Source organism: Diospyros lotus, chromosome 12, assembly GCF_014633365.1.
Source record: "Diospyros lotus cultivar Yz01 chromosome 12, ASM1463336v1, whole genome shotgun sequence".
In the NCBI taxonomy this organism is placed as follows: domain Eukaryota; kingdom Viridiplantae; phylum Streptophyta; class Magnoliopsida; order Ericales; family Ebenaceae; genus Diospyros; species Diospyros lotus.
The window spans coordinates 31,500,900-31,645,078 of record NC_068349.1 but is presented as its reverse complement, the minus strand read 5'-3'; the positions used below and the strand labels follow the sequence as shown (position 1 = coordinate 31,645,078).

The 144,179-nt window shown below is 36.0% G+C and overlaps 5 protein-coding genes across 7 annotated transcripts in view; all 5 read left to right on the top strand.

Moving 5' to 3' along the window:
• Positions 1-23,623: 23,623 nt before the first annotated feature.
• LOC127814101 (uncharacterized) lies at positions 23,624-26,537 on the top strand. Its single transcript, XM_052355363.1, is given in 7 exon segments — positions 23,624-23,910; positions 23,995-24,050; positions 24,425-24,483; positions 24,571-24,652; positions 24,655-25,073; positions 25,626-25,803; positions 26,027-26,537. Coding segments are annotated over 7 exon segments (1,110 nt in total). The 5' UTR covers positions 23,624-23,765; the 3' UTR covers positions 26,198-26,537.
• A 13,708-nt stretch (positions 26,538-40,245) lies between these two features.
• Positions 40,246-123,407, top strand: LOC127786888 (telomerase reverse transcriptase). Its single transcript, XM_052314603.1, has 12 exons — positions 40,246-40,593; positions 76,378-76,449; positions 88,984-89,049; positions 89,145-89,307; positions 92,160-92,584; positions 97,333-97,459; positions 98,218-98,362; positions 101,017-101,152; positions 106,047-107,330; positions 120,436-120,983; positions 122,071-122,343; positions 122,564-123,407. The coding sequence occupies exons 1-12, from the start codon at positions 40,300-40,302 to the stop codon at positions 122,835-122,837; spliced, it is 3,807 nt and encodes a 1,268-aa protein (XP_052170563.1). The 5' UTR covers positions 40,246-40,299; the 3' UTR covers positions 122,838-123,407.
• Positions 61,913-65,206, top strand: LOC127786889 (uncharacterized). Of its 3 annotated transcripts, none has more exons than XM_052314604.1 (3): positions 61,913-64,469; positions 64,549-64,667; positions 64,764-65,206. In XM_052314604.1, exons 1-3 carry the CDS (start codon positions 63,896-63,898, stop codon positions 65,157-65,159), a joined length of 1,089 nt encoding a protein of 362 aa, XP_052170564.1. In that variant the 5' UTR covers positions 61,913-63,895; the 3' UTR covers positions 65,160-65,206. The 3 variants fall into 2 exon arrangements, 1 of the variants encoding a protein (XP_052170564.1); XR_008020068.1 differs by having other exon boundaries at positions 61,913-64,667.
• A 5,631-nt stretch (positions 123,408-129,038) lies between the features above and the next one.
• On the top strand, positions 129,039-141,583 carry LOC127787609 (ATP synthase subunit O, mitochondrial-like). Its single transcript, XM_052315672.1, has 6 exons — positions 129,039-129,233; positions 136,778-136,965; positions 137,078-137,149; positions 138,094-138,206; positions 140,593-140,679; positions 140,787-141,583. Exons 1-6 carry the CDS (start codon positions 129,112-129,114, stop codon positions 140,913-140,915), a joined length of 711 nt encoding a protein of 236 aa, XP_052171632.1. The 5' UTR covers positions 129,039-129,111; the 3' UTR covers positions 140,916-141,583.
• Positions 141,584-143,197: 1,614 nt separating this feature from the next.
• LOC127787012 (transcription factor MYB83-like) overlaps positions 143,198-144,179 on the top strand; it is a 2,255-nt gene continuing 1,273 nt past the window's right edge. Inside the window, exon 1 of the mRNA XM_052314838.1 lies at positions 143,198-143,506. Coding sequence (XP_052170798.1) covers positions 143,211-143,506 — 296 coding nt within the window. The 5' untranslated portion in view covers positions 143,198-143,210. The remainder of the gene's footprint in view (positions 143,507-144,179) is intronic.

The following is a 144,179-nucleotide window of genomic DNA, read 5'->3' as shown; positions in this document are numbered from 1 at the left end:
CTAATGAGGATATAAGAAATAAGACTTTTGATAGATTGTCAAGGTGGAAGGTAATTTCATCAAAGTACAATATCCTATCACAGATTGCTTGAGATGCTCTTGCCATCCAAATGTTAATGGTAGCTTCTAAGTCAGCTTTTAGCATTGGAGGTAGGGTGTTTGATTACTTTCAGAGTTCATTAAGTCCATCTATGATAGAAATGTTGATTTGTTACCAAAATTGGTTGAGAGTCACATCTTTACCAGTGGATATGGCTTAAATATTAGAAGAGCGTGCTATTTATGAATCAAACATGTTTATTATTTTATTTGTATTAACTCTAACATTTTAATTTTCTAACTTTATTATTCCCCTTAATATTGCAGATAAATCCACTATGATAACAGAAATTGTAAACTTTGATTAGTGATGAAGTTAAAGTTGGAGCATGCTTGCTTGATCATGAAATATGTTGGGGACTTTTGTGTTATTTTTATGTTATGGACATATGGTTGTGTTGTAAACTTTGAACTTTTAAGTTTTTATTTTTGATTGGATTGTAACTTATTTTACTTTGAACTCCATGACTTTAAATAATTAGTTATGATTATTGATTGGTGTTTAATAGTTGATATGCTCCAACAAGATACCATAAGAATCTGAAAATTGTGATTTTGTGCATTGGCTTTATTGTTTTATTGTGATAGTTAATAGTTAATTGGTGTTTGGATAGTTAATATCATTGATTTTATGTGTTGATTTTTTCTTGCTCATAATTGCCTTCTGCTAATTGCGTTACTGAATTGGAGTAGAGGTATTGACATCTTAGGAATTTTAACTTGTCTTGTTGATCAATTACTGAATTTGACTTTAACGTCTTATGTTTTTTATTTCAATAAGAGCAAGGATTTTTTATTGTTTGATAAACTTGACATTTCGAGTGTTTGAGTGGGCAAAGTCAGTCCGTGGACGTTACGAGGGTTTTGTTTATTTGATGATCCGATCATCACTTCTTTGATCCAATTCAGGGTGTTTTCATATTTGAGGCCAATTTTTAGAGGCCGATACTACACTTAATTTTGATGAGTGTTGATTATTGTTTGATGTTTTTAGATTTTGTCTCATGCATGTTTTGGACAAACTGCGATTTCTGCGGACCAAACCAAACAGCTCGGTTTGGAATAACAAAAAATTGCATATACAATTTAGCGTATTGAAAATGCATTAAATCGTCTAAACTGCACCATGAACATCCCTAGTCTTCTTGGCTCAAAGCAATAGTAGAAAGTATTAGAACAACGGCCTTGATCTTGATCTTCATCTCCTTTTATACTTGTTGTCATAAGAATGAAATCTACAATGATAACCTTCTTTTTCCATAAAATAATCATTAGAATAATCAAATATCAAGATATTTGATTGGGATCAAATTTAGAGCCTTTTTGAAGCCTTAACGATCAAAACTATGCATTAAAAACACTTGCAACGACTAGTTCAACAGCTAGTTTAATGGCTATAAAAAACAGCTTCAGCACACATTTACTTGAGTAATTTTAGTCTTTACTCAACTAACTTTGGTCTTTACTCGAGTAAGCATTTTCTCCACTCGAGTAAGCTTTGACAGCACTCGAGTAGACTCCATAGATATTCGATTATGTTCAGCAATACTCGATTATACAAGGACATGCATAAGATACTCGATTGCTCACCAAAAATACTTGATTAAAAAAGAATAAAACCTTATGATTATTGTTCAAACACAACTACTAGACTATAGAGATGACATACTCGACTAATACAAGATTTTAATCAATTTTTCTTATCACTTAGTCGACTAATGAATTATATCACTCGACTATAATTTTGATCACTCTATTGCTTTTGAAATAGTTGAAACTTGCAATAAACACTCGATTTCTAAGAGCATTCACTCTAGTGATATTTAAGCATACTCGATATATCCTATGATATACTCGACTATCATTCAAACAACACATATTGTTTTGAATATCATCAAAACAATTTATTCACTAACAACAACATCTAAACATTGAGCTTATATATAAAACTCAATTTTCTCTTCAACATCTAAATAAACCTTAAGCTCAAACAAACACAAGTGATGTTTGTGAAAATTGGTTAAAAACTAACTTTCCAAATACATTCACTTAGTTACATATAAAAGCTTAAAAGATAAATGAGATATTCTTGAGACATATAGTTTTGATAACAAGTTGAGAACAATATGTGTTATTACTCAACTAAAAATATTTCCTTCTTGATCAAAGAAAGATTATTCTATTAAGCACTCAATATAACATACTCCATAGAAATACAGTTTGCTCAAATATCTATTCATTCATACTAAATACTTTACACACATATGAAACATTCATAAGTTAAATAAATTACTTACTAGTTGACTAAAAATAAAACACATAAAGCCTTGCAAATATGTTGAATACAAAATATGTTACTCAACAACAAATAACATCACTTAACACAAAGATACTCTAACTTGAGCGTCATGATAACTTCTTTATCAACATTGGAACATATATATGATGAACACATCATATCTATGATATATATATATATGTATTCTATAAGCTAAGCATCATACATAATTTCTACTAATGCATACTTTGAGCAATTCTTGAAAGATAAAAATTTTAGAGTTTTATTACTCAAATGCATTGAACCTAAACATGAGCAACACTAGGAAGTATTGTTTTAAAACATACAACATTTAAATTCTTTCAAGAACTATTATGACTATATCTAAACACTTTAAAATAACACCACTTAATTGCATCTACATTTTTACTCGAGTGACTAACCATCACTAGAATATTAGCCTGAGAAGATGGATTTTCAGCAACTTAACCAAATGCTGCTTGAAATCAACAATCCTATATTCAACTAATAAAATCTCAAATGTTCTTCCATAAAAATTTCAGAACATTGAGAGGCTTAAGAAAAAGATAACTTAGGCTTTATGATTTAGGACTTAGAATCACTTGCCTAAGCGCACACGCGTACACACACACATATATATATACATTTACTTAAGAACAAAGATAATAGATACTTAACACACATTGCTCCTAGATTTAAGAGATGCTTTCACATATTTGAGTACTTAAGATATTCCCCAACCTTAAGCTTACTCTAAGTGTTATTAGGATATATGACATTTATCCATAACACTAATGCATTATGATACTCAAGATATCCCTTGAGATCCTAGAACAACTAATCAATATATCAAGCATATAAGCAAGAGCAATATTAACCACAAACAAAACATAGTCAAGTTATTAGGATAACCTTATCATGAGAGATAAAACAACTAAATTACTACAAATCAACAAGTCAAGTACCATCACTCGAGTATATGATCATTTACTCAAGTATCTTGATTTCTAACACTTAACATCATATATGATATATATAATACATTACTCTGAAACTTTGAGTAATGATGTTACGTTTATCACTTAGCATATCATGAGCTTCCACAAATACTCATACATTATCTTTAGGATGACCCTAAAGAGAGGCATATTAAAAAAAATATCAATAAAGCATATGGCTAAACAAGTTTAACACATATGAGAACATTAATAGATAAATTATACTAATCAATAAACTTATCAAGGTTCCTTGACCTTATATATTCTTCAAGGCAACCTTAACATATATTCTATCCATATAGGCTTAACATATTCTTAACCAATATACTAATGCAAAACATATTAATAAGCTTATGAGAACATAACATAAGAAGACATTAAAGTTTTGGCATAAAGCAATCATCATCAAAACATTTAAAACATAAAACTCAACAATTGCTACTCATGATAAAAGCCCTTATGAACAGACAATTCTGATCTATGTTGATGAATATGCTCGTTTGATCAAATACCAAGCCTCCAAATCATTTATCAATGCCCCGACAACCATTAGTGACAGCTTAGGTAATCCTATTACATGTCTTATGTCATCCTCTACCAAATGGGTCATTGATTTTGGTGCTATATATCATATGACCGAAAACCCAAGTATTCTAATCCTTTTATTCCCAAACTTTTTCCCAAATATGACATTAGCTGGTGGGTCCATTACATCTGTGGTAGGTTTTAGGCTTGCCCATCCTACTCCATCTCTTCCATTGTCCTATGTTTTATGCCTACCTAATTTCTCTTTTAATTTAGTCACTGTTAGTAAACTTACTCATGTCCTCAACTTTTGTGTCTCATTTTTTCCCACCCATTGTATCTTTTAGGATCTTATGACAAAGAAAATTATTGGTAGAGTGTCCGATGGCCTGTATTTTCTTGACATTACTTCTACACCATTAGTTCCATAACTAGCCGCTTGCTCTGGTGTCTTCTCTTCTTTTGATCTCTACTATCGTCTGGGACATTTCTCTTTATCAACTTTAAAGAAGTTGTCTCCTCAGTTTTTTTTTTCTCTTTATCTCATTTAGAATGTGAGTCATGACAATTTGTTAAACATCAATGCGTGTCTTATTTTGCTCACATTAATAAACACACTTTATGTTAATCCATTCTAATGTTCCAAGTCCATGTCTAGTACCTTCTAAATCCGGATATTGCTATTTTGTAACCTTTGTTGATGATTATTCTCGTGTTATGTAGATTTATTTAATGAAATCTCTCACTTTGAATTATTCTCTATATTTCATTCCTTCATAGCTAAGATTCAAATGCAGTTTCATACTAACATGTGTGTTTTATATAGCAATAATGTCACTGAATATTTTTCTACCACATTTACCTTTTCTCTATCACAACATGGCATTCTTCACAACTTGCCTTGTGTTAATACCCCATCCCCAAATGGTGCTGCTAAAAGAAAAAATCGACACCTCTTGGAAACTACCTAGGCTCTTATTTTCCATATGAAAGTTCCTAAATCTTTTTGGGTCGATGTCGTCTCTACTACCTACTTCTTGATTAATTGCATGTTTTTATCTGTCCTTGGGGGGGATATTCCCTACTTTATCTTATTTCCTTCTTAATCTCTCATCCTTGTTATACCTCATATCTTTGGTTGCACTTGTTTTGTCCGTGATGTCTGTCCTCACTTGTCTAAGTTGGATCCAAAATCTCTTAAGTGTTTTTTTTCTTTGATACTCTTGTACTCAGAAAGAGTATCACTATTTTTCTCCTACTCTTAACTGGTACTTAATTTTTTCTAATATTACCTTCTTTGAGACCACATCATTATTTCCTATCTCTACTGGACATGAGTGTGCTCATGAGGATGATGACATTTTGATCTACATTGTGACCACTCGTGTTACTCCACCCATGTCTATTAACCCACATATTCTTCAAGTGTATTCTCGTACGTAGGGCTTCGGCTTCACATCTTCCACCAGCTTCTTCGTCTTCTACGAATCCTCTACTACCACAACTACCTCATTTCTTCCATCTCCTAATTTGAGCCTTGACCTTCCCATCATTCTTTGCAGAGATAAACGTTAATGAACTCATTCTATATCTTCTTTAGTTTATTACACACATTTGTCTCCCTTCCTTTAGTGCTTTATTTCGTCTTTAGATTCAATCTCGGTTCCTAAATGTTTATATGAAGCTCTTTCACACCCTGGTTGGCCTGAGGCTATGGTTGATGAGATGCGAGCCTTGAATGAGAATGGTACTTGGGGTCTTGTTCCTTTACCTTTAAAGAAGATGGTTATTGGATGCAAGTGGATCTTTTTTTGTCAAGGTTAATCTTGATGGTTCTTTGGCTAGGTGTAAAGCCTATTTGGTTGCAAAAAGATATGCTCAGACCTATGGAGTTGATTATTCTAATACATTTTCTCTAGTGGTTAACTTTGATTTTGATCACTTGTTTATCTCTCTGATTGCTACTAATGATTGGTCACTCTATCAATTCAATGTCAAGAATGTTTTTCTTCGTGGTAACCTATAGGAGGAAGTCTATATGGAGCAACCAAGGTTTGTTACTCAGGGGGAGTCAGGTAAGGTCTGTAAATTTCAAAAATTTCTATAAGGTCTAGAACAGAGTCTTTGTACTTGGTTTTGACGATTTGGTAAGGTTGTTCAAAAGTTTGGACTTAAAAAAAGTTATTGTGATCATTCTATGTCTTATCAACAATCAAATGATGGTATAATATTGTTAGTCGTATACGTTGATGATATCGTTATCAAAGGGAATGACAATGCAGCATTATAGCTCTTAAGTCCTTCATGATCTAGTTGAGATTTCAGATCAAGGACTAGGAAAAGTTGAAATATTTCTTGGGAGTTGAAGTAATAAGATCCAAAAAAAGATATCTTTCTTTCTCAACATAAATATGTTCTTGATCTTTTGATTGAAACAGGGAAGTTAGGGGTTAAACCATGTAGTGCGCCAACATATAAATATGTTCTCAAGGCGTGCCACAATGCTGGGGCTCAACATATAAATACAAGTTCTCTTTACAAATTACATTTCTTAAACCTCAAATATTGTATTATAGAGAAAAAAAACCCAACATATTATTTACAAATGTGGAAGCAAAAATCAAAACTTGATATAGTACGTAACATAAATCACTTTATTCATAACATAGGAAAATCGTACCAAAGTATAACAAAATATATGGAGACTCATTCCTCAGAGACAACAACGAATTACCTCAACATAATTAAATGATACCTCAATGGAACATAAGTTTCTCAACATGACTGAAAATACCTATCCAAATCTTCGTTAAGAAGTAATATACCAGAACAACCTGTCAAACTCATCAAACACGTCATCACGTGCCGTCACATCTCAACCACTTCCTTGCCTTAGCTGCAAGTCCCAACTGGAACGCTTGAATATTCTAAAGACACAATCCAATTAGAAGATGAACCTTCTAGTGAGTGGTATAAAAGCAATTTTCATGAAATACATGAGTAGTCATGTGCATGTCATAAATCAGACTCAACATGTCAACCTTGGGACATCACCTTGGCATACTTAGTCCTTGGAAAGTAATTTGGCCACCACCTGTGGGAACCACCATTCCCAAGCTTTCCGTAGGAACGAACATCGCCTCGTCCACAAAGAAACCCCAAATCCCGACCCACCGGTCATAATAATGACATGATTCGAATATGACAATAACATATATATCATGTGCCATGCATATAAAAATATCATGTCTAGTTAATGCATCACATAATGATCAATATGCATAAAATAATATGAATTTGGAAACAATTAAGCCCCTGACAAGCTAAAGCATTTGAAATGGAATACCATGAATATAAGCAGGTCAATCACTAGACAGGATAGTATCACTCACATGCAACAAAATCAATTTTCTTGGGATAGAACCACTCATCTTTTGCACATAATTCAAAGCACCTCAAAAAACATGCACGGCCTCGATTTGCGTACAAATCCTCGATTCTTATGCCCAGCCTCAAATAACTGCACTTATACCCAACCTTGAGCCTCAATGATCCCTTGACTTAGGCTCTCAGGCTTTCTTGGTATGTGTGCCCTAACTTCTGTAATACCCTGGAATGTTGTGAATAATAAGCGAAATTTTTGGTATGTGAGCCATAGAAAAATTATTAAGATTTTTAGTGTCTATCACTGGATTTAATAGAGTTAGAATGTGTATAACTAGTATAGTATGTATAAATTATAAATACGTATATGTCTAAGGTATAAAATCGTATTTGTATCATATAAAATATATAGTAAATGATAAGTTTAAGCATGGTTATAAAATACCAGAAAATATATGTAAAAATTGTGAATTCTTACAATATTATTTTAAAGTGCTATAAATTCGTATATATATATATATATGTATATTATAAAAAAAATCAAATCAATCAGATCTAGAGGCCATGCTCTGGCCGCCGTCTGAAGCAAGAAATCAGAGGGAGAAGGGCGGGTCAAGGCCGTAATGGCCTTCAGCATGGTGTTTAGGGCGCGGGGGTGTCCTTGATGGGACAAGGCACGTCGGTTTTGGGCTATAATGACCTTCTCATCCAAATTTTTACTTCGAGAATCAGGTGTTAAGGCAGTGTTTTGAGAGTGTTGTGAGAGAGCTTTTGATCCTTGAGTCATGGGCAAGATTTCTGGAGAATTTGGTGGCCAACGGAGCAAAGGAAAGTGAGGAATCGAAGCTCGCCGAAAAATCGCACCTTCTTCCGAGCCGAGACTTTAAACGCCAATTTGAGGTATGTTTTGATATTTTTTTCAAAATTCTAAGGCCGTAATCGATGTCGGGAGGTCAGTTTTGGGGGAGTAGGGGGTCATTTCGAAGCTTGGGGGCTCGGGAGGATCATCTACGGCGAAGGGGCCACCGGGGAAGATGACCCAAAGGGTCGGGCACGTGGCGAGCACGCGCCAGGGCGTGGGTGGGCAGAGCGTGGGCTGCACGAGCGCGCTAGGTAGAAAAGAAAAGAAAAATAAAATAAAATAGGAAGAATTTTTCAAAAGACTAAAAAAAAAATTCAAAAAATCTAGAATTTAATTTATGCCTTATTTTGGGAAAAATTACTGGAAAATGCTAAATTAATTATTGATTTTATGATTTTGTTATTAGGGAAAATAGAGAAAAAATAGGAATTAAATTCGAAAAATTGTAAGAAAATTTCAAAAGTCTAGAAATGTTATTTGGAGAATATTAGTGAAGAAAAATTGGGTTAAATGAGAGTTTAGATATTTATTATGAATTTTTGAGGAAATAAGGCTTAGAAAATAAAGAGAAATTATGAAAATTATAAAAAACTTATGACGAGGTTAGGAAACTAATAATTTGAAATAAATTTGATGCTTATGGACCCTTGAGGCCAATGATTGAGAAATAACACGTCTGGCATGTCTCTCGAGGTCAACACGCTTATCGAGGTAGCTTGATTTGTGAAAGGTAAGTGTACTTCTATAAGCTTTGTATAATTATAAGTGATATACCCGTAGGTAGGTACTTGGTACTATGTAAGTAGTTTATGTATCAAACCTCGATCTTCGAGAATATTATTATCATATTGACATGCTCTGATATGTATCCATCGCATAGACTGCATACATGACATGACTATGAAATGCATAAGTATACATTGATATCATTGATCACGCGCATGTTGTCCATTGGGAGTACGAACTAGCACCGCTATTTTACCAAGGGTGCCTCCATACACCCCGACTTCGAAAGATTTGGCCATAAAAATTGTGAGTAGCATGAAAGGTGCAGTTGACCCTTACGATGAAGTAAGACATTACATACATGCACGATAAAACATTTTGTGCCCGTACTTAGATAGTTCATCATTTAATTCGAGTTATGCCCCTGGAACATTCAACGTTCTAGTTGGGACTTGCAGTGAAGGTACGAAAATCGAAGATGTGTAACGACTCAAGTTGTCGAGAACTGAGCAAGTTGTATCATGTTTTGTTGCAGTATAAATATTTCAAGTATTATGTAATATGTCATGACAAGAATGTATGTTTTAAGTCATATTTGGAAAGCTTATGTATTGTACCGAGTTTTGAAGAATTTTATATTATGAACCATGTTCGATTATCAATGTATGAGATGCTATGATCAGGTTCGATTTTAGCTTCCGCTTTATAAGATTCTATTTAAACCTAGTGTATGAATTGTTTGGTTTGGCACTAGATAGGTTTAAGGGAATTTCGGGAATAATTTAATTTAGCACGTGAAAGGATAAAAAAAAAAATAAGTCCCAAATTTTGTAAGTTATAAAACGCCATGGGTAAGTAGGGTGGTACAACTTCGAAACACATGCCCAAATAATTTCTTGCCAAAATTTCTGAAACATAATTTCCTATTTTTCCATAATTTTTTTAGAATTTTTTCACATTTCTCCCAATTTTTCCATTTCTTTTTCTTTCTTTTTCTTTTTCCCTTTTTTTCTTTTTCTTTTTTTTCTTTTCTTTCTTCTCCTTCTTCTTTCTTCTCCTCCTCCTTCTCTGTTTCTTCTTCCTCCACCCGACCTACGTGCATGGCCATGCCGCCGCCGCCACCGCTTAGCCCTCCACCGGCCGCCACGGCCTCGCCGGACCACCGCCGCCCTACTAAGCCGACGCCACAACTGCTGCCAGCCACCCCTGCCTGCTCGCTGCTCGCTGGAAGCTTGGGATCATGGTTGTCGCAAGCTATTGCGGCCTGCTACGACTACTTCCAGCCACCCTCACGATTGCCTCCAGCCACCAGCTTCAATTCTTAACTTTCTCTCGATCTCCTCAAGCTCTCGGCCACTTTTCCTCGTTGCAACTCTCGGCCATTTGCTTACTCTTTTTCAACTTCCATTTCCGCCATTGCCATCCACCGGCCGCTGCTTGCTTCCTCTCTTTCTCTTTCCATTCTCCTCCCAATTGCTCCCCTATTTATAGCCGATGCACCGACTCTTGTAGCCTTGGCCATCACGCACTTGAATTTCTAGGAAACTTCCTATGGCTTGCTCACCACTCCATTCACGCACACACACACATATATATATTTATATATTTATATATATTATATACGCTACACCAATATATATGAAAAATTACACATTTGAACCCCATATTTTCTCTCTATTTCGCTTGGACAATTCTCTAATTGTAATTATACCCTCAAATATCAAATTAATTTACATTGCAATACTAAAAACATAAAATTAATAATTTCAAGATTACTCGATAATGACAATTTCGTCCTGAGGCCCTCACAGGATCTTTGTTTCATCCTGAAAATATCTCAGGGTTGATCCTTAGATAAAATCGGAGCCCCATCAGGGTTCTGTTGACTTCCCGCAAGTCTCCTACGACAATTCGATTTTTCAACCTAAATCATAGCTGTATTTTAGTTGTACCGAAAACTGTCTCGGTTTCGATTTCTTTTAATACCATAAATCATATCTCGTGATGCTCATCAATACTGTATTTATTTCCTCGGACATCTCGACTTCAGGGCACTCCCTGCAGTCAATTCGGTCACTTTTTTAAGGCTATTTAGATACCAATCTTTTCCAAATTTTTATTTTTCTAATAAAATACTTATTCTCAAATAAACCAAATTTCTTGAGTATTACAATCATGGTTTATGTGATAGAGTTTGTATTGGAGGGGGTGCATTTATAAAAAAGTTCAATTATAAGAATTTCAAAGGTTGTTTATAAACTACTTAAGATTTTTGTAAAAGTGACCTAAACTACAAGGATTTAGGTGTCATCTTTTCGCAAAGCATCTTGAGGAATTCTCATGCAAAATATACGGAAAAAAATAAAAGTTGTATATATTGTTGTTATACTAACTTAATATTTATAAGATTGAAAAAATGGAGTCACATATATATGTAGAGTTATATAAGTATTTCTCTTTGTTTTTTTGCTTTTGTTTTTGTATTTGCCCTTGTAATCTTTGGTGTTGTTATAATTTCCATAGTAAATCGTATCCAACCCTAACAAATTAAATTGGTAAATATGCTTATAATTTTTTTATGCAAAAAATTATTCTTGTGTTATATGATAAAAATATTAAGAGGACTTTTATGTTACATCCACTCTTTATAAACACACGGACTCCGCTACAGGTACATTTCAGGCTATAGATGGAGCTGTAGAAAAATGACAAATGACGAAAATATCTATCACTTTATACCTTTCCCTTTCTTCTATATCCCCTCACCTAGCGACCCCCATGGTCGTCTCCTCTCTCCCCCCCTTCCCATGACTGCCTCCAACAACCACCTATCGTCGCCTTGTTGTCTCGCTTCTCATGCGTCAACTGCTACTACATTCTTCGTAGAGAATAAGGATATAGCAATGGTCATGGAAAAGGGAGAGAGAAGGTGGCTAAGGAGAGGAATAAATTTGCAATTGGATAAAGATTATTTTGGTCATTTGCGCTTGTATCTCTAGCGATCTCTGTAAATCTCTCTATACAAGTAGCAAAATCCTATAACCCACTTATGTCCTTTGTCCAAATTTTTTTTTTTTTTTTTTTTTTTTTTTGTTCTCATGCATATATAGGAGTTTTTTGTATTTCTAAATGCATAATAAAAGTAAAAATTAGTGTATATATATTCGATTGATGATGGTCGAATAAATCAACAACCTATTACAAAGACCAATATATACATATATATGCCCTGAAAAGACCATTGCACCATTGATTTCTCTCAGGCCAATGAATTAGCTATTAGAGTGAGAAACAAGTAATAACAACTAATACTAGCAATTAATTGGCATACGTTATATATATGACATATGTTTGACTACTCTTATTAAATTATTTTTTATTCATGCAATGACATATGTTTGACTACTTGCAAAGTAAATGTGTTGGAAACTTTGTTTTCTTTTTGCTAGAAATTATATATATAGCGTTGCAATACCCTAAACCCATAGAAAGGGATCGAGGTTGCGTAGGGAACAAGCCATTACAATGCTTAACAAACATATACACATGGCTAAACAAACTACTAATAAGGTAAATGGACTTGCTACCAATGACCAGACAATTATACCAAGTCCAAAAACAATATATATCATTAAGGCCTTACCCCAAACAACCCGTAACAAAACCCTAGGAAATTGAAAACAATCACCATCAGGCAAGCCTCCCACTCACAGCAATGTTGCCGTCATCCACTGGTTGTCAACCACACCCTAGTAGGTTGATAGGAACGTATTAAGAATATTTGTGATTCTAGATAAAAGTTTATTTAGTAACTCTTTAATAATATTAAAAATTATTTAATATTTGCTTTGTTTTCTTTTTGAGATGTAAAATCACTAATTAAATATTTGTATTCAAATCTAAAAAATAAATCTTTTTTAATTGACAATATAAACAAGGAAAAAAGATTTGAAAACGTAAAATTGAATGAGCAAAAAGTGTAAAGAGTTTAGAGACAAGTCCTGCAAATTAAAATTTTACTTATTTACTTTTATTTTTTTAATGCTCAAATCAATACAAATTCCTCAAACAAAATTTTCGTTATCCAAAGAATTATTTTATCAAATTGTTCTTCTAAAATAATACCACTTCTTATCTTTTTTTTTTTTCCCGTTGCGTTACTAGTTTTGACACCCCATTATTCACTGCCTAACACTAAAAAATAATCTGTAAACTTAAGAAGTTAGGGGTCTCCTCATCTAAATGGCATCTGACTATACATTACTTAATATTAAAAAATAATTCATGGATTTGGAGAGTTAGTGGCCTTTTTATTTAAATAAAATAATAAAATAAACAGAATATAAATTTTAAAATATATATATCATAAAATAGAATTAATAATTTTATATTTCAAAACATAAAAAAAATAATAATTAATTATTAATGCTTGGCCCTTGGGGGACCCTAGGCCTTTGCCTTGAGGCAGGCCTCATTGATGAGAAGGAGCCATCCCAAGACCCGTTCACTAGCTTATTGTTTGATGAGTACCATTCTACTACACAAGACACCCAGGCATTTGTTGGACCAACCACCACAGTACTAGCGATATATATGAGATCTCTCATAACGCTAGACCAGTAGTATGTTAGGTTGGCACCTCGAACAACCACCTGAGGTTCATTGGAGACAATAATGGTGAGAGGAGAACGACAGGGCCAGGGTACCAAAAGTCTAAACAGTGGTGGAAAGTGACTAGAAAGAGACATCCAGATGTAAATATTGGTCCCATTGGAGGCTAATATCCAACTCCGCGACGGATCTAGAAATTTATATAAGAAGAGGTTAAAAAAGATTGAGATATAAAATAACACATCACATATTCTGGGATAAATTGTAATTTTTTTTTATTGAGTTATTATTAAAAAATAATTTTAATAGCATGTTAATATAGACCATCAATAATGGTAAAATTCATCAAGGACCGAAGATCGATCAAAACCCAACGATAGCTCGCCCCTAATTGCACTAGAAATCCTAACCATTAAGAGGGGTGGGAGGAGTCTTGTGTATCTTATGTGTCTTAAACATGAATTTGGTGGGTTATTTGCATCCAAAAAATCATGAGTGAATCAATTGTAATCAATATTGTTACTTGATAGAGAGAAAAAAAAATAGGTTGATAAAATAAAATGCTCCTTATCCTAAATCCTCAATGAACACAAATGATAGAAAAATATTATATAAGGATGATGCTACAATAATTCAATGTGTTCTAAATAATAATTGCTGACGTGTTGCATTGTAACTAATTTAAATATAAATTTAATTTAAAATAATAAAAATTACTAAACTCTAAATAAATTTAAAAACTCAATAAGTTCAGAACAATTTCTCATTATATAAATGATATATATACATGTATAAAAAGCTAATAATCGATCCATTTAAGGAGAGTTTGGTATAGAAGAAGTTTTTAGATTTTTGAGAATGTTAAATTGAGAATTTACATTCTCATGTTTGATACAATTTTTTTTAAAAAAAAATCCTAAAAATATAGCATTCACAAGATTTATTTTTAATCAATTTTTTCACAAAAAGATTTTCACGAGAGTTGAGAATTTTGAATTCTCATGGATTAAAGAAAATTTTTAACAAATAAAAATATTAAAACACTCTTTATTCTCTTATAATTCCATGACCCTTTCACGATTATCTTCGCCATAACTTTTTTCTGGCCATGCTTCTCATACGCCGTAACCCTCACAACTTCCTTTATATACCAAAAGAAATTTATCATTTTAAATAAAAATTCAAATAAGGGTAATTTTAAAAAAAATAAAATAGATTCTCATTGCATTTAAATTAAACATAAAAATGTAAGATTACTAAAAAAGAATACCTAACATTTCTAAGAATGTTTAAACCTAATCAAATATAGAATTATATAAATTTTAAAAATCAAAAATTTTCAAAAACATTATCAAGAATCATGGCTTCCAGAAAAATCTAAAAACTTTTTCTATACCAAATCCCTCTTAAAATTTAAAGTTTATGATGAATGAGTGTAAGAATAAAAGAGCCGTTATACTAACAAGAAGTACTTAAGAGTCTATTTTATTTTCTTAGTTACTCAAAATTTTCATTTCAATTTATCTAAAAAAATCACACAAAAATATAATTAAACATCCAATCACCCTCTGCTGCCTCAAATAGCAATAATTAACATACACCTTTTGAAAAATTAAGCTTAATTTTAATTTTTAGCCGTTATATTGTAAATTAGAAAATATTGCGTTTTATGTCTTCTAATTTTTTTTAAAATAAATAAATGATTTTGAAGGCATTTTTAATTATAAAATTAGAGTAGAAAATTAAAAAAAATATTTTTTGAAATTAATTTTAATTTAAAATGGTATTATCAAAATAATATGTTGATAACAATGAAGCAGTCTTTTCTATTCTTGTCTTTGTCCCAAAAGGTGAATCGCTCACCCTAGGCGTCCTCACACCCGGCCCGACAGAATGTGAGGGGGTTAATTATGGTGACTCAGCCGAGCACAGTAGCTAGACCAGTACTCACTGTGCACAAAGAGTCCCCTCATTTTGAGAGATTGCTCTCACACTGTCGCTGGCGAAATTCGATCATTGGTCCTTGTCCCAAACTTCACTTTGAAGGCAATTTGTACCCCTAGCTGTGACCAGCTGAGCTACCCATGCGGGCAGTCTTTTCTATTCTTGAGATGACTTTATCTTGTGAGATCCCAATGCTCAGTTCTTAATTTTATTAGATGAGATAAATTATAAAATATGCATCGAGAGATCAAAATTCAAACTCATCAAGTATAAAGATGAGAGGCAGCATTTTATTCTATTCTATGGAATGGGTTTTAGTAAGTGGATGTTAAAAGTTCACCCTTCAAAAAGTGTGGAAGATGGTGACAGACAGGTTAGAGACTTTGTGGATGGGGGAATCAGTGGCTCACAGAAGAAGCCAAATTTGCAACTTCAATCATTGAATCTCACTGTTTCTTACACCTACAAAAATTATGTAATTTGCACTGTGTTTCTGTTTTTTACCATTAAATTTTCTTTCATTTAACGGGTACGGATAAGGGTACGGGTACGGGTACGGGTACGGGTACAAGCATAGAACCGATTTTAAAAAAATATTATAAATGATCATTTTACACCGTCGGTCAGTCTTCTTGTTTGACCTTAGTCTTTGGTTTAGGTTTAATATTCAGGGTGTCTTTAACAATATTTGTGACCTTAAAATAGAGTTATTTTAGTAATTTTTTAATAGTATAAATAAATATTAAAAATTATTTAAAATTAATTAGAAAACACTAATTAAATTTTTATATTCAAATTTAAAAAATAAATCTTTTTAATTGACAATATAGATTAGAAAAATATTTAAAAATATAAGAATTGAATAAGTAAAAAATATGAAAAATCTACACTCAGTTCTTATAAATTAAAAAGTCATCGATTTATTTTTATTTTCTTTTTAACACCTAGATCAATCTAAATTCTCTAGATGAAATTTATGCCGGCCAAATAATCTTTTTATCAAATTATCCTCTTAAAATAATGTTATTCTTACATTTTTTCTGTTACATTAGTGATTAATTTACATCTCATTATTCATTACCTAATATCAGAAAATGATCGTGCAATAAGGGAGTTGAGGGATTTTCTCATCTAACTGACACATCATTATTTATTGCCTAATATCAAAAAATGATCTATGTTTGGAGAATTTTTTCGTCTAAATTATACCTCATTATTTATTGTCTAATATTAAAGAATAATTTGTGAACTTGGGGAGTCGTGGGGGTCTTTCCGTCCAAGTAGAACAACAAAATAAATAGACCATTAATTCAAACAAAAAATTATTGTGAAATAGAATTAGTGATTTTATATTTTAAAAATAAAAAAAATTAATTAGTGATTTTGGGACTTTTGGGGCCCTGAGCAGGCCTGTGCCTTCCGCCACATTGTTAATATTCTTTATTATTTTACCTTTTGACTTGTGTTTTATCGCATGTAAGACATTATTGAATTTGTAATAAAAAATAATCATGATTTGTTAGGCGTGAACTAAGCCTTTTAAATAAATATTTTAAACCAAAAATAGAAAAAAAAATTTATACCAAAATTTAAAAAATTTATGTACCCACTAAACGTTTGGAATCTTATATTTACTAAAGTATTTGTATATTGTTCTTACATTATAGTAAATAAAAATTATTACCAAAAATAATCCAACACTACATAATGGAATTTAGGGTTGCAATCGAATTAAGTTGAATTAAGCTTTGCTAATTTAGGCTTAGCTTGATAAGCCAATTTCTAAGTTCAAGCTTAGATCATCAAAAGATTGATGAGCCGCACTTAGGCTCAACCTCCAGCGTTTGTTGGCAAGCACCATCAGCAATGAGAGGTGATGAGCCATGGCGAGCTACAATAGAAGCGAGCTACGACAAAAGATTTGTGGCAGCAAAAGGCAACAACAATGGGAGGTAACAATAGGCAACGACAGCGCAAGCAAAAATAGCATAGAGCAAGTGATAATAGAGCAGCCAAAGACAACATGCAATGGCAATGGAAGGTGACAATTGGTGGTGGTTCAACCTCAAATGGAGACTTGTGGTAGTGTTTGGGACAAGAGTTAGTTGGCAGAGAAGAAAGAAATGACTACTACACGAGAGGAAAAGACGGCAAGCCAACGAATGATAGTTATTAGCGAGAGAAGAAGAAGAGATGCAGATCGTAAAAGAAAAGAAGATGAAAATACATGGGAGTGGAGAGAAAGAAATAGGCAAAGTCGTCTGTTAGGGTTTTTTAATTAATTTTTCCTATTTTTGTCTTCTTTTCTAAGTGCAACTAAACTTATTTTGTAATATTTAATATTGACTTTTGAATTTTTTTAATGTAAATAATTTATTAGTAGTATTTATAATTATTATTAATTTTATTTATTTTTTATTTTTTTATTATTTAACTTAGACAATTAAACATGAGACATTAACTCAATGAATTTTTGTCAAATCAAGCATCGATCTGCTTGCAAACGGCTCAACCCATTTGAGAAGTGTAATATATATATTATATATAGCATTTCATATATTTGTCATATCTAAGTTAAAAATATGACAATGTCATGTTACTTTAGCATTTTAAAAACGCTTAGGCTTTTTCACTTTTAAATTTTAAATTTATTTTTAAATTTTTATTTTGATAATTTGTTCTTAAAAAATAAAAAACATATTCTGTTTATTATTCTGAAAAATTATTTCTTAAAACAAAAAATAGAAAATATGTTATGTTTGGAATTTTAAAAATATTTTTTAATGACAATTTATTTAATAAATTAGAATTATCTAATACTAATATATTATTAAGAAATATAAACATTTAAAGTCAACTTTTTTTTCAATTAAGAATAAAATATAAATAAATAAATAAATTATCTCATTTTTTTCGTGTTTTGGTTGTTTTAGCTGAAAACAGTCAAAATAATTTTTTATTATTTTAAATTTTCTTTATAATTTTTTTTCTTATTTTTAAAAATAATAAAATAAACTTATTTTTATTATTTTAAAAAATTAAAAACTTAAAATAGGTTTAAAATAATAAAAAGAACAGACCCTTAATGTTCACTATAAAATTTTATCAATGACAAATCATATTATAAGATCAGAGGTGTGACTCGTGCTTTACACATCTAAATGAACAAAATCTAACTAACAATTAATATTTAGTTTGATATTTTTTAAATAAAATTTAAATTAATCTTTATATATATAAAAGTAAAATAGTCTTGAAAAAATAAATTTCCCCCAAAACTTGTATTAATGATTTGCAATTAATACTTATTGCATTAATAATTTATATTTTATAATTTACATTAATAATTTAAATATTTAAATTGCTTTAAACTAATAAGTAGTAATAAAATTTATTTTCAAAACTTGCATTAATAATTTACATTTAGTACTTATTGCATTAATAATTTACATTTTGTAATTTGCATTAATAATTTAAATCTTTCAATTGTTTTGAAATAATATATACTAATTATTGTAAAATTAATAATGGATTTTAAATACACAAGTTTTTCAATACTAATCATGGATTTTTCAATACATTATTATGTGAATATTAAATATTTAATTAATTCATCAATCAATCAAAAATAAATACTATTTATGAGGAATATGAATAGACACTTAAACTATTAATTAAGTTACAGAAAATTGTTCATTTATATAAAATTCTATCTTTATGTAATATAATTTAAATACTATATATTATATGTCAAACTATTTTTTACATCTAAAATTTGTATTAAACTTGCATGAACTTTTCAATGCTATTAATTAATCAAAAATAAATATTTTAATTAGATTTTCTCATCAATTAATTCGTCAATCAATCAAAAATAAATACTATTTATGAGAAATATGAATAGACACTTAAATTATTAACTAAATTATGAAAAATTATCCATTAAATAAAATCTTATTTTTGTATAATATAATAATATATAATATATTATATTAAAGTATAATAGTTTATAAATTTTTGTTACCTCCAAAAATTTGTCAAGTTGTTTTTTGCCTCTAAAATTTATATTAAATTTTCATGAATTTTATGAGAAATATTAATAAACAACTTAAACTATTAATTAAGTCATAGAAAATTGTCCATTTATTTAAATATTATCTTTATTCTATATATATTTATATAATATTAAAATATGATAGTCAAACAAAGTATTTTGCCAATTGTCAATCAATGGTGAATTTTTTCTCTAAAAAACTTGCATTAAATCAAATGTAGTGATTAATTAATTATTAATTTTTTTAATAATTATATTATAGTCTTAAAAATGTGATATCTTAACAAATTCATAAAAAATTATTTAAGGTTGTCAAATGCTAGGGTTTTTCAATGCTAATTAATATTTAAGATATCACATTTTTAAGACTATGGAAGAAATCAAAATTTATATTTTTAAAATTTTATTATTATTAAAAAAACTTATTCTTACTCATATTTAAGAGTTTTAATTTATAATATAATAAATAAAAAATAACGAACGTCTTTAAATGGATATATTATAGATTTTATAATATTTATTAATAAATAAATATAATATAATTAATAGTAAATTTTATAAGTATTTTGTCAAATAACTTACTTAATATGTTAATTATTCTTTAATACATTAAATTAAAAATGTTCTCTATTAACATATTGAATAGCGAATAATTAATTAAATTTAAATTTTAATAAATAATTAAAGATTAAAAAAAATTATAATTATTAATTTTATTAAAATTATTTAAAATAACAATTTTATTTTTTTATTTTTAAATTGAACTCTTCCGTGTGGGGTCATCACCAGTAATTATAAAATTGAACATGCTAATGCGAGGAGAGAGGGAGAGAGGGGGGGATAACGGGAATGCAGTGATTGAACGTTATGCCCGCCCTTATAGAATTATTACTCTCAAGATAATATTAATATGCAAGGCAAAAAGATAATTCACGAACCGGCCCAAAGCCCAGCCCAACTCCAAGCCCAAACTAAACTAAAAATCAATAATAAATGACCAATCTCGATCTCCAGGGGTCGAGAAAATTATTACTAGCAAACCCCTCTCAGCTCAAATGTCTCTTGTTCAGAAGACTTTGCTTTAAACGTTTTGGGAACTTTTAGGTTTTAGATTTAAATTTTATTTTGCAAACAAAAAAAAAAATCCACCTTGTTTGTAAGTTTATTTGCTTTGTATCTGTTATACTATTTATATTTTAATATTTAATAATTTATACTTTAATGCTTCAATTGATTGTACTTATAGTTCTTCTTTGTAACTTCTCTCGCTCTCTAGACGACATACCAAAATTGACTCGAAAGCTATAATTTCGGTGTTTTGAGGTAATAAACTAACAAATGGGTTATGTTCAATCATTTGCTTGAAAATTTAATGTGCTTTAAAAAAAATATAGTTTTAGTGAGTTTTTGTGGTTTAAATTTTTTATTGAGGCACTCCTTTTTGTAATGATCTTACTTAATTCCTAATTAAATCAAATTAAGTTAATTAAAAGATAATTAAGTAAATTTACAACTCATTTAACCAAACAAAATTAGAAAAACAAAAAATTAGCAAAAAGATAACATCAAAAAACAAATTCCATTTTTCAACCAAAACAACTACTAGCCCTTTCCTTCATTGGTGTCATAAGTCGTTTTTGGTTAATGTTGTAGGTTGTTTGGCCACGACCACTTACTAGATATGGGAAATGGGCGGGCCGGCCCGTATCTTGTTTGGCCCACCCATTTGGTGGGCCAGACCGAATTTGGCCCACGAATGAGACCGGTCGAGTCGGGCCGGGCCAAGGAAATGGAAACTTGGGCCCGACACGACCCTGTGGCCCTTAATAAATGGGCCAAAGTGGGTCGGGCCAGGCCATGGGCTAAGGGGCCGTGCTGAGCAGGGCCGGCCCGTGACACATTTATTTTTAATTTTTTTATATATAATTTTTTAAATATATTTTTTTATTTTTTCCCAAATATAACTAATATTTTTTAAAATATGTTTATTAATGTTTACTTATAATTTTGATGTTTGTAAAATTATGATGTTTATAGTAAACATTATGTTTACAAAAATTACACTAAAATTATATTTACAAACATAATAAACATTATGTTTACAAACATAATTATATTTACAAACATTACAATAAAATTATGTTTACAAGAAATATAATTTTTAATTATTATGTTTATAATTATTAAATACAAACATAATTTTTTAAATATTTTTTTATTTTTTGGTGGGCCGGGCCAGGCCGCGGGCCACATATCGCTGGCCCGACATGGCCCTCATTTTGCTAGGTGGGCCGGCCCGACCCGTTTGCTACAATAACAGGCTGGGCTGGCCCATGGCCGCCCAGCCTATTTCCCATCTCTCATTTTCTCTCTCTATCTTTTTTACACCCACCACCATCACAAAGCACCATCAAGAGTCACTTTTACCACCTCACATCACAGACATCTTTTTCAATCAACCACTACCTATTGCCTCTGTAATTTCTGATGTCCTCGTGTTCTCTTTTTCATTATTTCTCTATTTATCTATGTTCCTCCATTTATTTCTCCCTTTACGAAACTAACCATTATTACCATGTTCCCTCTGTACCACATTTGTCAATCGTCTTCATCTCTCTTTATTGTTTTTCTTGATCTTTAATCCCCTTCCTTTTGATCATCATTGTCACCTCTCTTCATTGACAAAACCCTATCGATATTACCTCTCCTACTTATTGCCATGGCCGATAATGGTATGTTACCACAATTAGTAACTCTCACCCGATATCTCTCTTTATAAATTCATCATCTCCCTATAACCAATGATTGATAGGTTAATGCAATGGAATCCATCCTTGATTTTGGCAATAGGTTGCAAGAATCTAGAACTAATTGAAATGGATGAAGATGTCTTGTGACTACTAAAGCTCACGACCGTTGCCTAGATCTACTCCTCTAAATCATCTCCACTGCTACAACAAAAACCAATCTCTCTTTTTTTGTAAGCACCAGTGGTTCATTGATGATTGGAATCATCATCAATGGGTTTCTTTAACTTTTTTTATCATTTTTCTTTTTAATTTTGTTCTTGTTAAATTTGGGTTAATTTAATATAATTGCATCTTAGCTAAAGTTGTTATTGATAGAATAGTCTACGAGCAGTAAAAAAGAGCAAAAATTTGATTTACCCGAACTAACCGATCGAACTTGTCAATTTGGTTCAATTTTTCTTTTCTTTTTTTGTGCATCGGTTCGATTCAGTTAATTTTCTCAAATGTACAATTTTTTATTTTTGGGTTGATTTTTTGGTTGGAATGAATAACCGAATCGACCGAATTTTAAAATGATGTTGTTTTGATATTTATAAAACAACGTTATTTTCTTCGATTTTGTATGTTTTTCTATCAATTACTTCTATTTTCTTCGATTTTTTTGTGTTTGTTCAGTTTAATCGATTCGATTCGGTTTATATAGTTTGAGTTTGATTTTTTCAGTTATCGACTAGTTTAATCTTTCAAGTTAATTTGATTTTGCTCCCCGATTCACTTTAATCAATTAGTGAATTTCGATCAATTTATTAATCAAATTGACTATTTACACGCCTCTGACGAGCAGAAAATGCAAGCCATAGGAATTACCAAATCATTTCTAAAGCATAAGGGGGGTCTTTATGCAAATAGAACAAAGCATAAGGAATTTGGGGGCAATTTACTCTTAATAAATCTACACCCAAATTGTTTATTATATCTAAATGGAATTGTTTATTAATTCAAAATTGAACCAAATTTCGCAGGCTGAATGTGTGTGTGAATAAAAGGGTCGAATGAGAATTTCACCTTATTCAACCATATTTTTGGATCCAATTTCAAACCAAAAATCATTATCCATATTTAATCCCAAATCCTAAATAAATATATCAAAATCTGATCGGCTGGCAATTAGCCCGGTGCATTCGCGGGCCTACATTGAAGGGTAGGGCATTCCACATGGAATGATTACCCGCAAGATGTGCAGCTATATAAAAGATTCTCCTACCTACCGGCCCAAATCCAAAGCCCAAACCCAAGCCCAAGCCAAACTAAAATCAATAAATAAATGACGAATCTCTAACGGTCAAAAATCAGTAAACCCCCAACGTCTCTCTCTCTCTCTCTCTCTCTGGATCATAAATCTTTCGTTACCTCCCTCCCTCCCTCTCTCTCTCTCTCTCTCCTGTGTTTGTCAAGGGTCTTCTTGCAGCTGCATTCTCTCTCTCTCTCTCTCTCTCTTTCTCTCCACTGCTGAATGGAGCCAGCCAAGATCGACTGGAAAGCCATAGATTCAGTGTTTGAGGTAGACGATTTGTACGAACACATCAACGCTCCCACATGGGTCGATTTCTCAGCTCCCGATCAGCCTCTTGATGACGAGTCTTGGTTCTGCAAACCCGGTAACTATATATATACATATATATAGTGAATTGAGCTGAGAATTATGGTGTCTAATCTCTTGCTTTTGCTATTTCTGAATGCAGATTGCAATCATCCAAAAACGGTTGATGATTTCCTCAAAGGGTCACCTCCTTCCAAGGTTCCCACTCTTGAATTTCTTGATTTCTATTCGCGTTTCTTCTGTTTGATTTCCGTGAAAATCTGCCGAAAAGAAAGAAAGAAAGAAAGTTCCCTCAGCCGAGTCAAGTCTTTTTGTCTTCCAACGGCGCCTGGCGGAATCAGAACAGTGGGCTTCAAATTTAACTTTCTTTTCTTTTCCAGCACTTCTCCGGCTGCCAAACAGAGGGCCATTGCCTTTACTGAATTTCTTAATCTCTATAAAATTTTCTTCTGTTTGGCTTCCAGGAAAAATGTGGGGAAAAGAAAAGACGAGAAACTTTTCTTTCCCAGCATTTTAACAGCTACCAACCAAACAAAGGACTAACATTTCTTTTTTGCTTTTCTTCCCTTAAGCTTCAGAGATTAGCGGCTACCGTATCAGAGATCCTACCAAGCGGTAATCGAAACAGAAGGTACTAATAATTCTCCAGCTCTTGACCTTTTATTTTCAATTCCGTTTTTGCCGTTTGATGCTGAAAGATCTTTAATTTCTGATTCAGGGATGGTAATTTGAAGAGAAGAGGGCTTGTTCAACCTTCACTTCATCAAACAAAGACTCAAAATGCGACAGATTTGTCGAAGACAGTGAGAACCAGAATCCCAACTTCTCCTCGACTCCAACTCACCAATACACCAACGCCATGAAGGCCGCAATGAAATCAAGCACAGAAAAGAAGCCAATCGATGATTCCTCGCAAAGGGAACCGAGGCCGCAGCTTAAGAGCACCCTTTCTGCGCGAAATCTGTTTGCCGGGCGGGATATAGTGAATCAGATCACAGAGTTCTGCAATGAGTTGAAGAGATTGGCAACAAGGGGTAAAGAGAGGGAAAATGTGGAGAGACCAAATGAGGAGAAAAGTTCGATGGCTGCAAAGAAACGGGAGGATAACTTGCCGGGGTCAGATGAGAGGAAGAAAGAGAGGAAGCCATTGCTTGAGGTGAGTAAAGAGAAATGTGAGTCCATTGAGAAGGACTGTGTCAAAGAGAAGCAGAGGAGGAAGAAGTAAGTCTCCCACTCTCCCTCACTTAACGCTTAAAACACTATAGACAACATAAATCTGTTTGATTATGTTCGAGATAATGAGCAAATCAGATTAGATTAGTTTGAGTTTTAGATTAGATTTATCCCGCTCTAGATTTATATTTGGATTTCAACTCTTGATTGAGTTGGTTTATGTTTTACCTTTATGGTCAGTATGTTAAACTTAGATAATACATTGAATTCAACAGTCTTTTATTGTTTTAGATCCCGTGTCTCTTCTAACAGACTGTATTACCTATATATTACATTTCATGGACAGGATCATTGGGTTGACAACTTGAGATAACAAGGCACAGGCATGATGTGCTGTAGTTTAACCAAAATTGATAGAATGGAATGGACAAGTAGAAACTTTGAAACTAACCCCAATTACTTGGAAGAACTTTTTGAAGTGGATGATTCTTAGTTGTCCTAATGACAGACTATGAAACATTAGTAGAAGGTAGTGATGAATGAATTGTTTATAACCGAAGAAAGGTTGTATCATCAATTGGATTTGATTGATGTGTACAGGTGGGCTGAAGACGCAGAAAACATCCCAATAATATCGGTGGATCTGAAGAATGTAAAGCACAAAGAAGGTGATAGTTTGCTGCAAATTAGGACTTGTCCTCCCTCCCCTCAAGGCTTCTCGGCTGATCGTGGCCCCACCAAAGCCATTCCTCTCAAAGCATCGCGGTGCAAGCCTCTGGTATGCAATTTAACTAGCCCGCCCCCCCCTTTTCTCATGTCACTCTGAGTTGCTTGTTTGGATCAAATTCATACTGATTTGCTATAATCATACTTGAAGAAACAATTATAATATGGTTACTAACGATTATAATTAGCACAAGAGGAGCCGGTTCTTTAGAGAACAGTTGGCCATTTACCGGTTGATTTCAGTTAATGGAGTTGTTAATGATTGATTGATTCAGGAGAGGAGGGGAATTCTTGAGGAGCTGAAGCAGAGCAATGCAGAGCTGAAGAAGGAGGAAGCTGTGGAGAGGAGCAACCAGGCGAAAATGGCTTCTGTGGTTGCTGAAAGAGGAGAAGCAAGAAGCTTGGATGTTTTCTGGTTTTTAAAGCCTTGCACACTTTCTAGCTAAGATCAATATTAATTCCATAACAAGCTTGAATCAATCTCAAAGTGTCCCATTCTTTCATTCTTTTCGTATACATTTTTTTCTCCTCATTGGATTTGGTGTTTAGAATTTAGGGTTTAGGGGTCTGTCTCCATTTGTTTATACTTATTTTTGTTGTTGAATCCGAATCCCTTGTTATTAACCTATATTTCTTTCTAGATTCATTCTGTCTCGATGAGAGACAAACTGTAATAAGGAATTCGAGTTTAGAATTTGTAGTCAAAACATCTGACAATAAGCTTGACATGTTTCTTTTTAGCTTGTGTGTTGGTTTGTTTGAAGGATGGATACCCCTTCCAAGAGCAATTCTTGGCTTCTCTGTCATAGGCCATCATGGCATGGCATGGAATGGAATGAATCTTCAAAATGGAACTACTACTGGAAAAATGGAAGCTTCTTCTCTTTTTCCACTTATATCGTGTTTTTCACTCATAAATTAGAAAATCAAAGCAAGCAAAAAGTTTAATAAAAGCCCATAATGGAAGAGTCATATTATTAGAGTATTATAAATATTTGTGTAAATCTCTCTTTGTGCTTCCCTTATGTTGCTTACGTCAAGTAACATAACGTTTTCTTGACGTGGACAAACTTAGAGAGGGTATGAGTCCCCCCAGCATGCCCTCATCGAACAACATAAACGCAAGCAACAAATCACCTCTTTGTGTCTCTATAGCGTCATGTTATTGTGCCTTTAACTCAATCACATGCTAACAAATGTACCCTTATCACAAACACATGGTAGCATGTGAATGGGTAGGCCACAATCATATATGGTGCTTTAGAGATACAAAATACTTTTTTTCTCGTTTTATTCATGTTAAAATATAATTGGCTCTTAATTTGACTTTTGATGTCATATATCGTGTGAGAAAAAAAAAAAGCCACAAAAATTATTTAGTTGTAGAAAACATGCCTTGTTTTAAAAAAAAAAATTCAAACAGAAAATAAAAAATAAAAATAAAATATGTCCAATTTAGTTCTGTCTTTTAGATCTTTAAATTTATATTATTTTTTAAAAAATATCTTTAAATTTTTTTCACTATTTTCTTCACAAAATAAGAAGTGTTTTCCAAGTAGAAAACATGAGTTTCTAGCTCAATCAAAATTAATAGAAAATTGGACTAATAACAAATAATTTTATAATTAAATAATAACAAATAATATCATAATATTAATGATATTTCTCGATATAAAAAAGTAAATAAATAAGCAATTAATATGGATATTATTTTTTAAAAAAATTATAGAAAATGATTTAATTTATAACAAATCAAATATTTTATCATGATTGTTGTATTGATAATAGTAATCTTATAATACTATCAAATTTATTTATTTATAATTTAATATAATAATATTTCTAATAAATTATAATACTATCATTATGACTAAAAATAACATATAATATATCATATAATAACTAAACATATGTTTTATATAACTATTTTTAGGACTAATAGTAATAAAAATTCAAATCTTTTCACATTTTTGCATTTTAATCCAAACATTTCAATTTTGGTAATAATGTCCTAATTTGATAGATTTGATGCAATTTTATCTAAAACCCGAATCCGATTGGAGAGGAGTGCGTTTTTGCTAACATGGCACGCCACTTAACATTTTAAAATATTTGAGTGAGTTTCATATGTACACATGTAAAAAATAAAAAAATAATATATGTGTGTTAAATATATATATGTTATGTTATATATATATATGCACACAGAAAGAAGAAAGAACAGGGGACGGATGGCGATGGCGCTAAGTTGGAGGTGACAACTGATCTGGAAATCGGAGGTAGCGATGAAGGCCATTTCGAAGGAGGACGAGGAAGCCTAGCGATTACCGTTTTTGCCTTGTTGTGACAGTCGACCTTTCTTGCTTTTGATCTGTGTCTCCTCTTGCTCACAGCCACAGCACATAAACCAACTGACGGTCATCTGCTCTTGTCGACCGATGATGTTCTTTATTGGCTACCTCGCCCTCACCGTCGGTCGCTTGAGCCGACCCCATCAACGTTAATGATCGACCATCAAGCTTCCAGATTCTAAATCGACCTCCTTCCAAATCAATCGCCACATTTTGCCTAGCGTCGTCGTCGTCCGTCCCCTGCCCTTCCTTCTATCTCTCTCTTTCTACATATATAAAACATATTTTTTTTTATTTTTTTTACACGTGTACATATGGAGCACACTCAAATGTTTTAAAATGCCAAGTGGCGTGCCACATCAGCAAAGGCACACACCTCTCTAATTGAATTCGGCCCTTGAATAAAATTGCACCCAATCGATCAAATTGGGATATTATTATCAAAATTGAAATGTTTGAATTAGATTGTAAAAGTGCGAAAAGGTTTAGATTTTTATGGCTATTAGACCTTATTTTTATTACATTCTTATTCTTGAAGATGAGAAATTAATATTTCATATTTAACAACTGAATGCAATTTTTAAATTTTATACAAAAGAATTAGAAATGAAGTAAAAATTAAAAATGGAAACCTAATGCTATCCTTTGAATTTGAAATTTCAAGTCTCTAACTGGGATGACAGTATTTTGTACTTCTGATATATCATGTCAGCATATAAAATTGACATCTAACATTAATCGCATGTTGCTATGTACTTGTGATGCAATTAAACTTGTAAATATAATTTCTAACCCAAAAAAATTAAGATTGGTTTAAGACACTAATTTTATCTACTAATATATAATGTCTCAAAAATACAAAATAAGTTGGGTACTAACAAAGTTATTACCTTGAATGGTTAACGTTACATTTTTATAAGAAACCTTGGAATTTACACACCACAAGCTGTAAAGGATTAAGGTAAAAGGCCAATTCATCTATTCAATTGACCATAAATAAAGTTTATATATGAAACTGATTAAAATGTATAAAGTCATGTATTAAAATTGATATTTTGTCTAAGATTAATTAATAGTTTGTGAGGAAAATAAACCTTAATTCATAATTGATTTTGTGAAACTAGTTTTACATAACTCTTGTGTATACATTGCATTCAGATGCGGGCCGGTAACATAACGTTTGCCCGACATAACAAAATTAAAGAGGGGGCATGGGCCTCAACCCCCCTTATATGCTCACGTCAAAAAAACCTGATGAGAGAAGAAAAATATTTCTCTACATTGCATTTTATCAATAGATTATAATATTTCTGTTTGATATCACTTATGAAATGTCTTGATTTATTAATATAAGAATTTGCTTAGGTTCAGATTTTGGAGAAAAAAAAAACAATTTTTGAATGTTATACCAAACACTTGTTAAGTTTTTTTATATAAATAAAAATTTTATTAAAAACAACTAAAAAAGAGTCTATAGTTTTAAGTTAAAAGACATATTCTAAGTCTCATAACAAAAGATCACACAAAACAATCTACATAACTAATAAACATATAAAATCCTCCAAATATTAAGAGAAAAAATATGTACAATTATCGGGATAAATTTTCATCAACATCACTGTCTGAAAATATTCAAGAAAAATATTTTTTTAAGGATCATATTCTCTTTGATGGTCCAAAGTTAATAGTTATGCAATCAATTCTAAGATATTCATCAAAATAATCACTTAAGATGTATAAGCATACTTATAGCTCAAACTATCGTTTTACGTTAATGTTGGCATTTATGATGTTAACTTCCAATTATTAAGTAGCCAAAATCAGCAGAATAGGGAATGAACATCAGAATGAATAGTCAATTCATAAACTTTTCTAAGGACTATTTTGACTTTAGTCGTCCAAAGTTTATAATTGTACTAACAACTCTCGAATACTCAAATAAAAAATAATCATTTAAAATGCATAAACATACTTTTAATTCAAACCAGTCTCCGCAATTCAAATAAGTGGAGTAATAATTTTACTTATAACTTTTTTATCACTATCTGCAATAAAAGTCAAATAAAAATATTCATACCAAACCAAACCAAATGAATATATGATTATCAAAGTTATTCTTTAACAAAATAACGTTGACAAATATGAACTTAAAAAAAAAAGTTGACAAATATGAATCTCGTAAATCTTACTTTTTCCCTAATTAAGTTAAAAATCGTATAATCTTACTTATAAAAGAAGTAGATTATGATATAAGGCATTCAATATTCAGCCTTCTTTTCCCCTCGCCATTCTAGCCCATTCATATACCACAAAACATCCTGAAACGTTAGGCTTTTTCAATGTAATTTAATTTTTCAAGAAAAAATTTCAAATTTTCGTAAGCATGATCGGAAACCTCAAACGTTAGGCTCTCTCTTGTCTTAAATTTGAACAAGGAACAGCACCTCGAACCAATCTCATGAACAAGAGCGATCGATTTGTACAGACAAATAATCAGAGTACGGAAGAGAAAATCCAAACCTATCTAAGGAAAGGATGAACATTTTATTGAAAAAACAGGATTGATTGAAACTGAAATCTGAAGAATGGTTGGTTTAAGGTAATCTGGTGGTGCAAAGAATGCAGTCCAACAGCCTCGAATAGACGTACCGTAGACGCAGGTAGAATCGAGGTCCGAACAAATTTGAACCTCCGAGCAGCTGTTCCATGGCCTCCACGAAGAGACTTAGGCTTCTCACCGGCGGGACGTACAGAGTCAGCGGAGCCGCCGAGAACGCCACCGCGATTAATAGCTGCAACATCTCTCAGCTGCCGCCTAACTACCAAGAGAGAGAAAGGCTTCGCGAAGATGTGAAGGCTTTTCAGACTAACAAATTGGATATTAGTTTATCCTTTCACAATATATTGATAGGTACGCGCGGTCCATGTATATATGTGTGTTTGTATCCATATATATATATATATATATGTATGTATGTATGTTGTATGCATGTATATATTTTTTTTTAATGGTGAGAACTCAGAATCATTATTTTTTAATTATGTTAATTTTTATTTAATGAGTAATTAGTACATAGAGCACCTTGACTACCCATCTAAGTTTGTTTGCGATGATCTCGCAATCGGTCCCTTACATAGACAATTAGTTAAGTTGTTCACATCTCTTAAATAAGATCCCACTATAATAAATTCGTAAATTATATGATCGTAAATTATTATTTTTTTTAACGTGTTTCTTAAATTTATTTGACGACTCTCAAAAAGGAAGTCACATAATTTCTTATTTCACATTTTTTATATATGCTTATATAACTCCCATCCAGATAAGTATATTTTGAGATTATCGCCCTTACACAATATCTTGCCACACATGCCTTCGAATTCGACAGAGAAAGTAAATCTCAAGTGGAGGTTTTGACTCATTGCGCAGGACAAAGAGTCGAACTCATAACCTACTAATACGAATCTCAACTTATCATAACTTAAACACTTGACCTGTGCTCTAAGGGTTCTAGATAAGTATATCTTGAACCTTACAAATAAATAAAAAAATAACGCATATATATTACAGTGTATTCTAAAAAAATTTATAAATAGTTTAGTAAAATTGTCTTGATCATTTTATATCTTGGTTTAAAAAATATTATAATTTTATCTTAATATAATCTTATTTTAACAAATATTAAAAGTCATAAAAAATAGAAGAACATTGTCGGGGGAGATTCAAATGCTCAATCTTTCAAAACGAACAAGACATCTTTAACAATTGAGCTATGACTTGAATATGTTTATTCAATAAAAAAGTTTTTTTATTATTATTATTATTATTATTATTTGCTAGTATTGATATAAAAGATTTGATAAAACAAAATTGGGAATACGTTGTTGTAGACTTGTGGGGAAAGCAAGCACGTGCATGGATTAAATGACGGTGGACGCCTGTCCGAACTATAGCCACTGAAATTAGCCATATATATCAAAAGACAGCATTAGCATTGGTTGTTGGAAGTATGACCATTTGATTTGAAAGAGGAAGCGGCGGCGCTTAGACGGTAAGACTGGTGGTTCAGATTCACAAGTTGGGAACGACAGCTCAGACCCTAGTTTTCTCCCATTATTATTTCTTCTCTTTACTTTTAAAATTAATATATATATAAAATAAATATTTATTATTTAAAAATAAATATATTAATATTTTTTTAATTACTACCCTTAAAATAATTATTAATGTTAGCCATTTCGATTTTGGTTGACTTGTATGTATTCTGTCATGGACTCACCTGCTAGTCACTTGGTAGAGAGAAGGCTTGGACGTTTCCATGGTTGGTCTAAGCTGTTGGACTTGGTCAATTTCCATTATCCATTCAGTTGAAATAAGAGTAGGAGTTGAATATTTGGTTCCTATTTAGTTGGCATTTATTAGTTAGTTGTTGCATTATTTGTTTAGGTGGTGTTAGGGGAGTGTCTCTTAAGATGATCATCATTGTCTGGCCGTCGATATTTGTGTTCTCTATTATGTTAGAAAAAGTAAATCACATGTGTGAAACTTTGTCTTATTGTACAGAAAGAAAATCGAACTCACGGCCCACTAAACTAACACTAACATATCGGTTACTTGACCGCTTGACCTATACTCTGAAGCTGTAGGAGAGTATCTCTATTTTTATGTTAAAGTTGTATTTTGGGATCCTATTTCAACAAATGATCAATTAAATAAAAATTATGAATGTTGATAATTAATTCCTACCTCATCTCTTCTTTTCTTCTTCTCTATATCTTCCCAAAGTATACACATCATATTCCTTTTCTTTTGGCATTTATTTTAATTTTATAAGCAAAATACATCAAAGTATACATATCACTAAAATATTGTTACATTTAAAACACTCTCTCTTAAAATATCAATGAGTAAAAGTTGAGATTGCCTTTATTTGAACTTGCCTCATTTATATTTCAAAGTGTTTAGGCTCAATTGAGCTTTTTTAGATGTTTCAAACTTGATACATCGTTAAGGATTTACGAGTTCGAACATGGGATTCGAACTTAATGCAAACTCAACTTGATTAAAGCATATAGGCTTAATAAGTCATGAGATTTGGTATCAAACCTTAGTTATGTAATCAACCCAATAGATTTGGGAAAAGATTTGGCACACATAAAAGAAAACAAAAAACTTTCCTTGGTGATGGGAAAATAAGTTATCAACCAATGGGATGTAAAATTCTTTAAAAAATTTACATTTAAGAGGATTTGAATCTAAAACTTTAACTTATTGAGCCATGATTTTCGATCAAGTTCTTTGACACTTATGAGTCCACTTGACCTCATAGAAATGAAGTAATTTTTTTTTTTTTTGTAAATAATAATTAAAGTAAGTTAGGGCATACCCCAAGCCTCACAACGAAATCAGAGAGCCAATCAACTAAATGAACTCTCTAAATTAAGGTAAAATAAATAAATCATATGAACAATAATATACAGATATCAAAGGAAAATTTCATAAGATAATTATTGAGAAGTCCAAATCCTCAACACCTAGAGACAAACACTAGCAAGAAACCAACAAACAGGTAAATCATCAACTCATAATCCCCCATCAGCATTAGATTGGTACCTTTGCTCGAGGAGTTGATGCAGGAGCATACTATCAACTCTCGGTTACTTCCCAAACAATGACTAAGGGTGCATAAGCATACTCATGAGTCAACCATCATTTTACTTGAAGGTTGATGCAGGAGTATAATACCAACTCCAAGATACTAAGTAGCACGACTTAGTGGAGTAAGGAAGATTGGTCGATCGAAAACTGTCAAAAGTGTAGTAGAACACGACTCTGAAGGGTATGAGGGAAAGAGATGATGACCAACCATGCTCAAATGACCTGTACTTGATATGCCAACTAGGACGGGGAGTGTTCTTATTCCCAAAAACACTAGTTATTCCGCTTTTTCCAAATAAAATAGACCATTACTTGCAAAACAGATTGTTAGTTACTTGCCAAGGATTCTTATTATTCCATCTCACTGTATCCCATAAAACTCATGTTTCCTATTGACGCCAAGGCCATCAAAAAATTTCATCCGTTGAAAGAAAGACAACACTTGACGAGAATAGGGACACTCAAAAAATAGAATGACTGTGTGTAACGCCCCGCTTCTCGGGCGAGTCATAAATTGGGACAATAATTTTTTTTCTTTCAAACTTAATGCTAAATCATACCATACCTCGAATCGATCCCAAAACTTCCAATCATTTTTTCTCGAAAGAGAATCATTATACACATCAAATGCGGAAGCAATGATCGAAACCTGATATCTTAACATTAATCATAAATCAATTCTTACATTTTCATTAACCATAAAGATATAAATCAACATTCCTCAAAACGTTCAGAATTTAAAGTAGCAGAACTTAAATATGTGGGTTACATAACATACATTTCATTCCTCATACACTCTACTAAGTGCCATTTCATGCTTCATTTATCCTCGTATCTGCTACAATCTCCATATGGAACGTTTGAATATTTTAGGGGTAAAACTCAAGTTAGATGATAAATCATCTAAGTAAGGGTACAGAAAACATATTTCGTGCATGAATGCAATGTCTTACTCATCGTAGGTGTCAACTGCACCCCTCATACTACCTACCATTTTTACAGCCACCTCTTTCGAAGCCGGGGTGTATAGGGGCACCCTTAGTAAAGTAGCGGTGCTAGTTCGTACTCCCTACAGCCACGATGCGTGTGATCAATGATATCAACGTGTACATATGCATTTCATAGTCATGTTATGTATGTCGTCTACGTGATGGATACATATCAGGGCATATCAATATGATGAAAACATTCCCGATGATCGGGTTTTCTAAACATAAATTACTTACAAACCAAGCATTTTTCATAAAACTAAGTCCAATTGAGAAGTACCATTTACCTTCTCAAGCTTATCGGGCTACCTTGATATTCGTGCTTTGTCTCAAAATACTGTATCGCCTCGATTTGCGTGCCAACCTCAAAATTCGCACCAATCACTTCAACTTTATGCCTCAAAACATCTTAATCACCATATTTATTTAAATAAGTATTAAAACATATTTTACATAATTTCTTGCATTTTCTTTATTTTTCTCTCTATTTCTTCCTATTTTTCCTAAACAAATCCAAACTAAATATTTATCAAATATTTCCTCGAATATATTACTATGACAATTCATAAAATAATATTCCTGAATTTCTAAAATTTTCTAGGAATTTTACTCATCTTGATTTAGCCCCTCAAGCTTCCTCGGTATGCGTGTCATATCATCGAAATGCTTGCCCAAATTATTTTCTAGCCCAAAATCTCTGGAATATTAATACATATCCAAATCCTTTTTTGGGGATTTTTCAAAAAATTTCTCCATTTTTTTCTATTTTTTCTTTCCTTTTCTTTCTTTTCTTTTCTTTTTTTTCTTTTCTTTCTCCCCTTATTCTTCCTCTTTCCTCTGTTCTTTTTCTTAGCACAGCCTCTGCGCCCGCGAACCAGCTTCGCCCAGCCGCCACGATCTCGGCCTCGTCGTCACCTTCTCCGGCTGCCACCGGCCTCGCCGCCCTCGCTGCCACGCACGCCGGCACCCCGCGAGCTGTTAGTCGCGGCTAGATGCTCCTCGCTGGTTGTGGCCATGGCTGCCATGGCCGTACCTACTTTCCTCAATCGCCTCCCGGGCCTCCCACGATCCTGCCAACCTCGCTGGACATCGCCTTGGCTGCTGTCGACCGCCCCCTTACTGACCAGTAGCTGGAGCTCGCACTGCCCAGCTCGTTGCCACGGTTACCACGGCCGCGGCCCACCTCCCTTCTAGCTCTATCTCTCTCTTTCCCCCTTGCTTTGATGCTCTCGGCCGCAACTCTCATTCTGATATCTCTTGCTGCTTCTCAATCGGCCAAGATTGTTGCCAATTTATAAGCGGCCATTGCTCACGAACGTGTATATATATATATATATATATTATACATCATTAATTACTCAATCTCTTAAATCTTGCTGCCATTCTCTTTCAAATTGCGCAAATCTCGCTCGACCATGAAAAATTTTGCAGAGGTCCATCACTCTATCATTTGAATAATCCCACCTGCAGCAACATGAAGCTTCATGGAAGCTGCCATTGACGCACACACGCGCACGGATGCTCATTTATATATATTATACATTACTTAAATCAAAATCAAACTCATCTTACTCGTCCCATACATGCTTGCGTGAAAATCACACCATTTAACCCATGAAGCTTGTAAAGGAATGGGATGCAATTGGAGACTCATGGCTTCCCACGCGGCACACTGCTACGCCTAGACTTATATATATAATTATATATATATGTATTGCACTATATTAATAGAGAAATTATACTTTTAAGCCTCACATTTCATCTTAAATTCATTAGAAAAATTGCTTAATTGAAATTACATCCTCCAACACTGAATTAGATTGCATTACGATACTTAAAAATCTAAAATTAATAATTCAAAGCTTAGTTAAAATGACGATTTTGCCCCAATACCCTCACCGGGCTATTGTTTCATCCCAAAACTACTGAAGGGTTAATCCTTACGTAAAATCGAAGCCCCCTTAGGGTTCCATTGATTTTTTGGAAGTCCCCTATAACGATTCGATTTTGCAGCTTAAATAACAGCTGTATTTTAATTATACCAAAAATCGTTCTCAATCCGATTTCTTTCGATACCATAAATCTTATCTCAGAACGCTCATCGAGATCATATCATTTTTCTTAGATAATTTCACTCTGGGACATTCCCTGCAGTTAATTTGGTACTTATAACTGCTGTCAAGATAATTTTTTGGTATTACGTGGCAACCTTATGCTGAAATGGGGTCTTACACTGTGCCTCTCCACTACCACCCTACAAAGAAAAAATTTATTTGAAAAAAGGCAAAAATAGATTAATACAATCAAGAGTATATAAGTATTCCCTAATTGCTAACCAAAATATGAAAATATGAGCTGGAATGCCTTTACTATGCCAAACTAAACGATGTCATGGGATCCAAGGGTGTTGCATCAGAAGGCCCTATAAGGCAGAACAAATAGAAAAAACCCAATTTGGAACTGGCAACCAACCCAACGCAGCTCATCCCTATGCCCAACCCTAAAGGGACTAGGCATTTAGTTGTGAATGATGCCCAAAGATGGTGATGAAGTTGTCTATGGCCATACCTAGGACCCTTCAACAATGATGTCCGATACATGGACATTAATAAAGAGGCCCAACTACCGAGGCAATTAGCAAGAGAATCGATCAACAAGCACCCCTAAGAGATGTCAATGATTGTACCATATGAAGACTTTTTGACCATCGTCTATCCTCTAACCAGATTGAGATCTCACTGCACTGTGGAGTAACAATAATTTTCTCTAATACCAAGAACACGAGTAAGGTACTAAAAGCAACCAAAAACACGTATCTTTAACACGATAAGTGTGGACTTGAAGTAAAAAGTTGGTGACTAGATGATGAGTCATCTTCTAGTTTATTACAACCAATACTAATAAATATTAATATATAATTAGATAAATTATAAAATTCGCTATTGAGATGTGTCTAATGACTATCTATCATATTATGAAACTAATTAACAATAACTTTGCCAAATGTTAAAAAAAAAGGATAAAAATTTCATTTTACCAATAATTTATCTCTCTTTATCTATTTCACTTTTTCTCTTCTCTCTCTTATTAAATTGTTGAGACTATATTTTAACTATAGAAATATATTTTGCTTAACTAAATATTTTTATAAATTTTTATTTTGACGAAAAGATGCTTATCAAAATATTTTTAATTGTAGAAAATAGATTAAATGAAAAATGTATTCTAATAACAAAAAATATATTATAATTATAGAAAACAAGTTTTTAAATTAAAAAAATACTTTAATTATAAAAATATTTTCTAATATTTAAATATAAATATTATATATCCATAAAAATATTATATATTTTTTTAAAATTAAAAACAACAAAAAATCTCTCATCCTTATCAGAGATGAACCCCAATAGATTGTTAAAGTTAAGCCTCTAGCGATTGGCTAGGTTTAGAACCCAACATATCTTGTAAATCGTTTAATAATCCTAATAATTGGTTAGAATTACTTAGTAATTGAGAAAGAGATAAAAGATAAGGGAAAAAAAGACAGATATAAGTTGATAATGTTGTTCTTGTATAAGAAATAATGTCACTAGAGAATAAATATTGTAGGTAGAGAAGAGAAGATGGGAGGGGTAGAGCCATATCAGAAGTGATGGAGTGAAAGAGAAATAAAAGATAAATATATTTTAGTGTAATAAAGCATGTAAAATTAAAGAAGTTATTATTATTTTCAAAATATGAGGGGTAGCCTCTATAATTAAAACAAATCTCTTGAGTGCCTGAGTGCAATTTTTCATATGCAATTCATAAAATAATGATTTTTCAAATAGTTGTTATTTATTATAATGTTAAATCCTTTTTATTAAATTTTTATTTTATAAAAATAATTTTGTTTTAAAAAAATTATTATGAAAAAATTTTTTGAGCTAGAAATCAGTTAACAAATTGGTCAAATTGGTCTGTTTAGCAAAAAAAAATAAAAAAAATAGTACATAAAATAGCCATTGAACAATTGAAGCTATCTAGTTAAATTAGGAGCCTAATGAATCTGCTTGGTTCAATTGGCTAAACAAACTACAGTGTTTTTTTTTTATTTTTTAAATTTTATTCTTAAATGTTAAAATCATAATAACATTTAAAATATTTGGAAGGATTGAAGTTGACTAATTAGGAATTATCTGTTAATTTATCAACACAAGATCTAAATATTTAATCTTAAGGTTTAGGGTGAAGTGCCATATTAACGCATGATCTATATTGAATATTTGTCTATTATGCGGGGTAATCTCCACTCAGCTTTAAGCTTATCCCTCTCCCTAACATTTTTCAAGTGAATGAGATTACTTGATTTCTGTGCGGACTTGTGAAAGAGGATTCACGAGTGGACTTAATTAGATTAGTTTTTTTTTTTAGTTATTTTCGTATATTTAGTTTATGCAAACTCCAAGATTAGTTATTATATTTATGAATATTGGTTATTTTATTCGATAATAAATTGAATGAATGATTAAGACTTCATTAACTTTCAGATCTTGACTTAGGGTTTATGACTAATCACACTTTTTATGGAAATGGATGTGATGTTAGAAAAATTAAATAAAAAATGCACTTATCTCTAACCATTATTAGTTTTTTTTTTTTAAAGTATTGAAATTGACTGGAATGCTTCCAATCAATTAGCCAATGCACAACGATAATGTATGCCATCAGATTTGGACTTGATTGGGGACCCAAACTACTTTTCACTATTTGTATGATTGTCTTATTTTTCAATAGAGAAACCTTTTATTTATAGAATAAACAATGTCTATATTTATTCAAACTAATCCCATTAAATTAGTTTGATTCAATTTGAAAGACAATTATTACTCTTTATCTAGTAGATAAATATTAAGAGATAATTACCTAATGGTTTAAATGATATTCCTCAGATAAATAGAACCACATAATGGATAATTATACTAATAGATAATTACATTAAATACAATTAATCTAATAAATAATTACAATCTCCCACTTGGTCTGTACATATTATATGACCAAAGAAACATCTTATTTCCATGTCTTCTTATTTTTAAGAAAGAAATTAAATACATGGCAATAGGTCCTCTATAATTGAGTATTATCTTTCATGTATCACAACGCATCCAGTTTCTTTTCCACTAGTCCCAATATGATAACACAACTTCATGAATAAATCCTATGTTTATTCGGGTCCAAATTAATTTGTTATTCTCTAACATAAATGTGTACACCCAAAATGAGAAATCAACGAGCAATTAAATAAGAGTTTCATTGCATCAATAGTTGTACAAACTAATTTTGGGTGTACACATGTAATTAGTTTATTTGAAATGCAAAAATATTTAAAAAAATGATTAAAATTAAATTTTGTATTTAAGCAGTGGTTATTTTTGCCATTTTTACTAATAAAAAACTATCGATGATAAAAAAAAAGAAAATCCTCCCTCGTACTTGAAAAATAGAAAGAAAAACCCTCGGTAATTATTTGGGTTCGATTCCCGCTCGACGCACCAAGTTCTCCGGCGATGGCGAAGAAGCGGAGGGTGCCGGAGGTTTTGTGGAGGCTATTCCGCAACCGCGCTCGAGACCTAGCCCACACCATCATCTCCCTGCTTCCACCGCCACCGCCGTCGCCAGCCGAGTGCCTCTGCAAGGGGCGGCAGTGCCTCGGCTGCAGCGGCGATCGCGCCATGTCGTTTCTACTCCGGCAGGACGACCCGGCCGACTATCGGAAGCTCGTAACTCAGTGCTTTATTGTTGTTTCAGACAATGCGCCTCCGCTTGAGTTCTCTCCCGAGCGTCGGTGGTCCCAGCGCCAGGTCTATTCAATTTCCTTGTTGCTTTCTTTTTCTGTGCGTAATATATATATTTAATTGCATTGCTATGCATTGTTGTGCTGGGCAGAGGGATCGATAACTCTTTAAAATAATGAACTAGATGAAATTCACAAACAGCCCCAGGTTCTCTCTTCTCTATCTTGCGGGAACCGTGTAATACTTTTCAGTTCTCTTTGGACATTACTTTTAGAGTAAATTACAGCTGGTACCTACGAGGTTTAGCCTAATTACAGGTGGTGCCCCCACATTCTAGAAATTACTCTCACTTCCTTCAACTTTACAAATCTTGTATCACTTTCCTACTTGCTGTTAGTAATTCTACGTTGGGGCACTCATTGTTAAGAACTAATGTAAAAAATGGCGAACGGAAGATTTGATGCGCGTTTTTCAAACAAAACATTGTCCTGAGGCAATGCAGTGATTGCCCCAGGATTCAACGACGCTTAAACAAGAACCTTTTGAAAGAAAGTTTAAGAGATTGAAAGGAAAGAATAGATGCTTAAACAATTGTTTGTAAAATGCCACAAAGCCATCTATATGTTGAATGGCTATGAATCCAAAGACACCTTTCCATCAAGACATATCATTGTAAGTAGTTGTGTCCTTTTGTTTTAAGAGTAAGAGACATACCCTCTGTATTACGATCCAAAAGACATATCTCTTGCTTTTTGTTTCAAAAGAAATGACTATTCATGTCTATTCGAAGGAATACAACTTTTCGACCAAAAGACACCCATTCACCAATGGCAACTTATTTCACCAAAAGATTTTCTTTTGGTTATGTGATGTCTGCAAACATCTTTCACCGAAAGATGCCTTGCACCAAAATATCTTTTCACCAAAAGATATATTTTCATGAAAACATATCTTTAAAAGCACACTTGTCTTTCTTTCCCATTATACACTGCAAACTACCAACACTCATGTGGTTTTGCAAAATATGCACAGGGTACCCCTTTGTTATTCCAAACATACCAAAAAGAAACCTCTGCAAACCCAAATATGTACTTTATTCAATATTTTCTCGTTAATTTTTGCTTCCTTTTCACCCATACTGCTTAAAGACACAGGGTTTCTCCCTCATTCTGGCTAGGTCCAGTGCAAAAAGTGGTTTAAGGCATTGGACTGATTTGCAGTCACCCATGTGCTTGAGGGGTACCCTGTGCATGAATGTTGAATGTGCTTAACTTAGTACATATGTAACTGGCACGAGGGTCTTTGAGAGACAGTGAACAAGTTAGATGACTGATTATTAAAACTCACAGATGCTGTCACAATATCTCTAGAAAGCAACTTCTCCCTAATAAAATGATAATCAATCTCAATATGTTTGGTTGCCTCATGAGACGTGAGATTAGAAGCAAATATGCATTGTAGCCTGATTGTCGCAAACCAATTTCATAGACGATTGGAATGACTCCTAACTCCTCAATCACTTGTTTCAACCACATTAACTCTCATGTTTTTAGGGTCATTACCCTATATCCAACCTTGTGTCACGGGGTTAATCTTCAAGCACCCATGTGGCACTTAAGCTTCTTGGTTCCTTCACTAGAGATAGCCTAAGTTCAGCCTTACTCCCTCAAAATGTAGTGTTAGATCAAAAGAATGTGAAAGAGAATGGCAAAGGAGACACTCAAGGGTGTTTTGGAAAGGGCTCTTGTATTAAACTCCAAAATGTTATACCCTTCTTGGATGCCTTTACAATGAAGCCTTCCCCTATTTAAAGGCATCCTTGCGAAGAATGTGTGGCTAGGGTTGTGCCACATACCACTCATCTAATGTACATGTAAATATACTTACACAACTTACTAGGAAAGTCTATAAATATCTACAATATCTTTTCTCTAGAATCTTCTAAGGGAACCCTAGATTCTTCTAGAGAACTCTAGTGATCTCAAGAACATATTTACCAGATTTGCTCACCCCCTTGGAATCGTGATTCAGATCAAGCGTTTCGGATTGCAGTTCTTTTGTGGCCATGCAATCTGGATCCCCAAAAGTGGGGATCCCAAGCTATGTGTAAAATCAGTTAAAACCATTTAAAACAAGAGAATAAATTTAAAGTAAAAATAAGTTTCAAAGAAAATTTGACAAAAGAAAGTCTGCATACTTCACTTTCTTGAATGTTCTATTGCATTTTGTGTATTTTGGTTAGGTCTCTCTTTTGTTGCTGGTGTTGGTTTGCTTGTATTAGTCTCTGTTTTGAGGCAGAATGCAGAATCTCTATCCATCTCTTCAGTTAAACTTCAAGGGATGTGCTGGAAAATGTGACAAGGTAGAGGAATAGATAAAAATACTAATAAGAGTTTTCTTCGGTATTTGAAGAATTTTGATGGAAGAGAGTAGTTGAATAGTTAGTTACTCTTTCACATGTTTTAGCTTTACATGAACATAATATATAGGAATTTGAAAAGAGAAAGATTTTATATTGATATTTGAGGATTTGGCACATTCTTTGAAGAGGCAGGAGAGGATAACTGTACAAAATTAAAAATCAATATGTTGAATCCCTTGGATTTGGCAAGGTGTTCTCTCATTTTGTAGAGAGAATTAGGCGGGAATTATGTTAAAAGGAAGAGAAATTAGAGAATTGAGGGAGAAGAATTGAGAATGAAATGAGAGGGAGAGAGAATTTGAGAGGGAAATTGAGTATGAATTAGTTCAAATCGGATTCGATGCCTTCAAAATGAATCAGGGCAAGCTTATATACTTGGCCCTAGCGGGTGGTTGGTGCCAAATGTTGAATAAAATAGCAGCAGATAGTATTTTGTGTTGCTGTTTGTTTACTCTGATTAAACTGCTGCTAATCGATGTATCTATGTTTGTTAAGTTTGTTATCCTATATGTTAGTGAGGCTCGGTCTCCTTGTATTAATAGCTCAGTGTAAATACCAGCTACCTTATGTTTTTTCATTCATTATGTTATGTTTAGGAGCACTCTTGACAACTCAATCAATGTTTCTTAATGCCAATTCTCTCAACTCCTCACCCGAAATCAATCCAACCAACAGAAACACAAGACAGAAAACAAGAACATAATTTAAATGAAAGAAAACCAGAAACAATCAAGACGCAAACCAAACAATAGGCGCAAGATATATCCTGGTTCAGATTGCTTTAAAACAACCCTACATCCAGCCTTCAAATACCCTAAGAGCAGTCTTCTTATTACCAAGGATGATCGGTACAACAACTTGAGAAAACCTCTTATTCTCGAGTACAATCAACACTCACTCTCCAAAATTACAAGGCAGTCTTGAACACCAGTCTTTTTCTCTAATTGAATGTTCACTCAGTACAATAGAATAGAATAGTAAAATCTATCCCCTTGCCCTCTATTTGTAATAGGAGGTGGAACCCCAATGAAGACTTTCAAATATTTATAGTTTACACCCTCAACTTATCACTAATTACAGTTTGGGTTACAACTTCTATTTAATACCTCATTGGCCCTCAAAAAACACTGCTATAACTGATCTTATTTAACTTATACTCTAGACAACATTTTAACACATTCAATGAGAAACTTGATCGAGGCATTCTTTCTATCATTCTCTTCTCCTATTGTTTTCTAATCTTCGAATCTCACGTGGTATCAGAGGCTGCTGTGGCTTCTGATCTGAACTATAGGGCTTCGTCTTTCTCTTGATCTTCTGCACCTTCTCTTTCTAATTTGCAACTCGATTTCTTCTCGGTTGCTAAAGCACTTAATTATAGCCCGATCAAGTTAGGAACAAGTAATTACCTATTCTGGAATGCGCAAGTTCTCGCCACAGTTAGGGCATATGACTCGTCGCAATTTCTTAATAAACATTCGCCTCCTCCTAAGTATCTTCCAAATCCTGAATCGAATTTGAATTCTGAGTCGAATTCAAATGCAGAAGGCTCAAGTGCCTTGATTCTTAATCCAGCTTACATGAATTGGATCAGATCAGATCGGCTTCTCCTAGGATGGCTGTTTTCAACAATGGAGCAGGAAGTACTCGCTTAGGTAATTCATTGCGAGTCTTCATCGGAGGTATGGATTTCACTTGAGAATTTGTATTCTCAACAAACAGTGGTTAAATCCTTTCAGTTGAAACAACAGTTGAGGTCAATAAAAAAAGACTCTCTTTCTGTTAACGACTACATTTTAAAAATAAAGACAATTGGATATGCTTTGGCTACTATTGGTGAGCCCCTAGGAGATAAAGACCTACTGTTAGTTATATTGAATGGATTGGATCATGAGTATGAAACTATCGTTAGCTTGATTACTTATCAAATGGATGAAATTAATATTGAGAAGGTGCAATATCTCTTGTTTATGCATGAGCAACGACTAGCTACCAAGAATCAATGTGTTCTTTCTTTTGTTAATTTTGATATGGCTAGTTCAATGAATGTTAATGTTGCTTCATGTGGATCAAGATTTGGTGATAGATTAGCTAATAGTAAAGGTAGTTTTAGTTCTCAAGGGGGTGGTTATATGAATAGAAGGAGTCGTGGCCGTGGTGGTCGGTTTGGTGGTCGGCGTGTATACTGCTAGCTTTGTGGCAAACTAGGTCATTTGGTTAACAGGTGTTATCATTGGTTTGATAAGAGGTTTCAGAGAGTTTCTCCTCAGAATCAGAATGCTATAAAACCTAACAGTCAATTTTAGCCTAACAATTAATTTCAGCTAGATTATCAAGCCTTTTTGACTAGTCCTAATGAATCTAATGAGACTTACATGGCTGAGGTAGGTTCTATGTCACCTTATGGGCAGACCTTTGAAACTCAGTCCTTACTTTCTTCTTCTCATGGAGATGCTCCATGGTTTGTTGACTCTGGAGCGACCAATCATATTACTACCAGTCTCAACAACCTATCTCTTCATTCTCCATATCACAGTAGTGACAAAGTAGCTGTTGGTGATGATAGAAAATTGCCTATATCTTATGTTGGTTACAGCAATCTATATACCCATACTACACTTGTTTCAATTCTTGATTTGCCTAATGTCTTACATGTTCTGCATATGAACAAAAGCCTACTTAGTGTTTCTCAATTAACCGAAGACAATAATGTCGTTGTTGAGTTTAATTCTACTTCATGCGTGATTAAGGACAAGGACTCAGGGTTAGTGTTACTTCGAGGAATACTTAAGGATGGTTTATATCAATTGACATCAGCTTTTGGTTCTACTAAGTCCAAGCTTGCTATTTCATCAAAGCCTTTCAAGTCTTTAAGTGTTGCTGTTATGAGTTCTTCTTTTTTACACAAATGTAAACAACAGTGTAATATCCTAAGAGCCTAGAGAAGGGTAGTATATATCGAGGATAAATAAAGAAGGAAACAACACCAGTTGGATACCTTTTGGGTTGAATGTAGGCAAAAAACTCCCGAGTTAAACGTGTTTGAGCTGGGGAAGCTCAAAAATAGGTGACCCTTAGGAAGTTTGCGTAGGCCTATCAGGGTAAATTGTTCCGGTCCTTCCTATCGCTTGATGCAGGATGTTACAAACATAATCTGTTTTTTTCTGATATGTTGTCTAGTAGTGTTGATGTAGGACGAACTACTTCAAATAATGTTGTATAGTAGTGGCATGCCAGGTCGGGGCATCCTGCTTATCATGTATTGAAATATGTTTTGAATAAAATTCGAGTTTCTTGTTCAAACTCAGATTTTGCATTTTGTGATTCCTGTAAACTTGGTAAGCTATATCACTTACCTTTTTCTTGTTGTCCAATAATAGCAACACATCCTTTAAAATTGGTTTATGCTGATGTATGGGGTCCAACACCCATTGTTTCCACTGAAGGGTTTAGATATTACTTTATTCTTGTTGATGCTTATTCTCGATACTCTTGGTTGTACCCTCTGAAACTAAAGTCTGATATGATGTTCTCTCAACCTTCATTGTCTTTCATAAATTAGCTGAGTTGCAATATAACTTCAAACTTAAAAGTTTACAAACTGACAATGGTGGGGAATTTAAAGCCTTGTTGCATTATCTTCAATCATGTGGTATACAACCTAGATTTACATGTCCTTATGCACACTAACAGAATGTTGTTGCTGAAAGAAAACATAGACATTGTAGAAAATTAATCCTAGAGAGAATAAAAATCATTGTTATTTCCCTTAGATATGATATCAATATATACACAAGACATCTACATAATGTAGGAGTCTAATCCAATCTACTTTACAAGATATTTATGTTATCTAAAATATAAATAATCTATCTCTAAAATTTAGGAGAATAATTAGAACTAGAAAATCTTATCTTTGTAAATCTTATCTCCTATAATTTAGGAGTCTTCATGATAGTCCTCTTTTGAATTCTTCTTTATCTTCTACACTCCCCCTCAAGCTGGGCTGAATATATTATTCAGGCCAAGCTTGGTACTTTGCTCATCAAACACTCTTCTTGGTAGTGGCTTAGTTAGAATATCTGCAACTTGGCTATTTGTGGAAGTATAGTTCAGTTGAAAAACTCCTTCTTCTAACTTCTCTTTAATAAAGTGCCTGTCAATTTCGACATGTTTTGTTCGGTCATGGTGGATTGGGTTTTTGGCAATACTAATAGCCGATTGGTTGTCACATAATACTTGTATTGGTTGTGCCATAGATACATGTAACTCTTGTAGCAATCGTTTTAGCCATATACCCTCACAGAACCCATGGGCCATAGCCCTAAATTCAGCCTCTGCGCTGCTCCTAGATACCACAGATTGCTTCTTGCTGCGCCAAGTAACTAAATTTCCCCAAACAAATGAGCAATATCCGGAGGTTGACCTTCTATCACAAATTGATCCTGCCCAATCAGCATCACTGTAAATCTTCACCCCTCGGTTAGTAGTTTTTCTGAACATTAGCCCTTTGCCTGGTGTCATCTTAAGATATCTCAGAATCCGATATACAGCTTCCAAATGTCCTTCTCTAGGATCATTTATGAATTGGCTTACCACACTCACGAGAAAACCTATATCTGGTCTTGTATGAGACAAGTATATAAGCTTTCTTACTAATCTTTGATATCTTCCTTTGTCCACTGGAGCACTTTCTTTGCCCACATCTAGCTTTAAAGTGGTTTCCATTGGTGTATCAGCTGGTTTGCATCCCAACATTCCCGTTTCAGTGAGGAGATCTAGGATATACTTTCGTTGAGAAATTGATATTCCTTCTTTGGACCTTGCAACTTCCATACCTAAGAAATACCTTAGGCTTCCAAGATCTTTGATTTCAAATTCTTTTGCCAACACTTCCTTAAGCTTCTTGATTTCAGAGATATTGTCTCTTGTAACAATTATATCATGAACATATACAATAAGTATGGATATTTTACCTCCCAAGGATTTTTTGATGAATAAGGTGTGGTCTGCTTGACATTGAACATATCCATATTTCTTGACTACCTTTGTAAATTTCTTGAACCAGGCTCTAGGAGACTGTTTGAGCCCATACAGTGATTTCTTTAATTTGCATACCTTGTTCCTTGTGAGATTAGTTTCAAATCCATGAGGGATTTCCATATATACCTCTTATTCGAGGTCTCAATTTAAAAAAGCATTTTTCACATCCAATTGGTAGAGTGGCCAATCCAAGTTTACAGCTAGGGATAGTAAGACTCTGATTGTATTCAATTTTGCTACTGGAGCAAAAGTCTCTTGGTAATCTATACCATAAGATTGAGTGAACCCTTTTACCACTAGACGAGCTTTATACCTGTCAATTTCTCCATTTTCTCGGTATTTAATTGTAAATACCCACTTGCAACCTACAGGATGTTTTCCAAGAGGTAATTCAGTAACTACCCAAGTCCCATTTCTCTTCAAAGCCTGCCTTCATTTCCTTAAGAACTACCTCCTTCCACTTAGGATGTTGAAAAGCCTCCTGAACTGTTCTAGGAACCTGCACCTTATTGATATTTGATATAAAAACACTGAAATTAGGTGAGAGACCTTTGTAGGAAATGTAGTTGTGAATGGGGTGTTGAGTGCATGATCGTACTCCCTTTCTCAATGCTATAGGCCAATGTAAATCCTCATCCAAGGCTAAATTTTCTGAAATTTCAGAATTTTGTCCAGCAGGCATAGTCTTCCCCTTTTCCAACAGTTCCGGATCCAGATCAGAATTTTTGTCAGCCTCAGGACATGTTGGTTCCCCACATTCTTTCTGTTTAGACCTTTTCCTAGAATAAACTTGAAGTTCATGAGGAGAGGGAGACGGATTTATAGGGTTTACAGGTAGTAGTGGCTGATTTTCAGGCTGTTGTTGTTGGTTAGATAGAGAAATTCCAAGTTCTGGTTGCTGGTGGTTAGGCTGAGGATCCCAAAAAGAATCCCAAAACTGATATTCTTGAGGATTTGGAGTATTCTCCCCTTGAATATTGGTTTTGGGATAATAAGGTTGTGTTTCAAAAAAGGTTACATCCATGGATGTGAAAAACCGCTTAAGTCTGGGAGAATAACATTTGTAACCTCGTTGGTGTGGAGAATAGCCAAGGAATATACATTTGATGGATTTTGGGTCGAGTTTACTCCGAAATTGAGAGTGAATGTGAACAAATGAAGTGCAGGCAAAAATCTTGAGAGGAAGGTGAGAAAGCACCCGGGTGTGAGGAAAAGAGGCAAGAAGAAGCTGACTAGGAGTTTGAAATTTGAGGATGCGTGAGGGCATTCTATTGATAAGATAGGTAGCCGTAAGAATAGCTTCACCCCAAAAATGTTTAGGAGTATGAGTAGAAAATAATAAAGATCGGGCCACTTCCAATAGGTGTCTATTTTTGCGTTCTGCAATCCCGTTTTGTTGGGGTGTATCAATACAAGAACTTTGATGAATGATGCCTTGTTGGGACAAATAAGTGCCTAGAATTGAATTGAAATATTCTTTAGCATTATCTGTTCTAAGAACTTGAATGTTAGCATTGAATTGTCTTTTCACCATGGTATGGAAGGTTTGAAAAGTGTGGCCAGTTTCAGATTTCTCTTTCATGAGAAAGACCCAAGTAAGACGGGTATGGTCATCAATGAAAGAAATAAACCAACGAGCTCCGGTAATATTTTTGACTCTAGAAGGCCCCCACACATCACTATGAATCAAAGAAAACGGATAGGATGGAGTATACTTGGGACTAGGATAATGAGTCCGAACATGCTTGGAATATTGACAAATTTCACATTGAAACATGTGTAACTCTGAATTTTTGAACAAAGAAGGAAACAATTTTTGAAGATAAGCAAAGTTTGGATGTCCTAATCTATAGTGCCACAACATAATTGCGCTATTATTGGAATGAAAACTAGAGAAACAAGGAGGTGAAGTGGAATGACAATAGCTGGATTTTACTTCAGTTTTTTTGGAGTCAGTCCCTTGAAGAATGTAGAGTCCCGAACATGCCTCAGCACTGCCAATCATCTTCCCCGAAATCCGATCTTGAAATTCACATACATCTTTTGAGAATTTTGCAACACACTCCATATCAATAGTGAGCTTACTAACAGATAAAAGGTTGCAGTCTAGATTAGGCACAAATAGGACATCTTTTAGTGTCAAACCAGTGGACAGAACAACTGATCCAATTCCTGCTACTTTTGCTAATGATCCGTCAGCAATCCTTACCTTCCACTCTTTGTCACATGGCTGAATGTTTGTTAACAGTCCACCATTACTAGTCATGTGATCGGAAGCTCCTGAGTCAACAATCCATAGGATAGATAGTTTACTATTAGCAATAAAAGCATGTAGAGGGTTACCTTTGTGGGCTATAGAACTTGCTGCCACCGTAGAACCCTGTAGCTGGGTTTTCCCAAAATTATGCTGCAGCCGCTCCATCTGCTCTTTGCTAAATAAGCTTGAGTTTGAGGCCAAAGTTGTCTCTTCGGTTGCTGTAAAATTACCCTTACTCTTCCTTTCATGTGCTGGTTTCCAATCCAGGGGCTTGCCATGGATATCCCAGCATGTATCCTTTGTGTGACCAGGTTTGTGGCAATGATCATACCAAGGACGACCCTTCTTCTGCTTGGGATTTGATAGGCTGCCTCCTCGGGTAAATAGGGCAGAATGTTCCAGGACTGAATTTGAGGGCTTTAACATTAGTTTCAGCCTACTTTCTTCTCTGCGAACCTCAGCAAACGCCTCCCTGAGGCTTGGTAGAGGTTTTGTGCCAAGAATCCTACCTCTCACACCATCTAGGTTTTTATTTAAACCAATCAAGAACTTATACAGCCGCTTCTTCTCCACTATTTCTTTGTATTTGGCAGAATCTTCAATGCACTTCCATTGGATAGTATCACACTTATCCAATTGAAGCCAAAACTTATTCAAAGAATTGAAATATTGAGTTACTTGGGACTCACCTTGTCGTAAGTCATTGAGAACACTTTCTATCTCAAACAACTCAGAAGTATTCTCAACGTGGGAGTAGGCTTCTTTAACAGCCTCCCAAATTTCTTGGGCTGTATTGTATAACAAGAAATTTTCACCTATCTCATTGTTCATCGAGTTAATCAACCAAGACATCACCATGTTGTTTTCAGCCTTCCAGATCTGGTACTGTGCTGCATCCTCTTTCGGTTTGCTGACTGCTCCAGTGAGGTAATCATCCTTCCCTTTTCCACATATGAACATCATAACAGATTGTGACCACTGAATGAAATTCTGGCCATTTAGTTTATGACCGGTGATTGTGAATGGACTGTTGTTGTCCATGTTCACAGAATTGGTGGTTTGGAAAGGGACAATCTCAGAGGGTTGGCTGCTCACTCTGGCCATGACACAAGTTGATCAAGTCCAGCGGCTATGAAAGGGAACAAATCGGACAGAAACGCCTTAGTGAATTGACGGAAATTGGCTAGGACTAACAGGGAAAAAAGAGAAGAAAATTCTGCTCTGATACCATGCAGAAAATTAATCCTAGAGAGAATAAAAATCATTGTTATTTCCCTTAGATATGATATCAATATATACACAAGACATCTACATAATGTAGGAGTCTAATCTAATCTACTTTACAAGATATTTATGTTATCTAAAATATAAATAATCTATCTCTAAAATTTAGGAGAATAATTAGAACTAGAAAATCTTATCTTTGTAAATCTTATTCCTATAATTTAGGAGTTTTCATGATAGTCCTCTTTTGAATTCTTCTTTATCTTTTACAGACATGTTGCTGAAATGGGGCTTACCCTTCTATCTCATGCGAATATGCCTCTTAAATTCTGGGTAGAAGCCTTTCAAGTAGCTGTTTATACCATCAACTTGTTACCTTCAGCTCATTTGAAACTTAAATCTCCATTTGAATTGCTACTTCATAAAGAACCTAACTATTTGCACCTTCAACCTTTTGGATGTTCATGCTTTCCCTACCTAAGACCTTACAATCGACATAAGTTTGATTTGCACTCAGCTAAGTGTGTCTTTATTGGATATAGTTCAGTTCATGTAGGGTACAAGTGTCTACATCCTTCGGGTAGGATTTATATTTCTAGACATGTTCAGTTTAATCCTACCGAATTTCCTTATCTACTTTTGTTTGCTTCCTCAACAGCTAGTCCTGTTCAGTCTTCTTCTTTGTGTCCGTCTATTGCTGTTTTTCATTCACTTCCTTCTTTCTAGTCTAAGGTTCCTCAAGTAGCACAACCCTCAGTGCCTTCTCCTCATCTAACTTAACCTTCATTACCCTTCTTGTCCTCACCTTCCTTTGATAATTCTGTCACTTCCTTTTTACCTGTCTCTCCAAACCAACAGCCATGTACCACTACTTATACACATTCCTCTCGACCTAAAATTTTACCTGCACCCTCTGTTCATCCTATGATCACCCGGTCTAAATCTAAACAACTTCTTTCATCTCCTCATGCTTTAATAAGTAACCTAGAACCTAGCTTAGTTAATGAAGCTCTCTCTGATCCTCATTGGACTTAGGCTATGGATGAAGAGTTTTCTGCTCTTCAACGTAATAACACTTGGAAACTGGTTCCTTTTTCCCAAGATATGAATTTAATTGGCTTTAAATGGGCGTTTCAGACTAAATACAAGGCATCAGGTTTATCCTTAAACACAAGGCACAATTGGTTGCTAAAGGGTTTCTTCAAATACCGGGAATAGATTACATGGAAACATTTAGTCTAGTAGTTAAGGCTCTGACTATCAGAGTATTGTTTTCTTTGGTAGTTCACTTTGGCTAGGATATTTAGCAAGTGGACATTAATAATGCATTTTTGAATGAGGAGCTTGTGGAGGATGTTTATATGTCTCAGATAGTTGGTTTTGTTGATTCTAGATTTCCTTGTTATGTGTGTAAGCTAAAGAAATCTCTGTCTGGACTGAAACAAGCTCCACGAGCTTGGTACACTAAATTGAAATCAGCATTGCAAGGTTGGGGTTTTTCAAGAGCTGTTTCTGATGCATCTCTTTTCATTAAACGCACTGATGCAATAGTGCTCTTTCTTTTGGTGTATGTTGATGATATATTTGTCACGGGTTCTGACCCTGTTGCTTTAAACGCATGTATTCAGGATTTGGATGATCAATTTGCTCTCAAAACCTTAGGTTTAGTAAGTTATTTTTCTAGATTTTGAAGCATATAGAAATGTTGAAGGTATGTACCTTACACAGTCAAAATATATCTTAGATCTCTTGAAGAAGGCTTCTATGCAAGATTGTAAGCCTTGTGATACACCTCTGACTTCTGGGTTTTCATTTACTGATGAGGGAGAGCTGTTTTTAGATCCTACTCTATATCGGATTATAATTGGTTCTCTTCAATATTTGACTCATACCTGGCCTGATATTTCTTTTGTGGTGAATATGCTGAGTCAGTTCTTATCCTCCCCTAAAATGGAGCATTGGTTAGCTTGTAAACGTATACTTCAATATCTTAAGGGCACAATTAATTTGGGGCTGGTATTTAGACCTATGGCAGGTGGCCTTTCTTTGATTGTATTCACATATGCTGACCATGTTGGATGTAAGATTACATGGAGGTCAACTAGTGATGTTTATGTGTTCCTTGGTTCAAATTTGATAGCCTGGAGTTCTAAGAAGCAGTTGGTGGTGGCTTAGTCTGTTGGTGAAGCAGAATACGGAGCCATGGCTCAAGGAGTTACTGAAATATTGTGGTTACAATCCCTATTTTCTGAATTGGGATATCCTTTACATAATACTCCTATTTTGTGGTGTGACAATATGATAGCCAAAAGCATAGCAGAAAACCCTGTTTTTCATTCCCACACTAAGCAAATAGAAATAGATGTGCATTTTGTTCGAGAAAAAGTTAAAAAAGGTGCGGTTGAGATCAGATATGTGCCTACTTTGCATTAGGTGGCTGACATTTTTACCAAGTGTTTGCCTCGTGACCGTTTACATTTTCTATGTAAGAAGATTGGTCTGTAGATCTCCCCTATACAGTCACAGTTTGCCAGAGACTTAGATATCATAAAGAAGCACAGGAGTTCTAAGTCAGATAGGAGGTCTAAACTGAGGGGAAATGTTGAAGAAAATAACAACAGATAGTATTTTGTGTTGCTGTTTGTTTATTCTAATTAAACTGCTGCTAACTGATGTATCTATGTGTGTTTAAGTTTGTTATCCTATATGTTAGTGAGGCTCGGTCTCCTTGTATTAATAGCTGAGTATAAATACCACCTACCTTATGTTTTGTCATTCATTCAATGAGAAACTTGATCGAGGCATTCTTTCTATCATTCTCTTCTCTTATTGTTTTCTAATCTTTGAATCTCACACCAAAAACGGTTATCACTTCCCGTATTCAAATCTCTACACTTTTCACAATTACAATTATCCTACCAGCATTTATACTTATTTCAATAATCCCCCCTTTAGGTACACAACAACTCCCCTCCCCTTAAGCTAATTCTTGTCCTTTAGAATCCTAAGCAAGCTGGCTGCGCTTGGGAACTATTGGAGTGTCATGACCCTAGGAGCAATAGAGGGGCAAAATTGTAATAGGGATATAAATAGTTGTTAGAGGGTATTTTGCAATTTGTTAGAATTTCAGTTGTTTTGCACATGGGTGCATGGTTAAGGCCAAACAGATTGCACATGGGTGCAAGAGCAGTGAGGCTATAAATAAGCCACTGTTGTAGGAAGAAAGCATGCTTGAATTGTTTGAATGAAACTCTAATTCTCTCTCTCTACAATTCTCTCCATTCTCCTTCTCGTTTCTCTCTACTGCTCTCCCTCATTTCTCTCTACATTCTTTCCCCCATTTCTGTCCATTTTTCCTCTCCAATGTTCTGTTCTTGATTCTATTCCATCAGATCCTTTTGATTGTCAATCCAATCCTAGGCTAAACCCTAGGTACATGACAAATGGTATTAGAGCATCGTTCCTCGGTGATTTTCGTTATTGATTAAGTTCTGACGGATATCGACAGCTATTATCTGAAGCATTGGATCCTCGAAATTGGAAGTGATTTCTTGTGAAAGGAGGCCTAGGCAATAATTAGAGTGCGCAGATGAGAAAATAAGGTAGAGGCGACTCTTGGAGTAGTCCCTTAGCCGTCAGTTTCTTCTTCCGGTGCAACTTCGACTATTTCAGTCAATTGTGCATTCGTGATAGAGAAACAACCAGTAGATTCCCAGTTGAATCTTAGAATCAATTTCGACATGTGAGGGGGTGAGTGTCAACTCGAATCTGAAGAAGAGGTAGGTGGATTGGCTTGGCTAAGATTCTAGTGATTTTGTTTTGGAATTGAGGAAGAGCAAGCTAAGCAGATCCAATTGAATTTTGATAAAAATTCTGTAGCCGCAACAGACACCAATCAACTATAGGTGTCGAAGCTGACTGGCAATCGGTGGCGGAAAGGAATAAGTCGTAAGAGGCGATTTTGGAAACAACACAGAATTGACTGGGTGACGAAGTCGAACCATTTTGGTGGTGCGATTGGAGTGTACTGCAATCGTAATTGGATTTCGAGGACTTGTCGATTAAGGTGAACTCAAGGAGTGCGGTGGTCCTCCAGCCCGTGGTCGGTGATTGGGCGAGAAGGAGTTAGCGAGAGGCAATTGTTTAATCTGCAACAATCATGAGCAGAGCTAATTCCGGCCAGCGACAGCAGAGACGGTGGTGTTGGACGACAGGTGCAAAAGTTCCGAGGTGATAGCGAGTTCGTTAGTGCTAAAGCGGACCGCCAGGAGACTCGTTACCAGAGCAGAAGGCTGATATGAGAGCTCCGTTGTAGTTGGCGACATGGACGAGGAAGGTGTCGCGGCCATTATCAAATGCGGTCAGTGAGTAGGTAGAACCAGAGGAAGGATTTGAGGTAAGTCTAGCAATCCGAATGAATGGTTTTGGGCTTTCGATTCCGCTTACCGATGATAATTGCTATCAGGTGATTCCTCGCAAGTAGATAGCGAACAGTGTAGGGGCTCAACTGATCGATTTGGATTGAGTGAGACAAAGGTGCCAATTCCGACGAGGAAGGACGACGTGAAGTGGGAATAGGTCTGGGTCTTGGCTAAGAAGTCCAGCAATTTCGGTATCTGATTCCAGCAAAGCTCATAGCAGCTGAGAGTGGATTTTTGAAGGCGAATTTGGATGGGTGATTTTTGGCTGTGAATTTCGGCACTCCTTTGCGATAATTCCGATCCGACTTCATTAAGGTAGATCATAACGGAGCAACAATTTCAGGCAGTGGATTCCAATCGAAATTCTAGGCTGTGAGTAACGGGAAACAAGAGGTAGATTTTGGCTATGAATTTTGGTTAACTTGGTTCGAATTGGAAAGGTAGAGAAGAGCGGGTGCCTTGGCTATTGAATTGCATTGAGGCGATTATTATAGTTTAGAGCCAATTAGTTCACAGAAGGGTGTGGATTTAGTATGTATAGGACTCCTGCTCCTTGGTCATCGACGTGTATTGCTTCCACTAAATCGACCTTGGGGAGCAATGCATGTATGAGACCAAAGGAGTCTCAATTGCAGCCTTGGGAAGCAATGTGCACATGAGACAGTTGGAGCCTCAATGGCAGTAAAAGAAGGTTGCATTTTCAGTTAGAAACAACATGAATCATGAGCAATTTAGCTAAAAAAGTCAAGCATGGGGAAAGTTGGATAATGAGTCTAGCCGAGTTGACAAGGAAACAAGCAGTGGGATATAGGGAGCATGCAAGGAATTTAGTTGTATGTTGCATGAGCAATTGCAGTAGTTCGCGATGATATTGATTAAGAATTATCACTACAGCTTCCTCGTCGAATTTTTCGATGATTATTGTGGAAGTCTTAACAAAGAGGACTTTCCTTAAAATGGAGCAGTCGAAAAAGGAGTACCCCGATTTAGGCAGCAAAATTGACAAGGAAAGTGACTTTAATGACAGTGTCGGTAGTAACAACAGCAATTTCAGGGGTTTGGTCTAGGGTGTGTGGGCAAAAGGAGAATTAAAGGAACACATCGATTCCTTTGAAAAAGAAGTTCTCGATGGTGATGTTTTTGGGGTTCTGCAACAAGATCAGTCCAACTTTAAGGAAGAAGGAGAAGAGGAAGAGGAAGAAGAGGAGGTGGAAGAAGAGATTGAGGAAGAGGAATTGGAGGACGGTATTCAATCAGTTGACAATCTCTCAAGGACTCCTACTGGTGTTGAGACTCTTGATGCTATTGATCTACGAAAATAGCAGAGGAAGGAGCTTGAAAAGCCTCTTTACCAAGTACTTGAGGAGGACGAAAGAATTGCTCCAGGCACCTTGCTTGAAACGTCCCATACGGATGTTATTGGCTTGGGCACACAAGACAGGACAACAGTTGCCAAAAACGTTGATTTGCTTAAAGAGAAGTTTGAATTTCTTCCTATAACTGGAAATGATATCGTTGTAGGACTGATAACTCAATTGGAACCATTTTCAATGGCAATAGGGAAGAAGTGGATGGTTGGACTTGATGTTGGCGCAAGTCAGAGTACTGTTACTGTTGAGGAAAAAGAAAAGAGAAAGCAAAAGAAGAGAGAAATAAGAGATAAGAACAAGAAAAGGCGAGGAAGAAACCAGTTGGTGAAGATGGGCATTGGATGAAGAAACAACAGCTTGGTTGTAACAAGTTTCTTGGGGGCAAAGAACCTTTTAAGGCGAGGGAAATTGTCATGACCCTAGGAGCAATAGAGGGGTAAAATTGTAATAGAGATATAAATAGTTGTTAGAGGGTATTTTGCAATTTGTTAGAATTTCAGTTGTTTTGCACATCGGTGCATGGTTGAGGCCAAACAGATTGCACATGGGTGCAAGAGCAGTGAGGCTATAAATAAGCTACTATTGTAGGAAGAAAGCATGCTTGAATTGTTTGAATGAAACTCTAATTCTCTCTCTCTACAATTCTCTCCATTCTCCTTCTCATTTCTCTCTACTGCTCTCCCTCATTTCTCTCTACATTCTTTCCCCCTATTTCTGTCCATTTTTCCTCTCCAATGTTTTGTTCTTGATTCTATTCCATCAGATCCTTTTGATTGTCAATCCAATCCTAGGCTAAACCCTAGGTACATGACATGGAGGAACTCCGGTAGATATTCCCAAGTGTTATTATTCGAGTGCAATGAAGACCACTGCACTAGCACTTGGGTGATTGGGGCTCCTTGCTGGAAAATCACTCTTTTGTCCAGGATAGCTATTGGTGTGACTGTTGGCTCTTCCTCCCTGAGTGGAATTGGAAGGGATTGGCTGGCTGGCTGCCTGGTCCTCGGTTGCCTTCCTGAGTAAGGACACATGGAACACAGGGTGAATGTGTGTTCCCTCGGGTAGTTGTAGCCTGTAGGCTATTGGTCCCACCTTGGTAGTGATGGTATAAGGGCCGTAGAACTTAGGGCTTAGTTTAGTGATAGGCTGCCTTGAGAGAGATCTCAGATGGGGCTGACTATACCCCTTCTCCTACCTCAAATGTCCTCTCACTCCTTTTATTTGCCATCTGCTTCATCCGGTTTTGAGTCTTGGCCAATTCTATTTTCAGGGTTTGTAAAATGTCTTGTATGTGTTGCAGATAAGCGTCCACCGCTACCATAAACATTGGTTCCCCCGTAGATGGTAGTAGGCTAGGCTTGTATCCATATAGAGCCTCAAATGGTGTCATCCCAATGGATCGGTGGTGATTGGAATTGTACCACCATTGCACTAGGAACAACCATTTGTGCCATCCCTTGGGCTGCATAAAGCAGAAGCACCTCTGATCGGTCTTAATACATTGGTTAACCCTCGCCGATTGGCCATCAGTCTCCGGATGGTAAGCAGTGGACATGTGGAGCTTAGAGCCCAAGGATTTCAGTAGATCTTGCCAAAACAAGCTAGTAAACACTTTGTCCCTGTCTAAAATGATGGTTTAAGGCACCCCATGTAACTTTACCACATTGTCCAGAAACACCCTAGCCATTTTTTGTGCCTTGAATGGATGGAACAAACTGAGGAAGTGGTTGTACTTGGTTAGTTGATCCACCACTACTAGGACACAATTCCTCCCCTCTGATCAAGGTAATCCTTCCACAAAATCCATAATTGTGTTAGCCCAAGCTTGATCTAGAACCCTTAACGGTTGTAGGAGGCTTGGTCTAGCCATTGACTCATGCTTGCACCTCTTACAAGTGTCACAATGTAGTATGAACTCCATCACTGATTTTTTTAAGCCCGACCAATAAAACACTTGCTTCACCTTCCGGTAAGTGTTCTGAATACCCAAGTGTCCCCCCAAGGGAGAATCATGCATGGTTTGGAGAATTCTTCTCTTCAATGCCCCACAGTCCCCTATCACCAATCGCCCCCGATATCTGCTCAAGCCATTGCATGTGGTGTACCCCTGCCTAGTAGCTCCCTTGCCAAGTCCCCTTGTCATAGTTGGCTGCCACCGCTTGGTACCAATTTGGTACTGGTGCTGTAATGGTTACACAGTCTCCCTCCTCATAGCATCTTGATAAAGCGTTTGCAGCCACATTTTCTTTTCCTCTTCTGTACTGGATCACAAAATTCAATTCCATTAGCTTTGCCATACCCTTCTTCTGCAAATTAGTGTGTAACTTTTGCTATGTGAGGAACTTAAGACTCTCATGGTCTATCCTAATTATAAATTGTCCCTCCTCCAAATAGTGTCTCCATTTATCCATTGCCATCAACACAACAAATAACTCCTTATCAAATGTGCTAAGCCCGTGATGTCTTAGGGCTAAGGCTTGACTCATGAAAGCCAAGGGTCGACCCTCTTGTGATAACACAGCCCCTACTCCGGTTCCACTCGCATCGGTTTCCAAGATGAATAACCTACCAAAATCAGGGATCCCCAACATCGGCACTTCGCACATGGCTTGTTTCAATTGCCCAAATGCAGTTTCTGCCTCTTCATTCCATCTAAAGTTATCCTTTTTAATAATTCTGTTAGTGGCTTGTTTATCACTCCATAGTTTTTCACAAAACGCCTATAGTAGCCCGTCAGCCCCAAGAAGCCCCTCAAGGACTTGATATTCTCTGGTTTAGGCCACATTACCATAGCTGAGATCTTCTTGGGGTCAGTGCTATCTCCATCACAAGAAATCACATGCCTTAAGTACTCCACCTGTTTTTGAGCAAAGTCACATTTGGACCTTTTTGATGCATAGTTGATTGAGTATAAGGATGCTAAATGCAATCCTAAGGTGTTCTAGGTGCTGAGAAAAGGTAGGGTTGTAGATCATCGAAAAACACTAGCACAAATTTTCAAAGATAAGGCTCAAAGATATGGTTCATTAGAGCCTGAAAGGTTGTTGGTGCATTAGTTAATCCAAAGGGCATTACTGTAAACTCATAATGCCCATGGTAGGTTCTAAAAGTGATTTTAGGTATATCAGTTGGGTTCATTTGGATTTGATGATAGCCGAATCTCAAGTCAAGTTTGGAGAATACGGAGGCATGGCTTAGTTCATCTAAGAGGTCTTCAATAATAGGAATAGGAAATTATCTTTGATGGTGATGTGATTTAGCTAGCGGCAGTCGATAAAAAAATGCCATGTTCCATCCTTTTCTTAACTAAAAGGATAGGGGATGCAAATGGGCTTCTACTAGGACGGATTATAGAATTGTCCAGCATTTTTCTTACTAATTTCTTAATTTCAGTTTTAAACTTTGGGGAATACCTATAGGATCTTATATTAACTGGTGCAATGTTGGGTTGCAAAGGAATAGAGTGATCAAATGGTCTTTGAGGGGGTAGGTCCTTAGGTTCTGCAAATAGATCCCTAAACTCAATAAGTAATGCATCAAGGGAAGCCAACTCATGTACCTGCCATAGGGTTGTGGTTGGATTGTTGGTGGCCATTAAGCACTGTCCCGCTTGTTTCCCTTGTTCCTCGGTCTCCTCACTAGCCTCAATCGAGAACAATTGAGCCACCTGAGAGAGCTTGCACTTGAGTAGCTTGTGCAACCTCTTTCCCCTAATCAACTTGCAAGAACTTGTTTCCACATTCCCTTGGAGTGTAATTCTCCTACCTTTCTTCTCCAATGTAACTTCCATCTTATTAAAGTCAAAGCTAATAGGACATACCTCTTTTATCCAGTTAACCCCCAAAACTATCTGACACCCTCCCAACTTCAGCAACCTTAGGTTAGCTTCAAACGTTTCTCCTTGCATTGTCCAACAAAATCCCAGGTAAGCAGATTTACTTAATACCCTGCTTCCGTTAGCCATTGTTACTGATATAGGTTGGGTGCTAGATAACTCACAATTTCTTCTCCTAGCTGCCCCTTCGTCAATGAAGTTGTGGGTACTCCCATTGTCAATTAAGACCATAAGTGTTCCTTCTTGCACCTTTCCCTCAACCTTGATAATCTTGTTGCTAGCCACTCCTTTTATGGCATGGAAGGATATAGTACCATTGTCTTCTTCTTCCCAATCACCCCCTACGACCATGGCCTCTTCTCTTGCATCTTTCTCAATCTCTCCCCCTTCCAACAGGAGCAATTGCCTCTTGCATTGGTGTTCGAGGAAATACTTATCCCCACACCTGTAGCATAGCCTCATGAGCCTCCTCTGTTCGGTTCCCTTGCCTCCTTGTTGCCCTGCATTAGTAGGGCGTGGTAATGCCGGTGGCTTTGGTATTACCCCAGCCTTGTACATCTCCCTTCCTTGCATCCTCCCCACGGGTGGTGAGAAACCTAAGCTATTTCCCTTGCCCTGATTTCTCTGCTTCTTCATCAAGGCTTCCACATTCAACTCTTGAAGTAGAGCACTCTCCACCGCTTCTTGCACTGTCCTTGGCCTTGTCATCTTTATTGCGGATCTGAGTTCCTCACTCAGACCCAGTGTTCTAAAAATTGGGCTAGGAGCCCGCCTAGGCGCCGCCTAGGTGCTAGGCGGGCGCTGGCCGCCCCGAAATTGCCCTAGTCGGGCCTCCTAAGCGCCGGCCCGAGTAATCGGCCGACTTGGGCGCCTAGGCGGCCCAGGCGGCGCCTAGTCGGCCAGCGTGCCTAGGGCTTTTTTTCGGTTTAAATATCAGTTTTTAGGGCTTTTTTTGCTAAATCAAACCTGTTAGCGTCTCCCCCTCTTCACTCTCTTCTCACCTCAATGCTGCTGCCTCAACGCCGCCAAGCTTCATCGGCCCGCCAGTAGCTCACCGCCGTCGCTGCATCCAGCTCCATCCTCGCCGCCAAGTTTCATCATCATCGCCTCTTCTCCGTCGCCTCCTCCTCTTCCTCGTTGCCTCAGCATCGTCGCCTCCGCCCTCGTCCTCGCCGTCGAGCTCCATCTCTGCCGCAGCAAGGTCCATCTCCGTCCACTTGTAACCTCTCTCTCTCTCCCTCTGGTTTGCGTTTGCTGCGTTTTTGATTTCATTTTTATATTTTTTATTTTATTTCATTTTTCTTTTCTATTTATATATAATTATTAGATTTATATTTAGTTTTTATTATTAATTATATATATTCTATAATATTTCCAAAAAAATTGTTGCTTGCTTATAGTATATTGATGTTTTTATTATTGATTATATTTCTGTTTTTATTATATTGTAAAACATAAATTATTTTGCTATTTTATTATCTTAATTTGAATCATTTGATTATTTTACAGTCATGAATCATGATATGTTATTGTTATTTTGAATACTAAGTGAGGTTATTCGTTATATAGAGGTTTCTATTGCAAGTTTCTTCAATTAAATTAAAAATGTCGGATGGGACTCGAAGTACAGGAGCATCGTCTGATGTAGCTTCGGTTTTTAAAAGGAAATCCAATGATATTGGATGGGAGTATAGAATGTTAATTGATCCGAAGAACATGGATAAAGTTAAATGTAAGTTGTGTGGTAAAATTATGTCTAGCGGAGTTTATAGAATAAAAGAACACATAGGTCATATTTCCGGAAATGTTTCTGCATGTCCAAAATCTTCTCCGGATGATCAAGCTAAATGCAAGAATGCTATTGTCGAGGCAAAGAGTAAGAAGAAGAATAAGGAGGAGGAAGATTTGATGAGATCTTTTGTTAATATTTCTGAGGGGGGGGATGATGAAGATGAATTGAAAGAGTTAGGTAGCAAAAAAACGCCCCATACTCTTGGCCCTATGGATAAGTTTGCAACCTCCATCAGTCCTGAAACTTGTTTGACGAAAAGGCAACAAAATATTAATGAAGCACTCTTTAAAGAAAGAACACAGACTGTTCGTGAGTATTGTGCTAGATGGGTGTATGAAACTGGTAATCCTTTCAATGCTATAGATCATGATAGCTTCAAATTGTTTGTTGAGGCAGTTGGTCAATTTGGCCCGGGCTTCAAACCTTCCAGTCAATACCAGTTGAGAGAACCGTTGTTAAAGGGAGAAGTGGATAGAACTAAAGAATTACTAAAGAAGCATGAAGAAGAGTGGGCACAAAATGGGTGCTCCATTATGACAGATGCTTGGACAGACAGAAGAAGGAGGAGCATCATGAACCTATGTGTTAATTCTAATGCAGGTACTGCTTTTTTGTCTTCCAAAGAGTCTTCAGACGAAGCACATACAAGTGAACTCATTTTTGAATACGTGGACAAGTGCATCGAGCAAGTTAGCCCACAAAATGTCATCCAAGTAGTAACAGACAATGCTGCCAACAATATGGGAGCAGCAAAATTATTGAAATTGAAGAGGCCAAATATCTTTTGGACATCATGTGCTACTCACACTATCAATTTGATGCTTGAAAGTATTGGAAAACTATCGAAGTTTAAAAAAGTCATTGATCAGGCCAAGAGTTTGACGATCTTCATTTATGCACATCATAAGACATTGTCCTTAATGTGATCATTTACAAAGAAGAGGGATATTGTGAGACCGGGAGTCACTAGATTCGCTTCTTCTTTCCTTACTTTGCAAAGTTTGATGGAGAAAAAAGCTCAAATGAGGACAATGTTTACTAGCTCTGAATGGGATGAGTGCAAATGGTCAAAGACTGTTAAAGGGAAAGCAACATATGCTACTGTGATGAGCATTACTTTTTGGAATGGTGTGAATTTATGCCTCAAGGTTTTTGCTCCTTTAGTGAAGGTACTTCGAATTGTTGATGCAGATAAAAAGCCTTCTATGGGCTTTTTATATGGAGAGCTTAAGCATGCAAAGGAAGCTATTAAGGAGGCCCTAAATAATATTGAGAAGAACTATCAGCCTATTATTGAGATTATTGAAGCAAGGGTGAAAGATAGGCTAGATAGTCCACTACATTTTGCGGCTTACCTTTTGAATCCCTATTACTTTTTTAAGGATATGGGTATAAAACTTGATCATGAAGTCATGGATGGATTTTTTAACTGTGTGGAGATGTTTTATGATGCCAATGGTGAATTGCAAAGTCATGTTGTAAATATTGAGTTGCCAAAATATACTCATAAAGAAGGAACTTTTGGAAAATCGTGGGCAACTCAAGGGTGTGCAGAAAATGATGACAATTATAATCCAGGTATAAAATTTATTTAATCATTTTCTTAACTTCTATTGTGTATAAGTTTATTTACTTTATACTTGTTTGACCTATGTAGTTAAATGGTGGATAACTTATGGAAATCACACTCCAAACTTGCAACGAATGGCGATAAGGATCCTCTCATTAACTAGTAGTTCGTCTGGTTGTGAAAGAAATTGGAGCACTTTTGAAGGGGTTAGTGTATACTTTAAAACGTTTTTAATACTTTAATTTCATTATTCCTATCATTTAAAGACTTAAAGTGATAGTACTTTTATTTTATTTATGTAGATACATACGAAGAAAAGAAATAGACTGGATGTGCATCGATTGAACAATCTTGTCTATGTCCAATTTAATGCAAAACTGATGAACAAGCAAAAGAGAGAGAAGGAAAGGAATGTTGATGTGTTACTTGCTAGTGATGCCAGCAATGCACAAGGATGGATTGTTGAAGGAGGAGATGATGAAGAAATTGATCCTGGTACGAGGCTTACTTGGGAAGTGGTTGGTGAAGCATCTGGAGCAGACGGGATGTTTCAACCTCGAAGAAGTTCTAGGATGAGAGAGTTTCATGAAGATGATTTCCAATCAGAAGAAGAAGAAGATGAGCAAGAGCTCAATGAATTTGATTTTGAATTTGATGAAGATCATGTATTAGAAGAATATGGAGAGGAAGAAGTCTAATTAGATAGTTAGATACTTAAATTCTTCAAGTATGGTTTATGTTGCATTATTGTTGCTTTTATCTTATTGAACCTAGAACTGATCCACAATAATTTGTTTTGTCATGCTTAATTCTATATTTCACTTGTCATTCCATTATTGTTGTATTTTTGGTTTATGTTGCATTATTAATGCTTTTTAACTTTGATTAAATTGAAAATAACATCAAATTACATCACAAAATTTAAAAAACAAAAAAAAAATAGCAATTTTTCTAAGCCCCGCCTAGGCGCTAGGCCCTAGCCTGGCGCCCGACTAGCGCCTTTTAGAACACTGCTCAGACCATTGTTAAAACTTGACACGAAGTAGTCTTCGGTCAGGTATGGATTTCTGCTGAGCATTAGGGATTTTAGCTCCTCGAACTGGAGCTGATACTCTTGCACCAATCCATTCTACTTCATTTTGTTGAACTCCTTAACTATGTCCATAGTTCTTCTTTCCCCGAACCTTTTGCATAATCCTTTCACAAATTCATTCCAGCTACTTTCTTCTCTCACCCTTGACGATCCCTAGTACCGCAAATCCCCTATGTCATTCAAGTAGGCCACCACCAGATTGATCTTTTGATCATAAGCCACTTGATGTATCCCAAACAATTTCTCACATTGTCAAATCCACCAGCGTGACTTTGTCTCATTGAACACTGGCAGCTCCAATTTTGGAACAAGGAAGTTGTGGTGATTTGAATTCACCTGGATCTCTGGTCTCCTTTCCACTCCATTGTCCCCCATGGGCACGAGACCAATCTCCAATTTCGATGAGCCGACCATCCTCTGGCTCGTGCAAACTCCTGGTAATATCGGATTTGATCTTTCTCGTGGGGCTTATTTATTTATAACTCTCAAAAGGTCCAATTACAACATAACAGATTGTGACAATCTTGCCCTTACACTCAAAATACTCCCAAAGACCTTTTCGGTTGGGATTGCTCCGTACATAATGCTACCCCACAAGAATCAAACTCCACTGGGTTCACCCTCAATCTTTGCTTTCCCCTTTACTGGAATGATGTTAAAGCAAGTATGAGCCACAAGCCTTAACAAGTATAATTTAAAAGGAACATGAAACAAAAGGAATCAAAGCATTACAAAATAACTTAACACATTATGTGCACCCATGCCATGCTTTTACCTAATCACATAACCTTATGCATATGCATGGATGCACACATACTGTCCTTGGGGCGTACATAAGATGAACAATTTCAGACTTGGATTTCTAATTGAAAAAGAACTCGAATGCACAGAAAACTATCCTGTCGATTCTAGGATACAAGGCTACTTTAAATACAACTATACGTCTTATCTCTTAGCTAAAGATTAGGATATTTAAAATTAAAATACAACAACAGATTTGGAGTGATTTAAATTCCTATATTTTCGGATATAGCTTCTGCTCTATCTTCTTATCTTTGCTGTATCTTTGAATCCCTTTCTCTTTGTTCGACTTTATCTTTTTATTCTAGAATTATCTTTAACACTCTCCCTCAAGCTGGAGAATAGATATCCTTCATTTCCAGCTTGCTTCTTATCACTTCAAATCCTTGTTTGTTCATTGCCTTGGTAAGAATATTAGCTTCTTATAGACCGGTAGGGATATATACTAGGTTTATTCCACCTTCTTCAATCTTTTGTTTGATGAAATGCCTATCAATTCTTATATGCTTCATCCGGTCATGTTGGACTTGGTTATTTACTATATTAATGGCAGATTTACTATCACAGTATAGTCTTGTAGGATCGGTGTTAGGCATCTTCAAGTCATTCATGAACTTTCCTAGCCACATTACTTCTCAAATGCCTTGGTATTCTACTTCAGCACTACTCCTAGTTACCACACTTTGTTTTTTGCTTCTCCACGTAACAAGGTTTCCCCATAATTTTGTGCAATAACTAGAAGTTGATTTGCTATCTTCTAAGGAACCAGCCTAGTTAGCATCTACGAACCCTTGAATTCCGGTCTTCGGTCTTTCTGAACAAAATGCCTTTGCCAGGAGTCCTTTTTAGGTATCTTAGAATATGATAAGCTGCATCAAGATGTTTGTTAGTAGGTGAATGCATGTATTAACTTACTTTACTCACTGCACATGAGATGTCTGGTCATATAAGAGACAAATATATCAGCCTTCCTATTAATCTTTGATACCTTTCTTTATCAATTGCTTTCTTTGCCCCATCTTCATTGTATTTCCAGTTGGGTTCCAGCGGTGTATTGGTTGGTTTACATCCCAACTTGCCTGTATCTTTTATTAGGTCTAGAGTGTATTTTCTTTGGGATATAAGGATTCCTTCCTTGCTGCTTGCTACTTCCATCCCAAGAAAATATCTCATCTGCCCAAGGTCTTTACTTCAAAAACCTGCTGTAATTGTTCCTTTAATGCTGAAATCTCTTGCTTATCATTACTTGTAACAATAATGTTATCCACATAGACAATTAAGATAGTTTTAAGGCCATTAGTAGCATGTTTAGTGAACAGAGTATGGTCAGACTGACCTTGTTGATACCCTAGCTGATGCAATGTGGTACTAAATCACTTGAGGCAGGCCCTAGGAGATTGTTTCAACCCATATAATGATTTTATTAATCTGCAAGCCTTCCCTTTTTCTTCAAATCTGGGAGGCATTCTCATATATACCTCTTCTTCTAGATCTCCATTAAGAAATGCATTCTTTATATCAAGTTGGTGTAGTTTCTAATCTAAGTTAGCTGCAATTGAAAATAACACACGTATAGAATTGAGCTTTGCAACGGGTGCAAAGGTCTCTTCATAATCTATACCTTGAGTTTGAGTGAATCCTTGGGCCACCAACCTGACTTTATATCGTTCAATGCTTCCATCAGCTCTATGTTTTAGAGCAAATACCCATCTGCTCCCTACTACTTTCTTATTTTGGGGCAAATCTACCACCTTCCATGTACCATTTCTCACTAGGGCATCCATTTCCTCCATTACAGTTGCTTTCCAATTTGGTTTCTACAGGGCTTCATCAATATTTTTTGGAATTTGCACCTTATCCACTTTGATGGTAAATGCCTTGAAACTAGGGGAGAGTTGAGAGTACACCAAATGGTTAGTTATAGGATGTTGAGTACATGACCTTACTCATTTTCTCCAAGCAATTGAAATATCTAGGTCATATGGTTCAGCTTCTGCATTATCAGTTTTTGGTTCTGAATTGTTTGACTTACTGGGAGCCTCAAACGATACTGCTAATTCAGTCCTCTCTTCCTCTTCTTGTGTTGGACCTTGTCTCGGGGCTGATGATTGATCTTGCCTTGGTTCAAGATCCTTTCTCCTTAAATATTCTTTCATTGGTAGTTGTATTTTAGGACATTTTTCTGAAATATGCTGCTGCTGCTATTCTTCTCCCCCTGAATTTGTTACATCATTCGGAATAGGAATAGATGAGGTCACTGTTTTAGGAAAAAGACTAACATCCCAACAATTATCCCTACCCTGATTTGCACTTGGAATCTCCCCTTGCAGATTGGTTCTAGGGTAATAAAACTGAAGTTCGAGAAATGAGACATCACAAGACACAAGGAATTTTTTTGTGTTAGGACAATAACACTTGTATCCTTGTTGTGTAGGAGAATAACCAACAAATACACAGTTCAAGGATTTTGGATGCAATTTAGAGCTGTGGTTGTGAACATAAGCAGTATAGTCAAAAACTTTAGGGGATAAGGAATTCAGAATGCGGGTTAGGTGAGGGTATGAGGTAATGAGAGTGTTTAAAGGGGTTTTGAAGCTGAGGACTTTAGAAGGAATCCGATTAGTGAGATAGGCTGAAGTGAGAATGGCTTCTCCCCAATAGGATGTAGGCACAAAACTGGAAAATATTAGTGTTCGGGCTGTTTCGAGCAAATATTGGTTCTTCCTTTCTGCTACACCATTTTGTTGGGGATTATAGGGACATGTGCTTTGGTGACAAATATCATTGTCACTTAGATATGTCTCAAACTCGGATGAGAAGTATTCTTTTCCATTATTCGATCGAAGGATATGGATGGATGTGTGAAATAGGTTACGGATCATTTGATGGAATTTTTTGAAAATCATGTAACCTTCAGATTTTTCCTTCATCAAGAATACCCAACATACCTTGGTATGATCATCAATGAAGGTGACAAACCAATGAGTGTTAGTTAAATTTGGTACTCTAGTTGGTCCCCATACATCACTATGGATTATGTAGAAAGGTTTGATTGGTTTATAGGCATGAATAGGATGTGAAGATTTTGTTTGTTTAGCAAGAATACATTGTTCACAGTTGAAGGAATCACTCATTTTATTGCTAAATAAACGAGGATTCAAGAGCTTTAAATTACGAAAATTTGGGTGGCCTAATCTCTTGTGTCATAAGTGAATATTAGAATCTGAAACAACAAAAGAAACAAAGGAATTTTGTAACCTAGGAATAAGAATAGAAGCAGTAGTTGGTCCTTTCACATAGTAAAGGCCTTCTCTCTCCTAAGTATTGCCAATCATCCTCCCCGAAATTAGGTCCTGAAACACACATTGAGTAGGAGAAAAAATTATTTTGCATTCATGTCTTTAGTGACTTTGCTAATAGATAGCAGGTTGCATCTTAAAAAGGGCACATATAAGACAGATTTCAGCCATAAATCATTTAAGTATACTGAACCTTTCCCTTCAACATACGATATTATACCATCTGCCATAGTCACCTTTATATTCCTATCATAACGTTTGTAATCCACTATGCCACACATGGATCCGGTCATATGGTTGGAGGCCCCCGTATCAACAATCCAATCATTCCCATTTAGTAACTTAGAGAGATAGCAATTATAACCCTTACCTTGTGTCACCTGGGAGGCGGTTGGATTCATTACTTCCTCAGAATTGCTGGGTTTTGTAACCCCTGTTTGTTTTAAAAACTGCTACAAAACCTCCAATTGATTAGAGGTTAAGGTAAAACTCTTACCATCTTCTACATCCACTGCATAAGTTGTTTGTGGCCTCTTCTGATTCTGATTTCTCCCCCTCCAATTAGCAGGCTTCCCGTGTATTTTCCAGCAGGTTTCTTTAGTATGGTAAGGTCTTTTACAGTGATCACACCAAGGTCTATCTTTTGTATGATCTCCTGGAGGTGTTGCTGTCCTTTGCTTCAAGGCTGTAAGTGCTAATCCATCTTGATTATTGACCTTAGGAGCTGTGTTTAACATGACTTTTTCTGGCTTTCCTCCCTCCTAACCTCAGCAAAGGCCTCCTTGATGGAGGGAAAGGGTTTCATCCCTAGGAGCCTTCCGCGGACTTCATCTAAGTCCAGATTTAATCCATGTAGGAAATCAAATACCCGCCTTTTCTCCACAATCTTTGCATATTTTACTCCATCCTTCGTACATTCCCAATGTATATCATAAAACAAGTTATTTTCTTGCCATAATTCAGATAGAATATTATAGTATTCAGTCATCGAATGGTTACCTTGGCGGGTGGTTCTCAAGGCTAATCGCACCTCAAAGCATTGTGTTGTGTTCTCCATGTCTGAATATAGGCTCTGGACAACATCCCATACGTCCTTTGTTGTCTTGTAGAATAGATAGGTACGTCCTATCTTTGGCTCCATGGAATTGATGAGCTAACCTATCACTATAGAGTTTTTAGCATCCCATGCTTCATACTCGGTAGTTTCAGGATTTGGCTGAGGTATTACTCCTTTGAGATACCCCATTTTTCCTTTGCCTTTCATCACTAACATAACTGATTGAGACCATTCCTGAAAATTGGTCCCATTAAGTTTATGTTGTGTGATTTGAAGAGTACCATGATCTAACGAGAAGGGAGAGGGAGAAGGGGTTGGAGGAACCGATCGAGAGGCTGTAGGACCGATATTGGAGGTTGCACTTGTGGTTGAGGGGTTGTCCATCTTGAGGAAAATTGATGTGCTGGTTATCAAGAACCAAGCTTTGATACCATGAACAATTTCAGACTTGGATTTCTAATTGAAAAAGAACTCGAATGCACAAAAAACTATCCTGCTGATTCTAGGATACAAGGCTATTTTAAATACAGCTATACTTCTTATCTCTTAGCTAAAGATTAGGATATTTAAAATTAGGAAAATGCTATTGGTACACCTTTGTGTATACCTTGAGTTACACAAAGGTGTACCAATGACAAAAAAGTCCCTCATGAGGCGCATAGAAGTGCGTGAGGCGCATGGAGGCGAGGGGTATTTTGGTCATAATATCCCTTTATGTAGCCCAAGATGTACAAAAATGATGTTCAAGTAGCATGACTCTTAAAATTAAAATACAACAACATATTTGGAGTGATTTAAACTCCTATATTTTTGGATATAGCTTCTGCTCTATCTTTTTATCTTCGCTACATCTTTGAATCCCTTTCTCTTTGTCTGGCTTTATCTTTTTATTCTATGATTATCTTCAACATAAGACATTTTAGCACCCAAGACCCCACAAGTAAAACTGCATATCTATAAACAAATAATTAAACTATGGACCAAAATCCTTCCTCGCGTTAGGCTTACGCCTACTGAGTTTATGGCATAAAAACCATCAACTGTGAGCCAAAGCTCCCTCGCATCAGGCTTTCGCCTGCCGAGCTTAAGGGTTGCGAACATAGTCTATCGCACAAAATAATAGATGCGTAAAGTAATTATCATGCACACGTATCAACTCGCAAATATATATACAAATTCGTGCATGATCACATGTTCCCAAATATTCCATGCACATGACCATATATGACCAAATGATATATACACCACCATGCCTATGCTTGTACATTAACAATACACATATAACCTCAACGATGGTCAACCATAATATTAAATCAACAAATGCATGTATGATTGATTGATACACATACAAGATGCAACCACACCTATTTTAAATGTGAGGACCTAGTATGAGAGAGGCATAATTCCTTTGGAAATATAGCATGAATCAAATCTTATTTAAGCTTTTGGATGAGATTCATCAAGTATTCAAGGAAGAACAAAAATTCAGAAATAACAATTAATTTTTCAAAATAAAAAGAAGTTTAGGAACTTGCATATGAAAGAACAACGATATACGAACTTGCATTTGAAAGAAAAGATAGATATAGAACTTGCCTCCGAAAAGAAAACAAGGAGGAAAGAGAATAAAAGAAGGGAACTTGCCTTGATATTTTTCCTTTTGATTTTTGCTTGAATAGAGCTGCTTAAAGTATTTGAGATGAGCTTGGGAGTTATAAAGGTAAGAAAGAAAGGAGGAGAACGCATTATATAAGGAAATTGGAAAGGGAGAGATGGACGTAAGGGAAAAGTTCACCTGCCTTCTTTTCTTTTTATTAATTATAATATATATATATATGTATATTAATTTGGCACCACATCAGAGAGAGACGGAGGAGGCAGCCCTTATGCACATTGATCAGTTACGTTAATTTTTCTTTTTTATATGAAATATATATAATATTAATATTATATATATACATGTGAGATGGGAGGCAAACTTCACGTGGCCTCCTATCCTTTCTCCACCATATACAATATAGTATATATATATATATATAAATATCTTGCGTTCACATTTGAAATTGGGAGAAAGAAACCCATCGTTCTTTTTTTTTTCTTTTATTTCAATTGAATAATATTATATATATATATATATATAAACACACACACACACCATACCCCCTTTTGACTCCCAGCCCCTATTGTCTCCTCTTTTTCCGTATTTTTTTTATTTGTTTATATATATAGATTAAATTGTAATAATAATAATATAATATATTATATATATACTATTTACTGCACTATTTACTATTCACATGTGAACTTCCTTCATTAATTGTAGGCAGCTTCTTCATTCAATTTTTTTTTATAACATATTATATTTATATGTGTACACATGGCAATCTTTCCCACAATCAGCTGCCATTTTACTGTTTTAAAATTTTATTTTATTTTCTTTTTTAAAATAATATATAATAATTTATTATAATATTATATTATATATATATAGAGATGGGGACAGCTTCACGTGAAGCTGCTCCTTCCCCAATCTATTTTTCATTTATTATTATTTATACTTTAGTCTCTAAACTTTCATAAAATTACAAAATATGCCAATTTTTATGAAATTTCACACATAGTCATGGTTGATCATAATCATGCATATTTTATCTTCAAATATTAAATATAATGGCTCAAATTCATTAATCAATAAAAATGTGCAACACATGTGAAAATATTGACATAGTGACCCAAACCCCGTTAATGGGTCGTTACACCATCATCTGTTGGAGCTGCAATTCCATTTGCTTCATACGAGTGTTGTCCGCCATTGCTCAAATTCGTCGGAATTCTTGGGCTAGGAACGAAGCTCTGATACCAATTGTCGAATCCCCCTGGATTCGACAAGGTGTTCTCTCATTTTGTAGGGAGAATTATGCGGGAATTATGTTAGAGGGAAGTGAAATTAGAGAACTGAGGGAGAAGAATTGAGAATGAAATGAGAGAGAGAGAGGATTTGAGAGGGAAATTGAGTATGAATTAGATCAAATGGTATTTGATGCCTTCAAAATGAATCAAGGCGAGCTTATATACTTGGCCCTAGTGGGAGGTTGGTGCCAAAACCGGTTACCACTTCCCGCATTCAAATCTCTACACTTCTCACAATTACAATTATCCTATCAGCATTTATACTTATTGCAATAATCCCCCGTTTAGGTACACGACACAATATTTAATATTTCCAAGAGAAGGCTGTTTTAGAAGATTAAATAATATTTTCTTTATTTGGCACATTCTTTAAAGGAGGAAGAGAAGAAAGATGTAAAGAAGCTTGAAAGGCCAAGTTGTAAAAGACTAAATGATATTTCATTATTTGGCACATTCTGAAATAGTTCTAATAAATAAACATGATTACTTTACAATAGATGCATATGATATATTAACATATAGACTCTAGAGCCTAGACCGCGTGAGCGTCATAGATAGTTCTAATGAGAATTTTACCATGTATCTCCTTTTCTAAACAACACATGCATCCTTAGGATATTTGACTATTAATTAATAGAAAGTAATCTACATGATTGCAAATACTATCTTTTCCACATCTGTAGAGTTAGAATTTGAGATAATACTTTTTTAGATAATTTATTACATAATCTACTTAGTTATGTATAATTATCTACTCCACATATTGTAGAGTTAGAATTTGAAATTTTCTTGTTTTTTTTAAGATTATCTCTTACATGCATCCATATGATATTTGAAATTTGAATATTAGTAGATGTAATCTACTTAATTATGGATAATTATCTATTCCACATCTCTTAGAGGAATTAGAATTTGAGATGATATCTAATAAAAAAAATCAGAATTTGAGATAATTATCTACTCTACCTCTTAATAGGAGTTTTCTTTGGTATTTGAAAACTTCTGACCAAAGAGGGTAGATGAATAGTTACCCTTTCACATGTTTTAATTTTATGTAAACAGAATAAATAGGAATTTACTTCAATATTTGAGATCTTTCTGACCAGGTAGAGGAAAATAGAAAGGTTTTATATTGGTAGTTGAGGATTTGACACATTCTTTGAGGAGATGAGAAGATAGCTGTACAAAATTAAAAACCCATGGTTGATATTTCCAAGAGAATGCTGTTGTAGAAGATTAAATGATGTTTTCTTTATATATTTTAATGAGAGATATTTTCTTTATTTGGCACATTCTTTGAAGGGGGAAGAGATTACAAATGTAGAAGATTAAATGATATTTTCTTTATTTGTCACATTCTGGAATAGTTATAATAAAAAAACATGAGTAGTTTATAATAGAAGCATATGATATGCTCAATACAGAATCTAGACTCTAGAGACTAGACCATGTTAGTTTCATAGATAGTTCTAATGTTAATTTTATGGCGTATCTCTTAATATTAGTTAGCATCTTACTTTACAATACCTCTCCATACAAATCAAACTTCAAAATAAAATTTCCTAGAGAAAAAATCCAATACAAGTTGGGCAAGACACAATTAATCTTATAAATTCTTATGAATTTAAAACAAAACAAACTAGCATCTATAATGGCAAAATATTGACCACTAATTTCAGCATGAGTGCAACTATAAAACGTACTGCAACCCGAACTAAGAAACCAATTAAACCTACCCCCACCAAACAACAAAATTAGCATACTAACGTACCACATACCATCCCCGTACCGTGACCTGGAACGTACTATGTTCCTAGTAACTATGCTTAAGAATTTCTAGAACCTTCTAGTACCATCTAGAATACTCTAGATACTTCTAGAATGTTCAAGAATATTTTGGAAGCATCTAGAATTCTCTAGAATTTTATAGATACCTCTCTATAATTCCTTGTTCTTCTAGATTTTCCTACTGTCTAGGTGTGACCTCTATTATAAGTAGCTGAGATTGATTCCCACTTATGTGAGTCGTGACACTTGGCATTGGACTTGGCAACAACACTATGTTTTCTTACTTTTTCAAGGTATCAAGTTAAGGAATATTGTGGAAATACTAAAGAATGCATGTATATTTCATATCTCTTGAATGAGGTGTAGAAGGATTATACTCCTACTCTAATGAAAGGAAAGTATATATTTTATAGATACACGGAACATTTAAGAATATACAAGGTACAGTTACTATAATATAGAGATGTATATAATATATAGTTGCCTAATCTAAAGATCATAATCCTCTTAACTTAACAGATACAGACCCCTTATTGTTAATCCATGTCCAATTACGCTGAGTTACACTTTGGTTGTCTATGTGAGAATTCCATACCTATCAATCAAGTGATGCAACCCCATTGTTTGTCATTTGTTGACCATTTTAACTTTCACAGATACATCTATGGTCTATTAGCTACTTGTGTCCTTGATTTTTGGCTTCTATCAATGTGGCTTTATATTGCTATTTGCATTGATACATCATGATTTGTCTGCCTAGGTGTTTTGAATGTAAGCTGTTATAAAATTAATAAAGATGGTGTCTTCCTAAAAAACTTATCACAACTTCTGAGAGCGTGAGAATTCAAGAACAACAGTAGTTGTGTTCTGAAAAGCAAGAAAATAAGTTTCAAAAAGATAACAAAACTGTTGTTAAAATTGATGTAGACCTTGTATGTTTGACTACTTTTTACCTGTTCTGGTTTCAGATTGTTGAGGGCACTATTCAGCTGATAATATCAGAGCAAGCCTCATCGATTAATGCCTTATGCTCTAATTATGTATGGCAAGTGATTTCTATTTTGTAAAGTTTTCTCTTTTTGCTTGTTTGTCACCATTGTATCAGAAAATTATTCCTTTTACTCTGGATGCTACATGAGAACTTCACATATTTTATGCCATTCTTATGCATTCGAAAATTTCATATTCTGCATGAGTACCTCACATATTTTATGCTATTCTTGTGCATTACAAATTTTCATATGCTGCATGATCACTCTTTCACTATGATTATCTTTTGGTTGATGCACTTGGCAACAAAGGTTAGCTTTCATTTCCTTCTTTTTATAAGCTCATTTTTACCAGCTATTAGTCTTAAGATGCTCACTTTCTATTTTTATTTTTTTGTTTAATCTTTGTTTTGGTGATATTTGTGACAATTTTTTTTTGGTTTATAATTCTTGCACATTCAAGTTCTTGAACTTTGACTATATACAATGGTGGTTGGAGAAAAAGTTCAAGTCAGTCGATAGCCTTCTAGGAATCTTGATGGGCCATGACATTGCACATGAACTGCTTAGGTTGGGAAGGAAAATAGTAAAGTAGTTTAGAGTAAGAGATGAATTGTAGAATCAAAGTTGGAGGACTAGAGAGTTATGGGGGGATAGTGCAATCAATTTTTGGCAGAGGTCTGAATTCGATATTTATAATGGAGGGATCAATCTAGAGAGTTGATGTCAAAGAAACTGGTTATGACTTTGATCCAAAATTTTGTTGATGAGGTGATCACATGTAAATAGTGGTGGAGTGGCATTTGTGGTAGATATTTGGTAGTGTGATCCTAGATCATATATGGATCATGTCTTCTCTTCATCTTTTGGATCCTTTCTCTTTATGAATTGGTTAAGGTAGGGATCCTTCAAGTAGGGCAATCGTGCTTGACAACACGCTAACTTCTTCCTCCATTCTACAAGGTCCTTCAGGTCTAGCATTGAAGAGATTCTAGCCTTGTAGCAGCCAAATGTTGTTGGGGCTTTTTAGAGGTGTTGGAGCCATTAGAGATTCCATTGCAATCATTTGATATTTGAGCATATTAAAAGCATGGTTCTTGGTGTTGAATGCTATGGTGCTTGGGCGAAGAATTCTTGTTGCTAACGTTCAGGTGTTGTGCATAGGCTTGTTAATGGGTTGGGTCTAAATCAAATTCGGCTTGAACCAAATCCTTGAGATCCAGATATATGGACTCGAACCAGATCCATTTTTCAATTGGTTTGGATCTAGATAGGTCCAATGGATTTCGACCTAGATCCACAATCCATATCCATTATATTATTTATTAAAGGCTAGAAGCACTACATTCAAATTTGATCTTAGTTTGTGAGGCTTGCATAGGGTTTGCATTTGGAGATCTCATTAACAGTGTTGGAAGAGGAGATCCTTATGAAGTTTACCTAGGGTTTCCAAGACAGGGATGCGAAAAATTGGGCTTCTAACAGACTACCTAGGGTTGAAGAGTACGGGGAGGAGGTGATTTTGAAGAAGCAACAGCATGTCAAGGCAACTAGTAGGGATAATAAAGAGGATGGGGAGGAGGACCAGGAGGAGGATGAGACACCTAGTGAGACATTTGTAATAGTGGCCAAATTAAATTAGGAAAAGCAAGAAGGCGAGGACATTAGTGGTGGGGATTCAAAAGAGGCCAAGACAACATAGTTGTTGATGTGGATGAAGAACAAAACCAAGAAATGTTGGAGAAAATAGCAACAAATAGTATTTTGTATTGCTGCTTGTTTACTTTGTTTAATTGTTGCTAACTACTGTATAGGTTTGTTAAGTTTGTTGTCTTATGCGTTAGTAAGGCTCGGCCTCCTTGTATTGATAGCTGGGTATAAATACCAGCTATCTTCTGTTTTATCATTTGATTAATGAGAACTTAATCGAGGTATTCTTTTCATTATTTCTCTCTCCCATTGTTTCTGATCTTCAAATCTCACAAGAAAAATATCGAAGATGAATGTGGGTATGGCCATGGAAATGATGACAAAGAAGAAAATAAAAAAGAGTGAAATACCCTGTATTACATGCTCTTTTAGGACGAGGAGGGACGGGGAGTGAGAAAACCCAAAGCTTGGGACTCAAAATGACACAAGTGCGACCCGAAGGGTGAGTCTGGGAACATTTTATGGAAATTCCAGATGTTTGAGGATATTGAAGGATCGAGATGTGGGGTCCAAATAAGAAGTTTGAAATGCTGGGAAACAATTTAAAGGTATTGAAAGGATTTTGGAAACCTGATGGGGCCTAAGAGAAATTAAATAAGGGCTTATGTGGAATTTCCAAGGAAACTAAAGGATCTAAGTGAAATAAAGATGGCTTAAAGTGAAGTTCCATAAAGTTTAAAGGGGTTTATGTGAGAATTATGAGATTTAAGTGAAATAAGAGGAAAATATGGGCCAATGTGTAATTAAAGCAAAAATTACACTATGTATTATGAGAAAGAAAAGAAGAAAAGGAAGAAGAAGAAGAAGTAGAAGGAAGAAAGGAGAAGAGCCTAGAAGGTTTGTTTGAGACTTGAGGGAATTGTCGGAGAAGGAGATCGCCAGAAAAGGCTAAAACAATGGCCAAAAAATGTAAAAGAACCAGTCTGATGCTGAACAGGGGAATAGTCTGATGAAATCTAACATCTCCCTCTTTCGATAGCAGTTTGTCGGGTTAGAACCTTTGCTACTTGGAGAAGACTTTGTATGTGTTGATTTGAGGAAAATCGAGCAAGAAAGTGGTGTTCTAGCATGATTAATTTTTGGACAATTATCATGACCCCAAGGATATCATAGTAATTGTATATTAGATGTATTTCTTTTTGGTTGTACTTTACTACTATAGCAGTTTGTGCCTTTTAGTTGTATTGTAATTGAAAGGATAAAAAAAAACCTATAAATAAGTTAGATTAGTTAGAGAGTAGTCATTGTTGAATGATAATTTGAATTCAATTTGTCATATGCCCGTAGTTATAAAGGCATGGGGGACATAATTGTATGTTTATTAAATACTGTAGGGCTTTGTTGTAATAACCTAGAAGTAGGCAGTTACACTTTTTGAATTTAATGCCTATTTCCAATGGAGGATCGGTATTTAACTCTGATCTCGCTCCAAGAGAAGGCATCGATCAATACAAACAGAATTCATTTTTCCCACCTCATTTTTCTCTTCTCTCTCGACCTTTCTCCCAATCTTCCCTTCTCAATTTTCTCAATTCTCTTCCCAAACCTCCCTAATTCTCCCCAATTCTAGAGGAGAATTCCCTTGTCAGAATTGGAGTTTGACAAATTGGTATCAGAGCACGATTCTAGACAGTAATTATGAACGTTATCTTCTTCACCATGACCAATAGAATGAGGATAAAGCAGATGGAATCGCAGTTGCAACAAGTTATTGCGGTAGTGGCAGATATGCAAATCTAAATGGGAACGTTGGAGTCATCGATGGATTTAGTGGTGGAAAGGAGGATAGAAGGAGCAATAGAAAGGTGGCATGAGGAGAGTCGCGATCAGCACAATTGGTTGCAAGATCGAATGCGAGAACAGAGCCAACAACTGTAGGATCATATGCAACAATTCATGGTGATGTTCACCAGCCAGATCCTAGTAAAGCTCTTTCCTGAATTCTCGCCTAGAGAGAGATCTGAACCAATCCTCCCCGAGCATGGAATGGCCCACCGATCTGAGGGATTGTCGGAGTTTGAGGTAGAACGGCCATTGGTAGGAAAGAATAATGTGGAGAAAAGGTAGGGGGCTTCGACTGTTCCTAATTAGCTCGGATTCCCAATGCCAAAGATGGAGATTCCATTATTTGATGGCTAGAACCCAAGTTGGTGGGTTAGGCGTTGTGAGCGTATGTTTAACATCTATAATGTAGCTGAACAACAGAAGGTCACCTTGGTTGCTTCTTGCCTTAATGATGCCGGGGATGCTTGGTTTCAAGGGGTGGAGCAGGGTGAAGAAGAGTTGTTTATGGACGGTGTTTGTGGAGGACTTATGTGAACAATTTGGAGATCAGAGCATGTTGGACGTTGTAAAGGAGTTCAACAAGCTTAAGTAGGAGGGGACAGTGTAGTCTTATCAATTGAAGTTTGAAGAGCTCAAATCACTCAAAGTATAATTTAGGGTATTGGTGTAATTGCATGTGAAGATTTTAGGGTATTGGTGTAATTTTTGTGAAATCTAAGGCCAAAGTATAATTTATGAAAGTTGATGGATTTTTTTTTATAAATATTGTATAGTTTGGGGCCCTACAATGGATTGCTAACCAATTGGGTTAAAAGGGGTTATTTGGAAACCTTATTGGCCTTATTATAATTAAGGCATAGTTTTGGGCTAAACTAAAATTTCTAGAACTTGAGGGGCCTAGATGCAAACAAAACCCGAAACAATCAATAAACATAGTTTGATTTGTGTTGCATGACAGGACAACATATTTGTAGGAGGTTCACAGATCGAGGACTAAAGAGACAAGTAAGGACTACCCAAGGTAGGCACTATGTGTGGTGCATTGCATGTGCATGGGAATTGTTTTTAGCATAAACATGAGTTTTGCATGAATGATGTTTGGAAAGGAGTCCATGGACAATTTGGACTGCAATCTAGTTGTGTTGGCCTTGTGCCTTGGTTACTAGAATGGGTGGCTTTACCTTCGTAAAAAGTCCTAATGTTAGGTGGAAGGAGCTAGCTGTGGTTTGGCATAGCGAATGCCCATCTAAGGAAACGGTTGGATGTTCAGCAATCTGTTCCACGTAAGGCACATCTTAGTGCAGCCAATCTCGTGATAGCATGCACGGTGATTTGAAATGAGATTGCATTCATGTTACATATTTTTGGCACCCGTGTACTTGTGGTATGCCTTACGAAGTTTATCATACTCATGTCTATCTCTTCTTTATTTGTTATGTGTGGTTCTTTTTTATTTTTATTTTGGGATAGTGGATGCAAGAAGCTCTTGAGGGAAAGAAGTGGTCACTGATTAACACAGTAGGTGGTAGGCATGAGTAGTTCGGGCTTGGCAATGTGTTGAGTTCATAAGCCCAAACAAATGCCTTCGTGTTAGGTTTGTGCTTATGTTAGTTTTAAGGAACGTATTGTTGTGCTAGCTTGAGGCTAGGAGCTCGTTTGTAAAATTAAGTTACGTTTGAGCACATGTATCGAGCATGAGGCTCACTTGTATAGTACTTGCCTCAATGTATGTATGTGTTATGGCATGTTTGTCAGTCAGCAGGTTGCCTTACATATTGTGGATGCATATAATATCCAACTTGATTTTCATTTACTTGTGTAGAATACTCCTTTTCACCGTGATATTGCATGCGAAGCGAGTACTCACTACGGAAGGATTTCATCATTTTGCTGCTCATGTTTTCCTTAGCCTTGTGAGTGGGAGAACTGTACCATTCATTGAACCCGATCACCCCTATGACCAGTTCCCAATTGGGCGCTCTCTCTGGAAGGAAGTCGTTTGCTCATTGTGGCACCCTGGGATGGGGTGGGGTATTGCAAAGAGGCTCTGTGCTTTTGACACTATTGATATGTTGCCGTACATCAGAAGGAACCTATCAATGTGGAGGACACTTTCGATTCCTTGACTCCATTGAAAGGGATATTGTATTGAGAGTGAAGGACATAGCTGAAGTTTGTGTTGTTACTCCTTCGATGTCTCAGCGTTTGTGTCCAGCCACGATCTGGTTGTCAACTGCTGATTCTTTTATATATGATGATCTTTTGTCTTTTAATTTGGAATGGAACAAATTAGGGGAAAAATCTTTGACCAAAATTGAAGCTTGTTACTTGTTTACCTTTGAATATCATTATTTATGGGAAAATCTTTTATTGAAAATAATATCGTGATAAAATATTTTAATAACTATAAATTATTCATAAAAAAAAGAGAAAAAAAGTTTTAAAAAAATAGATCTGGACTAGATTTGGGTCCATTGAGTTCTAAATCCATGATAATGGGTCCAATTACTAATGGATCTAGACTGAATCATTACTTATTGAGGATTTGGATCTAACGAGTCTGGAGTGGATCTAATCTAGGTCTGGACCGGGCCTACCCATGCACTCTTATTTGATACATGGAACATGTATAGGAAGGATAAAATTAGGTATCAATCTACTTGAGCTCTCCATCTAGGGATTGAGCATGATATTGTTACCTCTCCCTTCAAGAATTGAGGATAACTTCGTGTTATCTCCACTTTTGGCCAATCGTATTGTATGTCATCTCTTATCTGTCTTGCCTTTGTGGCATCCCTTGGCTCAGTCACATTACTTCTTTGCCTGATACTTCAATTAACATAAGAACAAGATGGGCATATGAATTCTGGAGCTGAATTTATGTGATCAACCTGTTTAGATTCTGACAGCAAGAGTAACATAGAACATAGCAGTAATGGCTGAATAAGGTATGCAGAAAATAATGGAGAATAAACTGATGCCATGGGCTTGTAGTCAGTTCAGAACATGATGGTATCAAGGAAATATAGTCATAGATGGGGTTATATGTCTGAGCAATAATTGAAGAAGTTTGGATTGTAAAACTCCTTGATCTATTATTCGAATTTGACACATATATATATATTGCAAATGGTAACTGCCCCTATAGAGATAGTTAAACATAAAAAAAACTGCCTAACTTAGGAAAATAAATGAAGCAATTAAACTATTCTTATTATTTTTCCTAATTGCCTAATTGTTCTTATATTTTTTCACATGGTTTTCTACCCGCCCCCTCAAGCTGGGTTGTAAATATGAAGTAAGCCCAGCTTGGATCTTCATATCTTCAAACTAAATCTTCAGTAGGTAGTTTTCGGTAGATCCTTGGTATGTAGGAAATCCACCTTCAATTTTTCTTTTTATAAAGTGTCTGTTTATTTAGGTCACTTTGAACATGTTGAGTTGTTGCCAAAATCTAGTTAGACAACTAAAATATTGGGTGACTGAAAGGTTTACTTGATAACGCCTTTGCTATGTCTTTAGTGTCGGAATACATCTCCTTTGTGACATCTCAGATTTCTTGTGTTGTCTCGTGGAGGATGAGATTTTCTTTGACTTCATTAGTCATGGAATTGGCAAGCCATGACATTACCATATTGTATTCTGCCTTCCATGTCTTGTACTTCAAATCTGTTGAATTCGGTTTAGGGGCTTCAATTAAGATAGTCGTCTTTTCCTCTACCACTTATGAACATCATAATTGAATGTCTATTAGAATTAGGAGCAATGGGAACTTGAGAGGAAGAAGTAGAGACTGCTGGGGTGAAGGACGCGATTGAGACGATGGAGGAATTTTCTAACTAGAAATACTCTAATACTATGAAGAAGTTTGGATTGTAAAATTCCTTGATCTATTATTCAAATTGGACATATATATATTACAAATGATAATTGTCCCAGTGTTATTAAAGGCGCAAGACGCACTAAGGCGCGCAAGGGCCTGAGGCGTAAGGCGCAAGGCGAGGCGCGAGGCACGAGTCTGGTGGAACTAGGCGCAAATTAATAAAAATAAAATAAAATAAAAATGTCCTAGTTAAAGAAAAATGTATAAAATAAATCCTAACTTCTAATAATATTTTAACAAGCATGTTGTAAAAAAAATAAAAAATTCAACATATGCTAACTACTAAGAGGAATAAATATTAAAACAAGTTACGTACCTGTGAATTCCAGCACAACAAATCCAAACATATTTCAACAACCAAAATATAAGTATCGCAAAAGTTAAAAAAATTTGCAAGAAAAGTCTTTAACTAAAATTAGATTAAATCCAAAAGAGGTTTGTAGATCTTAAATCCTAATTAAGATTAGATAATCTAAAAATCATCCTCATTGTCAACATCAAGATCTAACATTTCCATATTCCCATCATCAGAAACATCATCTCCAATATCCTCTTCTTCCACATCATATCTCTCTTCCTCTTCATCTTCATCAGGTTCAATTGGAGCATTTGAAGTAGTAGCCTTTCTTCTACTCTTTGTCAAATTTAGAGTTGGAGCTTTTGATCTAGTTGCATAGTGAGTTTTTTCAACACCAGAAGCTCTAGAAACATCAACCCATGTTAAATCATCGCCCTTATGTACAAGTTCATTATTTGAATCAACAAGTTGGTCAATTGTCCCAAGCAACCACTCATTACTTTCATCAATTTCATCCAAGGAAATGGGATCTATTGATTTACGTAAATTGAAGCGACGTCTTAAAGCTCTATTATACTTCACAAATACCAAATCATTAAGACGTTGCTCGAATCGGTTTCTCTTTTTGTTATGAAGCTGCCATAATAATTAAATTAGAATTAGTAAGTTAAAAGATATAAGAAATCATCTAGTTAATACTTAATATTACTAATAAGATTGAAATGCTTACATGCTCAAAGATACTTCAATTTCTTTCACAGCCTGAAGAGCTACAAGTGAGACTACAAATCTTCATGGCAAACTTTTGCAAATTAGGGGTTCCAGTACCAAATTGAGACCACCATTCAATTGAGAAAAACAAATACAAATTAGCAATTAAAAATATTGATTATTGATCTAATCTAAATTAGATAATTTAGAAAACCGTGTTACTTGGTGATAATTGATTACTTCCTCTAATACATATTTGTTTGCCAAATAACCCTTTAGAATTCTTATAAAAGCTCAACTCCTTCGAAAGTTTGTCTTGCACTTCTGTAGTGGGAACCAGCCTCTCTATGCAAGCATACAACCCTTCAATAACCTTGTTGTCTTGTCTAATACTTTCATTTGAGTAAAAAAATGCTGGATTCAAATAATATCCAGCTACATGTAAAGGACGATGCAACTGAACATTCCATCTCTCATCAATGATTTCAAATATTTTCTCGTATTTGCTCTCATCATCAAAAGATTTTGCAATGGCTTCTTTTGCCCTATCCATAGTCTCATAAATATAAGGCATAGCAGGTTTTTCCTCATTATCCACCACTCTAAGCACTTTGACAAGAGGCCCAGACACCTTGAGAGCAAAAAGAATATTTTTCCAAAATGATTCCTGGAGCACTGTTTGAGCTGCTTGCTTACCTCGTGTTTCCTTTGCAAATCTAGAGTTAGTCCACTCTTCTGAAGTGAACATCTTCCTCAAATTAGCTTTTTGTTCATGAAGTCTTAAAAGGGTGAGGAAAGCTATGGCAAACCTTGTTTTTTCAGGTCTTAGCATCTTTCTTTGTGTAAATGATCTCATCATATTTAATACTTGTGCAAAGCTATAAAAGTACCCATTGACTGAACATGCCTTCTGAAATGTGCTCTTAAGTCTAGGAATTTTAAAAATATCCTCCAACATCAAGTCCAAACAATGGGCAGCACACGATGTCCAATACAAATTCTCGTGCTTAGTCATTAAGAACTCTCCTGCAAGACATTAATTCAAGGAAAAAAATAGTCCTTAATTTCAGTAAAAGTTAAAAAGAAAAAAATAAATTAGTAAAAGTAAAACTTACCAACTAGAACATTAGCTGAACCATTATTAGTTACAACTTGAACAACATTTGCTTCTCCTATCTCCTCCACAAATCGGTCAAGCAATTGGTAAAGTTTTATTCCATCTTTAGCATAGGAAGATGTATCAATAGATTCAATAAACACACTCCCCTTTGGACTATTTACCAAAAAGTTGAGCAGAGACTTATCTCGCTTATCCTTCCAACCATCACACATGATTGTATATCCATATCTTGCCCATTCCTCCTTGTGACTCTTCATAATTTCTTTTGTGTGTTCCACCTCCTTCTTAAGATAAGGTACTCTAACCTCATAAAAATTTGGGGGTTTCATTCTCAGACCAACTCGCCCAACAGCCTCCATCATTGGCTTAAAACTAGGGTAATTGACTGCATTAAATGGTATACCAGCTTCATACATCCATCTACTAAACCAAACACATGCATTCTCTCTCAACTCTTTGTTGAGATGACTTTCTATTGTAGTTTGCTTTCCTTTTGCATCCTTTTGATTACTCACTTTAGGTTTAGCAGATAAAAACAAATCAAGAGGCTTTTTTTGCTGTTGCCTTTGTTTTTTTTGTTGCATAGATGATGCTTGTCCTTGCATAGGCCTTTTACCACGGCTTTGGAAAGCCCCTACGTCCATTTCATCAACATCATCTCCTAGTGTGTCAATATCATCAAAATCTGGCATATCATCAAAGTCATTCTTCCCTTTCTTTTTTGACATAAACTCTATAATTTCGTCTCTAACACGAGGAGGACATTTTGAACAAATTTCAACATTCCTATAACCTCTAGCAAGGTGCTGTTTGGCTCGGTATACACCTCCTTTAGTTAATTTCCCACAAAAATTACATTTAAAAGTGTTAAGGTCTTTGGGATTTACCAAACTATGGTATTTCCATGTTGGATCTTTTCTTCTACCAGCAGAACTACTATCAGGATTATGATCAATAGTGTTGGATGACATTTTAAATTTTTGATTCTTGCAAGATTCACAACATGTCAACAACAATACCACTCTAAAGACCACCTTAAGAAAAAAAAAGAAATATCGCAAAGGGTCATTTGTCATTGCAGCTATGCAGCGCATGGGGCTGAGTGCTGATGCAGTTGACCACTGCTCTATTTATGAACAGTATTGAACTGGCAGAATTGGTAAGGCCTAAGGGTCATTGGAGCCATGCAGCTCATGCTACTGAGAGCTGCTGCCCACTATTCTATTTATAGAATAGTAATAAACTGTTAGGAGTAATAAAATAACTCCTCCAAGAACAAACAAATATCCAACAATAATAAGAAATCAATAGTTGCTGGCAGCTGGCTTGTTGCCCTTTGTGCTGAAACTTGTAACTTGTAACTTGTAACTCGAAACCAAAAAATAGATAAAGAGTGGAGACAACAATGAACAAACATACCTGGAAACCGTTTGTTGTTTCCTTTGTTTGATGTTTGTTGTTTCCCGTTGCTAACTAAAGCTGGGTTGTCCGTTTGAAGAAGGGAGAGGAGAGCCGAGAAGGTAGATGATGCAGTAGCTATGCTGTCTGTTTGAAGAAGAGAGAGGAGAGTCGAGAAGGGAGATAAGTTGTGAAGCTGTGTTGTCCGTTTGAAGAGGGCAAGAAGAGCCGAGAAGGGTGTTATCCGTTTGAAGAGGGAGAGAGCCAAGAAGGGTGGCTATGCAGCCTGTCCTATCTGTTTGAATAGGGAAAGGAGAGCCGAGCGAGAAGGGAGGGCTGTGCCGTTGCAGCTGTCCGTTTGAAGAGGGAGAGGAAAGCCGAGAAGGGAGAGGAGTTCTGGTTGTCTTGGAGTTGTGCCGTGATTGCCGTGGAGAGGATAGTCAAGAATAGCCAAGAAAGGAGAGGAGAGGACAGCTGCAGACTTGACTTTTGGGATTTCTTCTATCGTAAGTCTCTTTGAATTCAGCTTTTCAGAATATCTTGCTTTATTTTATTTAGGTATAATTTGAATTAGGATTAGATTTGATTAAAATATAGCAAGAAATACTAAAATTAAACTAAATTAAACTGAAATTCAATTAAAACAAACCAGGTGCAGCCTTGGCATGCCTAAGCCCAAGGCTGTGCCTGAGGGCCTAGATGCGCCCAGGCGCGCCTGGGCAGATCTCGCCCGCCTGGTTTGGTTGTAGGCGCCAGGCTTGTGCCTGGTATTAAGGCGCGCCTTTAATAACACTGAATTGTCCCTATGGAGACAGTTAAATACAGAAAAAACTACCTAACTTAGGAAAATAAATAATTGTATAATGAATCAATTAAACTGTCTCTATTATTTTGCCTAACTGTTCCAATTTCTGCACATGGTTTTCTACAATAATATTTGTTTTTTGTTTGTTTGTTGATAACGCCTCCTAATTCTCAAGCCCTGTTACCAAGTTGTTTTTGTACTTGGCCAAGACTCTTTTTTCCTTTAACTCTCTCTCTCTCTAAGAGCAACCAGCAGATTGCTCATTTTGAATTTTTGTAACTTGAGTAGTGACAGCAGATTACAATTTGTGTAAGCAAGCATGAGTGAAGCGATGACAATCGATAGCATAGCACACTACTATATTTTGTGACGACAATAGATAGCATAGCACACTACTATATTTTGTTTTCTTTTTGGCGCAAGCGACATAGCATGACTCCATGGTTTCCATTATTCAGATTTCTTTACACAAGTAGCGGGAGTATATCCCTCTCAACCTAGTAGCTTAAAAAGTACAATTTCTGGGTTAGTATAATACCAAGAAGGTGGTCAATACAAAAAACAAGCCTTGTTAAAATTATAATGAATTTCACAAGGAAGATAGTTTTCAGAAAAAGAATTTGTGCAACTATGTACCACTGTTATCATTGTAGTTGCTTTGTGTTCTATATTTATTGAAATTGCTTGTTTATTCATAGGAAGGATACTTCATTGGCGTCTTAGTTCATGGTAATAGTAAGGAGGAGATCATTGTTTATCCTAATTTTGTTGTGTACTATCTTTAGTAGAAGAAAATTCAACTGTCACAAAAGCGGATCAGTTTGTTGGTCAATAAACAGTGTTTTTCAGTTGATATTTAACATGTTATCTGGCAGCGTTGTCCTTCAAGTCCTGGTGTAGAGCTTCTTACGTCTTCAGCATGGTGCCTTCTCTTAAGAAGGGTAAGTTATAAGTAGTCTTTTGTTGCTTGAAAGTATCATCTTTTTTCTTTGGGACCTGTGGTCTCTGTAGACTTTGTATGATCTATGGTATGCAGGTCGGGGATGGAATCATGATCTATTTGCTAAAGCATGCCTCAATCTTTTTACCGCTACCTCGAAATAAACACTATCAGGTGGCTGGTTTTCCCATCAGTGAGTTCTGCTTTAAACCAAAGCATATATCAAAGCCCAAATATCAACATTCTGCCCTTGTCCTAGGTAAAAACTGCAACTATTTCTTGGAACTCTCTTGCAATGTATTAGGCTCTTGATATTTTTTTCCTATACTAGTGAAAACTGGTGAGAGCAACCCATGGTAGCATTGGTAAGGTTGCTCCTTTGTGACCAGAAGGTTATAGGTTCAGGTTGTGGAAACAGCTTCTTTGCAAAAATAAATAAATAAAATAAGGCAAAGCAAGCTAGGGTTGAGTAAAGATATGACTCTGCCCCAACCCTCACAAAAATGGAGAGCCTTGTGCACTGGGGATGCCCATTCTTTAGTGAAAACTGGTCTCTTAGCTTTTCACCTTGATCTCTTAGCTTTTCAATCCCTGCACATAGCATCACTGCCTGTCAAAAAGTAACACTTACCTCTTCTATTCTCAAGCTCTATCTACAACCATTATGTTATGGATATTTTTGTTTTTAATATAATTGAATGAGTTTACTTTTATTGTAAAGCAAAAACAAAATCTGAAGTTAAATTATTTTTAGTCAAAATTACTAATGATCAACCTTTAAAAGCACTACCTGTATCAATCATATCTAATTTTTGTTCCATATTTAAAATACACTATCCTTTTCAATCATATCTATCTCACTGTTGTTTTCTGCAATTTTTGTAGATTTTAAATTTGCAAGAAAAAAAAGCCTTTGGTCATCAAAAGATTTTCCATTAACACTCTCAGATGTAAGTATTTTTTAAGATTGTACGATTGTTCATGCAGTGGACCTCAGCTAGTGAGTTTAAGACTTGTGATGATGTTCGTGAGTATTAACTACACAAACACTTTCACCAATGCCTTTTCTGATAATTTGTTTGTTAGGATCATCTTTTTTGATCACTAGCCGAAAACATTTAACAACACTAAAAGTTTATTAGTTGACCTTATCAAAGGCTCAACTGCTTCTTCTTCAAAATGATTCTTGCATAAGCCCTTTTTACAAACATGATTCTCACAAAATAGAAATTTCACAACAATGCCAAACATGTTACTAAGACTTGGTTGTTGTATATATTTATATGAGATAATCTTTGATTTTAATTTTTTGGACAAGTTTGAATCTAATAAGGCAGTTTTTGATTTTTGATTTTTGTATTTCCCAAATCCCAGCACTTTTTTGAAATTGTTGACATCTGTGACCATAAGCATCATGTCATTTTTGTTGGCAACCAATAGCAATACCACTCTTTCTTGGACTTCTGTACCTTCCTTATAAGAATGTTGTCCAAGTTTGTTTGAAAAATTTGAATGGTGAAGTTAGTGCCAATAATGACAAGCATTCATCTGTATGGGTAATCAGATTGAAAAAATATGGATTTGCAAATAAAGTCTAAAAAGGGACTGTAAATGCACCTTGTTTTAAGGTGCAGTAAATGCTAACCACTTCCTTAAGAAAACATCCAAGTTTGTTGAGACATGAATAGGGAATCCAGCAGTTTGGAAACAAAAATGGTTTAATTATCCTTCATATAAAATATCTTTATCTTCTGGTTATGATATTTAATGCAGAAAAACTCTACCTTAACATTTTCAAGTGATTCAGGCAAAATATAGAATTGAGCTTTGGTATGGGGGACCATCAGGATATTATTTTGTAAGGTTATGGAATATTTAGACATCTATGAATTTCCTTTAGATGAAATTGATTTGTATCTGTTTAGGATGATTACTTTTATCTGGATGGTTATCGGTGGATATTATGGAGTTCTTGTAATGTAGTGTTAGTATTTCAGATGGCCTGTGTTGGATGATATAGGCTTTTGTGTTCCCTAAGCTAAGGCTGGGGCTTCATGGTTTGGTCCCACTACCAGGGGTTGTGTGACATGGTGTCAGATTTGTGATGGAGGTGAAATGGGTTTTAATGATGGGATGCAATGGATTTTGTAGCGAGTAAGGGTAAATGACGTGGTGATAGATTTCGCTATAACAGGTAATGAAAGTAGGTGGCGGCATGTTTCAACCCCCAATTGAAAATTCCATTTTACATGATGATAGGTTTTCCCAGTGTCTAGTTTATATATGAGACCCTGTAAACCACTCTTTAACTAGAATCCTAATACTCATTGGCCACCAAGACAGCTAACAAGATGTGGCATCCTCCCACAAAAGCACTTTGTGAGTGTGACACCACACTACTAAGGACTTCTTTAAGCCTAGCAGATATAACTTTGGGTAGAATTTTTTAGACGCTGTTATTATGCTAATAGGCCTAAAATCCTTTAATTCTTGTTCTCCCCCTTCCTTAGCTATTGGAGCTGTGATAGTAACATCCATACTCTAAAAACTCCTATGATCATAGAAATCATGGAAAACTCTTCATGGCATCCTGACTCACAAAACTAAAATTATTGGAAAAAGGCTAGTTATTACTCCTAATCCACGTCAAAGATACAATTCTTTTAGAATATGTTTGTCTTGACAATCTTTGGCCAGATTCTCTTTTTGACTTTTCTAAACTGTCTATGGTGTTCTTGTTTGTTAATCCTTTACTTTTTAACCTTGTTTGATTTTTCTATTCATCTAATGCTCCTAGTTCATTTTTCTTTTCTCATATTGTACTCTTTGCACATTTTGTCAGTTTATCTCAGTTCTTTCCTCACTAGATTATATGGTGTCATTTTTTGTTAACCCTTTACTTTTTTGCCTCTGTTTGATTTTTCTATTCATCTAATGCTTCTAGTTAAATTTTCTTTTCTTTTGTTCTTTGCACATTTGTCTGTTTATCTCAGTTTTTTGTTCATGAAATTAATTGGTAGTTTTGAAACCATTACTTCCTGAGAATGGTTCAGATATAATATTATTATTATGTTTTGGACTGAATGATGAATGCCTTTGAATTTTTATCAGAATCTGGAAAAAAGAGGAAAAGAGTTGACGAAGTTGGCTCAATGCCAGAGAAAGAGCATCCCAGAGGTGATTTTAGTGAGAAGGTTCGCTCAAGTCTCGTCAGTTGTTCTGGTTGTGACGGTACAAGTCATTCAACATCGTGCACAAGGATTTGGGGGAAAAAGAACTGCATGGGGATTTTTTCTGGACAGGTGAAAGAAAGTACTGGAAATGAGAATACTAATAATGACCAAAATTCAAATGGGAAACATCTAGAATGCTCAAACCAGATTATGGCTAAGCCTAGAAAGCGCCACAGACAGTTTAGTTGGCAGCGCAACTGGAAGCATAGGCAATTGGATTCTCAAGAGCAATATTCCCTACCCCAATTTACGGGCAAAGGAGATAGATCATCTGGGAGGCCTCTGTCTGGTATTAAAACGAGTGTAAGTTACACAATTTTTTTTTACTTTTTCTTAAGGGTAAATTACACTTGGTACCCCCTGAGGTTTCACTAAATTGCAATGTGTACCCCCCAATATTCTAAAAATTACACTAACGTCCCCTTAGTTAAATATTTGTTATGAATTCTGTGTAATTTATAAAAGTTCAGGGGTACCCCTTATAATGTAAATCTAACCTTAGGGGGTAATCTGATAAAACTTTTAAATAGTATGGTAGTCAGTGTAATTTTTTGAAAAGTGAGGGGTACTCCTTGTATTTATTACATACCTCAGGGGTGCTGAGTGTAATTTATTGCTTGCTTAAATGTTTACAAGCAACCGTGAATTTCAGTTCAAGTTGTAAGCAGCTGGCTCCGGCCATGTAAATTTCACTTTATCATTGAATAGGTCATTGTTTCTATCTTTCTTTTTTTTTTTTTCTTGTTAAACTGAATAGTTCATTATTTCCATCAGATGTATACTTCCAAAACAAGGATCAAAATATCATTTCTGTGGATTGTTTCTGTTGGAATGGAAAACATAAATGTTCCAGAAACATGATGGAACCTAAGAAAAGCTGGAAAACCATTGCAAAATATTTGGACGTATAAAAAGTCTCCTTTTGTATTCTTAAGCTTAGAATAGTAATTTGACATGTTTAAGGGGTATATAATAGTTTGGGCCATAGAAATTGTAATTAATATTTGATTGCGAATTACAATATAAAGTGAGAGTAGTAGAAAATGATATTTCATAACCTTGTGTACGTAGTAGTGTATCCCTGGAAGTAATAATAGATATGCATAAATTTTCATCTTTATTGTACAATTCAATGGATGCTACTCAAAATACTAGGGGGGTTCATACTAATCATATGACCTAGGTGGTGATGAAATGGTATGCGATGATGTGGATTGTGACATAAAGATGGAACAGATCAGAAATAGGAGTTGCCTTTAATACACATGAATTTAATTCCCAAAGAGAGTTATCTTCTAGACATAAGAGTTGTTATTATCTTATATTCCCGTATTACAACAAAAGGATCTTCGAACTTCCTTTCACTCCCTTTTTCAACTGAGTCTCAAGTAACTAAGCCTTCAATCATATAAACAAGAAAACTTGGCTCTAAGGGTGGCTCCAAGAGAAGGAGCTTGGGGTCTTGTGATGGATCCAAGCAAGCAGGGAGAAATGTTCATTGTCTCATTGAGGTCTTGAACAGCCAAGAAGAGGCTCATAAAGTTGGAGAAATTATGGTTGATCATGTGGATTCTGCATTGGGTCTGATACTCTTCGGATATATGGTTTTGCGTATCCATTGCATTTTAGAATAATCAATTAACATAGCCTAGAAATTTTGACTTGCTATTTGAGTTTTCTGAGTGAGATATAGGGTAATGGGGTGTTAATCTTGCATAAGATAAAAATAATTTTACATATAGCTTCTGAACCTTGTCATTGCAGGACAGTATGTATAGATCTTAATGGGAAATTAGCAAACCAAGTATATGATTTGTAGTTTAGTTACATGAAGAATTTATGGAGCTAAAGGTAGGTTGGTGTTATGGCCACCAAGTGAGGCCAGAAAAATATGATAGCTCTTTGGCACCGCCCCCTTTCTTGTTCAACCTGATAAGTTTCAGGATCTTGTACTCTTCAAGTTATGCCAAATTAGAAACTTGTGGGATAACTTGAAGCGGAGGTCCAGATCCAAAACTGTTATCTTCTTTGAACGTTCTAATTCCAAGATTGCCTGAAGATTTTGGAAGACATGGACTGAGGCTCCCTAGAGAGAGCTTGAGTCGGAACAAGAACTTGAGGGGTGGGAACCATCTTGATTGGGAGGCTTGTTATCAAGGTTCACTAGATCAAGAATATGCTGACAATGGAGCAACTGATCCCTCCTTGTTTTTCTGCATTATAAACATGGCTTCTAATATGATCTGCAGAGTCCTGTACTTGCTTACGTTAGCATTGTTGAAGACAATGGACTGTGTTGATAGCTATAATTTGGGAAATTAATTGATTGGTAGCTGATTGATTGCTTGATTTAGGGTGATTGATTATCTAATTGTTAGGAGCTGATTTTTAGGAAGATTGACAGAATATTCTAGTTCTACAGCTGGATGATCTTTCCTCCTTCCATTATAAATAGAGCAGTAGGTCAGAAGCAAAAATATGCTTCAACCTACAGTCTTTCTCCCATATTCTTCTCTCTTATAAACCTTTTTTCTCCCTCTCTCTGTAAGTTCCCTGTTTTTCAACTGCTTATCACTTCTTTGGGTGGCTTTATCAGATTAGGTGGTACGACGAGATTGATCTAGTTGCTCTGCCATTTGAGGCTGGAAAACTGTTGGCAAGTCTTAGGAGGTGGGTATACCGTCGCTCTTCTTTTCTGCTATTGAGCACCAGTCTTCCCTAGTGGTGTATAATCTGAGGGATAAGTTGGGAAAGTTAAGGATTGTTTGGCGGCCTTCTAGGAATTACAGTGGGTAATGAGTTGGTGTGAGAACCGTTGAAGAAAGAAAAGAGTGGTAAGGCAAATCAAAGAGAGAATGGTAGTGAAGAATCTTATTTGGTGTAACAAGGAGTTCTCTATGTGTGTTGCAATCACTCATTGAGGTAGGTTTGAATCCCATATTTATGAGGGATTAGGCCAAAGAGTGATGTGATGTCCAAGGATGGTTATGGGTCATGGTTTATAATTGTTGGATATTGGAAATTGTGTAACTAAGGCTATATAGGAGTCAAGTATGATTACTTGGGTCAAGTCTACTCTGAGATAGAGCAGAACTGAATTGATCTTGATCTATTCCATTTTTTTTTACCCAAATTAAATCAATCTGGGGATGGAACCAGATCTAACCAAACTGAATTAATTCAGTTTGGTTTGGTTCCCTTCTTGTGACAGAGTTCATTTCTTGGTCAGGCAACTTGTGTTTTTAGGATCTAAAATTATTTATTTAGAACTTTTATTATAATAAAAAATGTTAACCAAATCTAGCTTTTTAATGACATTTCTCCATTTCAAATACAAAATAAAGATTTAACATTCTACATTTTTAACAACCAGAAGACTAAAATAACTAAGACTGCCGATAAAAAGAAAAAATGTTCTAAGACAGGTCCGTCACCAATTACAATTGATTGGTTAGGTTGGGTCAGTGGTTCAGATCAGTTTGGGTCCACAATTTGGTTAACTCAAGAATCGAACTGAAGGTATTGATTTTATTTTCTTTAGACTTTAACCAAACCAAATACCGTACCAAAATTGAAATGGACCTAGTGAGATTGGGTTTGGTTCTTGGTTCCTTCAGCTGTTTTGTGCAACCATGACGCAGGTGTAACTAAGTTGTGCACTTGTGCATGCTTTTCCTCTTTGAATCACCTCTCTCTCTCTCTCTGAACTGCTCAAGGTAATGTCCTCTAGATTGGATGATCTGTCCTTGATGAACCCTTAACACCAGCTGGGAAATATCTTTGGTCCAGCCTCCATTCAGATTGCTGAAGCTGTTGGAGTCAATGAAGAAGTAGGAGCTGAGATATAGAAGTGACTTGAAGCACTCTTAGCATTCATGTAGGAGTAGCATTAAGAGTTTTTGTGGGAGTGTCCTATAAAAGGAGCTTGGAGTATAAGCCATCAAACATGTGAGGAGATGATATTTGAAGGAGTAGAGCTCTTGTGTTGATTAGTAAGGTGTTTAGGCAGTGATGTTTTGGGACCAAGCTGAAGGGTGCTGTGAGCAGTATTATCTGAGTGGTTGGTGCTTTGGTAGAGAGAAGTTTTGTGGCGGGGTTGCCACAGGAGTCCAATCTTAGTTTAATTGCTGAAGTTTTGAGTTTCTATTTCTATTGGCCAGTCCATGGAGATGAGCTTGTAACTTGAGATAACCACCACGGAGATGTACTTGATCTTCACAGGAAAGCTTGCTGGAGCTGTTCATGTCCATACATTGAACCAAATATCGGAGTGGACACGATCAAAAGGAGCCTTAGCTCGTTTATTAAGATGACTTGAATAAGAAATTCAAACATGTTTTCCTAACTGACTCTCCTTTTCTGATTGCATTGGCTCTTTCCCTACCACCCTTAGCAGCCTTGACCATGACAGCATATACCAACTTCTCAGAGAGCTTCCACACTTACAATTCAGATTTATTCGACACAAAGTGTAAATGATTCTAAAAGGGTGTAAACTCCAGGAAAAATAAGGTCTAAATCTATACTTAATAAATATTGATAATAGTGCTACTATATCATAAAAGTACTTATTAATATGGAAAAATATCCTTCTTTATATGTTACCTTGATGCAGAAAATTGATTCCTTTGCATTATTTCCTGAAAAGGTTAATAAATCCTAAATTTAAGTCCACAAGGCTTATTATTTCTATAGGTTCTTCTGTATTTTGGTGTGCTTTTCTATATAATGGTATGTTTGATAGAAACAATAAATTTCATCTTTCCATTAGTATTTGTCTGGGCCTCTTAGGAAGAGGATGAATTGGCTACTCTGAATCTATCATGAACAGAAAATTTGTCAATTCTCGACTTTTTTGCTTGTATTTATGCTGAGGATTGGACTTTTGACTCTGAAATAACCATAGCAGATCTTATATTCAGTTGCCTAAAGCATTCCGCAAGCACAACCTCTTGCACTGCAATTCACCTTGTTCACATGCCTAAAACACACACACACAAAACGTTTCCCTCTTCTTCAGTACTAATAGTTTCTTAGATGTTTACCTGCAGATGCCATTGCAGTGCACCTGTTGTTTGGTGCTGCAAAATCTCCAGTATGTTGCTAGAGAAGCTCACATTGATAGGCAATCCATGTTCTATAAATTGGAGTGTTCTTCGTTAGTTTTCCCTAGAAAGCGTATCCTCAATTATTGTTTAAGTAGCTTGTGCTCTCTCTCTCTCTCTCCACCCCCCTAGTTCTTGCTAATGTATTCAAGTTAATTGTTTCAAGTATATGCTGAAACCTGAATAATTAGTTCTCGTATTGAGCTTTAAATTGTTATTTCTGAAGTTTGAAACTTTGATTTTGAATTGCTTCACTGTCAAAACATTTTCTTAGGCTATATTACATGAACTCAAGTGTAAATATCAAGTGTGGGTTTATTTTAGTGCATTGAACCATTTTAACCCTTGAAATTAGGATATTGGGAATCTGACATATGCATTTAAAGGTTGTAGGGATATGTGTGCATGTTATGAACAGTTATATTGATCTGTATTGCCTGCTATTTTAAAGTTTTATGATGTTATTGTTTAAAAATGTATTTGAAATTAGAAGGAGCATAGAGAAAGGATACGATTTTGAATTTTTATCCATGTTGAAGTCTTGAAAATTTTATTATCGAACACATGTTTTGCTTTTCTTGAAATATTGTTGGAATTAGAGATTTAAGCATTCAATTTGGATATCAATATCAGATGCATATTCAATACCCTTATGTTTACCATATCTGATGGCCATGGCTTACACAATTATGCAGGAACAAATGTAAAAGGCCATGTGACATAGCTTTGAGGAACATTTAGTAACTTCAATACTATGATTATGTTGGGCTTTATGATATTTATATTTCCTTTTAGCTGAAGAGAATTATGTTCAACCATGACATGCATCAGATATTTTGAACTCCTTGAAGCCCAATATCTCTGGTGCCTATGTTCTTTTTAAGGATATATTCGGGCTATCTGATAACACTATTGGTGCTCTTTCAAAGCCATGCTTCCACAGCAGTAATTGCTGTCTCATTAACCGCACATGCCTGTAAGTGCTGTTATAGCATTCTTTCTTTATTTACTTTGGGTGCATGGGCATGGTAGTATCTTCCTTGGAGCACAAAAGGAGAGCTACTGTTGTGATTTTTCTAGTTTGATGTGAACAATGTTGACCTCTTCTGAAGGTTCAGATTGTAGATTATGTGCTTTAGAAAGGTGTTAGCAAGAAGTATATGAAACAAAGGTGAAAATGGAGTTCAACCTACTTCTTCTGGTCTTTATGCATTGTTGATTATGAATAGTTTCTTCTGGCACTTTTGAAATCTCACATTATTATTGATTTATGTAAATACAAGGGCTAGTTCTCCTTGAATTGGCTCATATTCATTTGTTCTTTGACGTCTTGCATGTTGGGGATTCAAGCTTTATGTGAGGGAAGGTATAGTAATGCTATGAATGACCAAGTATCAAATAAACTCTCTTGGTGGATGGGTAATACTTGGAGTTGCTATTTATGATACTATGCAATTTGTACAACCAGATGTCCATATAATATGCATGGGATTAGCTGCTTCAATGGGATCTTTTATCTTGGTTGGAGGAGAAATTACCAAACGTCTTGAATTTCAAATCAAATTAATTTCTATTTTTAATTTAATAAAATTTCATAATTATAAAATGAATCTTGGTCTGGAATCATAACTGATTGGTCATAGGTTCGAATCCTACTTGGGGAGATTTGTTGTGTTGTGTGATTGTGTATGCTAGATCGTGCATACAGTGGAGCCAGCAGTATCTTTCCATACGTGTATGAGGCGGTGGCTTTCCTTATTGGCAGCAGCAGCATATCAAGGCAATCTCGGCCTTGACAGAATTAAGAAGTTTCCTAAGTTGAACTTAGGAAACTTTCTTAATTCCTTAGCTTTCTTATTTCTTTGGCTTTCCTAAAAGTGTATATATATATTCTTAGGAAATGTTTATAGATAGGATGTTTATATCTTTGGTTTCCAAATCTGTATAGTGGTTCTTTTCCATCTTGAGCCTCTCCTAGCTTCTATAAGAGGGATTGGCTCGTGTACTATTTATAAGAACTTTTCAAGAAAGTTGAAAGTATTCTTTTTCCACAAGATTTGATTCATTCTGAATTAAAGCATAATTTTGGGCATTAGGCAACAAGTTCGTTTGCTAGGCTTTTGGAAATTTAGAGATGATAAATGAAATAGACCTTTCAAGGAAGAGGATATGAGGTTTTGCAAGCTGTCGATTCTAAACTTTTCAGCAATTTCTAGAGCAGGAAATTATCTCCTATTTGATTTTTCATATATATATATATTATTATTGATGTATAAGTAAATATTTTAGGGTTATAAATTCGTGTATATATATATTCTTGTATTTGCTGTATAACTGGATGAAAGTATTGGTAGAGCCTTATGATGGAGCTGTTCTCATTAGAACGAGAGATGAGTGCTGACACGGTTGCCTAGAAGTGGCAATAACACAGGCTTTGAGACCATATCTTGTAGCTATGGTGGCAAGGAAAAGGAAGGTAGGGAGAGGAAAGGACATTCAGAATGAATATTTAGAGTAAGATTATAGAGAAATTTTCCATCACAACATTAATATACTTTTTAATGTGCATGACATTCCAATAAGCTTTGTTTTAAAAAAAACCATCAAAAATAAGAAAGTACTTATTAGAAAATGGTCAAAAAGTTTGTCAATGTCTTGAAGGCTCTTTGGAGAAAACAGATGTTCAATTTTTTTCTTTCAGTTATATATATATATTTTGATAACAGAATTTCATACGACTTTTTGTTGTTTAACAAATTTAAGGTTCAATAAACCTCCATAATAGTAGAAGCTTATGAACGAAGTGCAAAATCATACAATTAGTAGCGAGAAAAAGTTAATGGTAAAGAATTACAAATACTAGTTGGCTATGTTTTTAAAGAAAGAATGTTAACCAAGGTACTGGTAGAAGAATTAGGGATGAATATATAAAAAAAATGAAAAGAAAAGAAAAAGAAAATAAAGAACTAGTGGCTATCTTTATAAAGAAGAGCTACCTTCACAATGAACAGTAGTAGACTTCTTGTAGCATCTTCACTCGTTTGCTTCTTCTCCTTGCTACATTTTTAACCAATTAGGATTTCCTGATTCTCAAGTATTAGTCTTGTCTGAAGTCATATTATCTCTCTACTTCTGATGCGCTAATAGATTCAAGTGCCATCTGAAGTGTGTGCAGAGCACTGATGTAGATGTGCAAATAGAACAAGTAATTTGAGGTTCTAAAGCATGGAAAAGGCCCAAGTATATGCAGAGTGGACTAGTATGATTGCAAAAATCTCATCTTCGTGCTTGGGGCTTGACATACTACAAATTCAGGATTTCCTTTCTCTAATATATGATAACTGCTGTACTGATGCTAGTCCTGGGTTTTCTGAACTTTACACTATTATTGTTTAAGCCACTGATTCTGGTTTTTGAAATTATGTCTTGATCAATTTCTTTTGGTTATCTAGATTTCACTCACTTTTTAAGTTGCTTAAAAATCTCATACGCAAGGCTCAGCATTGCCAGCATCTGAAGTTGCTATACTGATGCTAGTCCTGGATTTTCTGAACTTCACGCTATTATTGTTTAAGCCACTGATTCTGGTTTTTGAAATTATGTCTTGATCAATTTCTTTTGGTTATCTAGATTTCACTCACTTCTTAAGTTGCTTAAAAATCTCATACGCAAGGCTCAGCATTGCCAGCATCTGAAGTTATTGGAAAAACACTGTTCGATTCCATCAGACCAAAATTATGAAGCAAGAACTTGCTCCATCTATAAGGTTAGTATTCCTTGGAAATTTTGTGGAACATTTATGGCTGCAGTGGAGCAAACTTAAAACTTGGAGCTTGTTCATAGATCACTCAACTCATTTTAGAGAAAGTCAACTTGTAGATCATTCATTCTCAGCATATTTATTACTGAAATAAGCCCCAAGCTTTACTTGATTGCGTAGTCAATTACGTTGTATGATAATAGCATTGCCTGTCACATGCATACTAGATTTCTCTATGTCTATGAGTTATAATTGCCTGTCACATGCATACTAGATTTCTCTATGTCTATGAGTTATAATGATTCTAGGTCCTTGTTAAGTGGCCAAAATTGGAGTCGTGGCAAGACTAAGTGATGATATGTTGTATGGCACTTAGCAGTTGATTTTGAAGCTGTTGCCAAGCATGTTCTGAGAGGAAAAATACAGTTAATTTCTTTCTTCTTTTCTCAAATACAAGTTATATTATTCTTAACATTCTAGTTATGTAAATAAACATTAATAATCTATTAATACGGTGTTGCCACTTGACTTACAAAGCACTGATTCTTGTTAGTCATGTAAGGCAAATTGATTTAAAGATTTCTATATTTCTTTATTTGCATATTGCATATGCTTCGAGTTGCCTACCAAGCCAGCTCTACTCCAATTGAATCTCCACAACCCCTCTCCTTGGAATGGAGCTTTCATGTGAGTCTCCAAATGCGAGTTTTGAGAGGTGGCATGTGGATCTCCAATAATTTCCCCCCTTTGGGAATGATCTCTCAATTGCATGAATCTCAAATGTCTGCCTTGTTGATTTGGCATCTGAATCACCACTATATCCTCATTTGGGAATCAAGCTCCACAATGTCCCCCCATGTGCCGACCTCATAAGATGGTGGCACCTAGATCTCCCTTTGGATCTAGGCTCAACCGAGCAAGGTAGCTCACACAGTCCTTTACTTATGGGTCATTGTTGTAACATCCCAAAAGTTTATGAAATTCTTAGAATTTATTTTTGAAGAAAAAAAAAAAGAAAAATTGTTAAAATGGGCTTAATTGATGATTATTAAAAACTTTGGGGTATAAGTGTGAATCTCTTGAAGTATTGGGACCTAGGAAGGGGTACCTGAGAATTTATTTATGAGTATGGGGTATAAGTGGAATTAACCCAAACATTGGGCCCAGTAAAAATATAAAAAATTACATAAATGTAGCAGATCTGGAAAATTTTGGAATGGAAAGTTGTGCAATGATAGTCCTTTTGAGGCAAAATTCAATCAAAATTGGCTCAAATTGGACTGAGTCCATGTTTGAGCTTTATAGACGAGATTGAGACAGATCTAATGACGCTAATTCAGAAAGATTCGTTAAGCGAATTGGGAGAATTCTGATTCCGAAGTTTTCACTGACTTTCTGAAAAATTGTGCACAACCTGAACAAATAGTCTTGGAAGAAATTCCTTGATTTTTCTTTCACAAACAATCAGCTGTACAAAATATATATACAAGAGATCTTTCTATTCTAGGCAATACAAGAATAGGAAACTACCAAAAAACTAAAAACAGAAAGTTGACCTAAGATAATTCTTCCAATTACTTCTCCAATTCAGGAATTTAATCCTTTCAATCATTCCCTCTAAGTTAGGGATTGAATTCCAATACTTCCCCTCAAGCTAGTGAATAGATATCAATTATTCTTAGTTTGCTTACAAATGCTTCAAAGCTTGGTTTTGACAGTGCCTTAGTAAGAACATCAACTTCTTATCTTAGTAGGAATGTAGAATAGGATAACAACTCCACTCTCAATCTCTATTTTGATGAAATTTCGGTTAATTCTTACATGTTTCATTCTATCATGCTAGATTGGATTGTGAACTATATTGATAGTTGATTTGTTGTCACTATTCAATTTTATAGGTCATGTTCATGTAACTCTCAAGTCCTGTAATAATCTTCCTAGCCATATCAACTCACAAATCCCTTGAGCAATTCCTTTGTACTCAGCCTTAGCATTGCTTCTTGCCACGAATTTTTTCTTTTTACTCCTCCCAGTGACTAAGTTACCCCATAGTTTAGTGTAGTAGCCAGTTATGAACTTGCCATCCTCAATTGAACTTGCCCAATCTGCATCTACAAAGCATTCAACTCCCCTAAGATCATTTTTCCAAAACAAAAGCCCTTTCCAGGGGTCCCTTAAAAATATCGAAGAATTTAGTTTACTGCCTCTAGGTGACTTTGTCTAGGTGAGTGCATAAATTGACTCATAACACTTAACACTATAGGCAATATCAGGTCTGTTAAGGGAAAGGTATATCAACTTCCCACTAGGCATTGGTATCTTTCCTTATCCACAGCAGAGTCATTTTCTATGACCTTTTGTTTCCAATTTTGTTCTAATGGGGTACCTACAGGTCCACGACCAAGTTTTCTAGTTTCATTCAAGAGATCAAGTGTGTATTTTCTTTGGGTTATGAAAATACTTTGTTTATTCCTTTCTATCTCCATCCTAAGGAAGTATTTAAGTGTATTGAGATCTTTGACCTTAAATTCAACCTGTAGCCGATTTTTGAGTCCCTTTATCTGTTCATATTTTCCAAGCTTTTGGTGAAAAAACGATTGGAGAGATACACTGCACACGAAACTGCTTCTGCGCAAAACTCCTTAGGCATTCCTTTGCTTCTCAGCATGCTCCCGGCCATGTTAAGAATTCTTTCAACAACGCCATTCTGTTGTAGTGACCTAGGCATTGTCAAAGGTTGTCGAATGCCCAAACTCTTTCTCAACAAGAACTTTAAAATTTTTAAACACCCCAAAAGCTTCAAATTTTCTTTTTAGAAAATACAACCAAGACTTTCTATTAAAGTCATTAATAAACAGAAGGAAATAATTGCTTTTACCAAGTGAAGGCAGATTAATGAGCCCACATATATCAGCATGCACAAGTTGGGGCAATTCGACTGATCTTGAAAATGCTTCCTTGGGAAAAATCTTTCTAGCTTATTGTCTAACAAGACATGCTTCACATAATTGCTTTGGATGATCAATAAAAGGTAGACCTACTACCATCTTCTCGTATCCCAATTCTTTAAGTCCTCCAAATTTCAAATGGCCAAATCTCATGTGCCAAAGCCAAGATGAATTTTTCACAAAAACCTTGAGACATCTCAGTGAATTGATCTAGAGTGTCAATAGGAACATTTTGTTTCTTGTCATAGACACCTTAGCCAGCAAATCTCTTAGCCAAAGGTTACGATTTATTGATTTCATAGCCTTTTTCTAAGAATTGTTCCAAACTAAGAATATTATTCTTTAATTTTGGCACATAATAAACATCAGGAATAAGTTTATGACCATCATTACTTGAGTGAATTAGTACGGCACCTTTACCTTTAATTTGTATCTTGGAAGAATCTCCAAAAAGGATATCTCCTCTCGCATATTCATCAAGCATCACAAACATTTTCTTCTCTCTGCACATGTGAGTACTAGCTCCATTGTCTAGGTACCAAGTACTACCATCTTCTTGTTCTTCTTTCTTGAGTACTAATAATAAGGTGGACTCCTCCATCTCTTCCTTTTTCTTCACAAAATTAGCTACTCTTCTACATCACTGGTTGGACTGCGACACTCCCAGGCATAATGGCCATATTTGTGGCAATTATATCATTCCACTTGCGACTTGTCTCTTTTTCCAAAGTAGCCTCTTCTTTTTCCATGTCAACAGCCTCTAAAACTTTGGCCCTTTTCATCATTTTCTGATGGACCATGGCTTCTATGTGATGCTTGTGCTCTTCCATGACCTCGTCCACGATCTCTAGGAACTCCTCTTTTTTGTTGTCCTTCTCCCTTGCCTTTAAGAGAGAATTTTGCTTGAAGGACATGCTCCATGGACTCTTGTTTCCCCTTATTCAATCTTTGTTCGTGGGCTTGTAAAGACCCACTCACTTGTTCAATAGTCATGGTGTCAAAATCTTTGGACTCTTTAATCGCCATGAGAACATGCTCAAACTTAGTATCTTGAAAGCACAAAATTTTCTCCACAACTCATACCTCTGGCACTTGTTCACTATTTCTCTTCATCTGGTTGACCATGGCTTGTACTCTTGAAAAATAATCGGAAACAGATTCCAACTCTTTCATCCAAAGTGCTTCAAATTCACCTCTAAGTGTTTGGAGGTAAGACTTTTGAAGAAGTTCCCTTGCTTCATTTGAGGTCGTTGCATTGGCCACCTTCTCAAACATAAAACCATCCAACCATTGATGGATGATTGAAAGAGCATGCTGGTCCTTTTTCCTATTCTTTTCCAACATATCCTTTTGAGTTTGGTTCAACTTTGTCTCATCTTCAACCTCCGTGTATCCTTTATCAGCAATCTCCCAAGCACCTTGAGATCCAAAAATTGCCTTCAACTGGATAGACCAATTATCAAAATTATCCTTATTTAGAATAGGATATTGAAATGGAACAGAACTTTTCACTGATGCCATTGAACCTTGCTCTGATACCACAATGTTGGAGATTGTGTGACAAAGAATAAGAGAAGACAAAGAGAAAGAGAGAAGACAAATCTGGACAAAACAATTTGGAGCAGGTTTTACAATACAAAGTAAGTTTTCTCTCTTTTTCATTCATCAACAGAAGAGATACATCCTATATATAGAGATCTTCCTAGACAACAACTATAGAAAAAACTGACATCCACCATAACTTCCCATAACTATAAAACTGACCATAACTGTAAAAAAAAAAAAAAAAAAAAAATTACGTTTAATTTCTAACATAAACAACATTATCTGCTTGACCTGAACCTGCCTTCACTTCTCAATTAATTTTAACAACATTTTATAACTATCTCATGATGTTAAATTTGTTCTCATTTTAGAGTAGAAAGTTTAATGCATTGTCTTATTTTTCTCAGGCCAATGAATTTCAACCACTTCCTCTAGAGAAACAATGTACTGGATTTCAGCGAGTTGGCAACTTGCCATGTACTAAATTCAGTCATTTTGATACTAGTGTCAGTGTATGTGCTTCAGAAATGAAGCATCATTCTGTGCCAAGTAAAGCTTATTGTCTTAAAAAGCAGGTGGTGTCATTTTTATGGGCTGTTTGCAGGAGTATAGTTCCTCCAGAGTTGCTTGGTGCTTCTTCTAATTGGAGAATTTTAAGAAGGAATATCTCCAGGTTTATTTTGCTTCGAAGATTTGAGAAGTTTTCCTTAAAGCAGTGTATACATAAGCTGAAAACATCAATGTTCCTGTTGCTATCAAATAAACACTCTTCATGCTACTCAAGTGACGATGTGCTGAAATGCAGAAAAGAGCAGAATGCTGATATGCCTAGGAGATACAGTCAAGTAAATAATGTCACTGATACTGTGAAACACAAAATTGTAGAAAAGTGGATATTTTGGTTCTTTTCATTTCTAGTTGTGCCTTTGGTGCAAGCCAACTTCTATGTCACAGAAAGTGAGCATGGTAAACAAGATATATTTTATTATCAGAAATCAATCTGGGAGAAGGTAACCAATGGAGCTATTACCTACCTAAAAGATCAGAGCTATCGTCCATTAAGTGATGTATTGGCTACCAACATTATATGCAGAAGAACATTTGGTTTCTCCAGGATTAGACTTCGTCCCAAAGAAAATGGAGTAAGGATACTAGCAAATCTCAAAGTACCATCAAGAATACCGGTAAAAGGATGTTCTTTGAAAGGTCAATCCTATGAGTCTCTGCAAAAGGTTTCTTTATTTCCAAAGCATGTTAAATACACCTATTTCAAGTCTGTGAATAGTGTCCTGCACAATTTGCATGCTGTCCTAAAAGGTTTACAGGTGACAGAACCAGAGAAGCTAGGCTCATCTGTGTTCGATTACAGTGATATCTACAGAAAACTTTGCCCTTTCTTGTCAGTTCTGAAGAATGTATCAACCAGTATGCCTGCAGTATTCATTGTTGTCTCTGATGTATCTAAAGCATATGATTCTGTTAATCAGGATAAGTTGCTAAGTGTAATGAAGGATGTCATACATGATGATGAATATCTTATAAAGAAGTCTCATCAAGTTGTATGTGCAAAAAAATCTTTATGGGTTCGTCAGAACCTAATCCAAGCAGACCTAGGAAGCAGCAGTGGCTCTACAAAATTACTAGCGCCTTCTCCTTCAAACTGTACATTGCATGGTGTAATTGTTAATCAGGTACTTAAGTTAAATTACTTTTATTTGTCATATGTTCCTAGTAATTTGTTTCATTTCCATTTATTTTGTTTTACTTTTTCTATTTGGTTGTCCTAGATGATACAACTACTGATTAGTTTGATTGCATACTGCTGCTTGAGATAGTTATATATGCATATTATTAGAATCATTAGTATAATTGTATATATTGTAATTATTGTATGTGTGTGTTTTATTTGTAATTATTTATAATTAGATTAAGCTCATAGGTGTTTAAGGTCTGTTATGCCTATTATAAATAACAAGTTAAAAGAGACTAATCTCTTTGGTTTTTTCCTTTCATAATTATTTTCTCACATGGTATCAGAGCCACTGGTGAGAAAAATCCTAGCCGTCGTTGTGTATCTTTTTCCAGCGACCCTTAAACCCTCGCCATCGTCATCACCATCACTGTCACTACCCATGCCAAAACACTACTGTCTGACCACCACTTGTTAACACTGCCACCACCCTAGGGTTCGCCACCATCAGATCGACCGACTGCTGAAGACCCGCCGCCGACGGACCACCCACGAGCCCCCACCCGCCGCCGCCACATGTTGCCTCCGCCTCCAAGTGTCGGCGCGTGACAGTTCGTCCGCCGGTCACTTCTCTCCAATTTCTCCAGATCTAATCTCCGACGACCCCTCAAGCTATTTCCGGTGTCAAGTCCTCGCCATGTCTGATCTCAGTGATGCAGTTTCTGTCGGTGCTACTCCCACTCTGGCATCTATTACCCCTGCTGCCTCTCAATCCTTTACTGTCTCCAATCTTGGGACAACCAATATTACCACTGTCAAGTTAATAGGGTCTGCTAATTATCTCTCATGCAGCCTTTGTCAAAATGTGGTTCAAAGGGCAAGGCCAAGCGGATCATCTTACCACAAAGGCTGAAACTGTGCCAGAAGCTAATCGGGCTAGATGGGAACAAGTTGATGCCCAGTTATGTAGCCTCCTATGGCAGTCTATTGATCCGTCCATCATGCAGCTCTTTCGCCCCTTTGAAACTTGTGTTGATGTGTGGAAGGAAGCTAAAAAGTGTTATACAAACGACATCCAATGTTTGTACACTGTGGTCTCTAATATCAAGAATCTCAAGATGGAGTCGTCCATAGCATCTTATCTGGGGCAGGTTCGGGCTCTCATGCAAGAATTTGATGCTCTTCTTCCTCTTACTACGACCTGCACTGAACAGATTGCTCAATGAGAGAAGTTTTTTATGGTTATTGCTCTTTCTGGCCTGAAACCAGAGTTTGACGCCATCAGGTATCAAATCTTGACCAGCTCCATTAGTCCTACCATGAATGACTTTTAAAAGGTTGTTGAGGACACAGTGTACATTTTGTAAGAAACTGGGTCATCTTGAGGACAAATGCTGGAAGAAACATGGTTGACCATCTGCTTCACCCAGTGAACTAAAACGCGGCCTAGGCGGCCGCTGGCCGCCACGATTATGGCCAAATCGGCCACCTTAGGCGCCAGCCCGGCTAATTGGTATTGGGCGGCGCCTAGGCGGCCAAGGCGGATGCCTAGCCGCGTAACCGCCTGGCCGATTATGGCCAAATCGGCCACCTTAGGGTTATGTTTCCCCTTACCCGTTACCCCTTCTCTCTCGTCGATTTCCCCTTCTCTCTCGCGCGCACCGCCACCGACAATCTGTTGCAGAGTCGCCGTCGTCGTCGCCTCTCTCGCGCTCGCACGCAACCACCGTCTCTTGTAGTTGTAGAGTTGCCGTCTCGTGCTCGCACACCGTCGCCCTCGCCTCTCTCGTGCTTGCTTGCACATCTTCCTCACTCACCCTGCGCCTCCTCTGGTAAGCAGTAAGCAAGCAGCAGTGTCTCTCGTGCTCGAACGCCGCCACCATCTCTTGCGTTGCTGGTTCTTGATCTTCTTCCTCCGCCAAGTGTTTTTGTTGCAGCTGCTTGCTGTTGGTTGTAATTTGTTGCTTGTATTTTGTTGAGTTGTTCTTCCTCCACCAAGTGTTATATTTTGTTATTGTTGTATTTTGTTATTATGTCTTTATTTGATTCTATTATTTTTAATGCCTATAGATTGTGTTTCACAAAGTCTAAACTCTAAATTTAATAATCTATATTAATATTTCATAATCTTCGTTTAATTTATATGTGTATTTGGGATAATATGAATTTTAATTTATATGTACATTTAGAATAATATGAATTTTAATTTAAAAAATAGTAGTTTTTCTAGGCCTCGCCTAGTCCCCGCCTAGGCGCTAGGCCCTAGCCTGGCGCCCAACTAGCGCCTAGCGCGTTTTAGAACACTGGCTTCACCTACATCATCTACTAATGCAGCTCATGTATTTCAAAGCGATCCTAGTCTTGCTCAATCTCCACCAGGTTTGCAATTGGTACCCATGTCTGCAGCTGAGTATGATATCTTCCTGAAGTTCCAGGCCACTCAGCTAGAGATGTCAAAAGGGTCGGGCGGCCCCACTGTTCAAACAGGTCCGGCTAGGCCAAAGAATTTGGGCCCACTACCCGGCCCGGCCCATGGCCCACTGGGCCCAGCTTGTTAGGACCCTATGGGCGGGCCCATGAGGCCCTTATGGGCCTAGTCAGTTAGGCCCATTGGGCCAGCCCGTTGGGACCTTATAGGCTGGGCCCATGAGGCCCTTATGGGCCCGCCCAGTTAGGCCCTGTGGACCATACTTATGTGCCATGTGTGACAAGCACTTGTGAGTTGTGACAAGTGCTTTATGTTTTTATGTCACATGCTAAGCTTGCCATTTGAAATTCAAATTTGCACAAGACTTGTGACTCTGTGACATGTGCTTTATGTCATAACTCACAAGCACCTTTATGTCACATTATGACAAAAGCACTTGTGACAACCACAAGCACTTGTGGTTTGAATTTGAAATTCAAATTTGCATTAGACTTGTGAGTCTGTGACATGTGCTTTATGTCACAACTCAAAAGCACCTTTATGTCACATTGTGACAGAAGCACTTGTGGCAGCCTGACAGGTGCTTTATGTCACAAGTGCTAAGCTTGCATTTGAAATTCACCAACATTTGAATTTCCACCAACGTTTGAATTTGAAATTCAAATTTGCAAGTCCCCTGATTGTCTATAAATAGGAGAACAAATATGAGTTATTTTTATTTGTTTTCGAATTCCATGCAATTTAGTTATTCGATTGTTCTTGAGCTTGACTTCTTTAACTCTTACTTATTTTTGCCTTTCTATTTTATAACTTTTATCCATTCACAAGTTAGATATTATTCTTATTTCTAAACAATTTATACTTTTTTTATTTTTAACAATCAATAATAATATATTTCCTTCGTCGCTCAAAATCCACCCGTTTTTCTCGTGGGACTCCTTCTGGTTCTATGGATCCACCACGGTCTAGCATATGTAACCCCATAATCCGTCCACATCGTCGTCCTCAGCCCCAAGCCCTAGTGGATTTCATTCATAATTTGTATAACACAAATTATGCAGATCAGGATGAAAGACTTCCACCTGACTCACTAGAAGAGGATGACAACATCAATTTTGCTGGGCCTGCTGATGATTTTCCACCCCCACCAACACCCAGAGAGAACAAAGAAGATGATGCAGGTCCTTCAAATTTGGGACCTGTTAGGAAAAAACAACGGACAAGCCCTGTTTGGAAATATTATGAAATAGTTCAGGTTGAAGGCGAGAGTGAAAGGGCCCAATGTAAGGTATGTAAAAAACGTCTTATGTGTGGCAATGGAACAGGTCATCTAAAAAGGCACGTGACAAAGCATGAGGAGGCAATGGCCAGTAGTGAAATAGGTAGTACACAAACTCAATTAAATCTTTCAAGTAATATTCATCGCTATAATCCAGAATTAGACAAGGAGTGTTTAGCTAAAATGATAATTAAATCAGAAAGCACTTTTTTGTTTGCACAAGATCCCGTTTTTAAGTGGTATTGTAAAACTGTACACAATTCACAGTCTAGAGGTTTCTCTAGGAACACTATTAGAAATGAAGCAATGAGATTATTTTTAATATATAAAGATAAGCTAAAAAATGTATTTAATCAACTTACTAGTAAAATCTCACTTACGTCTGACATATGGTATGACGGACTAACAAATAATCATTATTTATGTGTGATAGCCCATTGGATAGATGACATGTGGGCTATTCGAAAAAGAATAATTACTTTTAAAGAACTTGTAGAAGAACACAGTGGAAACTACATTGCTTAAGCGATTTCACAGTCCATATTAGATTACAATATTATGGAAAAATTATTTGCTATTTCTTTTGATAATGCTAGTAATAATAATGTCGCAGTTGAACGATTAAAACTTTTTGTGCCCTTAATTTTAGGGGGGAAATTGTTTCACAATAGATGTACATATCACATTTTAAATCTATGTATTCAAGATGGTCTTCGTGTGGGTTCAGAGTTATTAGAAAAAGTAAAAAGTTGTTTAAAATTCATACGCACTAATACGTCTAGACTTAGAGAATAGAAACAATTAGTTCATGCTTATCAACTGCTCTATAAAAAATTTTCAAAAGACATTGAAACTAGATGGAACTCAACATTTTTGTTATTACAAATGATAACACCATATAGAGAACTTTTAACAATGTTTTGGAATAAAGAAATGCCCCCATCTCATTACATAACTGAACTTAATTGGAATTTGTTAGATATACTTATTTTTATATTAGAACAATTTTATTATGCTACAACTACATTTTTTGGTTGTAAATACCCAATAACTCACCTTTTTTTAATAGATATATATAGTATAGTAAATTGTTTCAATGAATATAGAGAACATCAAAGTTACATGCCATTTCTTGACCCAATGGGAACAAAATTTAGGAAATATTGGACGCAAATTCCACCACTTTACCTAATAGCTAGTACGTTAGATCCCACACAAAAGTGAAATGCTGTAGATGGTTTTTTAGATTTTTATGGCGATGCTATGAACATTAATACAGAGGATACGAAATTGAGAGAGAGAAAATGGAATTCAATTCATTCATTAGCTAACTTCCTCTAACTACTCAAGCCTATTTATAGGCTTACCATTGAAGATGCTAACAACAACAACAGAAAATGTAACTAATAAGGAAAATACATGACATGTATTACTAATATATTCTTAGGGTTCCTTGGGGTCGTGACATCAGGCTGCCTTACACATTGCTTTCAATCGAATGTTCCATGAGCGGACTAAGCATATTGAAATCAACTATCACTTTATTAGAGAAAAGCTAGTTGAAGGTGTTATTGTTACAGAGTTTGTTAACTCCAATGATCAATTTGCAGATGTCTTCACCAAGTCTCTAAAGGGTTTTCGAGTGGAATATATGTGTAACAAGCTTAGTGCATATGATATCTATGTTCCAGCTTGATGGGGAGTGTTAGAATCATTAGTATAATTATATATATTGTAATTATTGTATGTGTGTGTTTTATTTATAATTAGATTAAGCCCATAGGTTAAGCCCGTAGATGTTTAAGGCCCGTTAAATCTGACAGTGGTTCTCGAGAGATCGAGAACGAGATTGAAGAAGTAATTGGGAGAGAGAGGGAATTAGAGAGAATTCAGAGAAGAGATGGAGGGAAATTGATTTCCAAATTCATTTAACATGCTCTTTAGGCGCTCTGGATCAGTTATATATACTGATCAAGCTCGTTTGGGGGCCAAAAGCCGTTAGGCCGCGCCCGTGTGCACTTACAAGTGGCTTCAGCTTACGCTTGGGTGCGCTTCATTCGTTTCCGCATGCTGGGACATTTCCCCAGCTAAGCTTAACAGTTATTTACATTCTAATAGTCCAATTACACTGTTATTTATACTAATCAGCTAGCTACCATAACAATCCCGACCCCTTAAAATGTTTCTTGTCCGCAAGAAATATGTAGCAAGCTTGCCACATTGGGAAATTGCTGGACAAGTTCTGGCAAGTACTCCCAGGTATTGTTGTTGGAATGAAGGGAAGACCATTGTACTAACACCTGTATCATAGGGACGCCATTGTGGTGTCACTTGTCTGTCCACAATGGCAATGGGGACTGCATCTAGAGGTACTTCTCCCCCCATAGGGGGTAAGTTTGGAATAGAGTTGTGGCTGCCCACGGCCTTCTTCAGAAGAGATACGTGGAAGATCGGGTGTATCCTTGCATCAGTAGGTAGTTCCAACTTATAGGCCACTGCTCTGATTTTCTCCACAATCTTGGAAATGGGTTGTTTGGACAATGCCTTGTAATGTTGCTGATTGAGCTTCAAGTAGACTTCATCTCCCACCAAAATTCTCGTTTGCTCCTCTTTCGATCTGCTTGCTTTTTCATCCAGTTTCTTGCCTTGGCCAATTCCGCTTTGACCATTCTCAACACTTCTTGCATCTTGAGGTAAGTTTCAATTGTAGCGACCGTTGTGTGACTTCCTAGGGTAGGGAGTAAATTTGGTTTGTAACCATAAATGGCCTCGAACGGGGTCATCTTAAGTGAATTGTGGAAGCTAGAATTGTACCACTACTGCGCCATTGCTAGCCACTTGTGCCTTCCTCTGGGTTGCATGAAACTGAAGCATTGTAGGTAACCTTCCAGGCATTGGTTAACGCGTTCGGTTTGGCCATCCGTTTCAGGATGGTATGCTGTAGACATTAGGAGTTTGGTTCGTAAGCCCTTCATAAGTTCTTTCAAAAAAAAAAGATAGTAAATATTTTGTCTCGGTCAGAGACAATTGACCTTGGAATACTGTGTAGTTTAACCACATTATCCAAGTAGATTTGAACCACTTCCTGTGCTGAAAATAGATGGGTTAGGCCTATGAAGTGACTAAATTTTGTGAACCTATCTACTACTACCAAAATACAATCATTTCCTTCAGATTTTGGTAGGCCTAAGCACAATCTGGAACTTCTAGAGGCTGAAGCAGGTCGGGGTGGGCCACTGTTTCATGCTTGCATCTTCTACAAACCTCACAACTCAAGACATATTCCCACACGTTCTTCCTTAGTTGTGGCCAAAAGAATAACTGTCTGACTTTGTGGTATGTGTTTTGGATACCCAAGTGCCTCCCTATGGGAGATCCATGCAACGCATGAACTATTTTGTCCTTCAATTCCTTACAATCGCCGATCACCATTCTTCCTTTGTATCTTATCACTCCGTTGGTAAGCGAGTACCCTGGTTTGCTGGCAGCATTAACAGTTAACTGTTTTAGGAGATCTTAGCCCATCTGTCCTTGTGGTAGTTGTCGATAATTTCTTGAAGCTAATCGGGTACCATTGTAGATATAGCTACAGCCATTCCTTCCTCATGGCAGTGAGATAAAGCATCTGTTGCAACATTCTCTTTTCCTTTCCTGTATTGAATCACATAGTCTAAGCCCATGAGTTTAGACATACCTTTTTTCTGTAGTTGGTTGTGCAACCTCTGTTATAGAATGAATTTTAAACTCTCATGGTCTGTTTTGATTACAAACTTTCCTCCTTCCAAATAGTGGCGCCACCTCTCCACCACCATTAGTACTACCATCAGTTCTTTCTCGTAGATGCTAAGGCCTTGATGTCTTGGGGCTAAAGCTTGGTTGAGGAAGGCTAAGGGTCTTCCTTCTTGAGTCAGAACCGCCCATATGATGGTATTGCTTGCATCTGTTTCCAAAGTAAAGGGCTTATCAAAGTCAGGAAGACCCAATGTAGGCACACTGCCTAGGGCTGCTTTTAACTGCTCAAATTCTTCTTATGCCCTAGTATTCCATTGGAATCCATTTTTCTTTAGCATTTTTGTCAAAGGCTTACTGATAGTGCGATAGTTCTTCACAAATTTCTAGTAGTAACCAGTAAGCCCTAGGAAACCACTTAATGTCCGGATGTTGGCAGGCTTGGGCCAGGCCATAACAGCTTCGATCTTCTTAGAGTCAGTTCCCACGCCAGCCCCCGAGATAATATGCCTAAGATATTTGACCTGGGGCTGTGCAAAGGCACATTTGGACCGCTTGATACATAGCTGATTGAATCGCAAGATCTCAAATGTAGCTTTAAGGTGGATAAGGTGTTGGTTAAAAGAAGGGTTGTAAACTAGTATGTCATAAAAAAAAACCAGCACAAATTTTCTGAGGTGGGGTTCAAAAATCTGGTTCATGAGGGCTTGGAATGTAGTTGGGGCATTTGTGAGGCTAAATGGCATGACGGTAAACTCAAAATGCCCATGATTTGTTCTGAAGGCTGTCTTGAAGGTGTCATTGGGATGAACTCTAATTTGATGGTATCTTGCCCTTAAGTCCAATTTGGTAAATATGGTTGCATGTTTCAGTTCATCAAGTAGGTAATCAATGATGGGAATGGGAAGTTTGTCCTTAATGGTGATGGTGTTAAGTTGTCTATAGTCAACACAAAAATGCCAAGTCCCATCTTTCTTTTTAACTAATAGGACAGGGGAAGCAAAAGAGTTGTGGCTTGGGTGGACAATGGATTGGTCTAACATTTTTGTGACCATCTTCTCAATTTCTAATTTGAGTTTAGGTGGGTATCGGTAAGAACGGATGTTAACAGGTTCGGCTTGAGGTATGAGAGGTATAGTATGGTCTAGAGAACGTTTAGGAGGTAAAGCGTTAGGTTCTACGAAGAGATCTTGATATTCATTCAGCAATGAATCTAAAAGGGTCAGTTCATGTACCTGTTGAGGTGATTTTGGGCTTACTGTCTGAGAATGCTCCTCTCGCTGATCACTGGCCTCAATGGAAAATAAATGAGCCACCTGTGCCCATTTCTTTCTGAACATTCTTTGCAACTTCTTGCCCCTCATCAGTTTGCATGCTCCTACCTCCATGTGGCCTTGTAGAACCACTCTCTTCCCTTTTTTTTCCAATGTTACTTCCATGTTATTGAAGTGAAAACTAATGGGGCTCACTTCTCACATCCAATCCACCCCCAATACAATGTGGCAGCCCCCCAATCTAAGTAGTCTAAGATCAGCGTGAAACTCTTCCCCTTGCATCTCCCAACAAAATTCCATGCAAGCTGATTTGTTGAGAATTTTATCTCCATTAGCTACCGTGACTGATAATGGTTGTGTTCTAGCTGTTGGCCACCCCATCCTTTTAGCCGTGGTTTCATCAATGAAAATGTGGGTACTTCCACTATCGATTAATACCATGAGAGAACTATCGTGCACCTTCCCTTCCACCTTAATAACTTTGCTGTTAGCCACCCCTTTAATAGCATGTAATGATATGGCTCCACTACCTTCGCCCTCCTCTTCTTCCATCATTGCCAACTCTTTCGTTTCGTCCCTTTCTTCTTCTCCATCCAACAACAACAGTTGTTTCCTACATTGATGCCCTAATGTGTACTTTTCTACACACCTAAAAGACAATTTTGCTAGCCTTCTTTGCTCTATCATCTTGTCTCTGCTCTACGTATTTAGAGGGGGAGCAGGTAATGCGGGATACCTGACGTTAGTCCTCGTCCTCATTGTCTCTCTTCTCGGTGGTCTTCCACCTTGGTATATCATTCCCCCTCGGGCTCCTCTAATCTGCCCCTTCTGTTTCCTTAGCAACGCGTCAAACGTCATTTCTTGTAGATAGGCCCCCTCTATTGCTTCAAGGACCATCCTGGGTCGGAGTACTTGTACTGCTGACCGTAGCTCCTCATTTAGCACTCCTATGAAACTTGATACAAAATAATCTTCAGTAAGGCCGAGGTTTCGGTTAAGCATAAGGAACTTGAGTTCCTCGAACTTCGCTTGATAGTCCATCATTTAACCTTCCTGTCTCAAGCAATTAAACTCCTGTATTATATCCAACCGACCTCGTTCCCTGAATCTTTCATTATGGCCTTTGGTGAAGTCATCCCAATTGTAGTTCACTCTTACCTTGGACCATCCTTAGAACCACACATCTCCTTCATCATGAAGATATGCTACCGTCAGGGCCACCCTCTAGTTCTCTGGTACTTGGTGGATCTCGAACAATTTCTCACACCTTCTCAACCACCATCGCACTTTAGTACCTTCGAAGGTTGGAAGTTCCAATTTAGGCACTGGAAATCCCCGTCTCCTTTCTACTATCGGTTCGTCGCCTATCATTGGCTCTTCTTTCGATTCAGTAATTCCCGCATGTCGGTGTGGAATACCAATTCCTTGTAGAATTGGTTCTGCCCGTTCTCTAGGTGGGAAATCAGAGGAAATCCTTACCTGTGGTTGATTTGCGAACATCATCATAAATTGTTGCAGTTGGTCCCGCAACAAATTTCCTTGATCTCTAACTTCTTACAATTCCTCTCAAATTTGCAGGCGCATATCCCCCCTAATTCGATCGACCAGAGCCTCCAGCTTCCTATCCACTGCCAATCCTATTCTTTCTTCCACCGTCTCTACCCTTTCTTGCATCTCGAATACCGTCGTTGTCACCTGTTGAAGTTGCATCTCCATCTAACGCATCCTAGTACCATCCGCCATTGATTCGACTGTTTCTAACAATTCGGCCCGGGGCTTGCTCTGATACCAATTTGTCAGATTCTTAAATCTGACAGTGGTTCTTGAGAGATCGAGAACGAGATTGAAGAAGTAATTGGGAGAGAGAGAGATCAGAGAGGGAGGGAATTAGAGAGAATTTAGAGAAGAGATGGAGGGAAACTGATTTTCAAATTCATTCAACATGCTCTTTAGGCGCTCTGGATTAGTTATATATACTGATCAAGCTCGTTTGGGCGCCAAAAGCTGTTGGGCCGCACCCATGTGCACTTACAAGTGGCTTCAGCTTGCTCTTGGGTGCGTTTCATGCATTTCCTCATGCTGGGACATTTCCCTAGCTAAGCTTAACGGTTATTTACATTCTAATAGCCCAATTACACTGTTATTTATACTAATCAGCTAGCTACCGTAACATCCTCGAGTGGAATATATTTGTAACAAACTTAGTGCATATGATATCTATGCTCCAGCTTGAGGGGAAGTGTTAGAATCATTAGTATAATTATATATATTATAATTATTGTATGTGTGTGTTTTATTTATAATTATTTATAATTAGATTAAGCCTATAGGTTAAGCCCGTAGGTGTTTAAGGCTTGTTATGCCTATTATAAATAACAAAGTAAGAGAGGCTAATCTCTTAAGTTTTTGCTTTTCTGTATGTATATGTTCACAGTTATGGATTTAGGCAGAAAAGAAAAACTTACACTGCCTGTACGAACAGAATTCCTCAGCAACTTATTTTTTGCTTTGTTAGGCACATATGTACACTTGTATTGCATGCTACAAATATGGATTAAATCAGGTATGGACATGTTTTTGTCATGATAAAATATATCAAACGATATATTCAGCCATGACTCAATGAGGCAGTTTATTTGCAACTAACTTGATTTTCAACATGCATGATTAGCATGAGAGTTAATTTATATAATCAAACATAAAGTTACATTAGGGGCAAGGATAACTTTTACACCCAATCCATCCTACGCCATATACTTCATATGACTTGCATTACATGGACTTTTCTAAATTGATGACATCCTAGTGCTGAACACTTGATACTCAAGTAGGAGTACAGGGTGTTTGTACCTAACATGCCTGCTTGGACATACACTCAAGGATGGATGGATGGATATAATTGAGGTAAATATACACTATGCATGAGGCTTCTAATTTGTGAAACACATGCTTTACATGTGTCATGTTATGTAAAGGCCATTTTATCTTATAGATATGAAGCATAGCCATGTTTTATTGTCCTTGGTCGTAGAAATGAGACAAATCCAAAACTCAAAGGCCATTTTATCTTATATGGAACATAGCTATGTTTTGTTGTCCTTCATCATGGAAATTAGAGAAGTCCAAAACTCTCAGATAAAAATAGGCATCTAAGAGCAGTATTTTGTCCATGTCTAATGGCTAATTATGACAGGGTAGAATCATCTAATTTAATTTTTGAGCGAGATGTTATTTATTACCTTCACATCCTTGTGGATTTACTGAGGATAGAACAATGCTCGTATTTTATTCCTGTGAACAGAATTGATGCACCTGCAGATTCTATTTGATGGCATCATATTGTTCTACAGAGACGTTTATGCTGGATTAAATCTTTTTGCTTTTTTATTCCAATCATCAGACAAAGTAAATCGAATACAATTAAAATCATTAAATTACAAGTCATCAAAGTAAATCAAATCAAGCCAACAAGTTGGAGAAAATCCTGCACATGACAAGAGTTGAACTTGCAACCTAAGGATTCCAGGCCTCTACCTTATGTTGATTAAATCTTGATGCACTAGATTATGTTTTTTGGCATTGTTTAACTGGGAAAAATCATGTAGCATTATCTTTCCAGTTTCTACAAATCAAAAAGCTCTTTATATAACTGGAATTAACTCTATTGTTATCTTAGTTAAACCCTTTGTATTTCTTTTCCCTTAACAAATTCTGGATAACTGTTCTCTATCTTCATTCCTTATTCTTTTTACTTTCCTGAACCGGCTGCTTCAGTGAGATGGTGTGATGAATCAAAGTACAAAGATTTAATGATTTATTGGAGTTAATCATTAGACATTCCTGCTTCTGTAAAACAATAATCATCTATGGAGCGAGGTTAAGGATGTCGATCTGGTAATAATCCAATTTTCATTTCTGTACGTGATTTTGGTTGTTACTAATAAAATAAGCTATAGAACATGTTTGAGAGGTACACATCCATTTAACTAGTGTAAATTACACTGTGAGTTGGATAATATGTATAATGGGAATTGAAATACTTGGACAGTTAATATAATCTCAAATATCTCAATGGCATGTAAAACCATGTATATATGGAATTATATAATTAAAGGTGATAATATGGCCCAATGAATGAGAAAATGATTCATGGAACCTAAGATTTTTTCTCTCAAAGAAAGTTCTAGTAAACTTGTTTTTTTTTTTTTCCTTATAAAATTGTTGCATATTTGATTTTGTTAATTATTATCTAATCTAATATTAGTAACTTGATAAGATAATTATTGGATGTATTAGGAGTTCAAGCATTTATCACAACACAAAAATGCCCTTGGGAATGCTGGCATAATTGCAGAGGCTCTCTTTGTTCTTTGGTTGACTGTTTCTAATATTTCAGGTTTGGAGCAACGCAAGGAAGAAAGACCTTTTCTTTATTCTAAATGAGCACGTGAAGCACAATGTGCTGCAATGGAATAAACAATATTACTTACAAGATGTTGGTATATCCCAAGGAAGTGTTCTGTCTTCTTTGCTTTGTTCATTTTACTATGGGCATCTGGAAAGGAATGTTATACTTCCATTTCTTCAGAAGACACCAGAAACTGCAACTGGAGATTTCTCAGGGTCTGCAGGAGTAAATAACAGTGACCTTGATGTCACTTTGTCATCTCCTAAATATATTCTACTCAGGTTTATTGATGACTTTCTTTTTATATCAACGTCAAAGAAACAGGCTGCTAGTTTCTTCTCCAGGTTAAAAAGAGGCTTCCGAGAATACAACTGCTACATGAATGAGGAAAAATTTGGTGTAAATTTTGATATTGACCAGGTACTGAGGCATACATCAAATCGGATGTACACAGGGGAAGATGGTATCCCCTTTCTTCGTTGGAGTGGCTTGTTTATCAACTGCTGCACTTTAGAAGTTCAGGCGGACTACACAAGGTTACTCTCTGGATTGCCTATAGTTTGAGGAATCTGTGGGTTTGTTTACTGGTTTAGACATTTTTGTTTTTATTATTTCATTATTATTATTTGGTATTGTTCTTTGAACCACAGGAGCCACTGTTGCATGGTACTGGTTGAAACCCAAGATGGAGCTAGTTTTACAGGAAAAATGCATGGAATAATTCTGAATAGCAAGAAATGAAATCTTTGAATATTAGATGGATCTAAGTAAACATCCTTTCATTCTTCAATGAAGAGCAATATTAAAAAATTAGATTAAAATTCTTGTATGGAATTTTTAAGGCTCATTTGGCTACTGCACGTTAAATGGCAATGTGCTGTGTAACAAGCTAAGTGTTAAATCAGTTGAACTAAGATAATTTCAGGTTTCACTGTCGAAGCTAGAAATTATAAATACATCAAATATGATCACATTAAATTCATAAACACTAACTAATCTGTTTCTTATATGCTCCCATTCTAAGTTTAATCATGTATCGTTATTTGGTGAAACATATCTCTAGGATTTACCTATACTAGTCCCTGAATTTGATTGGAATATGTTTTGTGTGATAAACTCTTTCTGTTAATAAGATTTTGTTAGTTTTTGCCTGTCCACACAAAAGGGAACCAATATTTTTCTGACACAAAATCAAATTGACACTAGGCATGTGCAAATGAAAATAGAAATGTATCTTCTAGGATTGCAGATATCTACCTGTGGATTTCGATTATCATATAGTTTTTGGTCAAAAGTTCATTCTGTTGCAACTTTCAGGTAGTTTTTAGCCTTGAGATATTATTTTGAGGGGTCCCCTTACCTTTATCAATAAATCAGAGGTTTGATTGATTCTTGGGATGAAACTGCTGTCATTTGTGGTATGGGGAAAATGTTATTCCCACTCCAAAAGTGTTGAGTGATTAACAATTTTTGGAATGGAATAACATCAACCTGCTCTGATTGGCCTTTTCCTGTGTTAATTTTTGGAACATGCATGGTTCTTACAATAGTAATAGGTTTAACCAATTGATATGCCACTTAACTTCCTAGATTCTAGTTTACCTAATAGTGTCTATTGATCAGGTATCTGAATATGCATTTAAGTTCAACTCTTACTGTCTGCTGGCAAGGAAAACCTGCTCGTCATTTGAAGGAAAAGTTGTGCCATTTTCTTCGACCTAAATGCCATCCCATATTCTATGACTCTAATATCAATTCAGCAGCCGCTGTCAGATTGAACGTCTATCAAGCTTTTCTGCTTTCTGCAATGAAGTTCCATTGCTATGTCTATGACTTGTCCAGCACCTGCAGGCTTACTGCAAATTCACACCTGGGCATTATCGAAAGGTCCTTGAGGTAAGTAAAATTTTCATTGCAGATAACATTTGGACTGCAATGTCGAGTATCTTTTTTAGTACTTTGTTTCTGAAATAATGGTTTCCGTTTCCCACGGGTAGGACAATGTCTACGCGTATATTTTCCCAGTCGGGACCATTCTGTGCCACAAGTTGTACAACGCAGCGAAGCTTTATTTCTATTAAAATTAATTTTTCCTTCCTGATTTATTGATTTGCAGGTACTTGTACAAACTCATGAAGAAAAGGATGCACTTTATGGATCTGAATTCTAACATCCACCCAATTTTCGAAGTGGAGAGGAGAGAAGTTGAATGGCTTGGACTCAAGGCTTATGTTCGGGTGTTGAAAAGGAAACAATCACGGCATAGAGAGTTGTTACGCTTGTTGAGGACTAAGTTGGCAGCAAGCGAGAAGAGAAGTACTGTTTCGTCGGTTCTGAAGTATGCTGTTGATGATTCTCATTCTTCAGTGATGTGGAAAATCAAATACTAGATCTGTGGATGTACTTGTACTAGGTGGTTTGTCATGATAGACTTGCTCGGTTGTGCCCCATTTTGGAAGAAGAAACTTGCAGCTGGAACCATGTCTTATCTTCTTCAGAGCCTTTTGCCTACTTTCCTTTTTGTCCTTCATTTCTTAACTGCTTGAAAACAGAACAAAAGCTTGCATGTAATGTATGGTCAAGTGGAAAATCAAGTCTTTCTCATGTAGTCTTGTGGTACTTCTGCCGCTGCTGCTTACATGACATGGGGATGGGGATGAAATTATAAATGATTCAGTATTATGCGAGGCTTTTTGGTACAGATATGGTATATAATATATATATTTAGGGGCTATTAACTTTAATTTTTACCTTTGATTTAATTTCATAAGTGGTACTTATTGAAGATGAAATGTGAAGATCAGTAGGACCTTTTGTTTTTATGAGACGAGGGAATGAAATAGAGAAAATTTATAATAAAAGAAAAAGAAAAAGAATGATTAAAGAAGTTTTGATTGATACAAATTGTTTAGACGATATATAATATAATATAATGGAGTCATAGAAGACTTCCATCCTCATCTGTAGAGGAGAGAGGATGCTAAGTTCATTAGATATACTAGGAAAGAAAATGAAATGGAAGTTATTAAAATCTTTTGTTATTTGTATTTAAAATGTTTTTTATTTTTTTTAACAAAAATGTCACACATTAAAACGTTGATAATGATTCAAAAGATATATATGGTTTGGAAAAATAATATTTTAAAATTCTAATATGAAGCAAATCGCATATTAAAAATATTTTCAAATAAAATTCAAAAATTTATTTATTGATTTATAACCTATATTAAGAAAAGAATTAAGTGAAATTACTTAATTAGTTTGCACAAAATTTGATGCTTAACAAGGGAGATTATGTCTACTGATTAGTTATAGTCAATGTTCAGAAAATTGAACTGGCTGTCAAATTAGGAAAATAAGAAATTCATCAATTGGTGGTTGACTATATATTAATTAAAGCACTTATCATTTACATATTTATTTGTTAATATTATATCTTCAATTTTTTGAAAGTAGTATTTAAAAATATTTTTATAGAATAAAATTACTCTCAATCTATACTGCACCCTTTTTTTTTTTGTAATTTGGCTTATAAATTACGTTAGAGAATCACATGAGTATAGTTGGAACTAATTATGGGAAGGTGGAGAAAATGACATGAAATTATGATAGCAGATTAACTAGGCAAGAATTAAGGAAGACAACTTTTTAATAGATAGTTTTTATCTTCTATAAATATGCTGTAAAGTATGTAATTTCCATGTACATAGTGTCTATTTTAGAATTCATATTCTATATTTTCTAGTTTATATATAAATAAAATGAGGAGTCGAGAGGTAAGTAGTCTCTCCTACCATTTAATTCTAGCATAATTTGCATAATATTCTAACATGGTATTAGAGTCATGATTAGGTTAGAACTAGAAAGGTACTATTTGAGCAAAATGTCTCAAGAAGAGGTTCGGTCTCAAGAAAGAAACTATTTGAGCAACTCAAAATTTTGTGAAAGAGTTAAAACTACAATACCTGTTGATAATCTGTCTCTTTTGATAAGCATGGTGAAGCTGGATGAAAGCAACTACCTGGCATGGTCCTGCTCTTGCAAGTTGTTCATCAAGGCATAGGGATTGGAAGATTATATCACTAGAGTGAAAGGTAAGAAGCCTACTTATGATGATATCAGTGCTCGAAAATGGGAGATAGAGAATTCCTTGTCATGTCTTAGTTGATAAATTCAATGCATTATAAAAGGGTGCTTACTACTGGATACTGCATGTAAGATATGGAATGCAGCCTCTTAGACCTACGCACAAATAGTGAATGATGTTCAAATATATGAAATTAGGAAGAAAGTCCATGAGACTAAACAAGGAGAATGGACTGTGGCTTAATACTATGTAGAATTGAGCAGTTTATGGCAAGAATTGGACTATTACAAGAATTTTTAGGTTGAATATCCTAAAGATGCATCTAAACTCTATAAGATGATAGACAAGAAAAGAGTTTTCGATTTCCTTACTAGACTCAATGTAGAGTTCAATTAGGTAAGAATCCAAATTCTAGGTAAAGATCAATTCCCAACTCTATAACAAGCTTATTCCTATGTTCAACAAGAGGAAAGCAAAAGAAATGTCATGCTCCTACCCACTACAAACAGTAGGTTAACTATGGCAATAAAATCCTCAACTGACAAAAATACTTCAGTCAATGGACCACCAATAAAGACTTGTTTCGTTGTGACTTACGTGCGAAACCAAAGCATGCCAAAGAGACATGTTGGTCTCTTCATGGTAGACCTAACAAAGAAAGAGGGAAGAAAAATGAAGATCATCCTCAAGCATACTTGTTCAAAACTACGCATATGGAAACTAAATCACATGTTGAAGTTGGGACTACCAATTTTTCAAAAGAAGAGTAGGCATTTTGCAGCAGTTGATGACCAAGGTTAAGATGGAATCACCTACCCTACAATACCTTCATCTCATTATGCCCAAATAGGTAAAACTATTACAATTTCTATTCATGTCACAACACCTAATGTTTTTACCTTATTAGAATAATGTCCCTAGATTATAGTCTCTGGAGCCTTAGCACACATGACAAGTTTTTCCAAATCATACCTAAACTATCTTCTTCGTTTTGGCAAAGACAAAGTAAGAATAACATATGAAACCCTCTCCCCCATATTTGGAAAGGGCTCCATAAACTGCACCACTTCACTTAAACTTTCTTCTATGCTTATGTTCCCAATTTTGCAAATAATATATTGTTTGTTAGCTCTCTCACACATAATTTAAACTGCAAAGTCACCTCTTCCCCCCCCCCCCCCCCCCCCCCATTTATTGTATCTTCTAGGACTTGAGCACAAGGAAAACAATTGGTTATGGTAAATTGGTTTATGGCTTGTATCTACTGGAACATCCCCGTATCAGTCTTAAATTTAATAGTTAAGCCCTACAAGATATCTTGTTGATACAACATAGAAGCAGTTGGTTTAGTGGCATCGTATACTAGGTCACCCCTCATTCATGGTCATAGGAAAATAATTTCCAAGTTTAGCTAAACATTGTAGTCTCAAGACCTATGTTGCACGGAAACAGAAACGAGAAACGTGGAAACGGAAACGCGGAAACGGTATTTTTCAAAAAAGTTAGGAAACGGAAACGTGGGGTAAATTGTAATTTTAAAAAATATAGGAGTGTATTTGAAATTAATATATAATTTATATACTATAAATAATATTAAGTTATAATTTTGCAAACCTAGAAATACTATAAATAATGTAATTTACAGTATTACCCTAGAGTATTACCTACAACTTGCTGTCAATGGCCGTTTCGATTTTGCAAACCCTAGACCCACGCCACTTCTTCCGTCTGCCCCCGTCGTCGACTCGCCGCCTTTCTTGCTGTCGACGTGTCTGTTGCCCTTATCCTTGCCCTCGCCGTCGATCTCACATATCTCACAGTCGATCTCTGCCATCGTTGCTGCCTCTCTCAGTCGCCATCGACGAGTCTCTTGCCCTCACCCTCGTCTTCGTCTCGCTTCTCTCACAGTCGAAGCGTCTCTGCCACCATCGTTCGCCTCTCTCGCCATTAACGAGTCTCTTGCCCTCACCCTCGTCTTCGTCTCGCTTCTCTCACAGTCGAAGCATCTCTGCCACTGTCGTTCGCCTCTCTCGCCATTAACGAGTCTCTTGCCCTCACCATCGCGTTCGATCTCGCCTCTCTCACAGTCGAAGCGTTTCTGCCATCGTCGCACGCCTCTCACCCTCGTCGCCGCCCACCGCCGTACACCATCTCTCACCTCGACCGTCGCTGCACACTCCATGTCTGGCCTCGCCGCCAACTACCACCGCCTTGCCTCTCGGTGACCATTGTCTTCCTCCTGCAGGTGAGCGACCGTGGTTGCTGGAAACACGTTTCAAGTGTGAAACGCGTTTCCCACATTTTGTGTAAATTGCAAAACGGCCCCCAGAACATTTCACAATTTACAGAAACGTTTCGAAGGCCGTTTCGGGCCGTTTTCGCGTTTCTGTGCTTCATAGCTCAAGACTATATTTTGTGAGACTTGCGAGTATGCTAAACATACAAAAAATATATATTTATCCTACAATAAAAGTACTAACCCTTTTATGATTATTCACTCAAATGTTTGGTGTCCTATAGGGTAGTATCATTGACTGGTTATAGATGATTCATTACCTTTATTTTTTGCTATAGATGGTTATAGATGGTTCATTACCTTTATTTCACAAAATGATTTTTAATTAGTTTGGTGCTAAAATCAAGGTATTAAGAAGTGACAATGGATTGAAGTACAAAGATAAAAGCTTCCAAGAGTATCTAAGGGACTAAGGGATTGTATATCGAACTAGTTGTGTAGACACCCAAACACAAAATCTTGTAGTTGAGAGGACGAATCAACATTTATTAGAGGTGACAATGGATTGAAGTACAAAGATAGAAGCTTCCAAGAGTATCTAAGGGACTAAGGGATTGTATATCGAACTAGTTGTGTAAACACCCAAGCACAAAATCTTGTAACTGAGAGGACGAATCAACATCTATTAGAGGTGGTAAGGTCTCTTTTATTTACTACAAGGGTTCCAAAAATCTAATGGGGAGATGCAATTTTTACACTTGCATATCTCATCATAGGATGCCTAAAGACTCTTGACTTCAAAACTCCATTAGAATTGTTGCTGGGGACATCATCCTATATAATTCCACCAAAACTATTTGGTTGCACTTGTTATGTAAGAAACCATTCTCTTATTACTGGTAAATTGAATCCTAGAGCTCTCAAATATGTTTTTATAGGATATTCTACCACATAAAAGAATTACAAGGGTTATCATCTTCTTACCCAAAGATTATTGGTTAGTATTGATGTTACATTTCAAGAACATGATAGCTACTTTAGGCCTATACTCTCACCTCTTTAGTCGGAGAACTTAGCGAATGAAGAGTTGGAAGAGCTAACAGAGTTGACAGAGATTCCTCTTCTTCCATATCTTCGTGTAATATAGCATTAAATGTCAAGGGTATTCATATTTTTTCAAATGTTAGGGATAATTCTTGCTATTATGCTAAACTCTAAAAATATCGTATGTAATTTTTTCATAATGAAAATGAGCAAATCACTTTATCTTCGAAATGGAGAAATTAGAATTTTGCTTAAGAGAAGGAAAATATTTTAATTTAAAAAGTATTATTAAGTAAAAAAGTCTCAAGAGATTATTAATGTTAAATTATTTATCAAAATATTACAATAAATTGCATAAAAAAAAACTACACAAACAACTTATAATAAATCACATTTTTAGTATTCTTTTAAAAGAAATATTCTTTATTTTCTTAAAAAAAATCAAAATTAAACCCAATGATTCCTCAAACAATTGTCTCAGATTTAATATTGGTAGTTATATTTTGGGTTCTGAAAAACTTAATTTAATAATTAGTAAAAACCAAGTTCACGAGGGTACTACCACGAAGAAATTCAAAGGTCGAGCTCGAGGATGTAGTTATTTGATAAAAAAATCTACTTATCGTATAAGAATTATAATGAAAGATACATTCTTTAGAGAAATATATAGAGATAGATTTTTTTCCATAATTAAAAAACTTGAATTGAAAATAAGTATACCAATACAATAGATCATAATAAAAGAGTACGAAACAAGAAATAAATTTATTTGATTTTAAGAGGATTGATCTGTTGTTTGCGTCGGACAACCTTATGTTGCCTGATGCGGGTCCCATCCCCACCCCGTGCAATTGCCCCTCCCCATAGTGGAGCTCATGTCGGGCAATATAAGGTTGACCAACATATCAATTTCGTTGATTTTAAATTTGGTACAATTCAAAGTTATCATTTTTTTTATTTACATAATTAAAAAATTATTTCAAAGTATAGAAAAAGATAAAAAAAAGAACGTAGAAAAAGATCAAAATATATAAAATTATATAAAAAATTACGTTCAAAAGAATATGTGAATATTAATGGTATTTTAAGATTTTTTTGGAAATAGTATTACTATCAAAATTCAAAAGAAGAGACTTTGAAACAACGTACACGTGTCCCAAAGGGTACCAGTGGCGCTGAAGAAGCGTGCATTCATGAATCACCCTAACATTTCCCCGACTAAAAACTGATCGTTTCTGTCGTGTGTCGTCTGTGCTGAACAAAAGGATTATTAGGCGGCTTCTTTGTTTCGGGGAAAATGGCAATGGCTGGGCGTCTGAGATCATCAACCGTTCCTCTCGTGCAGAGGATTCTGAGATCGGCCGATCCTCTCTCCACCATCCAACGTTCCTTGATTTACCCTACATCACACATCCCGAGGTATTCCGAAACTTGCAATTTGTTCGCTAATTTCTTTTCTGGTTCCTATTCTGAACATGACCTGCCTACCGGTTGATTTTGTTAGTGTTTTCTTGTCTATATCATTCGATAAGAGAAAATTTTTGTTTTGATGGGCTTTAGGGGGTGTTTCTTATCTTTTTTTTCAATAGCTTTTAAGTTATTTAGTTCTTAATTTATATAAAACTTAAAAATTAAGTAACGTTGTAAGGTTTGGATATATGTACTTTTAAACTATCAATTAATAATTATGTGTTTTGTTTCAAAAAATTGATAAACTATCAAAACTTGACAAAAGACGAAAATAGATGTATTGAATGATGCAAATAAAATTTATAAAAATATTAATTTTTAATAAAGATGTTAAATATATTAATTCAATATATATTAAAATATATATATGTTATATATATATATATATATACAATGAATAAAGAAGTGGGCGAGGGTGAGAGGAGGTGACAATGGAAGCAACGGAGGAGAAGATGGAGGTGACGGCGATGGGCTGGGGCGATGGACAACGGCGATGGAGGAGGACGGCGATGCAGTCAGATGGAGGGCGATGGACGACAAACGATGGCAATGGGTCCAGTTGGAGGCGGTGGCGAGAAAAGGCAGAAGGATGAAGAAAGGTGTTTGGCTGGAAATATATATTTTGTTTTGAGGGTAAATCAAACACTTCCTTGGTCAATGCAAAAAGCTCCTAGGAGCTTATTTGGAAAAGCTTGGGGGAGCTTTTCTCAAACACTATTGGAAGAGCTTATAAGCTGCATAGCTTATAAGCCAATCCAATAGCTTATAAGTGGTCAAACCAATAAGTCAAACACCCCCTTACTCTGTACTTTGGACTTGTGTTGTCCAACAAAAAGGGTTTGTAAAAATGGCTTAAAGATATTAGTTGACCAGCTTACGAACTGTTGCAAGTGAACAATGGATGAAGTTGATTTACCGGGAAGGGTCTGTTTGGTATATCGAAGAAGGAAAATGTCCCCAGGAGTTTGGACTCTAGCTGGCTGGAGAAAGATGAAGATCCGAATCAACTTAGCCTAGCGAGTAATAATTGAGTTGAGCTTTATGTCTCTCTTTTGAAGGAAATTGAGCTTTATGTATGTTGTGCCATTATTTTTCTACTTGATTTTTCAAGGGGAGAACTGAGTGTTAGGCGTTGTAGCAATCGTGGACAGATCATGGCGGTAATCTCATAATTGGAACTAATTGTGGAATGCATAATTATTTTAAAGACTAAAATAAGGAGATTCATTTTCTCTTTTGCCCTCCCCTCATGAACATTTAGACAAGCCTGAAGGTTTTGAGGCTAATGAGGTACACAAGAGGTTAGTGCAAAATGTTGTCAATGATTTTGAGATGTGATGATAAAAGAGATAACCGAGATTGTATTATTACTCCCCCTAAGTTGCTCTCGGGAAAGATTTAGACAGATGAAATCTTTATTGCATTCCTTAGCAGGATGGGAAATTTGGATTACTTAAGGGCTATTTAGTTGTGGAAAACCAGTCTTATTTTCTAAAAGATTTTTCTACAGAATGTAGAAAATTAGAAAGCTTATTTTTACAATTTATGATACTAATATTGTTAAGAGGTGCTGGTTGAGTCCTCCTCATGATGAGCAACTTCCAAACTGGGATCGGTGGTTGATGCTGGTGGTGGCTGTGGCTCATCCATGGACTGTTTTCTCTTGTACACAAAAGGTGAACCCTTGAATCTAATAGGAGTTGACAGCTTAGGCATAGCTTGTTCATCAGACTGTAGTTGAGAAACATGCATAGGGGCAGTAGACAGAATGGGATCATTAGGAGTTATATCAAGGGTAGGTAACAGGTTCTCGAGATCTAAATCAGCAGGTCTAAGGGAATTTTCCTGCTGTCCAGATGAAGAAAAACCAAAGAAAGATTGGTTTTCAAGGAAAGTTAATCTTTTGAGACAGAGAATTTTCGAGTGGTTGGATGGTAGCATTTATAGGCCTTTTTGGGTAGGAGAATACCCAAGAAAAACACACCTAAGATCCCTAGGATCCAACTTCTCCCTATGTACTTTAGGTATGTGGACAAAACAAACACATCCAAACACTCTAAGAGGTAAGGAAGAATGAAGGGTAAGATCTGGGAAAAAAAATGCTAACTGTTGGAATGGACTCCTATTTTTCAGCACTTTAGAGGGAACCCTATTTATAACATAGGTGGCTGTTAACACAGCTTCTCCCCAAATTTTTTTTGGAATATCATGATGATGAAGAAGGGGTTGGGTGACATTGAGAAGATGTCTCATTTTCCTTTCAGCTACTCCATTTTGTTGTGGAGTATCAATGCAAGAGGATTCATGAATAATACCCTCTTGTTGGAAGTTCTGATGCAAGTGATTATTGCAATAATCCCTTGCAATATCAGTCCTAAACTTCTTGATAGGAGTGCCAAATTGGGTGTAAATCATTTTGCAAAAAGAAGGTAAAACAGACCCAATGGCAGTCTTATCTTTTAGAAGAAACACCCAACACATACGAGTACAATCATCAGTGAAAGATATAAACCATTTTTCCCTAGAACAGTTTGCAATCTTAGATGGACCCTAAATATCAGAATGAATTAGATTAAATGGTTGAGAAGAAAATTTATTGCTGATTGGATAAGAAACCTGATGATGTTTAGCCACAATACATTCATCACATTGAAAATTGTTTGGATCTAAAGAATTGAACAAAGTAGGGAACATTTGTTTTAACAAACAAATGGGGGATGACCTAACCTAAAATGATGCAACCAAATAGAAGAGATATTAGAAGTAGATTGAGATAAGCAAGCCTCCCCATTCTGTTTCCTTTCAGAATAAGTGTTCTGTCCTTTCGAGATAATGAGTCCATTGTGCTCATTAGCCACACCAATCATCTTCCCTGAGTCCTTGGCCTGAAACTTACATGTGTGGAGAAAAAACAGTAAAACAGTTCAAGTCTTTAGTTAGTTTATGAATAGAAATCAGACTTGCTGTCAATTTTGAAACATGAAGAACATTATTAAAGGGCAGCCAAGGGTTAAAAGAAACTGTGCCTTTTCCAGAAATAGGCCCAGATGTTCCATTTGCAATGGTAACGTGTTTAGTGATTTTAAAGGGTTCATAGGTGTCAAAAACATGTAAACAAGGGGTCATATGGTCAGTGGCTCCTGAATCAAGGATCCACATGTTATTCCTATCAGATTTAGGAGCTGAAAAAATCCCAGAAGTTAGTGATTTACCTTGCTGTACCAGTGAGCAAGATGCTCCATCTTGGAATGCCCGAAGGAAGGCTTTTAGCTTGCTTAGCTCCTCTGGATTTAGCTGAGTAGAACCAGCCTCAGCTATGTCCCCTTTATGAGCAACTTCCTCCGGATCTTTGTTGGATATATAGCCCTGAGGCTTCATGTTCTTGAAGCCTCCAATTCGGCCCAAAATAGCTTATTTTCCATGCAATTTGAAGCATGTTTCCCTGGTATGCCGTGGCTTCTAACAATATGTGCACCATTGCCCCTCATGATTGGACCCTTGGTTATGAACAACTTGTTTTCCAAATTTAGTTCCTCCTCATTCTTTGTTGCTGGTCACAAGAGTTGACCCTTCAGTGTTATGTTTTGTAAGCATAGTATATTGTCAGATTACAAGTTTGACAAGAGAGTTCTCGAGGAATTGATAACGAGAATTGGGAGAGAATAGAAGATATTTGGGAAGGAGAGAGAGATCAGAACAGAGAGAGAGATTTAGAGAGAGAGAATTGGAGGGAAACTAATTTCCAATTTCATTCAACATGTGTAGTTTGGCACTTGATCAGTTATACTGATCCGGGCTAAGTTTGGGCTCCAAAAACGGTTGGTCCCTTGCCCATGTGCGCTTACAATGGCTAACAACATGCTGGAACATTCATTCTGCCAGCATGCTAAAATGGAAATTCAAATTCTAGTAGCCTAACTAACTACACATTTATTTAGATTACTCAGCTAACTACCATAACACATATCTTCTATTCTCTTCACTCCTTATGATGGCAAAAACCTCATTTAGGCTAGGAAGTTTATCCTTACCTAAAACTTAAACCATAACTTGATCAAACTCAAGGTTTAGGCCTGCCAAGAACTCAACAATCCGGTCCCTTTCAAGCATCCGATTGAGGGTGGCAGCATCCTCACTACATACCATCTTTATTACCTGATATTGATCCAGCTCTAGCCACAATCCTTTCATCTTATTGAAATAATCAGTAACTGATAACTGACCTTGTTTTGTGGTACTTATCTTAGTTTTTACCTCGAAAAATCACCGATGCATCCTTGACCTTGGAGTAGATTTGTTGGACAGTTTTCCATATCTCCCTTGCTGTGCTCAAGAACTTGTAGTTCTTGCTGATTTCTGGCTGCATGGTACTCCATATCCACGACATGATCAGGGAATCTTCCACATTCCATACTGTGAAAGATGGATCCTCCTTCTATGGGGGTAATCTGGTTAGATGGCTACCTTTCCCACGACCCTTAACGAAAGTTTTGATAAGCTGGGCCCATTGGAGATAATTTCTCCCATCTAGCCGGTAGGATTGATGAACACTCAGTAGTTCTCCTCCTCCATTGGGTTGATCAACTGAACTGATGTCTCCAGAACTCATGGTAGGGGCTGTTGTTTCCGAGATTTCAGACATGGTTTTTTGATTTGAGCAATAAGGTTTAAAGATGGCATGGAATGAATCCTAGGTGAAACAATGCAGGCTGTGTAATAAAGGCAATAAGGTTTAAAGATGGCATGGAATGAATCCTAGGTGAAACAATGCAGGCTGTGTAATAAAGGCACTCAAAGATGAAGAAAAACGATGAAAGGGCTGTGAGCTGTGCAATGAAGGCACTAGGGTTTATCGTATCAGGCTAAGATTAACAAAACCCTAAGGAATGAATAGGGAAACCGAAGTATTATTCCTGTATATCACAAATGATACAAGCAGCTTCTTTAAATACACAAGCTACCAAAAATCTAGGAATTTAAAATACAAAACCAACAATTGATTAAGGAGAGATTTTTTCTCCTAAATCTTAGGAATGGATGTAGCCTTATCTTCTCCTAGCAATTAGGGACGGCAGCTGTAGCTTATCTTAATCTTCTTCCTTTAATAATTTACTTCTCAGTAATCTGCTGCATATCGTCTTATCTTATTATCAGAATCTTGTCGCCTTGCTGCTGACGATAATAGATCACATATGGAAGGACTCCAAAAACATTACCATGCACACACAATCAATCCCACGATGCTCAACAAAAACTTTTTGCTCAGAAAGAAACTGTTTTTCTGTCTTCAATTTAAATGTTATCTTGATCTCTTTAAAAGTAAAAGGGGTGTATCTAAATTTATTAAAAAAGGCAGCTGCTTCCAGATTATTTTTTATACTGATTTGACTTGCTTTACCAGAGGTGTGCGTTTCATTTTAGATAATTCCAATCTGATTATATGTATATTGCTTAGGCAATTGCTGCTGGGTTGTGTTTTACATGGATACCTCTGTAAAAACTAGCTTCTTGATTTAAATATTACTAAGATCTTTTTTCTATAATGATAGATAAAATTCTATAGACTAGAAAAGTACCTCCTGTGAGGGCAAAGCTTATGAGAAAAAGGACCAACACCCAGTGTTACAAAGAGCAAAGAGCTTATATATCACAGGCATACAAATATCCAAATTATGGATCAAAAGCTTGACAAAAAAGTGACTTTGATTTCTCATCCACAAAAACTGAGTCACTTCATAATATGATTAGGCACTTGATGCTTAATGACCTTGAAAGCTCTGCTATTGCTCTCCATGTAAGACCACATCATACAAGGGGCAGCAACTTTCTGAACCCAAAAAGAGAGTCAAGCACCCACAACCCCGTAAGTGTTGACAATCCAACACTATTATTGACGTTGTCTTCTATGCACTGAAAAGGGAGTCGCCAATGGAACTTTACTGGGGAAAAAGGAAGAAAAATAAAAGAAAGGGCATTCCAAGTGTATGAAGCTCTCCATTTTGCAAGGTTCAGGAAAAGTTTATTTTTGTACGTAGCTTTACTTTTGCTTTGCAAAGAGGCTGTTTTCACAACTCAAATTTGGACCTTCTAGTCATAAAAGAACAACCTTACTGATACTACCAGGGCCCACATTTATATTCTAGACCATGAAAATGGAAAAAGTTGAGGCCCAAATGGCCACTGCCACTCCATAAGGAAGTAATTAGTCATCCCCTTGCTCTTTTTGCTCATGAAGCACTAGCGCAGCACCACTCTAGGAGTGTCGAGTCTGTAGATGACTTCATGAGAAGTAAGGCAATCCCTGCTTGACAAAGAAGCTCCTATAAAACATGTGAACAGAAAATGCCTGTCTTTGCTGGAAAATATCTCTTGGCTAGAAATGGAATGATCATGAGATCAGTCACTCTATCATGGAGGTTATGCCTGAATAGAAAGTTCTAGGCCATGCCATTAGAGGATAGAGAGAAGCTTTCACCCAATACCCCTTGCATACTGTTACTAGGTGAAAATGATTAAGGAAAGATCCGTGAAGGGGTTTATGATCCAGCCAATCCTGTGGCCAAAACATGGTCATTTTCCCTTCAAGAGGGTCAACCCAAAAAACTCAACCCACCTGGTTACAATGAACCCTCCAAAGCCCAACCAAACAACCAGCCCTTAACAACCCCCCCCCCCCCCCCCCCAAAAAAAAAAAAAGAACCTACCCCCAAATGAAGGGAAAAAAAAAAGACCATATTCTCTCCTCAAAAAACCTCCAGAATCAATTTGTGACCTTATTACATGCTGATCATGATTAAGCACATTAGGGGCAAGGAGACCAAAGCAGAAACCATAGCATGTTCTGGGTTCCATGAATTAGAAGCTGGACTGCCAAGAAGAAATCCTGCCTCTTGACCTGGGTAGATATGCTATTGAATCAACTTTTCCCTTACAAAAATATGTTCTCTAGGTCCAGTCAGTGGAAGTTTTCTGTGCTTTATGCCTTGATGGAGGTCTGATGCTTGAGTGGAATACTTTTGATGAATATTTAATGGGTTAATGTGGCCATCTTAACATGCTATTCTCTCTATAAAGAAGGATGCCCAAAGCTGATACATTTTCTTTCCCTAACAGGTAATTTTGATAGGGAAAAAAACAGTGTACATTGTGTATAAGTTCTACGGGAGTGGCATATTTGGTTATTCCAAAGGTGTTTTGATACACGTGCCAAGTTTTTGGTGATTACTGATGATGACAGAACTTCCATCAACTTCGAATGTTTAGGGGCTATTCAGTTTAAAAACAGTTTCCACAGAAATTAGAAAACAGGTTCAAATGACAAAACCTTTCAATTTTATTAGAAAAAAAAAATCAATTTTCTACTTTTCCAACTTTAAACTATGAAATGGAAAAGACAAATACACCTGTTCTCCAAGATTTTCCTTACTAATTTGGACTGCGTATTCCAAATGGAAAATACAGTTCTTTCAATTGGTCTTAGTTCTCAAACACAGCCCTCCTTATGCACAGTCCCTCATCATTGCTCCTCTCCTCTTCCACCAGAGTCTTCATGCACAGTCATCACCATTGCTCCTATCCTTCTCCTCTGGCTTCTTCCCTGATGTTGCTCCGTCCCTCACTACCCCTACTCCTTCCCTCCTCTGGCTGTTCTTCCCTCATGCACATGCTTCCATCTCCTGCTGTTTTCCCCTCTGTTCTTTCCCTTTTTTCTGGTTGTTCTTTCCTTCATTCTTCCTTCCACCCCCCTTGTTTCTTAACTGAATATTATTGGCTAGTGTTTATTGCAACTCCAGCAATGTATGATTCCTTGATGTTGGAGGAGTTCTCCTGTTTGGGTTTGCATAATTCCTTGATGTTGGAGGAAGGTGTCCCCTTTTGTCAATGCTGAAGAAGGCCCTATAAAAAGTTCCCTATTATATTCAGAAAATTGATAGAATTTTGATGTTGGAAGCTATTTATCATGCAAAAGAGTTTATGATGCATTGCAGCAATTATTGGACCACCCAAAATGATCATGATTTTCCTCTAAAATTGTGGGTTTTGGATTCTGTTAAGAGGGATGAGCTCTATTGCAGTATTTATGGGTTGTGACTACTGACTTGTGATTGAGGTCTGGTACACAAATTTTTGAATTTGTATGTTGAAAAATGATCATTTTGAACGTATTTCCTAGTTTTTCAAAGTAGAATAAAATATTCCTATATTTGACATTTCAACATGTTTTGTAAATTTTTGTTGGAAAAGGAAAATTGGAGGTGAAGTGGAAAATTGGATAATGTTTTCTACAATTAAACAACCCCTAAATATCTCACACAGACAATACTTGCAAAATGTCAAGTGCTATTATCTTTGAATGTAGCATCTCACAAGTTTATCAGCTTCTTGTGGTTGAATCAATGTTTCTTGAATTTGTTTACATTTTCTTCCTTCTAATAAGGTTCTCTGCTAGCTGAGTTTTGTTATGATCATGTTGTTTTCCCCAAAGACTAAACCTTTATTTATAAAATCATGAGTAAAACTTGAATTTGTATTTCTGGCATTTTTGTGTCTGTACATAATTGAACGAGAATCTGATATCTTCTGAACCTGTTTTTACAATGTAGGACCTGTTGTCATCTTGATGTAGATACTCTAGACCCAATATATTTATGAGATGTATGTAGTTGGTTCTACTTGCCTTCTTTGCTATTGCTAATTGAACCGTAGATGGTTGATTTTCATTTCACTTTTCAAATTCATTGAGTTGGTTGGAATCAATATCAGTTTCTGTTAACTTCTATAATTGTCTTTTTGTTTTATTTGATTCCAGTTGTTTTGGCTGAGAATGGGAGGCTAAGAAACATAGAAACCATAGCAAAGAGATTTACAGAATTGACCATGGCCCACAGGGGAGAAGTGAAAGCTACTATCACAACTGTTATTGTAAGTTCTACTTCTTAGAATTCAATTTTTATTCAGATCAGTATGTTTAAGAGTTGAGTCTGGAGAATGAATACGAAATCCATGGCTGTTCTTGTCCTTCCTTTTTTACTCTCTGTGTGTTTAGATAGGCATTCAGTGCTGGAGTACAATTATAGAAGGAAAAATGATTGATGTTTCCAACTTATTAAAAAAACAGAAACAGAACATGCTTGTTATTAGCTGCTGTATATTGGAGTCACCAGGATATGATGATATGCATTTTCTTTGAGCAAACAATCTTTGGAAAGTTCTATTTTTTTTTCTATATTTAATTATTTGTGCTTAGATCCTATATAATTGGAGTTCTCAAGATTCTTGAAAGGGATTGAAGATCTAATGACTTGTGAAAGATATGAATAAGGAGTTGTAGGAGGTAAAAAGCACTTCAGTCCATTCCATATGAGTGTCAGGCTTGCATCACATAGAACATTTATGGATAGAACTTATGAAGGGGTCTCATAAAACCAGTAATTGTTGTTGGGCCCTTGTTCTTTTATTTTAGGTTCACATATCATCTAATATTTCATTCTCCTGTTATATTTTGTTTGATATGTAGAGCATATGCAAGAAAGTACATGCTGGATTTTATAGGTTATTTGTTTTGATAATTCTAGAATGCTTGTAGGTTCTTTTGTAATTCTTCTTGAATTTTCTGGCCATGGGCTTTAGGTTTAATCTGTATTGTGCTACTTTTAAAGTTGTGATTGGTTTACATTTGTAAATCTGATTTAGTTTTAGAAAACAGAAGGCACAGGTGCTAAGTAGGATGTTGGGGAAGAGAGTCACTACCTGCCTGAAGGTAGCAGACTCGCCCTTACTACAAGCACCCTTTTGCAACTTCTACTCATGTCATGCCTCTTTCTACTATTCCTGTGCTTGAGAGTAGTAGGTTGGATTGGTTGCATCATCAAATTATATATATGTTTATTTATTCTCGTGCCGGGGGGGGGGGAGGGATGTTTGGGGTGAGTTAAGGGTATAATTTGGTGAATTGGAATAAGGTTTGTTCCATAATTTGGTGAGTTGCAATCTGGATTGCAGTTCTTTGGTGGCCCCAGATCACAGAGACTGCAATCAGGATCTCCAGGAATGGGGATCTCTGGCGTGTATGAATTTGGTTAAAACAACTTAAAGCTAGGGAGGGGGAAAAAAAAATAAAGTCGGAATAATTATCAAAGACAGTTAGAAAAAAGAAAGCTTGACTACCTTAATCCTCAATCATGTGGCTTAAAGTCAGAAGATTAAGCCACGTGATTTTTTATGATATTCTTAGACACAAAATAATAGAAGACTCCGACCCCTAGAAGACAAAACTCCTGTAGCAGCCTTGTAACCAAGTTAATGATACTTAGCCAAGTCCAATATGTGCTCTGTTTTCAGGTGTGAAAAGAAACCTTATTCACACCATAGAATCCGTGGATTCCAGGTTGACCTTCAGATAATGTGTTAATTATTCTGCTTTCTAATGTATTTGATGATGAGACCAGGAAAAAAGGCATTCCGATGCGCAAGGCACCCAGCTTTGTGAGAGTTGGTGAAAGATCATTTTTGTTCTCAGCCTTAACCTCAGGTTGTGAAACAGCACTTTTTAAGTGCACAGACATCAATTCCTTCTTCTTAATGTGGTGCCTTATTTTCTTCATATACCTTTCATGATAGCAAAGCCTCATTTTCTCCAATTCTTAAACATGTTCTTCAGTACTGAGTCTTGAGTTGTCTTTGTGGCAACTCTTGCTCCTAGTAGCTCTGTGTTATGATTCTCTATTATTTGTGTTAAACTGAATATTATTTTAACTCTAGATTTTTTGAGACCTAATAGATTTCAGTAAAATGGAATGGGCTTTTTGTTGCATGCTATTAAGGATCTGTTGTCTATTTAAGGAAAATTTGATAAGTTCTTTTATGCTATTTTAGGGCATGGTTAGGCACTAACTTCTGTGGGGGACACTGCCCCTGTGAGGATATTTGACAGTTTCCATTATAAGAGGGGGGGTGGGGGGGTGGGGGGGGCGAAGAACTCGACTTATTTGGTGGTTTCCTTTGTCGGTGCATTCAATCTCATTAGCAATCCAGAACTGGAAGCTCTGAAGTGGCAGGCGAAAGAGTTGAACCATTTAGTTCTGTGGTTTGCCTGAAGTCCATACAAATTCTCCTGTATGTTTTGGCATCTGTCCTTATGTAAGTTGATTCTGTGATTTAATACATGCTGAAGTATTTCTTCTGCAACTTCTGTTTCCTCAAATTTGTTGTGACAATTCTGATTTTGCAAGAAAATTAAAGTTTGATGTTGGTGGGGGTGTTGGCAACACTTCCTTTAAGCTCTTACAGTTTTTGGCTGTTCATGCAGCCTCTACCTGCAGAAGAGGAGAAAGAGCTGAAAGAAACCCTGCAGAATATAATTGGACATGGGAAGAAGGTCAAGCTTGAGCAGAAGGTATTTTTACCTGCAAACTTTAAACCGCTGTGTGTTCGCCCCCTTTCTGTCTGTTCTTCAACATTGTTTCATATTGAAGTTCTCTAATTTTACCATTCCTATGCCAGATCGATCCCAATATTATTGGTGGAATAGTGGTGGAATTTGGGCAAAAGGTTTTTGATATGTCCATTAAGACTAGAGCAAGACAGATGGAGAGATTCCTACGGGAGCCAGTCAATTTTGGTAGCCTCTGAAGAGAGTGGCATGTTTTTAAACCTTCTAATCGACACTAAGAAGGACAACCTTCTTGTTGCGTTTTGGCTTTTGAGTATCATGGCCTCTCTCCCCCTTTCATGTTGATTGGATTCATCTTGTTGAAAATAATAAGCTACCCAGTTGACCTCAACACTTCTTGCGTGAGTTCCTTAAACGTGTACTAGAAAGGGTTAAAAGCCCCTGGTCTTTCGTTTGGAATAAACCCCTTAATGGATGATCGTCCCACCTATTCCTAGATATTTGTCTCTTGAAAGTATTCACTTTTGGAGTCATGAATGGCATTTGTAATGTACTACATGTTGAGATAAGGGCAGCAATCATGTCCGGGAAGAGAAGAACTTTTATTTGATCAGAACAAATGTACAGAGAAACCTAGATGGCTTTTTCTTGTCTTGATAACAAAGTAGCATGTTGCTTGATTGTAGCTGATAAGCATGGCAAAGTTTTCAATACAGCTGTTTGTGCACTGCCAGATGAGGCGGCTTTTTGAAACATTTGAGTAGCTTGGGGGCTTTCTTCTCTCTTCACTATTTTGTCCCCAGATCTTGCTGTCCCCATCGGCATGCATGATCATCAAGATTTCATTCCCCATCTCCTAAGTAGATTTTCGACAGATGTATTGACCAGACCCCGAAGCAAAAATTGATATTGTCCATGTATGAATGTGATGACAGGGATGTTTACTTAGCCTCCCCCCCCCCCCCCCCCCCCCAACCCCCCAACACACACACACACACAACAGACAAAAAAGGAAAAAAACAAAACAATAAGAAGGTGATGACAGGGATGTCTGTTGATGACTTGATGGATTTCCGATGATTATGGTGATAATTTCGTACATAGATTTTGGGCACATAAATTGTAAAATATTGCATGTTTCTAGTAAACCTACCAGATGAACAGACAAAGTTCTTATGAAAAGAACAAAATGTTGTGGGTAATACTAATAATGTATGAAGCTCCAAATTGCTAAGCTATTTCGTCCTAAGGGTAGATCAAGAATTATTAATCGGAAACCCAAATTACAGGAGTCTACTCTCTCAATGCGTAATTTGTTAAAAAAAAGAAAAGGATTAATTACAAGAACTAGATGCTCAGTGATGATAATTGCGATGAATGGATGCATATATAGTTTCATATAATTAAGAATGTTCAAAGTAGCATCAAATCAGTGAAGAACTTAAGATGGATATCCTTCATCAACAAGAAGAAGAAGTAGTTGGAAAAAACAAATGGCCATGGCGGAACGTTTTAGAGTAATTTTGCAACAGCAATTAACCAATCGTGCAATGATTTCTCTTGCCCTCATACACATACAACATTGTATGTGTATGTGTAACGCATCATTTTATCAATTGTAATGGATATTTTATTCATTTATTTGGTTATTCCCTTCTTCAACAAGAATTAAGAAGGTTGGTGGGAAGTAGTATAAATGATTATATTTGGTCAAAATTGAACGCATAAATTAATATTGGTTTGAATAAGTAATATATAATAATAAGAATAAGGAGATGAGTAAGGCGGCAGGTAATTTGCTTGAGAAGTGTGTAAGAAGAAGATCAAATTAAGGGAGAGGGAGAGGGAGAAGATGGGTGGAATGGGACATGCTTAGAATGTTGTTAATCTTGTTGGTCTCATGCAGCAAAATTTGTAATGAATAATCTGAAAACAACATACCAACCAAAACTTATTCGGGATTGGCTAAGGAAATGTGCCCCAAGTACTTCTCTACTCTCTCTCTCTCTCTCTCTCTCTCTCTCTCTCATACTTCAAGTACAATTGTGAACATATAAATCGATGATACAGATATATACAACATATACATATATATGTAGAGAGAGAGAGAGAGAGAAGGGGATTATGTGAAGTGGAAGCAAAATATGCTCTATTCTCATACAGATATGATGATTACCTTATGAGTGAAGAAAAAAAGAATGCATCAAAAAAGGAAAAAAAAAAAAATAAGAAAAGGGGAACAAAGATGGAATCAAGGTCCCCCTCCAATCCGTTTTCCACTCCACCCATCCACCAGCTGGCCACCTCATCTCTCTCTCTCTCTCTCTCTCTCTCTCTCTCCATTTTCATAATTTAAGCAAACCCACAACCATCACCATCATCATCACCATTCCCACTTCATGAAGCCTTCTCTCTCTCTCTCTCTCTCTCTCTCTCTCTCTCTCTGGCCGTGTGATTTTATATGAACATATATAACTGTGATCATGAGTTATCTCCATCAAAAAACACTTGTTACAGAACACATACAATATACAATGAGGAAGCCAGAGACATCAATGGGGAGTGAGAAAACTATGAACAAGATGAATAGCAGCAGCAAACTGAGAAAAGGGTTATGGTCGCCGGAAGAAGATGAGAAGCTGATGAAGTATATGCTGAGGAACGGGCAAGGCTGTTGGAGTGACATTGCTAGGAATGCTGGCTTGCAGAGGTGTGGAAAGAGTTGTCGTCTTCGTTGGATCAATTACCTCAGGCCTGATCTCAAGCGCGGCGCGTTCTCCCCCCAAGAAGAAGACCTCATTCTTCACTTGCATGCCATTCTTGGCAACAGGTCTCTCTCTCTCTCTCTCTCTCTCTCATAAAACCCTAAAAAGAAAAACAAAAAACAAAACAGAACAAGCCAATATTCTGCTTGTTTTTATGGCAAGTCTAAGGTCACCTTCTTAATTAATTAATTTTGATGGTGAGAAATTAAAATGATGGCCTTCTCGTCTCTTCCTCCTTCCATTCCTAATTCTCTTGTTAATAATTAATGATTCTTCTCTCATTTCATGAGTTTCACTAGCCAGCTAGCTTGAATTAAAATAAATTAACTAATTATATAGTTGCCATGCAAATGATCTGTTATTTCATGTGCTTTCTAGTTTTTGAATGTTTTAGGCATCCATGCATGCTAAGACATGCATCTAAATTGATGTCCTCAGAACGTTTTTCTTTTTCCCCGGAAAACATTAGTAAAATGTGTACGTAATGGCATTCCATGATCTAAGTCAGAAAGAATAATTGGATCTTTTGCTTCTATCCTAATTACGAATGCATGCATAGATCGATGTAAGAAATCATATCATTTTACACAAACCGTTGTACGAAACTTATGTTTCGAATAATATTAACTACTAGTCTAGATATTTCTGTTGACCACATATATATAATCAGAACAATATGTCATTGTCTCATTAATTCTGTGAAGAGTTCATAAATGAAAATGCCTCTGTTTCTATGTA

Coding starts and splice junctions, on each gene's coding strand:
- LOC127787609 (XM_052315672.1), top strand. CDS start 129,112: ATGGCAATGGCTGGGCGTCTGAGATCATCAACCGTTCCTCTCGTGCAG. Junction 129,234..136,777: donor CCTACATCACACATCCCGAG/GTATTCCGAAAC, acceptor TCTCAAACACAG/CCCTCCTTATGCACAGTCCC. Junction 138,207..140,592: donor CTACTATCACAACTGTTATT/GTAAGTTCTACT, acceptor CTGTTCATGCAG/CCTCTACCTGCAGAAGAGGA.
- LOC127786889 (XM_052314604.1), top strand. CDS start 63,896: ATGGAGAAAAAAGCTCAAATGAGGACAATGTTTACTAGCTCTGAATGG. Junction 64,470..64,548: donor TGATGACAATTATAATCCAG/GTATAAAATTTA, acceptor TGACCTATGTAG/TTAAATGGTGGATAACTTAT. Junction 64,668..64,763: donor ATTGGAGCACTTTTGAAGGG/GTTAGTGTATAC, acceptor TTATTTATGTAG/ATACATACGAAGAAAAGAAA.
- LOC127786888 (XM_052314603.1), top strand. CDS start 40,300: ATGGCGAAGAAGCGGAGGGTGCCGGAGGTTTTGTGGAGGCTATTCCGC. Junction 76,450..88,983: donor ATGCCTTATGCTCTAATTAT/GTATGGCAAGTG, acceptor GTTATCTGGCAG/CGTTGTCCTTCAAGTCCTGG. Junction 92,585..97,332: donor TGTCTGGTATTAAAACGAGT/GTAAGTTACACA, acceptor GTTTACCTGCAG/ATGCCATTGCAGTGCACCTG.